The sequence below is a fragment of the Paroedura picta genome, chromosome 5, assembly GCF_049243985.1.
Source record: "Paroedura picta isolate Pp20150507F chromosome 5, Ppicta_v3.0, whole genome shotgun sequence".
Classification (NCBI taxonomy): Eukaryota; Metazoa; Chordata; class Lepidosauria; order Squamata; family Gekkonidae; genus Paroedura; species Paroedura picta.
The window spans coordinates 69,866,132-69,995,658 of NC_135373.1; the positions used below are offsets into that span (position 1 = coordinate 69,866,132).

The 129,527-nt window shown below is 42.6% G+C and overlaps 1 protein-coding gene across 1 annotated transcript; it reads left to right on the plus strand.

Moving 5' to 3' along the window:
* The first annotated feature begins 18,571 nt into the window (after window positions 1-18,571).
* Window positions 18,572-121,479, plus strand: CTTNBP2 (cortactin binding protein 2). The gene is given in 24 exon segments (XM_077338428.1): window positions 18,572-18,738; window positions 30,034-30,141; window positions 56,091-56,315; window positions 62,195-63,791; window positions 72,582-72,785; window positions 74,345-74,444; window positions 77,563-77,713; window positions 82,562-82,816; window positions 84,263-84,380; window positions 88,790-89,065; window positions 89,581-89,676; window positions 91,145-91,224; window positions 92,684-92,770; window positions 92,866-92,965; window positions 97,401-97,553; window positions 98,203-98,390; window positions 105,364-105,536; window positions 109,405-109,610; window positions 111,623-111,808; window positions 114,517-114,577; window positions 115,968-116,091; window positions 117,090-117,194; window positions 119,512-119,756; window positions 119,758-121,479. Coding segments are annotated over 24 exon segments (4,929 nt in total). The 5' UTR covers window positions 18,572-18,675; the 3' UTR covers window positions 119,786-121,479.
* Window positions 121,480-129,527: the final 8,048 nt, after the last annotated feature.

Below are 129,527 nucleotides of genomic sequence, written 5' to 3' on the forward strand. Positions count from 1 at the left end.
CGGGAGATGCTTGTGGCAGAGGGTCCGGTGGCAGCACAGGCAGCATCGAGTCGGAAAGGGCAGCATGGGCAGCATGGAGGCAGTGCTGCACTTAAGACATGCTCATTTAGGGAGAGGGAGGGCAGGAATCCTAGGTGATTGTGGAAGGGAATGGCTGAGTGGCAAGGGGGCAGACCAGCAAGGGGGGGGAGAAAGAGAGAAGAAGGTATGGGTGTCTGACCACCGAGAGGAGGAAGGGAAGGAAGCACTTATTTAAAAAAACACTACCCTGAGACAATGGTGCTTGAACTGATGGGGAGTGGGGAATCTTCCCTGGGCAAGAAATGGAGGGGGGAGGGCAGAAGCCAGGGTGGGACAAAGCTGCTGAGTCTATTGCTCCTTTCCCCCTCATACATTCTTTGCCCTGGTTGCTTACTGGTTGCTCACCGGTGGCTTGCACATTTAGTAGTGATATATCCAATATTTGCGATTCCCAAAATCGCGAGTTAAAAATTGAGAAATTGTGAGCCAGCTGCTGGCCAGCCTCTGGATGTAGACAACGTCCTGTGGAAGGGCTGGAATATGCTGCCTATATTTGCAGGCTGTATGACTACATTTTTCACATGCAGAAACAATCCAAGGAACCCCAGGGTTTCACAAACCCCTGATTAAGAAAACTGTGGTTAGTATTATCTTTAGAGGGGGCTGATACAAAGAAATGCATTATACTATGATGCCTTCTTGTTCTTTCCCCCTCTTTTCCTTTTTTGCTGACAGTTCCACATGTAAATACGGTAATGTTCTCCCAGAAGTCATTTATGAATGGCACAAAATGTGAGTGTTATGTTGCAATTTCACACATACACAAGTATGTTAGAGAGATGTGTGAAATAATCTTTACTGATGAAGTAGTGAAATGCAGCTAGGGAACAGGAGAACACAGGAGAGCCAATTTCCTAGTTACAGACCTAGAATGAATGGGAGAACAGAAGCCCCAAAAAATCACATTACAATTGACCATTTCAAAGAGCTGAAACAGTTACATGCTCCATCAGTAGCTCCTTAAAGCATTCTAGCCATTTTGCCATCTTACTGTTGTGGTTGCTAAAGAGGCATTTTTTTTCTTTGTTTGTTTTTTAGAAGAATTGTTTTATCTTTGCACTTCTAATACAGGTTTGTGGATTAGGTTAATATGCCTAGCACAGAAGGTTTCTGCACAGTTTAGAGTAATCTAGAAATGGGAGTCAAAGAGTAAAATGAAAAAGAAGGATATATATGGCAAAGAAAAGGTGAGAACCAACCTCAAAATTAAACAGAAAAAATGACTGATGGAATTTTATCTCTCTTGCTCTTAATAAAATCACAACATTCTAAAGAAAATGAATATCTTTAAACCACTCCGCAGGAGCAGTATAAATAAAAGAGTAAGGCCTGTAGGGGTGGGCACTGTCCGGGATATGGAGGCAACAATTGGCCCCTTGCCCTGGACTGACAAGCGGAGGGCCCAATCAGGAGGCATGAAGCGTCTCCCGATTGGGCCCTCCGCTTGTCAGTCTGGGGCTAAGTGCATGTCTGCCGATTGGCCCCTTACCCCAGGACTGACCAGTTGGGAGGCGCGAACCACCGCCGAACCCGCCCACCCCCCAATGTGGCCCACCTTCACCCCTCAGCGGTCATTTCTGTGCTGGCCACCGAGAGGCAAGGTAGGCCCAGAGGCCCCAGAAAGCTGGGCCGGGGGGGGGGGAAGAGGGCTTCGTGGCCGGGGCAGGAGCTCGGCTGGCGATTCGCAGATGCGCCAGCCCAGCTCCTTCCCTGGCCACAAAGCTGGGAAGCTGGAGTGGGAGCTTTGCGGCCGGGGCAGGAGCCGGGCTGGCATATCACAGACACTAACCCCCACCCACAGACGCGCCGGCCCAGCTCCTTCCCTAGCCGCAAAGCCGGGAAGCTGGCCCGGGAGGGGGGGAGCCGGCCGAGGGGGACACTGTGGTGGGAGGCAGCTGGGGGGGGTTGGGGGGGGAGACAGCCAGAGGGACTTCACCAGGGGGGGAGCCTGGTGGGAGGCGGCCAGGGGGGTTGGAGGCGGGGTGGTTGGGTGGGACTGGCCGGGGGGGCTTTGCCCCAGGTCCAGGGACAGCCTCACTGTGTCGAACATGTGGCAGGGATGTCCCTGAGCCTGGCCCGAAGCCCCAAGCTAGCCTGGGCCCAGCCTGAAGCCCCGAACTAGCCTGGGAGCCGGGCAGGGGTGGGGTCTTCGGCCGGGCCCAGGGACAGCCGTGTCACAGACACGGCAGGGCTGTTCCTGGGCCCGGCCCGAAGTCCCAAACTAGCCTGGGGGCTGGGGGGGACGGCTTCAAGGCTGCCTGTCACTGGGGGGCAGGGCAGGCTTCAGCGCGGGGCTTGGGGCCCCACACTGAAGCGGGGGTCTGCCCGGCCTACCTCACCCACCCACTGCCCTCTAGCACCCGCTGTATTTTTTTTTTACAACGGGCTTATTTTCTAATCTTTTAATAAATTTACTAAAATGTTATAAAAGAAATGTAGCATGTAAATCTCTTGTGTTATCAATAGCAAGCATCTTACCTTCGATAATGCAAGTGTTTTTCAATTTTTGTGATATATATTATTTATTGCAATGTATTAATTTAGGTATATTGATTTTTATAAACAGAAGGTTTAAAGCAGTAGTTTTCTTGAGCCCAGAATTCAAGTTCAAAATGATCATTCAGTTACAACCTTACCCCCTAAAAGATTTTAAATGCTGAGTGAGTACCAATGTCCTATAATGCTTGCATGAGAACCATATTGGACAAGGTTTCTTCTCCAGTAGCCCACAAATGAGCTACATACAATTAAATCTCTCTCTCTTATTTTCAGGCATCTAATTTTGTTTCATGGGACTGATAGGTATATAGATGCTCTTTTTATTTTTAGACACCATTTCTTTTATTGGCTTGTGTCACATTGCAAAGCAATGGTGTGAGTGGAATTTTTCAATTTTTCTTGTTTGAGGACATTCGACTTGTACTAGTATAATGTGTTGACTCTGCAGATAACAAACCAGTTTTGCCATCTTATTTCTTTGTGTTTTTCAAGTGTCAGATATTAATAAGACATATTAGAGAATTAAAATTTTCCAAGTGATTCAGGTTATCCCTTGAGTAGTAGTGTTCTGCGCAGGCAAGTACTTCTAAAAAAGACATGTTTTTTCCTCCCTTGCATTATTCCCTGTATAAATAGCACTGGATCAACTCCATTCTCACCAATATTCCTTATAAATAACATGTTTTTTGTTCTTTGATACACACCTTTCCTTGAGAGAAAGGTTGGTACTTATTAAGAAGTGTAATGAGACAGACTATCAGGTTTCCAGCTCAAGTTGCAAACTGATCTTAAGAGTGTATTCAGAAAGTTCTCAATTCATTTATAGTTTGCCCATACAGGTGCTGTTTGGCCACACATATGCTTATGATTGCATGGGAAATCTAAGTATAAACCAGCTGCATGCAGATATTGCTGGAAGCATTTTCAATTATTATGGTGGCAGTATAACGTAATGGTTAACATGTTGGGCTAGGATTGCTGGGTGGCTTTGGGCCTGTCACTTTCTCAGCCTAACATACTTCACAGAATTGCTGTTAAGAGCATAAAGTGGGGACAGGGAGAAAGTTGTAAGTTTCTTACAGGAGAAAATGGGGTATTAAGAAATTAATCCCCCCTCCCAGCTTCCACAATGGTTTCAGTTGATATAACTGTGTTATTTGCCACTTAAGGCACAGGGACATTTTCTCCAGGCAGGTATAATATATACAGGGCTGAGGAAGAGGTATAATTTCTTACGTGCTGTAAGCAATAACCCTACTTTCTGGCCATAAATTTTAGCCACTGAATAACTCTGAAGCAAGTTTGATCAATCAGAAAGAAAGAAAAAATTCTCGAGTTGACAGAAATAGTGTGATATTTGCTGCTGCAGCAAAAAGTGTATCAGCTGATAAAGATTCTGTAACCTGCTCTGGTTTCACTATGCACCAGAATTATTGATAGTACTTCTTGGAGGGAAATAAACAGGATTATTGTGGCATCTCTAAGATTTATAGAGGTATAAGCTTTCATAGCCTAGAAACTATCAGAGGCAAGACAATCCCTCAGGATTTTTTTAAATCTAAGGTAGGGGGCTGTAAACTGGGCGAGGGAGTATATTTGACGATATTTTTCAAACCACTTCTATTTCTGCACTAGGGGCAAAGCCCGTTGTATCCAGGAATACAACTGGCACTAGATCTTGGCAGTGGGAACAGGAATGGGAAGAGTTGTCCAGTCTGTAAGGGCATGGGGTTGAATGTGTGTGTGTTGTGTGGGAGGTTGTGATGGCATGGTGGCAAATAAGGGCATGGAATGTGGAGAGATGTGTGTCAAGAACCTGTGATTTGGAATGTTTGTTGAGTGTGGGAGAGGACTGACCTTTGGGAATAGTGATTACAGATGAGCTTTCCAGAGCCATGTCTTCAGATATGTAACGGGAAAATCAGACTAGAGACTCTTCTTAGCGGGAGATTACATGGCAACCAATTCCTCCCAGTTCTGTGTCATTTCCCTTCTTGTGTGAATTAGGCCACAGACACCAAAATGTCCCCCTACCCTAATCCACATGGGATAGTCAGATATATTTATATCGGTAGTAAAAGTACATAGGTGTCTGCCCTGCTCCTTCTGTCTCCATTTTTTTCACTGTTGATAAAATGTTATGTGCTCACATGCTTCTTTCATGGTTGCTCCTTCTTTCATGGTTTGCCAGTGCCTTCCCCAGTCATTACTGTTTTACCCCCCAGCAAGCTGGGTACTCATTTTACTGACCTCGGAAGGATGGAAGGCTGAGTCAAACTTGAGCCAGCTGCTGGGATCAAATTCCCAACCTCATGGACAGATAGCTTCAGACAGCATTTCTGCGGCTTACCACTCTGCGCCGTAGCACCTTAAAGACTAACAAAATTTGTAGCAGGGTAGGAGATTTCATGAGACACTGCTCACTTCTTCAGATATCTGAAGAAGTAAGTGGTATCTCATGAAAGCTCCTACCCTGTCACAAATTTGTTTAGTCTTTAAGGTGCTACTGGCCTCTTACTTTTTTCTGCTGCTACAGACATACTAACACGGCAAACCATCTTGATCTAGACTTAGTAAGAGGACATCATAAAAGTATGAGATACAGGGATTTTGTATCTCAAAGTAGAAAAGGATACACCTAATAGCTTTCTCCTTAACACTGCCTTCTTCTAACTTCCCATGTTCTCACATGCATTAGCAAAAAACAGACATCACTTAGTGCAGCCTTTCCCAAATTTTTTACCATTGAGAAACTCCTAAAACAGTCTTCAGGCTTCAAGAAACCCCAGAAGTTGCATGATCGTGCAGAATATGGTTGGTAAGCATAATTGTTTACACACCCACCAAGAGCCCCACCCGTTCCCACCCCCTTTAGGCCCATCATTGACCCTTTGGGGAGGGGGTGGGTGGGTTGACATGGCTAAATACGGTTATATCACCCGATAAATGTATAACAAATTTGAAAACTATATAAAACACTAACTCCCACCCATTCAGGAAACCCTTCCAGGGCCATCAAGAAACCCCACAGTTTCACAAAAGCCTGGTTGAGAAAGCATGTCTTAGTGGTGAACATAGCACAGAAGGCTGTTGTGCATTTCCCTCTCATAGTGGGAGAGCCATTTCCTGGCTACAGTGCTGATGAGCAGTCAGTATTGCAGGCCAGTTTGTTCCCCTGACAGAGCATTTCCTTCCTGCAGGATCAGATTGCCAGTTTTGTTTCCACCGGTTCAGAAATGCTTTTGTTTAATACTGCTGGAAATCTCGAACCATCTGATTCAAATCAGGACAACATCACAGGATCCTTTACCTAGGTTTCCTGAAGAAGGAGGCTCTATCTCCGATAGCTGTTGTTGGAATCAAATGCTGCATTGTTTTAAACTGTCACAAGACTCTGGTTTATTTTTCCTAACCAAACAAACAAGTTTTCATGTTTCATGTTGTTTAACAACATTTTGGGTCTCTCTTGATACAGAAGGTGGAAGTATCCAGAATCTAATGAGTATATCAGCTTCTGCATCCATAAACTGTAGCTGGTCTCTTGTATATTAAACTGCTCCAGCCTTTCTCAGCTTTTTTACCCGTGAAACATTTTTCAGGCTTCAAGAAACCCCAGAAATGGTGTGATCCTGCAGAATGTGGTTGGGAAGCACAGTTGTATATAAGTCCCCGCACGGCCTCTCTCCTTCCCACCCATTCCAGGCGCATCATTGGCCACTTGGGGCTGGTCAAAATGACCATATACGATCATATCACTCATCAATGTTTAACAAGATTTTAAAATATATTTTAAAATTAATTAATACTCGCCCATTTGGAGAACCCTTCCAGTATTGTCAAGAAACCCCAGGCTTTCAGGAAACCCTGGTTGAGAAAGCCTGTGCTATATCAAAGATAAACAGCCTTTATTAGCCCAATTAACCTTTAGCTAAGTTTAAATCAAGCACAATTTCTTCACTAGAGGAATATTCAGTACAATAATAGTACAGCTCTAAACAGATTCACATCCTTCTAAGTCAACAAAAATTGAGTCTAGAGCCACCTTTAAGACCAACAAAGACTTATTCCAGGGGAGAGCTTTTGTGTGCATGCACACTTCCTCAGACATGAAAGCTCGTGCCTTGAATAAATTTTTGTTGGTGTTAAAAGTGCCATTTTGTTGTGCTACTTCAGCTACCCACTTGAATCTACCCTTCTAAGTCTGTTGAAGTCACAGGGCATGGAAAAGTATAAGTCTGTTTAAGATTACACTGTAAATGAGTTAATCTTTAATCTGCCACAGGTATCTCAGTGATCAATGTTCACCTAGTGATAGTCATCGAATCCAAGTTAACACAAACAATGCTACTCATGAATTCTATAGATACTTTGATATATTCATAATGGCTTTTTAATTCTACAGTGTGTGTGAGGAATCCAAATTAAATAATATCAAGATTATGCTAGTTATCATAAAATAGACAGTTCAGATTGGTCCACATTGCTATATATATACCAATGCCTGCTTCCATCAAAAACTGTATCCTACAAGGTGTTCAATTTCAGTGGCTGTATTTTCTGAACTTTCAGCTGAAAAAGGACCCATGACGATAATTAATACCTAATGGTGTTTAAATGCTGCTGTTTCTGTCGTTGCATGGCAACTGACATATCACAGGCTTGTCAGCATGCAATAAAAGAAAGGAAAGAGTCACTTAAAAATGAGAAAGGCACAATTTTCCCACACCAGCTTAACCATTTTGTTTTTAGCAGGACTTTTTTCTATACTAGATTTCCCAGGAAACTTAGAACTGTTTTTTTGTGGCATGGGAAAAGGAAATTAAATGGAGAACCCTGAAAATCTACAACTGAATTAAATGAAAAGGTGTTTTTCCCCTTTAAAAAACAATTCTGGGCCAGAAACGCATCAGGAATAGTGTGGTTATCTTGTCATAACATCACAGTGAATTTTTTTCTAGGGAAGGGCACAAACTGGCTCATTAATTAAAGTTTGTAACAAATTTTGGTCTGTGTGGTTCATAAAGTGCTGGTTCACAAATGGATTTCCATAGACTTTCAAGCTGTTTGTGTTTTGTGTTGGTTTACAGATGGATACATATCCAGAGAGATTGTATCTGCTCAGTCAAAATGATTATCCAACTTCAAAGCAGCATAACTTGGAGGTCATGTACAGGAACATCCAGGGGAGGTCCCTGGCAATCTTGATGTCTCTAGTTTGCACATAATGCATTCTGTATACTCCTGAACCTCCTGAACCTGTGCCTGTCAAAATAACTACCTTTCAGTGACATGCAAACATTATGACAGGGCTGGTTCAGAAGGTTCAGGAGTTTATAGAATGGATCCTGTGCAAGTTAGAGAAACCTATCATGCCATAGATCTTTGTCTGACTCTCCTCTACCTGCCTTCCAAGATTGGTGAGAATTGGATTTATAGAGTCCGCCCCCCCCCCACCCCACCACCACCAATAGAAGGTGTCATTCCCCTGTCATTCTTTGTGAGAGGGCATATCTTGGACCCAGTAAATCCAATACTCTCCAATTGTAGAGCAGATAGAGGAGAGTCAACCCGAGATCCCCAACAGCATACTGGGAGGGCATTCTAGTGAACCACACACCTCATGAACCAAACCAGTTATTTTGGTCCCTAAAACTTCATCAGTGTTCATTCAGCCACAAAAGAGAGCAGTATAAAAATAAATTAAATAAAAAATGAAATGAAATAATGGCTCAGTTGTAGAACATCTGATTAACATACAATAGGCCCCAAATTCAATCCCTGACATCACTAGTGAAAACAATTAGATAATAGACTTGGTGAAAGCCCTCTGAGACCTTGTTCCCAGTCAGAATAGACAATATTGGCCTTGATAGACAGATGGTCCGACTCAGCATATGATAGCTTCAAATGTTCAGATAAAACAATAAACCAGTATTAAGGTGGAATATGAATGAATTTGGCCCCTCACCAGGCTTGCCTATCTTCCTCCCTTCTCCATTCTCAGGTGAAGAACCCAGTTAGAAATGGAATTCAGATGAACCATGTCTTATACATGCAGGCATACAGCTTACTTTTTTAAAAGAGGGATATCAAGTCACACAACAAACCAGACTCACATATGACTAGGTTCAGTGTCTGCTCTGGATGCAGCCAGAGTATGGAATAGGTAATCTCTATTGAAAGATGAATTTTTCCAGTATATAAATGCATTGTTTTCTTTATGCCAGTTACTTTCCTGTACAAAATGACTAATGAGTTCCCCCACACATTTTTGGTGGTTCTTGAGGTTCATAAATATTCTAAATCAGTTCTGCATGTATTCTGCACAGCTATATTTTTCTAGCTGCTCTTGGAAATTCCCCGTGCCTTTGATTCAAGAGTGTTGGGAAGTCAATGGAGAAGTCCTAGCTCAGCATTCTCCCTGTATAGTTTTAATTGCTTGATAGTGGATTTATGCCTTCTATTATGAAGTAAATTTCATTTAAAACTTTGTTTTCTGAGTTCTCTATAGCAGTGGAGCCAAGTTCAGAGATGGGAGACCATCTTGTAATGGCTAATTTGTAATGGTTAATTAATGAGTTTGTACTCTTTCCGCACAAAGCCCCTGACTATAAATTGAAGATAAAACTCAAATAAAATTTAGAAATAGCTTATAAAAAGTTTGCCAACATTATTACTAGAATCCCTGCCAGTGCATTTATCATGTCGCCTTCCCATTTCTTTGACAACAGTGGGGGAGCTCACAGTGCAGTTCCTCCTGTGAGGCCCCATTTCTTGATGTCCTCTGTGGAGGCCAAAATTTCAAGAAAAAGAAGTTTCTGCAGACTACTTGAGTCCTTAGTCTGGTTGTTAAATGGCCTAAAAACTATATGTTCCAGAGCTTCTTGATCTAGGCATGCACTATCACAAGATTAAGATGGACCAGAACATGTAGGTTCCAAGGCATCTGTAATCCTTTATGGAAAATTGCAGTTCTCCTGGTCACCCAATGCAAAGTGTCACATTTTCACACTTTACTAGTTATTAGTATGTCTTGGATTACACATATTCCAAGTTTCTAGTATCTGTGGAAGTAGCTCTCCCACTTCAAGGAAAAAGATTCACAAATTATCTTTTCAAAACTTTTAAGTAATTTCATTGTTTATCAGACTTCAGCTTTCTGGAGAGTATGGAACTACATCAACTATTTTCATTCAAAGTTAATGAACATTTTAAAAGAAAAATATTTCAGTTTTCCAGATTTCTTGGATTGAACATATACCAAATTCCAGTTTACTAAATCTTATTAAAATATTCTATTAGTACATCAGAACTTTTACAAAATTGGTAGTACACATTTCTCAAACAATAGCCAAACCAAAAACACCTTTTTGCCATACACAGCCCTATGAGTCAAAGGGAATCTTTGGAACCAACTTATAGTGCAAAGGTGTTCTGGTAAACAAAACAGCTACTGTATGTAAGATTTAGGTTTTAATCTGACTTTTTGTTCTTCACTAAAACAAATATTTTATTTCCAGCGGTTTCAAGACACAAATGAAAATTATCCGAGTGATTTCATTAAAATGCTGTTATATATTCTCCATTCCTTCAACTAGCAAACATTTCTAGGAGCAACAGAAGATTTATGCCATAATATTTACATAGAAAGGTACAAGAAGAGAGCTCATAATGGCACTGTCTGCTATAGTTCATTAAATGTCCTAAAAGAGAAAGACACATCTCAAAGATGCTAGAACCAACTTACAGCAATGCTTCTCTGTCTGTGTTTCTTCCAGAATTTAACACTCATTCTTCACACATACACAAACACACTTGGCCTCTTCCTTCATTTGAAATTCTTAGAGAAAGCCATTTCCTGACAATCAAATCTGCTGAGGTGTATATAAGCAGCCATTAAGAAGCATTGCCATCCTTTTGTCATAGATTTCTGTCTCTCTTCAGGCCTACCATTTTATGCCAAGGCTATATGATGGACTCATTCACAGTGACCAGACTCCAAACTCACAACATTTAGATCTGGATTTTAGCTACTGTGCTTATGGCTACATTTGTAGACCCCCAAATGAATGCATAAGATTAGCCTGCACTAATTCCAGTGTTGGCCAGCTCATCAATATGGCTCTTCAGTATCTTTAATTTTGATTAAATGCTTTAAAATACCATGTTTTTTTTTAATCAATGGGGTGTACATATTCTTCTGGTTCTTTTAAATTCAAAAAATGATTTTCACCAGAGTCCAGTTACTAGCACCATAGTTCCCTTGGTAAAAATGGTAGCTGCAGCAACCAGACTTTTTGAAATCATATGCCTGGTGAGCTCTCTCCCTTCCTCAAACTCTACCCTTCCCCACCAAATGTTCAGGGATTTCCCAAGCCACTGTCGGCAACTTGACTCACTCATTAGCATACTGTGAGGCAAGTATATTTGACATATTGCAACATGGTGGCTGAGAGTTTCAGCCCCATTCATGATAAAGAAAATCTCAAGAGACTGAGGGTTGATGCATTCTTTCAAAATGAAGGTGCCTTGGGGGTAATGTGTGAACACGAAGTACATAACCATCTTAATGTTTTATATTTACTGAGATCCAATCTAAACAGCAAATTCAGGTATGTAGTATACCCATTAGTGGGATTCTTATGAGAAGCTTATCCATGATGATGATGTTCATTTTCCAGTCTTCTTTGCTAAGCGAGGAGGGGGAAAAAACATTCCCTTGTGTCTGTGGTTCTGTGATGGAGGTAACAATTTAGTGAAATAGTTTCATTTCATTAGGAAGTAAACATCTCCCTAGTGAAGCATTTCTACACAAACAAAGTTTCATTACCAGAAGAATGGTTTAATCTTGGGCCTGAGGGAGTTAACCCTTCAGAGTTAAAGAGCTCTCTTGACAGTTCAATAGATTAACTCCCCTGGAGATTTTATTTTCTTTAGTAATGGAGTTAACTTCCCAGCAAGGCAGTTCTGTGCAATGAAGATCCATCTGCATAGCATAGTGTTTCTGTCTACATGATAGTTATCACTCTTTGAATAGTTTAGTCTTTGGTAGCAACAACGACTTCCCTTGGCAGAAGTATTTCCCCCCCTAAAACTGCAGTCATATTTATTAACAAAGAGAGCAGCAAGGACTTGCTAATACCATAGTTTAAATGGGTAGTTAAACATCCCATTTTGTGGAGACAAATGCTGAAGGTGTTTCCTCACAACAACAACAACAACAACAACAACTTATTTATTTGCATAACCACCGCTCTCGGAAGACCAGTTCGTGGTGGTTTACAACATTCCATACAAATCCATACATTAAAAAAATTTAAATTCCCCATTAAAACCCTCACAGCAATACACAATAACAACAATGGTGATATAGTGTTAAAATACTGTTCCCACACATGCTCTCTGGATGGTCAAAGAAAAAACAGGCAGATGGGTAATTGGGCATGGAAGGATCGATCTAGGAATCCAGGCCAGTCTAGTACTGGCCTCCGCCACTGGGGAGAGGGAACCCAATTCAGGTCCCCTCCCCCCATGTAACCAAGCATCAAGTTATGTTAGAGCCAACTTTATGCACTTTAATTTGACATGGTTTAGGGCAGTGTTTCTCAACCTTCCTAATGTCGCGACCCTTTAATACAGTTCCTCACGTTGTTAATTCAGTTCCTCAACCATAAAATTATGCAAGTGTTAAACCAAAACTGACCAATGGCATGAAGATCCATTGTTCGTGATTGTATATAAATTGGGATTTTTTTGGTTGGGGGAGGGGGGTTCTCAATTCAGTTCTGCCTTTTTTCTGCCTGCTGCTCCAGACAGACAAGTGCTCTATCTCAATCTACCCCGCAAGGCTGTTATGTGGATGCCCCCCCCAACCTGGCTGCTTGCCCTGCTGCGACCCCTGTGAAAGGGTCATTCGACTCCCAAAGGGGCCCTGACCCCCAGATTGAGAACCACTGGTTTAGTGCCTCAGCGTGTCTTAAATCTGGCCATGCATAGGGCTTTGTGAGCACATAAATGCCCTTGGATCTGCAACCCACCTGTTCCTCCCAAATGGCCTCATTTTGTGAAAGAATGCACCATCCCTCCATCTCCTGGGACTTCCTTTTTCATCAGTGAGGCGGAAATGCTCAGTTACCTTCTTGTTATATATTGAATTTACTTACATTGTTTGTCATGATGTGTTTATGAGACAGTGGAATTAGAGTTGCTAACTTCAATTTTGGAAATTCCTGGACATTTGGGGATGAGAAGGGTAGAGCTTGGGAAGGAGAGGGAGCTCCCCAGTGAAGTGGCACCATCGAGTCTCAACTCTGAAGCAGCCATTTTTTCCTAGGGCCTGTCAGCAACTCTATTGGTAACTCTACAAGGTTTATATTTAAAGAACTACTGTGCTAGAAGAGTCTGGAGTTGTTTCCAGTGAGCCGTGTTTGTTTAAAAGGGAGAGAGTCTTGTTAAACTGTTGAAAATATGAGTTTTATGTAATAACTGGTCAACTCGTGTTGTTCCCTCTCTTCAAACAGCAGTCTTGTCCTCCATGACAGAAACCATTTCCTGTCTTCTCTCCTTGCTGTTTCCTTGGACCCTTTGCCATCTCAAAGGTTGCAATCCTATGCATCTTTGCTTGAGAAGAGTCTCATTTGATTGAACTTTCACAGGAATACTTTGAACACTTTGAAAGGAAGGAATACTTTTATTTTTGCATACTGGTAAATGTATAGATTTTGAAATATGTAACTTCCCACCCTCTGAACAACAACAACAAAAAAAAAGGCTTTGATCATTTCTGTCACAACAACAGATTAAGCTGCTTCCCAGCATTTGGATGGCAGTTTAGAAGAAAGTTATCTGGAGGTGGATTTAACTGTTGCCCTGCTGGTATATCCAGTCTTTTAATGTCCTTTTACAAGGGATTTTAAAATTGCACCATTTTGCCTATGGAAAATTATATTGAAAATATTCTGAAGTCCACCTACCAAGCAAAGAGAATGAATAGTCATTCAGGATGATGATGAGTGATGCATGATCAGAAATCGCATGATGCTAGCAGTTGATAATGAAGAAAACTGAAATCGCTGAATTGTCATATCATGTGAGTATTAGGGATGAATTCTTTCCCAGTTAGGTTTCATCCCATCTTTAACTGTAGTGTTTTGTTTCATTTTTGGTTTTTGAGGAGCCATCTTCCAACAATGTTTATATAACAAAACCTAAAGGTTAAAGATTAGATTTCCCTGCTGTTTATGTCAGCTGTAAAGTGGTTCAAAGGGATAAGGCTGAACCCAGAAAATATTATGGTGCTTTGTAAGGCTGATATGGTAGAGGGTTTTGTGCTACCCACCTCAAATGAAACCTATCCCTTAAATGGATTCTTTTAAAAGCTGTTGGATGTGACTCTCCCCTACAAATTGTTTTTACAACTCATCTTCATGTACCTCAGAAACCATTTTCCTTTCTGGACTCAGCTACAATAGGCTCCCCCAGAAGGCCACCGGGAAACTTCAGTTGGTCCCAAATACACCATATGTTTTTTTTTAAATATTTATACATATTACCCTTATTTGGTGGTTTCTGGTGTGATTTCTTCTTTGTTGAACAGTTCAAATCAAGGCATTGGTTCTGACCTTTAAAAATCTTTGTGACTCAGGACCCACATATTCAAAGAACCATCTCTCCCTGAGTGGGACTGCATGGCAACTCTAGGCCTTCCAGCAGTTTCTGTTTTCTATCCCTTTGTGTCAACAATTAACAATGACCACACTCTTCATAAATATAGTTATTTCTGAGGGTTTGTAGGAGTGGTGAGTAGTATTTTGTCAGTGGCTCTGTTTTGTTATGATTCTTTGTGCTTTTAGGTATATTCTTATTCTATTTGCTGCTAGATACTTTTAGTCCCTTTTTCTTGGGAGAAAAGCCACTTGTAAATACTATCTGGAATGTTATATAATGACATTTGCTTCTGACCATAACATTTTAGGGTGATGAGCCTGCTCTGAAAGCATCCTTTCTATACAAACATATGTATTCCTCCCAACCACTGAGCTCTGAAAGAAAGTTTCAAGCAAGTTTCAAGCAGAATCCAGTTGTACTTCATACTGTTCGGCTCTCAATGAACAAAAAAAAGTAATAGAATCATAGAATAATAGAGTTCGATGGGATGTCGTATGTCATTTAGTCCAATCCCCTGCACCTTTCTTAGGCTGCGGACTGCTGCGCTGGGGTGCAGGGAGAGGGCGACCTGGGGTCCCGCACGTGCGTGACAGCCCCAGCGCAAACGCGCATGCGCGGACTTGCCGTGCGTGCGTGTTTGCGCTCCCGGATGCAAACGCGCACGCGTGGCAAGTCTGCGTGTGCGCGTTTGCGCCACAGGCATGCCGGCGGCCGCGGCTCCCTCTCCCCGCCCCTCCAGGCCGCAAGGAAATCGGCCGCCAAAGCGGCCAATTAGCTTGCGGCCCGGCAAGCTTCTCTTCCCGCCCCCTCCCAAAGCAAGCAGCCTGGCGAGCTTCTCGCTGTGGGGGGGGCGGGAAGAGGGAGCCGCGGCCCAGCACCGAGGCCTTCACGGCCCGACACCGGGCCGCGGACCGGGGGTTGGGGACCACTGCCCTGCACTATGCAGCACACTCACATCCCTATTGCTTATCCACTGTAACCTGCCACCCCCTTGAACCTTCACACAATCAGCCTCTCCGTCAGATGGCTATCTAGCCTCTGTTTAAAAATCTCCAAAGATGGAGAATCCACCACCTCCTGAGGAAGCCTGTTTCACTGAGAAACCACTCTGTCAGAAACTTCTTCCAGATGTTCAGACGGAATTTCTTTTGCATTAATTTAATCCCATTGGTTATGGTTCATCCTTCCGGGGCAAGAGAGAACAACTCTGCTCCATCCTCGATATTGCAGCTTTTTAATTACTTGAAGATGGTTATCAGATCCCTCCTCAAGCATCTCCTCTCCACGCTAATCAGACCAAGCTCTCCCAACCCTTCCTCTTGATCTCCAAACCCCTCACCATCTTTGTTGCCCTCCTCTGGACATGCTCCAGTTTGTCCACTTCCCTCTTTAACTGTGGTGGCCAAAACTGAACACAGTATTCCAAGTAAGGCCGAACCAGAGTAGAGTAAAGCGGTACCATCACCTCCCGTGATCTGGACACGATACTCCATTTGATACAGCCCAAAATCCCATTTGCCTTCTTAGCCATTGAGTCACACTGCTGACTCATGTTCAATGTGTGGTCTACTAAGACTCCTAGATCCCTTTCGCACTTGCTACTGCCAAGACAAGTCTCCCCCATCCTATATTGGTGTATTTGGGTTTTCCTACCTAAATGCAGAACTTTACATTTGTCCCTACATTTGCCAAAGGGGTCATTTTACTCAATTTAGACCAGTTCTTGAGCCTATCAATATCATTAGATCAATTTTGTGCTTTTAAATAAGTTTTCTTTTATTAATAAAATAGGAATACTCATGGACATACAGGTGGCAATTTTTAAAATAAAAAGTTAGACAGTGTGTCTGAAGAAGGAAGCAGTGGTTTGGGACCAGTGAGGCATTTCCTTGGGCAAAAGGATTCTGGCCCATAGAGCACAGCCTTTTCACCTTTCTTCTCCAGCTGAAGCTCAAAGTACTCCCCAAGTATTGTGCCCTGGGCACAGAGGAACTATGGAGCAGCAAATCGGGAAGGGGGATTTGGGGCTGCAGCAGATGGGGGGATGCCAGAAAGTAAAAGACCCCAAATCCAACCTAACTGCCAGGAAACTGCAATGCCGATGACCAAATGTCCCTAATCTGTTAGGCTCCTTTTGACCATTTACGCACATGCTGGGCTGCAGGCTGGAGTTTTAGTCGTGGCAGGTTGTCCCACCTCTTCCTGCACCCACACAGGGGAGCATTTGGCCTGGTGCACCTCATCTACCCCTGATTTGTGCTCCTGTACGGGAGCTGGGACAGTGAAGTTCCCAGTGCGTAAACAGTCTGTATGATGTATACTAGTTATACATTTCCTTGTCTCAAATGGTTACAAATGTTATAATGTATTTTCTAGTTTCTATATTCTATGTAGTTGCCCAAAGTGAGGGGCAGTAGAGAAACTAACAAATAAATAAGTAAAACAAATTAAATACACTGTGTGATTAAAGCCTTTTGGATCCAAGCCATAAAGATTAATGATGGCTGAGCCGGTGTTTGATTCTATGGGTTGAGTTGCAAAGTTCTCTCATTTCAGTTGCAAAGCAGGTAGAAGGAAGGCCCTCACCAACGTCAAAATTGCCTTTCTGCTCTCTGCAGAGGATACACAGGTAATCTCTGCACAAAATACAAAGAATTGGGCTTTGTACCCTGGTTTTTACTACATGGCATTTTAAAGCAGTTTAGAATTACGTACCTTCCCTTCCTCTCTCCCCACAGACACCCTGCAAGGTAGAAGGGGCTGAGAGGAGCTTTCTCTGATGAGAGGAGCTTTGACTCAAAAGCTTAAACCTTGAAAATCTTCTTGGTCACTAAGGTGCTACTGAACTTGAATCTATTCTACTTTGGACCTACATGGCTGCCCCCTGACACTGTCTTTCTCTGGTCCACGAATGTGGGTAAGATAGGCTGTTTGGCATTGCATTACCTCTGCTAATTCTGGGTTAGGCTTCTCTTATAAGCACCTCACACTCAAGCAAGCAGATTTAGGCAACTTTATTAGAATTAATTTGCAAAGTGGTTAAAGAATCCTGCTTTGATCCAACAATTCAGGATAAGAAAGGCTTACAAAGGTCCAAGAGCTGAACATTCAACACTATTAAATCAGAGTCCAGTGGCACCTTTAAGACCAACAAAGATTTATTCAGGGTGTGAGCTTTTGAGTGCAAGCACTCTTCCTCAGACTTGAATCTATTCAACACTATTGTATTGTTAAGGATCAGGGTGGTGCCAGTTGTATTTGAGAGGTCCAGTCCAGAACAGGTTATTATTGTTCTGAAGCCTCCAGAAAAGATTAAACTGCCCAAAACAAGTAACACGTTGGGGAATGACGTTTCAACATAAGAGAGAGATCACACCTCAAATCAGAACCATAGCATAGTGTCACAACCGTAGGATCTGGAGACACAAGCTTAAATCCCTACTCTGCCAGGGAAGTTTGATAAGTGATCTCATTCTATAATGCACTTTCGGTGTCCTTTTGCAGCTGGATTTTCTTGTGCGAAACAGGAAAATCTACCTCCAAAGTGCATTATCCAATGTTTGTGGAATGGTTTGGCTCCCCATTGGGCATCCATTTCCAAGCACATCTAAGCTGAAATTCTGATTTTACTGCTGATGCTAAACTTCAATTCTTTCCCTTCTGAAGACTTACTTCAACAAGGCTGGTTGGCAGCATTCCTGGCCCTTCTTAGTAACTTCACTTATGCCAGGCGCAAAATAACAAGAGGAGTAACTTAGTGCCCTTGCTCAGGCCTGCACAACAAAATCAGAGTCCAGTGGCACCTTTAAGACTCAGACTCGAAGGCTCAGGCCTGGAAGAAATCTTTGTTGGTCTTAAAGGTGCCACTGGACTCTGATTTTGTTGTGCTGCTTCAGACAGACCAACGGGGCTACCCACTTGAATCCCCCCCTTGAGCCTGGTGGCATTCTAGATCTGGGGCGGGCCAGCCCCGATCTATCCAAGGCTAGCTGCTCCCTCGCAGATCTTGGCGTCCCGACGGCCAACGGAGTGCAGCAAGATGTCAGGCAAAGGTCTGGGGGGGCGAAGCCGAGGGCAGCATCGGCTCGAAAGGGAAGACAGGCCTGTATCAAGAGGAGAACAAAGCCCGCGCGACGGCTGGCCAGAGGGCCGCCTGAGCGGGGAGAGGTAGCAAGGCGGCTCGTCGGCTTCCCCGGTTCTCCCGTCCCGGCCGCGTGGCTTTTCGGTCCGACGGCTCCACCTCCCGGCCTGCGTGGTTGCGCGCGGCGACCCACTCGGGGGGGGGGGGAGGGCGGGAGCGCGAGGCTGAGCGGCGGGCCGGCGCCGAAGGGGTTAGGCTGCTGCGGGGGCCGCCGCTCGCATCGGCTGGGCTCGCCTCGCCTCCGCGCTGTTGCGCTCCGAGCCCGGGCTTGCTGTGCCAGTGGGAAGATGGCGACGGACGGAACGAGCGGGGAGCCCGGCTCCAGCGGCCGGGGGGATCCGACGGCAGCGGTAGGCGCAGGGCGCCGGAGAGGGGCTGGCTGCTTGGGCACGAGGGGCAGGGGCAGGCAGGGGCAAGGGCCGGCGGGAGCGTCCGGAGCGCAGATCGCCGGCCCAGAGGGCGGCGTCGGCGTCTGGAGCGGCCGCCGCTCACAGTTTTCCTGGCTCGATGGAGTCGGCTGCGAGAGATCAGCGGCAAGGGGGAACGGGTGCTGGGCTCGGGCGCCCTTGGCATGGCGCTGCCGCCCCTGCGCTCCCCCGCGCGCTGTCCCTCGCCCGCTGCCAGGCTGGTTCACGGCAAGAGGTGGGAGCCGATTGCTGGCTTTGCCCCCAGGAGGCGGGTCCCTATTGTTTCCCTGCGCTAGCGTGCGCGAGCGCGTGCGTGTGTGTATGGGCTGTGGGAACGCGAGCCCGTCTGCCGGGCATGGGACGAGGGGAGAAAGGTCCTCGGACTGCGCAGGGGCCGCGGGCGGGTGGAGGGCCAGCGGGAGCTGTCAGCAGCAGATGGAGCCCTGGCATCAATTCTCTCCCTTTCCGAGGGGGATGCCTCCGCCTCGGCTCACCAAGCCTCTGCATGACAAGCGTGGGCTATTGCCAGGAGAAGCCTTCCAGGGAGTGGGGGAGGCGCAGTTCAGCCCCCCATTTCTTGGAAGCAAGTAAGATTTCAAGGCGAGAAATGGAGAGTCTCATTCCAGAAGGAAGGGCAGGGATTTTTTTTTTTGGGGGGGGGGGGTGGTTAGTAAAAGATCTCGGGTGCTTTTTTGATAAGTATTGAGATAAAATTAGCCTCTTTTAATTTCCTCTTCCCCTCCCTTTTTTTGTTTTGTTTTGTTCCTCTGCTTCAAAGTGGTGGAGCAGGAAAAAAATCTATCTTGCTTCAGATCCTTGCTGGAGGCTTTCTCTCACACTACTGTTTAAATTCCAAAAAGTACATGTAATTTTAGGGTTTGCCACCTCTTCAAACAAGCTATTTGACAGCCACTACCCAGGAAGCTCCCCCCTCCCCTGTTGTGCTTTTAGGTTTTCTAATTCCTTGGTCAATTTCTAGTTGCTCTCTGTGGTAAAGTGGCATGGAAAAATCTATGTTTTGATTATTCCATCCACAGCTGTAAATCAAAGTTCACTTTTTGTATGTCTGGATTGTTGATAATATCTAGTGGCCATTCCTACTAGGCATTTTGAATGCGAATTAGGCAAAGGGTCCTTGCTATGGGTCCATACAAAGTGGTCTCTGCAGGCATTATTTTGTAGTTTCCAAAAATGTCTTGTTTTTTCCAGTTTAAAAAAAATAGTGAGCTAAAATATCAAAGGGCAGTCTGTCTTAAAGGAAACTCTGGGGAACTGATCCAGATTGTTATATGCAGAATTTTTAATTTTTATTTTATATAAAATGTAGGTGGATTGAATGGTGTTGCAAGCTGCATTTCTTCCCAGTGAGGATCCAGAGTAACTTGCAATATTGCTCCCCTTTTTTCCATTTTATCCTCACAACAACCTTGTCAGGTAGGTTAGGCAGAATGTGAGACTGGTCCAAGGTCACCAGCAAACAGGAATTACAGAGTAGGGGTTTGAACCTGCATCTCCCAAATCCTAATCTGATACGCAGGCTGTCTGCTGTTAGGATGCCTCCACACATTGCAGCTGTTAGCCCAATCTTTTATCTGAGTTTGCTGCAGCAGACAAATAGGTCATACATGTGTAAAAACATTTATAAACACCTGTGTGCATATGTCTGGGGAATCAAATTGGAACTGCATGTATTTAATACATTTTATTCTACCCATTCCCCCATGTTGCACAGAGTTTTTTGATCATCTGCCTTATCTTCACAACAACCTTGTGAGGTAGGCTAGGTTGAGAGAGAGAAAAAGTGACTGGCTCAAGGTCACCTTGCAAACTTTATGTCAGTGAAGGGATTTAAATATGGGTCTCCAGATGTTCTAAATACTGCATCTCTGTGGTTCTCGAATGGCTGATTAGTGATTTCTAGAGTTGCCCTAAATTGATGGAAAATGCTGTCAGGTCACTGTAGGATTTTCTGGTTTGTGTGTTTTTTGTAATCCCTTTGATTTTTAATGCCATATATTCTAATTAAAATCTGTTTGAACCTGTAATCATCTGTTAAATAGATCCGCCCCCCCCCAAATGAAAGTTGAACAACCAAATCAGTGTTTTTTGCTTAAAAATTCATTGCTTAAAGATAAGAGAGCATGCAGTAACTGAGGACTGAACTGAATTTAGGTATATCTAGATATTGGTATTATAATATATAAACAAATGCATTTGTTTAAAATATTATATGCAGAAGACCTGCATGTGGCTGGTTTTATGCTCAGTATTTATTTTGGAAATCAGGTCACTTATTTAGGTTTCTATACCAGGGACCAGAAGGCTATTTATAGGTAACAGTTCTGTTAAAAAAAGTTGCCACTTTAAGGGTTGACAAGAACAGATTTCAGTTTGACCAGCACTTTAAATAAACATTGAATGTATTAATGCACAAAAGGGAATGAAAGGATTTGATTTTCTCTAGACTGCTAGGACATTTTATGAAAAGAAACATAAAGGGAACACGTCTCACTGAAGCGGTGGCAAAGTTCCCACTGTTTTAATAGGGCAAGTATTATGGCCATCTAGAAGCAAGCGAGACTTACATCTGGGTATAAATAGGAATGGGCTGCATGATCCCCCCCTCCCCTATACAGAAGAAAAGCTGGTGTCATTGCTATTAGATAGATTTTGGATTTTTGCCCAGATTCCAGATTAATTTATAACTTAGAAGCACAGTAAGACTTGCAGTAGAGTGTTTTGAATTGAAGCAAAGCCTTCTGGCCTTTCTTTCCCAGTCTTGAAAATATAGATAGTCCAAAAACAATTTAAAGGGAATGTCAACGGTTGTGGACTTGAGTGTCCTGTTATGTAACTTTCAACCCAGGGATTCCATTTTAAGCTGCTGCCCCGAGGACAGAGTGGTGCAGAAGCCATCCGTTTCAGCAAATGTGTTGGCAAGGTTACTGATGGAAAATATATAGGATCATATGGGAAAAAATTAATCCTGCCTTTTAATGTCAGCAAGAAATTTATTATTGGGGGGGGGGGAAGAGGGAGGAAAAAGAGGATTGTTCTGTATTGATTGTATTTGGGAATGAAGCCAAAATTCTTCCCAATCTGGGCTTTCCTGAACTAAGCATAAGCATTTGGTGCGTGTGCGGGTGGGGGGGGGCGGGGAGCAAGCCTTAGTGTCTGCTTGGTTTCCATAGTGACAATGACAAAGGAAAACTTGAAGGCAGTTGGCATGATTCACCCCTCACACCTGCATGAATCTGAAATCCACACATCAGTGAAATCTATACCAGAGTGTAACAGTGTTAGGTATAGAAGTGTGCAGGTTCAAATCCTGATATCTCAGGTTAAATAAGAGCTGAGAAGAGAATCCTACTGAAAATCTTGGGAGAGCTGTCGAAACAGAAGTCAGAACTGGGCCCTGTAGTGTGAGAAGTGACCTTATAGGCGATTCACCACCCCACCATACGAAAGCATTTTGGCAAAATTGCAGTCTAGCTTCTGCCTGAAGACTTCCAGTGAGAGAGTGCCCAACACCATGCTAAGATAATTGGGTCCATTGTTGACCAGTTCTTTCTGTTAGGAAGTCTTTTACAATGTTCAACCAGAATTGCCTCTTCTGTAACTGAAGCCCATTGGATCCAGTAGCAAAACTGCCAGGCTGCAGGTGGGACTTCTCCCAGAGGTCAGCTCTTTCAAAGGGTGGTTACAATGACCAGAAGATAGAGATAAGAGTTCATCAAGATCTGAATGAGATCTAAATCAGTAAATTGGAAAAGTGGGCAAATGAGAACAAGATGCAATTCAGTAAGGACAAGTGCAGAGTTCTACATCTGGGTCACCAGGCATTTGGTCAAGACAAGTGAACAAGCCACCAACCATCAACCAGGAGCCCCATAATCTGCAGTAATAGAAAACGGGAATGCAGTGCAGACAGACCAAAGTGTTTATTGTCATTGAGAACTGTTGTTATATTACACTGTTTTGATACAAGTTCCAATGTTAAATAAGTCTATTGAATGTTCATTGTACTGTATTGTGTACATTAGTTATGATGTAAACTGCCTTGAGCCAAAAGGGAGGACAGTATATAAATAAAATAAATAAAAATGAGGAGCATGCATACTGGATGGAAGATGCACTTCTGGGTAGCAATGTGTATGAACAAGATTTTGGGGTCTGTGTGAACTGTAAGCTAAATATGAGCAGACAATGTGATGCAGTGATAAAGAGGGCAAATGCAGTCTTGGGCTGTATCAACAAGGGCATCACATCAAAATCACAAGATGTCATAGTCCCGTTGTATACCGTATTGATCAGAGTGCACCTTGAGTACTGCATGCCGTTCTAGGATGTGGAAACTTAAGAGGGTGCAGAGGAGAGTGACGAGGGTGATCTGGAGCCTGGGGTCCAAGCCCTAAGAGGAAAGGCTGAGGGGAATGTTCAGCCTGGAGAAGAGGAGGCTGAGTTGAGATGTGATTGCTCTCTTTAAGTATTTGAAAGATTGTCACTTGAAAGAGGGCAAGGAACCATTTCCTATTGACAGTAGAGGATAAGGCCCACAGTAATGGGTTTAAACTATGTGTACCAGCTAGATGGGGTGGGGGGGGGAATTCACAGTCAAGAGTCCTTCAGCAGTGGAATAGGCTGCCTAAGGAGGTGATGAGCTCCCTATCACTTGTGGTCTTTAAACAACAGCTGGACAGATAATTATCATGAATACTTTAGCTGATCCTGTATTGAGCAGGGGTTGGACTGGATGTTCTATATGGCTCCTTCCAACTCTATGATTCTCTGATCACATCCTCCTCCCTAAATTCTATTTTTCTCCAACCCTACCTTCAAATCTCCAAAAATTTCAGAAACCAGAGTTGGCAACTCAATCTAGCTTTACCCTCCAAAGCAGTAGAGAACAAATCTTGCCCTCTTCCATGCAACTCCCCCCCCCCCCCCCGATAATTGAAGATCGCAGTGACAGTCCTTCCTCCTCTAAACTAAATATACATAATTCCCTCAGCCTTTCATCCTAGGGCTTGTTTTCTGCACTGGTCGATATTCAGGTCCCTTCTCTGAACCTGTTTCAGTTTTTATCCATTTCTTTTTAATTATGTGCATTAGGAAATGGAGCTATTATTATATTTGTCCATGCAGTAACCTAAATTAATAGCCAATTCATGCAATGGAAAAGGCCTTCAATTTGATGCTACCTCAGAAAGCATTGTGTTTAGAAGCTTCTTGCTGTGTGTGCTACCCCAGCACCACACCATTTTCCTGTTGCCTTCAGGTGTCTGAATCACATCCAAAATGGCCTTAAAGAACTTGTGCTTCAAAGCCTGGAGCTGTTCAATACAACCCTGATCTGGATAGCCCAGGCAAGTGTGACTCTGTCAGATCTTGGCAGTATAGCGGACTAGTATTTGGATGGATGGCCTCCAAGGATTTGGGTGGTAGTTCCTTAAGGAACACTAAGGGGAAGCAGGAAATGGTAAACAACCTCCAAATCTCTGAATGTCCCCTGCCTGGCTGCCAAATCATTCTTGGCTCTCCTGGCTACACTACACATGCCCTATGATAAATAAATAAAATGTTCAATACATTATTTATGGCCACTATTTTTGGACTGTTTTGCTGTGAGCAGTCTATTATAAAGAATAATGCAGACTAGTGGTTATAGTGTTATGAACTAGGATCATATAGCTTCAGGCAGGAAGTTCATCCAGGTGACCTTGAGCCAGTAATTCTCTCATAGCACTTGTGAGGGTCAAATGGAAGACAGGAGAAGCATGTATGAGGTGTTTGCAAGAAGGACAGTGTAAATATGTGATACATGGTAAACATTAATGGATCTTAATTTCAACAACTCAATATTTAGAAGGTAACTTTTAGAACTTTAGAAACTACAGAAATCTTTATGGCTGAGAACTTTTACAACTGAGGTTTTCAAACTGTGTACCTTCAGAGAATGCCGCTTCAAAGGTTTGTCTGCTAAGGAATTTTTGCTTGTCTGCCATAGAATCCCAGGGCATGACAGAGAATTCTGGGTTGGATGCACATTTATTTTATTTATTTATTTATTTTATTTCTATACCGCCCTTCCATATGGCTCAGGGCGGTTTACATACAACATCACAGGGGGATACATGGAACGAGTCAGCATACAACATAGTCAATATACAACAATAACAACACTACAGTGCTTCTAAACAACAGCTTCAGTGATCCCAACAATAACAACATAACAACCTAAACTCCCTAGAGAGGTCGGGCTGCTTCAAGCCATGGAGGGGATGTCAGAGGTGGGGCGGGGGTGACCTGTGATAAATCTCAGGCAAATGCTTGGTGGAGGAGCTCCCTTTTGCAGGCCCTGCAGAACTGTGGGAGTTTGGGCAGGGCTCTGATCTCTTCAGGGAGCTCATTCTACCAGGTGAGGGCCAAGGATGGAAAAAGCTCTGGTCCTCGTTGAGGACCGACGTGTTTGTTTAGGGCCAGGGATCACCAGCCAGTTGGCAGTGGCAGAGCGTAATGCCCTTTTGGGGGTATAGGCGGAGACACGGTCTCTCAGGTACACTGGGCCCAGACCGCGTATGGCCTTGAAGGTAAGAACCAAAACCTTAAGCCTGATCCGGAATTCAGTTGGAAGCTAGTTGAGTTGTTGAAGTACAGGCCGGATATGAGATCTCCATAGTATGTTGGTGAGAATCCTGGCTGCTGCGTTCTGCACCAATTGCAGTTTCTATGTCAAGGATAAGGGTAGGCCTGTGTAGAGCGAGTTGCAGAAGTCCAGTCTAGAGGTGACCATCGCATGGATCACTGTGGCTAGGTGTTCTGGTGCTAAGTAGGCATGAGGTCAAATATGAGGTCAAATATGGTGCACATCACTGTTGCCCAGTCTGAATGGAATGTATACTCTGGATTAGAACATACCCATATCCCACAGCTGCACTTGGAGAGTAATATTGATAGTGGTGATGATCAAGCTCTTTTACCCCAGTAAAACACTCTCTTCTCCCTGATCTTCACAGTACAGCAGCCAGACTCAATGAGAAAGAAGCAAGAGATGGTATGGCATAGTGTTTTGGTGGCTGGACTACCCATTCCATGCACACTGAATAATGCACTTTCAGTGTCCTTTTGCAGCTGGATTTTTTTGTGCAGAACAGGAAAATCTAATGCGTGCAGAATAAGCAGGATATGGAATACACAGGTTTGAATCCTCACTTTGCCATGGAAGCTTGCTGGGTGTTCTTGGATTGCTTTCAGCCTAACATACCTTCCAAGGTTGTTATGAGGGTAAAATGGAGGAGAATGATGTACACCACTTTGGGTGCCCCACTAGAAAGAAAAGGGTATAAATGAAGCATTGTTCTTTTTACAAGATGGTGATGTTTTGACTGCCACACACATAATGTCAGTGTATGATAGTGTAACAGTGTACAGTTATCAGTTGTACTAGGCTTCTTACAAGCTGTATGATAGGCATGAGTCTTGGTTTGATGCACAGTGTTTTTGAAAAATGGGGCTGCATGCTATAATGTAGTTTTTAAAGGCATGTGTTCATCTGAAATTTTCTTGGGAAGGGATCTGTTAACGTTTTGTTTTTAAGAAGGGAGTCTCTGCAAATATAGTTTTGCTAATTTCTTGGAGGGTGAGGATTCTGAAAAATAATTAAAAAACTAGAGTGACAGAAGTTGAAAAAGGAGATATTTATGTGATCCATATGGCCATTCACTATGTCACTGTGGTTGTCAAATTTCTCACAAAATTCTTCTTTTAGTGGATAATAGTCATGTTTGTGAGTCACCTGATGATTACATTACCTGGTCCTGATGAGATTCTTTAAATTATGTTGTCTAGCAGTTCCCATCCTTCCTGGTGACATTATCACTGCACAGCATGCTCTGGACTTACTGGCAAGAAAAATGGGAGTCATATTATTAAGTCCCTGTGGTGCTTGCCCATGTTATGTGTTTCAGGAATGATGTCACTAAGAGATAGCTTCCTGGTAAAATTGCATTGTCGTGCATTTGGAAACCTGCATGGAGTGCAGTCAGAATGATTAAAGAGTACTTGAAAACATGGTGGATCTCACATAAATGGGCTGTCATTGCATACCTGAGAACACTTTCCTGGAAGTAAATTTCATTGTATAGGATTAGTAGGATTCTGAGTAGACTTGCTTGGTATTGCTCTCTGTATCACTTGCAGGTGTGGAAAGATGAAAATGATTAATAGTTTGACTGCATGTGAAAGTATGTGTGGCCTTCAAAAGATACGGCTTCACAGGAAAGATGAACATTGTACAATTGGAACATTGTACAATATTGTTTCTTGTACATCTTTGTCAGATGTAAGTTCTGTGTAATTTTGTATTCTAGTAAGGAAGCAACTGGACTTAGCTGGGGTAAGCATAGAATCACAAAATCACAGAGATGGAAGGGGCCATACAGGCCATCTAGTCCAACCCCCTGCTCAACGCAGGATCAGCCCAAAGCACCCTAAAGCATCCAAGAAAAGTGTGTATCCACCCTTTGCTTGAAGACTGCCAGTGAGCAACAATTGAAAGGGGAGGATTTCTTCTTTCCCTTGCCTATGTGGCTTCAGGGAAGCACTGGGTCGGTTGGTTCCAGCAGCAGCTGCTAGCTAATCAGGTATGTGTGGTTGGCCAGTGGTGGGGTGGAGCTTCCAGGAAGATCTGGAAATCAGCGTCTTTGCTCCTGTCCACCCCTCCCCTATTTATTCCTGTCTACCCCTCCTCTGTTTAATGAGGACTGCTTCCAGGCCTGCTCACAGTTGGCTGCAGCTTCATCAGGACGGTTCATCCAGCTTTTGTGGTGGTTTGGACATTGGGCCAGGTCCATGGGGAGGAAAGTCTGGAGACTACTACAAGGGGTCATGGGATGGGGTTGTTCAGTGACGTACCCATCTTGGGGACTGCTGGCTGTCTCTCACCTTCTTTCTTTGGGTGTGGAAGAAAAAGTAGTACAAGTAATTTATGCTTCCTCTCATCCTTTTCCCTTCAGACCCATGAAATAACACCTAGGGGGTCTGACTTTGACACCATAATCATCATCTGCCTTAGTGCAGTTTACTTTTTCTTTCAAATCAAGAAGAAGAAGAGTTGGTTCTTATATGCTGCTTTTCTCTACCCGAAAGAGGCTCAAAGCGGCTTACAGTTGCCTTTCCTTTCCTGTCCCCACAACAGACACCCTGTGAGGCGGGTGAGGCTGAGAGAGCCTTGATATCACTGCTCAGTCAGAACAGTTTTATCAGCGCCTTGGCGAGCCCAAGGTCACCCAGCTGGCTGCATGTGGGGGAGTGCAGAATCAAACCTGGCATGCCAGATTAGAAGTCTGCACTCCTAACCACTACACCAAACTGGCTGTCTCTGTGCAGTTTGGCTTTAAATTATACAGAACTCTAAAATCTGTTAGATGTCCCCCCAAAAAGGCAGAATGAGAAACTACATTTTAAAGTTATTTTACTGTCTTCTCTCATACAACAAATAGAGCAGTCTCTTTAAAATTTAAATACAATTTTCCACATTTGGGTTCTACATGCCAAATGTCACCCCAGAGCAACATATTCCTACGCCTCAGTCATAAAATCTGCAATAATCAAACAGACACACTCGGTTCAGTGCTGAACTGGAAACTCTTCAGTTCACTCAGTTATTGTTCATGAGTTTGGGGGGAATTACTAATAAGCAGTATGCTGGCAAATGTTGAAAGAGATATTTTTGTTCCACTGGGCATAAATATTTTGTTCTTCTAGCCAAAGGTAATAAAAAGAATACTAGCACTGGATTTCAGCAGGATAGTTATGTTGTCTGTCAAAACAAAAAGAGTTCAGTGGTGCTTCTGAAGTGGAAGTGTCTTCCATCAAACAATCTTTTTGGGAAGGTTGTACCTACCTGTGGCCTATTCTGTTTCCTCAGGATCGTATGAACAAATGACCCCCATCCTCCTCCTCTTCCTCCTCCTGGTATGATAACTTGTTAACTGACTGTTGAGAGGGAAATGGAAGTGGGTGATTACTGTGGTCTGACTTGCTAGCAGGTAGGAAGTATGAGAACCTGTAACACTCTCTTCTAGTATGAGTGAGAACTTTTTATTCTCCATTTTGTCCTCAAGGTACAGAAGCATGTAGTCAAAACTTTGGTGAAACAATATTTCATGAACTGTATGTTACACAGAGTCATGCAATGGAAAATCGCCTCGGTTTGTCCCTCGTCTTGTCTATGGGTTGCCACAAGTTGGCTGTGACCTCATGGCCCTTTCCACCACGTATTAGGTTTGTGGTCATCACAAATGTCATTCTTCCAGAACTCTGGAGAGCAACAAGCAAAGTCTTGGCTTAGAGCTTGTAAAAAAATAACGATTATTTCTGTCTGCAGAGCACTGCTTTCTCACCTGTACACTTCTGCTGCAGATCATAACCCCCTCCAAATATTGGGGGTTCCCTAGTAACAGTTTGAGAGGAGAATTAGAAGTCTGCAGTGGGAGGGGAGAAATCAATGAGTCCCTGGCTCGCTCTTTCGCCCGTTCTGAGGGAAAGGCTTACTAGAATAAAAGGCATTTGGGCTGCTACTGGTATGTTGTCATTCACGTTTTTAAAATATAATTTTATTGATAGTTTTTAAAAAGCAAAAGATAAAATAAAAAAAAAACTTATACCAGGTAGAAAAGAAAAGGGGGTGGGGGAGAGAGAAAAGTATAGAGGAGGAAAATAAAAAGAGAAAAGTTTTGTAAAAAGCTGCTTCTGATTTGCTCTGTGACAAATGCACATAAAATTATGAAGTTATCACTTACTCTATAAGTGTAAAGAAAAAGCTCTCTTTTTCTATTATCTAATAATTTTTTCCTTTAATTATCAAATCCACAAATCATCAGTTCATCCACCCCCCCCATTTCAAACAAAATGTCTATAAGGGGTTCCCAGTTAGCAATAGATGTAGATATTGTCTTTCCTCTCATCAAAGAAGTAAGTTTAGCTATCTTTGCAGGTTCCAGTAAGTTGGCATTCATTTGTGAACTACTGTGCCTATGAGACTGTTGTTCTTGACAGAAGAGCTGAGTAAGTGGATTTGGAATGCACTCAAGAGAGGTGCACTCAAGAGAAGTCTCTTGCATAAAACAAAATATGAACACCAGTTAATCTTATTGCCTGCTACTGTTGGTCTGGGTGTAAAAACCTTTGTTTAATACTATTGCATGAATCAATTTGTTTGCTTTCTTTTTTTTCCAGAAAAAAGAGTTTGACGTGGACAGTCTTAGCAAACCAGAATTGAGGATGCTTCTGAGTGTTCTGGAAGGGGAGCTGGAGGCCCGAGATCTTGTGATTGAAGCTTTAAAAGTATGTTGGTTTTTAAGTTTATTTGGGTTAGTTTTTTAAAACTTAGAATCTAACATATAACTGGCAGGATGTGCTTAGATACCTGCATTTTACATTGATTTTTTAATTGTGCCATACTAAAGGGATCTCAGATGGAGAGCAGAATAAATTACTGCTTGAACTAATTTCACCAATACAGTTTTTTTAATTAAAAGTTTATTATGCCATTGTTATATTTTTCCTGCAACAATAATTTAAAAAATATGTTTTCTGTGGCAAATGATTTGCACTTCCTTTATACTCTCCTTTCTTTTCCAGTTCTAATATGTAATACTAGATTCAAAGCCCCCCCCCCCCCCCCCGCCGCCGCCGCCGCCGCCATGGCCACCCAGCAGACACATTGCCCCCGGGTGCAGCGTTTCTGGGCCCGGTGGGAAGGCCTGCTTCCCTCCCCCCCCCGGCAGTGATGCGTCCTTCCCCTCGGGCCTAGAAGCACACCGGGGCCTTAAAGAGTGTGCTTCTAGGCCCGAAGGCCTACTCACAGTGTCTTGCCGCGGTGAGGGGGCAATCAAAAGGCACTTAGTGCCTTCCAATTGGACCCTCACCCGGACTGGCCCCACCCACTCTCTGCCCAATTACCCCTTAGCGAAATATGAAGGTGGAAAGATAGGGCCAAACAGAAGCCATGCTGGGACAGGGGCTGTCATAAAGAGAAGAAATGACAAGATTGACTGAAAAAAGCATGCTGGATCCCAGCCTCTTTACTTCCTTAAAAACTAGGCTGTTGTTGACCACCTTAAATCCTTATAAAGGAGGGTGAATGAAATAAATCAAATGTACCTGAACCTTGTTTTTTTACAAAAATATGTGCAAAACAGAAAACATGCAAGTGTAATAATCCAGTTCAAATGTAAAGAATCCAGTTCAAATATAACAGCAGTACATAAGTGCAGCAGGATAATATCTTGTGTTGCAACTTCATAGCTACTTTGAACAATCTTAAACTGAAGTTTCTATATCACAAGACATAATAAGTTCTCTTGTGAAGGAATCAGGGCAGCTGAACAGCCTTATAATTAAATGCTGCTGTTTTTGAAAATATCAAGATGTTAAAGGAGGTATGTTAACTTTATCTACCATTTTCCACTTAGAGGTAATAGGAACTTTATCCTCAAATCTCTTTCTGACATGAAGTGTATCTTTTTCATTACTGGTTTAGAAGATTGTGCCAGAGGGAGAATATGATTAAGGATGCTGCCCCTATCTGCACAGGCAATTTTTGGACCATGTTGACCTAGGGGAAACATGTGCCATCCGAAGGGTACATTCTCTTTTACAGATTTTTGGGATTAGTGCACACTTCTCTCCTGGCTATCTAATGTGATAGTTACCACAAGCAGATTTGCAGCAGGGTTTACTGTGGATTAAGAATCATCTAAAAACTGGTCATTAGAATAGCCAGTGTCTCTGAGCTAGGCATCCAATCACAGCTGCTGAGACTTGTGATCTGAACACAGTGAGTTGTATTTAAAACACTGATTGGTCTTCTTGTCGTTTACTTAGGCAGTTCTGTGGTAGCACAGGCCAAGAATTGCTACTTGTGTGGTATGGAGCCCTGTTTCCTCCTTCCTCCTGCAGTGTGTGCAGAAGCCACTCATGTTGTTACCAGAAGCAGAAGGCCTAAGCATCCATACCTTTCTGACTTTTCTTCCTGTCCAAGGAACTCTGGCAGGTTTCTCCATACCCAGCTTGGCATAGTGGTTAAGTGTAGCAGCTTCTAATCTGATGAGCTGGGCTTGAGTCGCTGATTCTCCACATGCAGCTAGCTGGTTGACCTGCAGCTAGTCACAGTCCTGATAGTGTTCTCACAGAGCAGTCCTGTCAGAGCTCTCTCAGCTCCACCTACCTCACTGTTTTTTTTGGGGAGGTCTGTTTTTTTGGGGGGGGAAAGGAAGAAAAAGGAGAAAAGGAAGGCGACTGTAAACTCCTTTGAGACTCCTCCTGATAGGAATCTCTTTTTCTCATGCCAGATTTCAGTGACGTTGGCCTTTGAGGATGCCTCAGTGCACAGATTTTACCCACACTGGACTTTGTTTTTGTTGTGTTAGACAGATCCTGCAGTCAATGCCACAGTTTCATAGTTAATTAAGTCATTACCCACTCATATCTTGTATTAATCTTTGATTGGGTTGTTTATTTAGGTTTGTTACTTTCTCATTTCTAATTTCTGTTGCCTTTGAAAGCTCTGCAGGTGGTAAATGAGTATTTGCCTAGGAAAATAAATTTACATTTCACATCATGACATGAAAAAGAGAGAAAGGACTGTGCTGGATAACTTCAATGTGCTGCAACAAATGAGGTTGAGAACAAATTGTATTGATTGCCAAGAAATTGCTGCATATTATTGCAAAGAGAACACTAGAGGAATGGTTTTAATGACAGGTTTTTAGTGTAAATGGCTTTTGAAGGCTTGGGATCAAAGTAGAAAAAACAATTATAATTCTAAGGTGGTAAAACATTAATTCCATCCATGAGGTTGGATCCAGACTATATGTAATATTAGCAGAAGGGGGAGGTATAATTCTCACTGATTCTCTCTTCTTCCTGCAGACCTCCAGTTTCCCCATCATGTCCCCTGTTCCCAAGGATCAATATTTCAGGGAAATCAATGGACTGCAGGGGGGGGGGGGAGACTGGCCTTCCATTAGCCGGAGATTTCTTCTGGATCCTACCTGTGATTGACAAATAACATCCCTGTTTTCAAAACAGTGACAGAGCATAATAGCCCTGGTCACAGTTGAGAGCGAGTGGCTTTGAGAGCTCCACATCATTGTGCACACTGGAAGCATTTATCCAACCTGCTCAGTAGTGCATGACTGAGCATTACACTGAGATGCACATTAAGTACACAAGCTTGTTTCCAAGTAAATCACTCTTTCCCTGAATTTTGGGATATAGTAAGAGAAGCAAAATGTGTCAGTTATCATTTCTTGAGCACTGCTTTTCTAAGGATTCTTTAGTAAATTCTCGAATCTTAACTATTTGGAAATGGTCCAGGATAACTATACTTGAATGACAGTTTGTGCTTGGTTAAAAGCAAAGAAGCTATGGGCAGAGATCAGGGCAAGTAAATACTTTATAACATACCTTCAGGAGTAACTAAGCAAATATAAAACCCAAGCCTTTGATCTGTTGAAAGATTGCTGCCATAATTACACTTTTAGAGCCTGCAAAAATTATCCAGGAGACTCCTTTCCTAGCTTGAAAAAGATGATCTTGGGCGAAGTCAAAGCTGTGTGCTCCAGTACTGAGCAGAAAAGATCATTTGGCCCTCCCCAGATACGTTCTGCTCCATATTTGGTTATGTTTCTTTGATTATGTGGTATGTGCATAAGAATGCATTAAGGATCTGTAAACGTAGAAGGAACTGTATACATAAGTCAAAGTGTGTACGTTGTATGCTGTCTGTGTGTATACTACGCTCTGTGTTTTACAAGTTGTTTACATTATTTGTAACTGCAGATGCCATAGAAAGCCGAACTAAAATGCTGATGGCGTGTTAGACATTAGGAAGCAAGTTATGTTTTATAATTCAGCATAATTTTTTAGCAGAGGGAGTCTGATTGACAATGTAATACTGAATACAATTATTCCAAGACCAGTTTTTTCAATGGCTTTAGAAGAATATTGTATTAATTTTGTATACAGTATCCCAAATAAGGATAGCCCACTATCACATCCCTTCCATTCAAAACCGACAACAACCAGTCCCATCCAAAGAGAATACTAGTCTGTAATGGACAAAGGAACTAGTATCAGCTCAGTAGGGAATGAGATGGTAGGGCCACCTTCTAGTAAGATGAATGGTGTATTCATATGTGAAAACATAATATGTATTGCACAGTAAATGGCTGGTGACAATTAAGGGGATGGTGGAGGCCTGGATATGTACTTCCATGATCATTCCTCACTCCACCCCAAGAGTAAATCTGGGGAAGGTTCAGTGTCATAATGAATACTTTGCATGCAGAAGACTCAGTCCTTTTTACATCTGGCTCAAAAATCTCATATAGCGGGTTTCAGAAAGGCCTGGTGTACTTAAGATTTTGGAGAGTTACCCCATCAAGGAAAATGACATTCAGATAGGTGGAGCAATACTCTGACTTTGTATAACGCAGTTTCATATGCACATACTCAACATGAGTTCCACTGCTTTTCATCTTGTCAAGTTTACATAAATCATTTTTTTCTACAGCAGCTGTATGTGTTGGTAATTACAATTTCTCTTGCTTCAGTTGTGTGTAAAATAAAGCCCAAGTTATTAGAACTCAAGTCATGTGTGTCAGAACAGGCTTTTACCAAAATAGCTCAAAGAGAGAATTGAGTTCTGAAAAAGGTTATGACCATCAGCTAGGGAAATTAATTCTAAATTTCTTGTTTGACTTCTGAAATTGAAAGCTCTCATCTGATGGTGCCTCTGGAATGTACCTGGACACACTAGTCCACTGACCTTTGATCAGCTGATTCAGTAGCTGGAAATGAAACCAAGGACATGGTGTAGTTTGATGCCATGTTTCCCATGCAGGCAAGCAAAAAGACATCTTGAACACACACTTTGATGTGGTGAGGCGGTTTGTGTTTGTCAACGAAGTTAAAACTAATGGCATAAGAAATTTAGGCTCTGTCAAGAGGCTATACTCCCAGCAGGGACACTCTCAAGGTGGAATGGTTACAGATGAGACAGGGATCAACAACCTCACAAGCAGAAGAGAACAGATAGCTAAGGTGGTGATGCGGAGAGAGGTTCTAAACAGTGGCAGTGGTGGAAGGTCACACAGGAGAAGAATCTATTATAGACAATGGCAATTTCACTTCCGCTAACTATGGTTAGTACTGCACAGAAGGTAGCAGTGGTAAACAACTTATCTCATACCTTGAAATCACTATGGTGAAACAATCCAAAATGAAAAATAAGATATAGTGCTGGGAGATGGAGCCCCAGGTTGGATGGTAATCAGCTACTGGGGAAGAGCTGAGTATAACTATGAGTAGTAATGTTTTTATTGACACAGCTGAACTAAAGCTAAAAGGCCATTAATTTGTTGGTGTTAGTGGATTGAAAAGGAAAGTCCAGAATTGTTTAATGCACATAATAAAAACATGGAGACTGTTTATGTACTGGAGGTTTCATGCTGGGCTGCAGGCTGGCGTTTTAGTAGTGGCAGGCTGCCCCACCTCTTCCTGCTCCCACTCGGGGGAGCATTTGGCCCGGTGTGCCTCATTTGCCCCCGATTTGTGCTCCTTCATGGAAGCTGGGGCACTGAAGTTCCCAGTGCATAAATTGTCGGAATGTGAGAAGTATGAATCAAGGTAGGCTTGTTAAATGAGAAACTGAACTTTTAAACCTTGTAATCCAAAAGTGAGTGAATTAAAGTGGACTAGATTAGGATATTTTCAGACAGAAAATTACAAAGTGTTTTACTTGGGAAATGACAAATGCAGAACAGAGGGGATCTAATAGTGAGATGTAGCACGAGCAGTCAGGCGGTATATTACAAAGTCTGACCAAATAGACTCAGTCATGGAAAGCCTATCGTGATAACCATCATTCAAGTTTACATCCCATCTATATACACTAATAAGAAATTGAAAGCTGCCATGCACGTATCCAGGAAGAAATTGATCACACACCTAAAAATATCATAGAATCATAGAGTTGGAAGGGGCCATACAGGCCATCTAGTCCAACCCCCTGCTCAACGCAGGATTAACCCTAAGCATCCTAAAGCATCCAAGAAAAGTGTGTATCCAACTTTGCTTGAAGACTGCCAGTGAGGGGGAGCTCACAACCTCCTTAGGCAGCCTATTCCACTGCTGAACTACTCTGACTGTGAAATTTTTTTTCCTGATAGCCTATATCGTTGTACTTGAAGTTTAAACCCATTACTGCGTGTCCTCTCCTCTGCAGCCAACAGAAACAGCATCCTTCCCTCCTCCAAGTGACAACCTTTCAAATACTTAAAGAGGGCTATCATGTCCCCTCTCAACCTCCTTTTCTCCTGGCTGAACATTCCCAAGTCCCTCAACCTATCTTCATAGGGCTTGGTCCCTTGGCCCCAGATTATCTTCGTCGCTCTCCTCTGTACCCTTTCAATTTTATCTACGTCCTTCTTGAAGTGAGGCCTCCAGAACTGCACACAGTACTCCAGGTGTGGTCTGACCAGTGCCGTATACAATGGGACTATGACATCTTGTGATTTTGATGTGATGCCTCTGTTGATACAGCCCAAAATGGCATTTGCCTTTTTACCGCTGCATCACACTGCCTGCTCATGTTTAGTTTACAATCCACAAGTACCCCAAGGTCTCGTTCACACACAGTGTTACCTAGAAGCGTATCCCCCATCCAGTAGGCATGCTTTTCATTTTTCTGACCCAGATGCAGAACTTTACACTTATCTTTATTAAATTGCATCTTGTTCTCATTTGCCCATTTTTCCATTGTGTTCAGATCTTGTCGAACTCTGTCTCTATCTTCCGGAGTATTTGCCAGTCCTCCCAATTCGGTATCATCTGCAAACTTGATGAGTAGTCCCTCCACCCCCTCATCTAGATCATTAATAAATATGTTAAAAAGTACTGGGCCAAGCACCGAGCCCTGAGGAACCCCCCTACTCACCTCTCTCCAGTCTGATGAAACACCATTGACAACAACTCTTTGAGTGCAGTTCTCCAACCAATTCCCTATCCACCTGACTATCTGAAAATCCAGATTGCAGTCCTTCAACTTATCCATCAGAACATCATGGGGAACCTTGTCAAAAGCTTTACTAAAATCCAAGTAAATGATATCATCCGAATTTCCCCGACCCAGCAAACCTGTTACTTGGTCAAAAAAGGAAACCAGGTTGGTCTGGCAGGACCTGTTGGAGACAAATCCATGCTGACTTCCTTGGATCACCAAATTGTCCTCCAGATGTTTGCAGATCGCTTCCTTTAATATCTGCTCCATTATCTTCCCCACAACAGAGGTCAGACATCTCCAGTCCTTAAAGAGGTTCCAAAGACGGACAAGGGCTGTTCAAGTTCTCTGGAAAGTTCTTTGAGTACTCTCGGGTACATTTCATCCGGACCAGGGGATTTGAACTCATCCAGTGCAGCTAAATGCCTCTCGACAACCTCTCTATCCATGTTAACCTGCCACCCAGACACTGTCCTTTGGCTATGGCCATCTCTAGATGTGCCTAAACACTTTGACCTGTAGGAAAAAACAGATGTAAAATAGGCACTAAGCCTTTCTGCTTTCTCTGCATCTTCCGTTAGAGTTTGTCCATCCGCACCCAACAGTGGGCCTATTGCCTCCTTTACTTTACGTTTGCTCCTCACATAACTGAAAAATCTTTTCTTGTTACAGATATGCTGCTAATCATAGTAGCCTAAACACACAGGCAATTGAACAGATTAATTGTACACGTGGATGCCACGAGATGGCCAATATATAAATTAAATAGATTACAAAACTGGAAACAGAAGATGGAGAAGCTCTGCTCTCTCTGCTAAAACAAGACCAGGAGCTAAAACAAGACCATGGTACAGACCATGATTTGTTAATATTGAAAATCAGATTAAAGTGGAACAAAACAACAAAACCTGTTTAGTGCCAATATACAATCTAAACAACATTCCTGAAGAGTTTAAAGATCATGTAAAGAACAGATTTGCATTACTAAGTTCAAGTGAATGTAAACCAGAAGAACTATGAGTTGCAACCACAGATACTATTAAGGAAAGAAGCACAAATACTATTCTTGTAGCCAAGAGAATTGAAAAGGTTTGATTGAAGACTGATGAAACTCTTAAAATTGCTAAAGACAGTTAAGAAGCAAAAGGTAATCCAAATAAAATCAGAAATCTAAATGCAGCATTTGAGCAACTGGAACATTGAGAAAAAGAGAACTATTATAACCAGTGTAAAGAAAAAGAAGAGAATGAGAAGAACAAGAGCTCTATTCCACTAGATCCAAGAAATGAAGGGAAATTTAAATTTTGGTCAGGCGTTCTGAAAGATCAACATGGAAATACAGAAGAGAGGCAAGGATGGCAGTTTCCTTCAAAGAAGAAACTTTTGAAAAACCTACAGTTTTAAAAAGTGAAGTGAAAACAATAGAGACAAAGTGAAGTAAAGTGAGAGCCATAGAGAGAAACTATTCAGCAGGAATAGATGGGGTATTAATAGAGCAATTCCAGGACATCAACATTAAAAAAATAAAAATATAAATAAATATAGTGCCCAGTACAACATACCACAGACTGAAAACACAAAATTTACATTTTAATTTTGAAAAAAAATATGTCAAAGACTATAGTAACTATCAGAACATTGCATTAATTTCTTAGGTGATTAAAGTGATGCTCAGCTCTTATAGCAAAGACTATTATCACATATGGATCAATGAAACTAAAAGGAACAGTGCCAGGTGATGGATGATTGAATTATTGTACAAAGTCCCTACATGGTTTGCTAAGCAGGTTTTTAGGAGGAATCTATAAAGACACAATTTCATATTTAATACAAATACAGATGATATAAAGACATCAATAAATGTTTTTCCAAAGTTATTTAAAAGACAAGATAAAATTAATTTCAAGTATAGATCAATATACCAAGTAAGATAAATAAACTCTACATTGGATACAATATATATAATATATAAAGTAAATACTGGCCAGAACATTCATCTAGAGTTAGGACTTCTGATCTTGCTCAGCTAATTCCTGCATGTATTTTTTTTTAAAAAACTGTGTCATTCTCCACTGTATAATAATTTAATTAACGCAATAAAGGAAGCCACAACCCAGTTTACAAAAAATGCTGTTAATCATATGGCCACCCCCACATGGATAGCCCAGGCAAGCACAATCCCATCAGATCTCAGAAGCTAAGCAGGGTCGGTCCTGGCTATTACTTGGCAGGCCAACCTCCAAAGAATACCAGGGTAGGCAATAACCAACCATCTCTGCCAGCTCATCTGGCAGCCTAACAATCTTAGGATCTCCTGGCTATATTACATACATGTTGCTCTATACATGCATATCCACCTGCTTACCTACCATAGAACATTTTGGATGTGATTGATTCATAGGGTTGCCATAAGTTGGAAGCAACTTGACAGTATTTAACACACATACACGTGAGTTCTGGTGAACAGCCCCTCTGCTAGACTGTCTGAAGGCCCTTCAAACATAGTTTCTTGTCAGGCACAGGCACAGGCACAGGCACAGGCCAGCCATTTATTTATTTATTATTTATTATTTATTACGTTTATATACTGCCACTCCAAGCGTGCTGGCTTGTGGTGGTTTACATCCAATAAAAAACATAAAATAATCATAAAACCACATAAAACCATCAAAATTGCATAAATTACAAACATCAAAACCACAAATGTCCTGCAGGAAGCATCAGAGATGTGTAGTTAGCGTATTAAATGTGCTTACTAAAGCACACCGGAATGCACAGCCCTAATAAGGCCTCTCTTCTGTGTGAACTCTTCAATGTCGATTCAAATCACTTCTCATCTTAAATTTTTCCCACAGGCTGTACATTGATGTGGCCTATCTTCTTTGTGGTGTTTTCGGTGCAATGAGAGGTTTGAATTAGTACTAAAAGGTTTTCCACAGTCTGAGCATGTGTACAGCTTCTCTCCAATATGGCATCTTTCATGTCAAGCGAGGATTGATCTAAAATAGAAAGCTTTCCCACACTGCATATATGTATGTTTCTTCTCTTTTTTGTGTGATTTTTTTTTGTGAACAGAAGGGTCCAAACTAGAATTAAAACATCCCCCACACTCCCAACATACGTGCAGGATGTTTACTGTGTGGATTTGGTTATTTCCTGAAAGGGAAGAACTGGACATCAAGTTTCCAACACGCCCTCTCTCCCCTACTTCTGTCTTACTTGAGGCTGCCTCACTTGAACTTTGGTCCCTTGGGAGAGAATCTCTTCCCACTGGATGGATTTATTCACTGCTTTGTTGTCAAAACCAAGTTCTACATCCTCCTTGTGTTTCAGATGACTGGAAAGTCTCCTCCCTGTCTCTACCTGTTTGATGGCTATTCTCTGGTGTTCTCAAGTAAAGGATGCTCTTGATTGCCTTCCATATTCCAGGTACCTTCAGTTGTGTTGCAGAAGAATTGATTTCAGCCCTTCCTCTGACCACTGAGGCAAAAGTAAATAAATGACTGGTGCACGCAGTCATAAGGTGCATCAGGCCACCAAAGTCTTTGTTTATGTCATGTGGTACGTTCAGGCATGTAGTTCTTCAGGTCACTTCCCCTAAGAAACTATGTCCCCTCAGCCTAGCCACCTGTCCCTGCTGTCAGAGTCTGCTGCAGTGGACAACTTGCTGCAGGACAGCAAGCTCCATTCGGGGAGGATGATCCTCCTTCCCTCCTCCATAGTGTAGTGGTGAGAAGGTGTGTGCCTTGCCATAATGCAGTATGAAGCAAGTTGGCTGTGACTTCCCTGTGATGCAGGGTTAGAAGAAGAAGAGGTAGAGAAAGAGGAAGAGGAAGAAGAAGAAGAAGTTGGTTCTTATACCTGAAGGAGTCTCAATGGTAGGTGAGGCTGAGAGAGCCCTGATATTACTGGTGAGCCCAAGGTCACTCAGCTGGCTGCATGTGAGGGAGTCCGGAATCAAACCTGGCTTGCCAGATAAGAAGTCTGTACTCTTAACCACTACACCAAGCTGTCTCTCCTTTTTTGTGTATGTCAAAGTTGTTAGCCTAGGGCAGCCAAAAATTCTCAGGCCAGTCCTGCTCAGGCGCAGATGAATATCTCAAGGTGACCAGTCTAGGGTAACAGAGAGCTGCCAGGGTCATCGCCATTATTTGTTAGGATCAGCTAAGGCAATTATCATTGAGAAAAATGTGTCATCTACCTTCCTCTGCTGTGTCCTTTTCAGTCCCTTTTATGTATGCAACAAATCAGGGCATATAGTGACATTCAGCTGTAATATGCTACAGGTAGGAATACCTTGCATATAGAGAGAAGCAGTGTGTATATTGAACAGGACTTAAAAGTTGGTATAAAAATGCATGTGGCACTCGCCCTACTAACTATGCAGAAATGACTCAATATTTGTCTTTTTTCTATTTGCCTTTGGTAGATAGAATGGTGATGTTTTTACTGTTGTGGCACTGTTAAACAATCAACAGTGTAACATCTATAAGGATATTAAAACACTGTCAGAAAATAAATGGATTAGATTATCCTAAAAACATAAGATTGGGCTGAATTTTGGAGAAAGATTTTTAGAAGATATGGTTGACAGTTCCTTTCAGGCTATGATCTTACAGATCCCTCTGAGAAAGTGTGTGTAAAATATGTAGTAGGGATCTTAGAGATGAATTAAAATTAATTCTGCCACAGTACGAACTGTCTCTTGCTCTGTACTTGGCATGGATTTCCTGTCTTGCTACAACATGATAAGGCCCTTGCCTTATGTTATACTAGAGCTTGAAGAATGTACATATAGGCTTGGAGCCTAAACATTGCAGCTTGAATCCTAAGCATCACAGCTAAAGTCCTGCTAGTGGAACACAACTTCTCTTCTTTTGGAAATGGAAAAGCTGTTCCATCAGAGGAGATGATGCTGTGGAATGACATCATAGCTATCCAGGTACAGAAGCAAGTGTTCCTTCAATGTTTTTTTTTTTTAACAAATAGCTTTATCAAGCGAGGCAGTCTTTTAACATGTGCATCTGTATGGGTTCCATAGGCCAAGTCAGGATTGGAATTAGACCAGGAAGCCATTAGGAGACACTTCTGCAGGATAAACATAGACCACAGAGCTGCAGCCTGCACCGACTATGTCTTACCAATGTTCTTCCAAGACATTCCCAGGTAGAGAGGGCATTGTAGTCCTCCTTGAGATTATGTATTTGTTTAAACACCACCTTTCCTCTTGGCTCATGTTGGGTTACAGGGAGTAATTAAAACACTACAGATTATCAAAACCTAATAAAATAACATGCCCAAAGTAAGCCCCCCCCCCACACAACTTTGCTCTGGGATTGAGATCTATTGATGTAAGCATGAAGAGGTAGTAAGTGACATCCTGGATAGAGCCACTAACTCATAAATGCAGCAGGACTGTGGGGTGTACTGTTGTCATTACTGTATGATGACATGTGAGCATAAATGGCTTTTGAAATGTGTAGTTTATCTCTGTAGGGAGCCCAAAGGCAGAATATTTGCTCAGCCTGAGGGCAGAACAAAGACAAGTCAGGCTCTTCTAGTTGCTCCAGCTCTCCAGTTTTTTCCCTCACTTTAGCATTTGATTACAAAACCATACCTTGAACTTCCATTTAACACATCTAAGAAGTAGTTTAGAAAGTAAAAGTCCAAATACCATCTTGAAGAATTATTAAAATATCCTTGTCTTCCCAAGCCTGCAACTTCTGTTGCCTTTCTGCAAACTATCTACAGGCCACATCACAAGAATATATTATTGAATGCCAAGCTTTCTATAGCAGATATTGGCCAACACCTGCTGTAATTCAATCTGCCTTGTTGACAGCCAAAATTACCCTTGAACTCTGCCTTTATTTTCCCCCTTCCAAAGTCACATCTACTCTTTGGCAGAACTTGCACATACAAGTCGTAGAACTGTTTTTGTATCCCCCTCGCCACCAGTTCCAGAGTCATTGCTGTCTGTCGATCACTTTATGGTAGTAAATAACCCCCATGGTAGATTCAGCCTTAGGCTGCTCAATGAGTTTCCTCAGTAAACACTGCCTATATACTGGTTGGATTGCAGCTTTCTAGAGGTAAACCCAGCACAAGGAAAACACAATGGTACTAGGATTTAGTGGGTTGAACTGTATACTTTCTGTCTGCTTGGGCTGGTGTTTGGCATCCTGTTTCATTGTCAACTGTCTTGGATGGGAGAAATGTAGCAGTAGAACAAAAGCAGAGGATAAAACTTGCACCTACTCGGCTAGTCCCCATTTCTTAAATTAATGTTGATACGATCCCATAGTTATTTGTATGGTTTGTGTGGTTACTTTCCTTCATTTACTATCAGATGGGAAACTAAACTACAGTCCAAGGATTTGGATCTCAAACTGTATGTGATTTCTGCTGAATTCTCGTTTCTAATACTGTGCTTTGTGCCACATACAACTTACATTCAGAGAGACCCTGTCTAACAGAGTGGCTTTCCAGGGAATGCAAAATTGGAGGGGAGGGGCAGGAAAGCCACCTTCTGTGGACAGAGCTCAGTGCATGGCCTCTTGGATCCAAGCCCATATCCTAAGCTTGTGGTTTTCTATGCACTAATAAAGGAAGAAGCTACATCTATAGGAACACATGCTGAAAATACATATGCGGACAAAACTATCTACCAGAGAGATAATTATTTCAAGGTTAAAATGTTACATGGGACATCTTTATAATTCATCCAGAGAGAAATGCTTTTGAAATGCACGTGTGTGTGTGGATGGGTGGGTGGGTGGGGTGGAGGGGATTAGTAGTTTTCAGGAACCTTTGGGTTTAAGAATTAGCTGGTTTCCAGAAGGCTGGAGCATCTGGTCCACACTCACTCCCATTATAGTCCAAGAAAGGGATTGGGCAAAATATACTGTGGATGTGGTGGAAGGAATATCAGGGATGGGAAACCCCCTTTTTGTACCCAGTGTTGTAAAATATTTATATTCTGGTCATTTATTTAAAAGCAGATGTACAAGGTAGCTGAAGTTACAAACACTGGGATCAGTGCTGTTTTAGTATAAAAGAAGTCCTTACAGAATAAAATACTTTTTGACTGAAGGAACTTTCCACAGCATAGAGGGGAAGAAGTTTGGGAGAATGATGGTGCCTACCAAAAAAGGCCTTCATGTGTAATCGTATCAGTGATGTGTCTCTGATGGGGTTCTCTCAATAAGGCTTCAAAGCAGGAGCCAGTAAGGCAGGAGGTGGTCCACCAGGTACTTGGATCCTAGTCATTAAACGTTAACAGGAGTAGTTTGGACCCAAAAGTACATGGGCAGCAATTTTAATTGGTTCAAGTATAGTTCTTTCTGTGGTCAGTCCCTGTAAGCACATGATTTCCATGTTCTGAACCTGTTGAAGCCTCCATCATCTTCAAAGGCAGACTCATGTAAAACGTGCTACAGTAGTCCAAGATGGATGTTACCAAGGTACATGTGGTTTTGTCTCCTGGATATGCTTTTTCCAGAACTGGCTGTTGCTGACAAGCCAACCTACGTTTAAAAAAAAAAATTCCTAGTTACCACTGTCATCTGGTTCACCTTCATAGGAGTACAGCTCCATCTAGTGTAAGGTAAACATTTATTCCTGGTTTTGCTACCCACAGCACATCCATTTCATCTAGATTTGTTTACAATTTGTTAACCCTCATTCAGTCCGTTACAGCCTAGAGATGCTAGTTAAACACATACACATCTGTCCTGGATTTTGATGGAAAGAAGATATAGGTTTGAGTATAATATGCATACTGCTGACTAGTCACTTCAAACACTTGTATGATTCCTCCCAGAAATTTCTTGCAGGTGTTTTCAAAGCACCACCTCTTTAGGCAGCCTATTCCACTGCTGAACTACTCTGATTTATGTGCATTTCTCCAAATTTACGTGCATTTCTCTAAAGTGGAGACATTTACATGTGTGCCTGACATTTCAGGAATCGAACTGTTGGAATTATTTCAGCCCTTGGCTTCCACAGCAATAAACTGTATATCTAAATGCTTACACCACTCTAAGGTTGAGTGTCCGTAGGGGCTGTCAATCACATATTTTCTGGATCCCTGTTCCATAAATTTGCAAGAAGATCTGGATAACAAACTTTACCAGTGGATGACAAATATCACCAATACATGCTTGAGAAGAGGTAGTTTTTAGACAGGGCTGGCTGCTGAGGAGGATCTTACCCCCCCCCCCCTTTACTTTGTTTATAAGGAATGCTGAGATTCTCATGAAACCTAGCTGCAGCCCTGATTTATTAAGAGAGTCAACAGAGCAACACAGTTTTCCTCATCTTTGTCCTGAGTCACTGAAATGAGGCAGGAAAGCCTGTATGCAGCCGTTTTCTGCCATTTTCTCAATGCATTCTTGAAATGCAAGTAAGAGAATGGATTGCCAGCTGCTGAGTCTTCTTTAAAAACCACTGACTTGCACAGTTCTGGACTCAAATAAGGGGTTGTATCTGGAAGCAGCAAGTGCCTGAATAATAACCCCCACTTTACAGGTTTCCTCAGCTGACTGTATTATTCTGTTAAAAGGAACAACTTAAATACTGAAGTCAAAAGTCCTTAGTTCAGTTGAGCAAGATTTGAAGAAGAAACCAGATTATAAAAATTAGCTGGAAAACAGTAGGTTTCATTTAATTGATTTCCCAGGATTAAGCTGAGTTGCTGGCCAAAGCCTATACTGCAACTTGCCATATCCTGTAGTTAAGTGGTCTCTTCATGATTTGAAGAGCTGCCATCTCTTCCCACTCAATTGTCCATCCCTTGTTTTGCTTTTAACCACTGTAGTCCCTAAGGATGTCTCTCCCCCCCCCCCCATGTTTACGGGATGGATAGGAGCTGGAATGAACTATAAACATTGGGGCTGTTTTATAAAAGCCCTTTCAGAGGCAATGTATATGGTGGACTTTTCTGTAATCAAAGTATCTGAATCAATCCAGTTTCCCTTTTTGTGTATATAACAGTTTCATTCTCATAGCATTCCTTTTATCTGACAAGACAAAATGGATTGCCGGTGCTGTAAACTAAAGGGCCAGGTCTGACTTAATACATTGAGGCACAATGAAAGCCACTAATTACATAGCAGTTCTTTCAAAATGCATTAACCTCAGATCTGTAAAATCCATTACATAATAAATGTGTGCTTGGAAGTTGAGAAGCCTCTCAGACGTAAAGATTAAATGGTGCATCCATTGCTGTTTAAACGGTGGAGCATTTTCCTTTCTGTTCCCTCCCACCTATTTTATGCAACTGGAGATTCTAGCCTGATTCAGAAATGCCTTGCAAATATCGCCACAAAAGTTACTAATCCATAACATTTTCTTTAGGTTACCTGGCAGCAGCTAATGTTATGTTATGGATGACAGGGTTTGTGTCAACTTTCAAATCTGCATCAACATTTGTAGCTTTGGATCATGGTAATTATTCTGGATTAATTAGAGCAGTGGTCCCCAAACCCCAGGCTGGGGACCAGTACCGGTCCGTAGATCAGTCAGTACTGGGTTGTGGCTCCTCCTTGCCCTCCTCCCTGGCTGCTGCCTCAGGGGCTGCCCTGCCACTCTGCCACCGGCTCACCTTTGGTGGTCTCCAGGAGCCGCCATGGCTGGGGTTCCTCCTCAGCGTGGCACTGCACAGCTGCTGCTGGCAGCACCCCCCAGTGGGCGGCGGGAAGTCAAGGGCACTGGCGGGAAAGCAAGTGGAGCAGGGGCTCAGGTGACGGCAATGTCCCTCAGCAAAAGACTACCCCCCCCCCCCCCGGGCCTCAGTAAAATTGTCAAGCGTTGACCGGTCCTCGGTGATAAAAAGGTTGGGGACCACTGAATTAGAGGACACAGATTCATTCTTGTTTACATGGCATTATTGGTTTCGTTTGACAAGTTCATCTTTCATGAACTGCAGCAGAACTGTCTTTAGTTTTTCAATTATTCCTTTTATTTATTTATTGGATTTATATCCTGCTGCTCCCAGCTAGCTGGCTCGTGGTGGATTACAGATAAAACCCCAATTCAAACCAATAAAAACCAATTAATTACCCAATTAAAAACTATTTTAAAAACTCCAAAATCCCATACTCATTAGCTGCTATCCAGTGCCAAGGGGTCCCATGTGCCGGCTCAACACACAGCCATTTTCAGCTGATGGAGACTCTACTAGTCTCTAGTTCTTCTGCTTCCTCATCTGCTAGAGGGACTATCAGATCTTCCTGGTCTGGCTTAACCATAGACCCGGCAGAATAGCTCTGTCTTACAGGCCCTGAACTGAAATTCGAGGCCAAACTAATTTCCTGGGTGCCAGGAATCGCAAGCAAGTTACTACTCACATTGTGTAGATCCCTGTGGGGGGTTTAGGGCAACAGGCGGTCCCTCAGATACATGGGTCCCAGACTGCAAAGGGCCTTAAAGGTTAAAACCAAAACCTTGATCCTGATCCGGGCTGCAACTGGCAGCCAATGCAGGTGCCTCCGCACTGGCTGGATGTGGGCTCTCCAAGATGTTCCAGTGAGAGCCCTCGCAGCTGCATTCTGCACCAGCTGTAATTTCCAGGTCAGGGTCAAGGGCAGGCCCACATAGAGCAAGTTAACAGAAGTCAGTATGGGAGGAGACGATCACATGGACCACTGTGGTCAGGTGTTTGGGAAACAGGTAGGGTGCTAGTAGCCTCGCCTAGATCTCTCTCTTGGCCCCTCCGATGCTGTGTTCCTATTCACTATCCGGAATCCTGTCTATACATTTCATTATTCAAAAGTTTTAGAGGCTTGATTTAGGAGATCATTCTTCAGTAGCTTCTACAGATGTCCTCCTTAGTCCTAGCCAGATTACTCTACTTTTATGGTTAGTTTTGGAGTGTTAGGAAACAAATTGCTTACTACTTCTTACTTGCATTAGTGTCCTAAATTTTAAATAATAGTGACTAGATGAAGTTGGGCTGGATCAGAGGATGTAGTTTCACTTCTATTGCTTCAGATTTACATCAAGGCTTATATTTTATTTCTGAATGGTACACCTCAGTCCTTTGAAAGTAGGACCACTGCCCAGTCTCGACACTTCAGCATGCGCGCATGCACAGATGCATAACGCTCAGAAAAATCAGAGAGCTTCCTGTTTGATTCAGAACTGGGGAACATTCCTTGCATGTGGAAAGAGCAGTCCTTGCTACATAAATGAATGAGGCAGTTCGGAACTCCACGTATACTGGAGCGTGACAGGGTTTTGGATTTTAGTCCAAGTTTATATGCTCACAGCTGTGGATATCAGTGTGCCAGCAACTTTGAATGTACCACAGTGAGCAAAAATATTGTGTTTATTGGAAGGTGGAAGAAATCACCCATATTGTCACAAAAACTACCATAACGGAATTATTAGTTGAAGAAACTTCTCAAATCAAGTAAATATTTAAAGCATGTCTCCAGTTAGTGTTAGCAATCCCTCTGGATTCTTAAAAGCCCCATTAGAATAGACAAGTTTTCCATGGCCACCTTGATTCCAGCTAATTCTGCAATGAAGTCATAATTGTCTGTTTGTAGCCTTAGTCTGTTTCTATGGAAACGACTGTGATGCAACATATTAATCTCTTCAACTTCAGGGAGGTTTCTGATACAAAGAGGGGAGAAAGAGTTTAAAATTTAGTCTCAGTATTTTCTTCTTAATGTTCTTGGCATGAGAGGGGAAAAACACTCTTCAGTAACCACTTATGAAGGACCTTGGCTACTGTCCAAAACCAAACTTTGAAATAAAATATCCTTAATCATACACACTTCTATAATCAGGCTGTGAGTAACATAGGGCTAACATCTCTGAAACGTTCCTTCTGATTTAAGTAGACAGAATGCATTGTGGCTTTTTACAATGGACTAAAGTCTGAAGGTTGTCTTCTCAGGCAAACCAGCCAGGCTCTTCCTGAATCAGCTAGCCAGGGTCTGGAACTGTAACCTAGCTCCTGTGTAGATGTCACTGACTTAAGGCTTCTCTTGAACAACACGTAATATACTTTGACTAGAAATTAAGCCCGCTGTAGGAAAAAGGCCCGCTCCTTTCCTGGCGTCGAAGTGTCTTCTCACCCTCCAGTCCACGACGGGGCAAGTAGCCAGTCAGAAGCTGCGCTGCGCATGGCTTCTGATTAGCCACTTGGCCCCAAAGTGACACTCAGCTCTCAATTGGCCCCTCAAGTTTTAATCATGGATTCGCCCTGCCCCTTTCTTCGCCCACAATGCCCTTACTGTTTTATTTATACCACTCCGCAGGAGCAGTTTACAGATTCTGACAGCCACTTTGGTGCAGAAGTCAAAGAGTAGTGAACTCTAATTTGGAGAGCTGGGTTTGATTCCCTGCTCCTCTGCATGCAGGCAGCTGAGTGACTTGAAACAATGCCCTTCTGTTCTCTTCAGAAACAATGCCCTTCATAGGGCAAATGGGTTAAACCCTCTGCCAAAGAATAAATGGACACAAATCTGACATAGAATTACAGAATCATAGAATCATAGAGTTGGAAGGGGCCATACAGGCCATCTAGTCCAACCCCCTGCTCAACGCAGGATTAGCCCTAAGCATCCTAAAGCATCCAAGAAAAGTGTGTTTCCAACCTTTGCTTGAAGACTGTCAGTGAGGGGGAGCTCACCACCTCCTTGGGCAGCCTATTCCACTGCTGAACTACTCTGACTGTGAAAAATTTTTCCTGATATCTAGCCTATATCGTTGTACTTGAAGTTTAAACCCATTACTGCGTGTCCTCTCCTCCGCAGCCAACAGAAACAGCATCCTGCCCTCCTCCAAGTGACAACCTTTCAAATACTTAAAGAGGGCTATCATGTCCCCTCTCAACCTCCTTTTTTCCAGGCTGAACATTCCCAAGTCCCTCAACCTATCTTCATAGGGCTTGGTCCCTTGGCCCCAGATCATCTTCGTCGCTCTCCTCTGTACCCTTTCAATTTTATCTACGTCCTTCTTGAAGTGAGGCCTCCAGAACTGCACACAGTACTCCAGGTGTGGTCTGACCAGTGCCGTATACAATGGGACTATGACATCTTGTGATTTTGATGTGATGCCTCTGTTGATACAGCCCAAAATGGCATTTGCCTTTTTTCCCGCTGCATCACACTGCCTGCTCATGTTTAGTTTACAATACACAAGTACCCCAAGGTCTCGTTCACACACAGTGTTACCTAGAAGCGTATCCCCCATCCAGTAGGCATGCTTTTCATTTTTCTGACCCAGATGCAGAACTTTACACTTATCTTTATTAAATTGCATCTTGTTCTCATTTGCCAATTGCCCATTTTTCCATTGTGTTCAGATCTCGTTGAACTCTGTCTCTGTCTTCCGGAGTATTTGCCAGTCCTCCCAATTTGGTGTCATCTGCAAACTTGATGAGTAGTCCCTCCACCCCCTCATCTAGATCATTAATAAATATGTTAAAAAGTACCGGGCCGAGCACCGAGCCCTGAGGTTCCCCGCTACTCTCCAGTCTGATGAAACATCAAAAATTCCAGGACTGAAAAACCTGTAGAACACTTCAGCCTTTCAGGACATTCAATGAGGGACCTCAAAGTTTTATTACAAAGAAACTTCAAGAACAGACTGAAAAGGGAAATTGCTTTTATGCAAGTTATTACAACACTCAAAATAATGGAATCCCCAGGACTCAACAGGGATATTGGTTTCTTATCTCACTATATAGGCTAACCTCGTTCAGCTTTTGTATCTGCGTTCTTTACAATCCCCTCTTCATTTAATTTCATTTGAGACAATGTGACTTTAATGTTATGCAATGAAGTTTGTAATAGAATCTAACCCTCTGATCTTAGAATGGGAGACTGAACTCAGTACAGCTTGTCTCTGGGTGAGGAGATTTCCATGCTTGGTTGGGTATGAATGGGGCTAGCAACAGGTCTCTTTTAATAACTTCTTTTCACAACTGGTATAGCATCTACCAAGAACGTTTTTATTCCCCGTATTTTTTTGAACGGAAAATGAACCCAAAGGACTGTTCTCTGTTATTCTAGCAAGATATTATTCTGCATATTTGTGCATACCTTCATGATGCTCTTTTATAATTTACTCTGTTTTATAATTTACTCTGTCTGCACTGTGATGTTTCCTATTCCATTGACTGAGGAAGTGTGCATGCATGCACACGAAAGTTCACACCTAGAATAAAGCTTTGTTAGTTAATTTTGCCATTGGATTCAATTTTGAATTAATTCATTAACTTCTTGAACAAAAGCACATGTAAACCATTACTGAAATCCTTCTAAGATGCCCTAATTTATATGACCTAAATATGCATGCATGACACTATAAATGTCATGTGCTTTTGATATTCACTACTGTTCATATAGTATTCTGTTGAGAAGCTTGATAGTGAAATTTGCGTTTTTAGTGAGGTAAGTTTTAAACTATAGAAACACTAGGTTTCCATGAATCATGAGTTCTCTAGAACCCAACCAAAGATATTGTAGCTATAAAAAGGCTGCATTAACATGTTTTCAGCAGAAATGTTCTCAAGCTACTGGTAGAGGTGACAGTTAAGGAAAATTCCACTGACTTCTAATCCTGTGTACTGGTCTTGAAGGAAACACTGAGTTTGAATTTTGGCACTAAAAAATACAAACGGTTGAATCATTATATTAAAAAAGTCAAGGTACTTTTAAGAGCCTTTTCCCATTCATTACTTCTCTATGCCAAAATACTCTGCTAACGTCTTTAAATATGTCCCACTTTTCCTCTCCATCTGCCAGACAATGATGTCTGATGTGACCTTTAAAAAAAATTCATGGAAATATCAATTTTTTTAACCATATGTTAGACTAGGAAACCTGCAGAGTACTGTAACATTTGTTATTTCCATTTCTGCATACAAATGCCAATTATGAAAGGTTTTCACTTTAAAGTTCTGTCCAGAGAGAATCTTCCTCTGTTTCTAATTTATCACTGAAGCGTCCATCTGTGAATGTAGGAGGCATATCAGGAAGAGAAGATATATTTACTTCCCTGGTTACTGAAAGACAGATTTTTTAGTTGTACCACCCACATCAGTCCTTGTCAGTGAAATCAAATGCATCTCTGTGACCCATTATGCACGGCGGCTGCTACGCCAGGCGGCCACTGTGTCATTGCAGTGGGGCAGGATGACCCACCATTCCCCGTGTATGCACGGGGGCAGGGCTCCCCTGGCACACATGGATGCCCTGGCATAGCCTGTGCACAAGCATTGTGTGCCGGGTCCAGGAAGCCCGGGACACTGCTGGGGAGCGGCCGGGGAGGAAGTGGGGAGAGGTTGGGCCCCCATCACAAGCTATGGTGGGGGCAGGGGGACACCCATGCCAGCTCCGCAGTGTCCCTACAGGGACACCGTAGGTCGGGGCTGGGCAGGCCGAAAGGCCCGGCACTGTCAATTATGCATGGCACTGGCCCACCTCAGCCCCTGCCCTCGCCCGCAGTATCCTGGGGACTACGGAAGTTCCCACGTTCGCATAACGTGGGCCTTCCGTGGCCCTGGGCCGGGCCATGCATAATCGGAATTTTCCCTGATGCCCTGCCGCCGCCAGTGCGGGCATTTCGGCCTGTGCATAATGGGTCAATGGTGCTGCTATATGCTGGTTTAGCTCTATAGAGCTCTACTTAAAACATTATTTTTAAAGAGACAACCTCTGAGAAATAACAAGAAAGGGTGGGGGGGGGGAAAGCAGCACTGGTTGAAATGACCACAGCACTTCAGAGACAGCTCATTAACAGAAGGAAATTCACTGTATGAAACCCCAATCCCTGTATCACTAACTCAAAATGGGGCCAACAACAAATAATATTTGGTTTAGAAAAGTAATGTGAAAATCTTCTCTGTCTTAGTGCACCTTCATAATTCTGGGAAGAAGAAGAAGAAGCCGCCTATGTAAACCTTCTACATATAAAAATGATTAGTTGGTATAGTGGTTAGGAGTACAGACTTCTAATCTGGCAAGCCGGGTTAGATTCTGCACTCCCCCACATGCAGCCAGCTGGGTGACCTTGGGCTCCCCATGGCGCTGATAAAGCTGTTCTGACTGAGCAGTGATACCAGGGCTCTCTCAGCCTCACCCACCTCACAGGGTGTCTGTTGTGGGGAGAGGGAAGGGAAGGCGACTGTAAGCCGCTTTGAGCCTCCTTTGGGTAGAGAAAAGCGGCATATAAGAACCAACTCCTTCTTCTTGTTGTTCTTCTTGTTCTTCTTCTTTTTCTTAAAGGATTGAGAGCTGTGTGGCTGTAGTTGTCACTATATTAAGAAAAGTGGACCGGGGACCCCAAATAAGCAGCTCTTGAGAGTCAGGTGTCACCAGTTGTGTACAAAGTGAACCTACATTGCTGAATCTAGATAGCCCCAAGCAGGGTTTGGTGTCTGCTAGCACCCCCTCCCTCAAATGAAATGGCAAGGAATGTTTGAGGTTGCCATTTGGCACTTGGTTGCTGTTTAATGGTCTGCTGAAGTTTCCTACTCTCTGGCCTCCTAAAATAAAGAGTACTTTAAAAATGGCATTTTAAAGCTATTGGCTTTTGGGGATTCAGTAGTCTTACGCATTCTATCCTGTGAAGAAAAAATAATTATCGCCATCCCACATTTCTTAAAATATCTTGGGATTTCACGCTTACTCATAATTCTTGCATTCTTTTTGTGAGGCTATTTATGTTGGTATTCATGTTCTTTTTTAAGCAGAGTTCTATTTTAGAGCCATAATTCTTTATTTGGATGTTTGTTTGTTATTTTGTTACAAGTAAGCAATTATCTGTAGGACATAAAAGCAGCTTTCTCTTTCTAGTTAACCTAATTTGAATAGAAGAGGGCATCCATTTTAGGTGAAGATTCGGAACAGGTATACAATCTGTTGGGACAGCTTACTCTTCTAGGCATCACATTAGTGGCCATAATTACAAAAATCTCTCTGAAAAATACACTTTGCTTATATAGGGAAGCTGATACCAGAGCCGTATTTCCTTGCAGGATGATTCAAAATCAGTAGCTGACAATTTTCTGTTACTTGCAGAATGCCTAAATATATAGGATATATATATAGAATATATAGAATATATAGAAAATTATCAGCTACTGATTTTCTCAGCCATTAATTCCATTTGACTTAAATGAGGCACTGGGGAATAAATGTAAAAAATGTAACAAGTAAGTTCTGGGTCAACACTGATGTTAGAGCTTTAGAGTTGTATGTTATGATTTGAAAACACCCTTACTAAATTCCATCCAATGTTCTTCTCTTAGGGAGAAAAAAGTAGGTCCTGCAGTCTGTTGTAGGAGCTGGCCATGGTCATATTGATTGGCTGGTACCCATGATGTCTTTAAGAAACTCCTCCTCCCCTAGAAAAGAAGGAAAAACATACCTGTTTTTTTGTTGTTGTTCTAATAAAAAATAAGTTGATATGTAAATTGAGAAGCCAAGACAATTGGAAAACTATAAAAGACAAGTGTGATGACAGAACTTACAGTTCAGGTTGTTACGGTATCTCTGTGGTTTCAGGTGCAAAGCAAGGAGAAAGATGAGATATTTTCAACCGAGGGACCTGCTGTGAATTCTTTTTTTTTTATTGCGTTTATCTTCATTTTCTGTTGAGAGTTGCTTCAGTTTTTCTGTTCAGTCAGCTTGGCAATGTTACACTAAATTTTGCAACCTTATGAGGTATGTTAGGCTGAAAGTATGTGACTCTCCATTAAGCTTCCAAATCAAGATGGAAGTTCAAACCTTAGTCTCCCGACCCTCCAAAGCTTTAACCATTACACCACATTGGCTTTCTTAGAGTGGCTGCCGTTGAAATCTGGCCTGTGGCTGGGTCTAGTTGAGTCATGCATGTTTGATAGTAAAATGTCACTAGTGGTTGCTGCCAGGCCCAAGCTGGGCCCCAGTGAGTCCTCCTTCAAAGGCCAGAACATGAAGCTGCCTTGTACTGGATCAGACCATTGATCCACCAAGGTCAGTATTATCTACTCGGACTGGGAGTGGCTCTCCAGGGTTTTATTTAGAGGTCTCTTTCATCACCCACTACCTGATCCTTTTAACTGGAGATCCTGTCCCCTTGCTCTTTACTCACAGAAATGAACCTGGAATTCTGTGGCTGCCTAGCACAGCCACTGAGGGAATTCCCTTTTTAAAAGCTACAGGTATGCCGTTTATCATTTTGGAATTTTAAACACCTATTTAAAAAAAACATTTTTATATCTTCCTGCAAACCGTAGGCATTTATCAAGTTGTAGAATGGTCACTCATGCCTGTTCACAACTCCAGTCATCAGACTGAAGTATACTCAGATCTGGCTGACTTGGCTATTAAAATACATGATTCACAATAAATGCAGTTATGAATTATTTCTGGTGCTCGATGACAGCATTCTTGCTTCATTTTCCTTTATTTTCAAATCTTATTCTGCTATATGACATTTTGTTAATGTGATGGTGTGTGTTAATTTGCCAACTGATGTTCTTTCTTTTTCTCGTTTTCTGATAATGGGAAACGCTGGTATCCTGCATAAATACTATGCAGGGAAGACACTGTAAAAAAGTAAAGTTTAAATATCTGTATCTATTCCTGTTTTCCTCATGGAAGAAATTTAATTTTTGTAGTTGTTTGGAATGTTCTAGAGTACAGGACCCAAACTTTTTGAATGCATAAGCACTTTGGAATTACTCCCCCTCCCACACACACACACACGAGATAAATACCAGAAATTAATGCAATGTTCCTACATGACACAGAGTGACATAGGCATATTGTAGGTAACAATCTGGTTTTGGGCCAAAACTCTGTGGTAGACACTAATCCTATTATAGAGTTTTGTTCCAACACCAGAATACTGCCCCACCCCGCCCTGTATCTATATCACTTCCAGGTCATTTAGACATGTTGTATTAGTTTTCAGGGTTCCTCCCCACTCTTGGTAAGCATACCTGCCCCCCCCTCCTCCAGCTGCTCCAAGGGATCTGGCAACCACCCACTTTCTAAAAACACTTGGCAGTCCCAGGAAAAGTGTCAACAGGTGCCCTAGTTCTAGAAGTGTTCCTTATATTATCTTATGCATTCTTAGAAATACTGGAATTTATTGTTTGTCTGTTTACAGAAGTGTTACTATTTTCCCCAGTGTACTAGGTATACACCTGCTGTATGTTGATGTACTTCCTTAGTATCCCCCTAATTACTTGTTTTGTTCGTTTGTCTGTTTAATGCTTTAGGCACGGAAGAAGGAGGTTTTTATCCAGGAACGATACGGGAGATTTAATCTTAGTGACCCATTTCTGGCTCTACAGCGAGACTATGAGGCAGGTGCTGGTGAGAAAGACAAGAAGTCCATCTGTACCAACCCACTGTCTGTCTTAGAGGCTGTCATGGCTCACTGCAGGAAAATGCAAGAAAGAATGGCTGCTCAATTGGTTGCTGCAGAAAACAGACAAAAAAAGGTATTATATTAATACATCACTTTTTCTTTCTAGCCACTTGTTGAATCTTTAAAATAACTGCTTTTATTTCTTACATTTTGCCATTCTAGGAATGACTTCGTTTATCATTGATATCATTTTTATCATTAATATCTGGTTGATAGTGTGCAGTCACAGTACTCCAGTAAAATGCCTTTTAATTTTTAAATTTATTATAATCCAACCTTTGCAAACAGATTTCCCTTTAAAGAGCTGATGTCTCTATGAAATTATTTCTCTTGGTGTTGATGTTTCTATGTTCAGATGCCACTATCTCAAGATGCATTCAAATGATATTTCTAGCCTTGACATTTTACCTGTGGAGTAGGGAGAGATCAAGAACTAGAATTTAGCTCATTTGCTGTCTTCCAACTTCTCTCTTTCCACCCTTATTGCTGGAGATAAATGAAGGTACCACACAGGAGACCCAGATAAATATGAGGTCTCCCAGAACATGTGATTACATCGGCTCATAGTATGGGAAATGTGGAGGTGCATACTAAGGAAGTGCATAAACCTTGGTTCACTGTGGTTCATTCCATCTATGGTACACTGCACCACGTTGAGTCTGTGGACACTTTTGAAATTTTGTGGTGGTAATGGGTATGTCAGCCAAAAATGTTGGGAGGTTCCAGTTCAAGTATTCTGCTGTGAAGGAGGAAGCTGTTTCTGAATGGGTACTTCCTTTAGACACAAATATGATGCCTCCTGGGCTCTTCTAAAGCATCCCCTGCGCCAAGAATGCAGAGCAAAACCAAATTTGGTTCTTTGTTTGAGGGAAGAAAGATGTGGCACCAAAAACACATTGGTGGGTTCCATAATGCTCATGGGCACCATGTTGTGGTCCTAGTGTAAACCAAAAGTGTGGTACTCATATTTCTTTGCATACAATACTGAGATCGATGTGTTCTGATGACCAGAAAACGTTCAACAAGAAGCAACATCTGAGTTCACATAGTATCTGAAGTTGCAGTATTTCCAAACCTGCTTAGAACATAACTTTACTGCAAGCTAAGAACTAACAATAGTGCAGTGTGTCCAATATAACTTCTGTCAGTTGACAACTCAACGTAATTAGATCAGTTGGATGACACCTGAAACGAAAGTTTCATTGGGCTTTATTTACATATATTTTGCCAAGTAATTAAAGACAAGCATGCTTCATACAGTGATTCATGCACTTGCAGACAGCTGTATTACAGTACTACTAGGAATGCTTGGCTTTTAAAGAGTAACCTTCTAATGATTTTCTCTGGATCAGCAAGAGATTATGCACATCATTTCCTTTAGGAGACAGTTTCTGGTTTTGCAGGAGCTAGCTGAACAGCATTTCCAGGGTTTGATATGGCTAATTAGGATAACGTTGGTATAGGATAAAGTGTGACAGGAAGTTTGGAGGAGCCATTCAGGATGGTCAGGAGATGACCAGGTAGGCAAACAAGACCAGGAGCAGAATTTAAGATGGGCTTACCAGGACAGACAGAAGCAAACTGAGAGCCCGTCTATAACATAGCCTCAAGGTAAGGAGATGGGAAGGCAGCTAATGTGAGGTTCGCTCAGGCGCAAGGCAAAACCATTACTACTCAATAACATAAGCTTGAGGAAATAGCTGTCTACCAACTTCACAGAAGCTGTTTCCTTAAGCAGAAGCAGGTTGGGAAGTGCATTTCAGCAACCATTTTCAATACCTGACTTTAGTTCAGGCACAGCGCATGTAGCTTGAAGGGAGACACCGGTGAATGGCCATTAAACTAGATTCACATTTATTACTTATTTTTCTTGTGCTTTGAAATGTGTACCATTAGGTTCAGCCCCAGTTTGACAAATGTGGAGAAATAAAACTAGTCTATGTAAAAGCTATCTTAATTCCAGTACAGTGAAATTAGGTTTAAAAGGTCAACACTGGCAAAACAGTGGCAGAATTAGTAATACCATTTACTTGATCCACCCACTGCCAAAGACATTTTAAAATGGTGGGGAAAAAACCTTTTGCTTCTGACTTTAATTTGTTTAAAGCTTCTCACACTGATAGACACACACAACCATCCCAATATCAAATGCTTTCTCACTATATTTATTCCACCTGATCCAATTTGATTCTTATGAAAGTCTTGCAATGTGGATTGGCTTGTGCTGAGTTTTTCTCCTTCTGGAAAAGGAGAAAATTTTCCTGCATTACTCAACAGTGTTTAGTTAATATTTAAAAGAAGATCTGCTCCAGCTGGGGCTCTAGGAAATATCTGGTGGTGAGAATGCTTCTGATGGGTTCTTTAAAAGTATTTCTCTTGATTGATCTTGTTATTGTTATTATTTTTAATTGTTTTATGTAAGATATCCTGGTGACCATCGGCTCCCAAAGCAGGATTGTAATATGAGAAATAAACATATAGGACAATATGTTTACCAAGTCACAAGTTGGGAATATCCAAATTAACAGCCACTGTTAATTAAGATTCTTCGTCCTGAAAGCATGGTGCCCAGGATTTAGCTTTTGAGCCCAGCTGACCTCCATTAATTTGAGGCAATCAAATTAATTTGGACAATGTTTCACATGTTTGCGTCTCATCCAAAGCCTTTCACAATCTGCTGTTGCCAGTCTCTTCTTCAAACAGATGCAAAGCTTTGTGTCATAAGCACACTTCGTGGCTGAGGGAGGAAGGGTTTCTTAGATATTTCTTTTCCTGACACCATCCTTCCAGGCTTTTCTTCTTTATTTCTCTTATCCTGAGCAGAACAGAGAAGAACTGCATATACCAAACTGAGAAATAGAAGGAAAATGTTCATGCAATTCTAATAATAAAGCTGTAATCCAGTCATTTTTCTTCTGTCAAGTGAAAGCATCTCTCCTGGGGATGCCACCAAATGCGTCCTAGCTAGTCTCATGCCTTTAAATACCAGCCTATAGAATATAATTTTGACATGCAGCTACATTTCCTCTCTGCGTCCCTTTCATGATGATACCTGTTTTATTTTCTGTCCCAATAATAAAGAAACATTTTATTTGAGAGAGGCTGCATGGCCAGAGGACATCAAAACAACTGTTAATTTCTTGTTCTCTGTTTTCTGTGACACAAGTCGGAAACTCATTAGATAGGAGCAGAGCAGGGATCGTACACAAATAACAAGGGATAAAATTCTTCAGAGGAGCTGTCCAACTGACTATCAGCTTTCCTCTGCGTTGGAAGGAGGAGACGTAATGCCATTGGTGGAGCACAGACCAATCAGGAGGCACCAGCTCGTAATGACTTTCCTTTCGATAGCAACTAAGGCCAAATTTGAACCACTGACCTAGAGATGAAATGCTCCATATCCTGTTACCAATCCCCTGGGCCATCTGGTCCCCCAGATTACAGTGTATGTGAAAATACATTCACTACACAGTATCTTCTTACAACTCTGAAATTAGTAGGATTTGAGCATCTAGCGGAATGCAAAATCCTCCCATGGCTCTTTACTCATCATAAGGATTGTACTGGAGCCCTTTATTCATTTATTTCTTCCTTTGATCAGCTTATTGCCTAACTATGAAATAAAATAATAATAATTTAAAAACTATTAGGGGAGGAGATACCTTTGGCATGATGTCAAAATGCAGATACTATTTATAATATAAAGTGAGATCCATTGCCAAAGTCGGGGTCACTTTGGCAGCAGGAGAAGAGTTATTGGTAGGATTCCCGCTGCTTCCCTCCTTCAAGGAAGGAAGAGATGTTGGCTGTGGGAGACAGCAGAAAAGTAGCCCCTGCTTCCACCTGTTTGCATTCTAATGAGGCTACACTTATTGATCTGAGCACCATGGTTGCTGAGAAAACTTGCCTAGATACTGACCAGATGCTGTTCCCTGGCTGGGAAATGTCAGGAAAGTCCCATGACCACTTGGATGACCCTCTGGCCCCAGGCTGTTTACTGGTATCCTCCATTCTCAGTCATCCAAGAGGCTTTTCTGCAACACCTCCTGCTTTAACTCTTGCGCTCAGTCATGTCTTCTGTTTACAAGTGGGTTAAAAATACTTTGCTACTTTCAAGTATTGAAGGGGTTCCTGAGTACTTTGACATGCATCGCTGATAGAAAGCGGTAATGTTTCATTTTGCCATCATTTCTGAGGCCTGTGTAGGAGGATTTTCTTATATTTAAGTGTATGTTTGAATCGCAGATAATGTCACATCCCCTAAGTTGTCTGCCCATATGAGCAGTGTATTGGAACATGGGAGTCCAAGCATGTCATGACTGAGACCAACTTTTGTGATCTTTCCGAGATGTATATTTTCAGACATTGCCACACCTGGAATCTATAGCCTAAATGACTTGTATGAGTGAATAAAGCAGCTCAGCATGTAACATTTTCAGTTTCTTGATGCGGCACTCAGCCATTACTCTATAACAATGGTCCCCAACCTCCGGTCCGGAGACCGGTGCCGGTTCATGGATCAGTCGGTACTGGGCCGCGGCTCCTCCTTTTCCTCCTCCCTGGCTGCTGCCTCGGGGGCTGCCCTGCCACTCTGCCGCTGGCTCACCTTTGGCCGCCATTGCTAGGGCTCCCCCTCGGTGTGGCACTGCGCAGCTACTGCTGGCAGCGCCCCCCAGCGGGCAGCAGGAAGTCAGGAGTGCCAACGGGAAAGCAAGTGGAACAGGGGCTCAGGCAGTGGCAGCGACGTCCCTCAGCAAAAGACTAACCCCCCCCCCCCCCGCCGGGCCTCAGTAAAATTGTCAAGCGTTGACCAGTCCCCGGTGATAAAAAGGTTGGAGACCACTGCTCTATAACACTCTTCCTCTTACTGATGATGGTAAGGTGTATGGAGACTTACACTGTGATTGCTTATGGATCTAGTGTAGCTGTATTTTGATTATATCACTACCTTTTTGATGATTATGCATTTTTCTGAAGCCTGTGAACTCGTGCAAGGTTCAACTATCAAACTTTTCTTTTTTCAATAAATGACAAACTCTCTGAAGGTTTTTGGCCTGGTTTGTTGTTTAAGTTCAAAGGACAGAATTCAGAATTTAAATCTGTTAGGAAATACAGCCACCATAGGCAGAGCAAGGCAACCAGTGATACCTTTCATTCACAGGCAGGCTCATATGGTGAAAGGTGGTGCTTCAAGTATCATGTTCCTAAGCCATGTAGGAAAAACTGAGCAACCGGTACAGCTGGCATACCACTGGCGCAGTGAGAGCACTACAGGGGGTTGCAGCCAGGACACTTTTCACGACATTTTTAATTAACGGAAGGTTCTTGATGTTCTTCAGAAGCCACTCCATGTTAAGCATATTACGGTAATGCAGTGCAGATGTTGCCAAGGCATGTGTGACTGTGGCCAGATAAAGTTTAAATAGTGTTGCTGGTGGTATTGTGAAAACTGATATGACCATGGGTACTTCATCCATGAGGAGGTACTAGGTGAATGTGAGCATATCAGAAACCCCACTCATTCCCAAACATGTGAATGGGGTCTTCTCATGTATGAGCTGGTCTTCTGATAGGTGGCAATTGCTCATTTGAACCTGTATAACACAATCGTGGGATCACTTTGAAAAATGCTTTTATAATATTTACTGAAGCACAGTGTTTATCCAGCAATATTAAAGTGTTTAATGTTCCTTGGCATCTCTTAATTTCACCTATTTCATGATTCTGATTTCTTTTCATCAGGAAAACCAAATTTGTACTTAATGTTCAGTAAGCCTATGAGGCATACCCATGGATTGCTCAGATCTGCAAACGGTGTTTTCCAGCCTCACTGAAGTCCTGTTAATCAAACTACTCTGAATATTCTTTATTTTTGTATCTTTAATTACCAGTGACACTTAACTGGAGCAAAATCCCCTATAGTAATGAGTACTGTTCTGCATTTCTTTATAGTTGGAAACGGAGAAATCTCAGTTGCAGGCACTTGAAATGGAACATAAGAAACTATGTGCACGGCTTGAGGAGGAGCGTGGCAAGAATAAACATGTTGTCTTGATGCTGGTGAAAGAGTGTAAACAGTTGTCCAGCAAGATAGTAGAGGAGGCTCAGAAACTGGACGATGTCATGGCACAATTTGAGGAGGAAAAAAAGAAAGCCAGTGAACTGGAGGAATCTCTCGCAGCTGAGAAGCAACGGAGCACGCAAATGGAAGCCCAGATGGAAAAACAGCTTTCAGAGTTTGACACGGAAAGGGAGCAACTCCATGCCAGACTGAGCCGAGAGGAATCACACACTAATGACCTCAAAGAAGAGAGGGAACGAATGAGAAAAATGATCGAGCAGTTGAAAAAGGAAAACAATAGTAAGCTACACCTTTCCCTCCCACGTAGGAGTAAAGACAGAGGTTCTTCATCTATTTCTGTCGGGACAGACGGGCCAGCCTTGAGGACACTTGCCTGCCAGACAGATGCAGCATTATTAGATGGTGGTAGTGAAAATGTTAGGAAGTTGCCTTTGACTGTTCCTGTAAAGCCTTCGCTCTCTGGCCACACGAAGATGAAGCCAGTCATGGATAGGCATTCTTCCTGTAGTGACTTGCTTCTGTCCCCTTCAACATCTGTTCCGACTCTCAGCCAAAGCAGAATCGAAGAGAATGGACCAAACACATCACCAGATGTAACAAATATACCTTCTCCCTTTCCAAATAATACTACATCTTCTCCAGCACCTCAGAACTACTTGCAGGCTTCATCTGTGCACTCTTTGCATTCTCCATCCACAGCAGTTGCTGGATATCAAGGTCTGAATCCACGTGTCCAGGCAGCTAGGTTTAGATTTCAAGCCAACACTAGTGATCCAGACCAAAATGGAAACACTGCCCAAAGCCCGCCATCAAGAGATGTATCACCCACGAATCGAGACAACCTAGTTGCCAAGCAGCTGGCTCGGAATACCGTCACCCAAGTCCTTTCAAGATTTACAAGTCCTCAGGGCACTGCAACTGGCCGGCCAGGAATGTCCCATTCAATAGATGCTGGAACTTATCCTCCCCCAGTTGGTAGAATGGGTTTAAAGACTCCCAATGTGTCAAGAATTGACAGAGGAAACCCTCCACCCATTCCTCCTAAAAAGCCAGGCCTTTCACAAACTCCTTCACCACCACACCCACAGCTTAAAGTAATTATGGATAGTGGCCGATCCCCTAATATAGGTGCCAAAACAGAGAGCAAAACCCTAGTTTCACCTCCTTCCAGTACACCTCAAGGAATCAGGATAATAAATGAGGAAGTTGTGTCTAAGTCCTCACCTCAGCTGCCACCCAAACCAACAATAGATATAACTGTGGCATCTGCAGGCTGTGCCATACCAGCCATGGCCACGTCTCAGGTGGGTGCCTGGCCTTTCCAATCCCCTGGACTGAACCAACCTGCATGTTCAGAAAGTTCCTTTGTCATTCCCACCACCATTGCCTGTAGCTCCTCCATAAACCCTGTTAGTGCTTCATCCTATAGACCATGTGATTCAGACAGCCTACTGGTAACAGCATCAGGTAAAGGGATTGTTGATATGCTCCTAAATTCTTTCCCTCTAAGAATGGTCTCTCTTTTAACTTTTGATCTCTGCCATATATTTTCATTTCCTTCCTTACATTTATTTTGCCTTTTTTACCAATTTGCAATTTTCATTTGCATTATTTATAAGTTTCATGGGTATGGGAAATCCATTTCTTTTCCTAAGAACATAGGAAGATCCCCGCTGGATCCGAGCATCCTGCTTCATTCAGTAGTCAGGTCCTTTTGTCCTGAGGGCCATCAACCTGGGCAAAAAGCCAAGGCCTTCTCCAATGTCAACTTCTGGAGACTGACATTCAGTAGTTTACTGCCTCTGGATGGGCAGCTTCTAGAAGCAACTGATGAACCTGTTATTCATGAATCTGCCTAATCCCTTTCAAATTAATCTGTGTTAATGGCCTATATTGCGGCATAGTCTGGATTTTCAAGTGGCTATATTTTTGTTTCTTCAAGGAAGAATTTATATTAGTTTGATGATGTTTCCTTGCAATGTAGAAATTGAAAGTGCCATGCATGCGAGGCTGCTTCTGCAAGCTCTTATAGGACTGATACTATTAGACTTGCTTGAGGTCTTCAGTTTAGCTCAGCATCTGTGAAGCTTTTGAGAATGTTCTAGGAGTGACACTAAGGACACTAACACTGGTTTTGAAAGGCTTACTCCTGTTTTAGCTTTTATGTGACTGGACCTGATAACCTGGTTTTATTTTTGGAGCTGGTGGTTTATTTTCTGTCATTATAAGGGCTTTATTTTCCTCTGACATTGCACTGGGGGATAGTTCAGCAAAGAGTTTTGGTGACAGGAACACCAAGACCAAGCCATTCATGCTTAACCTGTGCCCAGAATTATTCCTGAAAGTTACTGGGGACATCTGGCATTTAAGTTGCATCCAACTAGCTTGCATTATAAAGTATCCTGTCCTTCCTCTGAGGAGCTCTGTTTTATCTTTACAACAGCTCTGTGAGGTAGGTTATGCTGAGAGAGGGGGGGGGAGATGAATGGCCCAAGAGCTTCCAGCAGTCTTCATGGCAGACCAGAGAGATGAACCTGAGTGTCCCCGATCTAGGCCAGCATTCTAACCACTGTACTCTGGAAGTTCTGAAGACAAATAGTGTGGATTTGAAAATCAAAGTACCGTATTTGCCGGTGTATAAGACGACTGGGCGTATAAGACGACCCCCAACATTTCCACTCAAAATACAGTACTATGGGCCACTATGGGCAACTATGTCTATCCCAACTGAAGTGCACCCGGCGTATAGGACGACCCCCCCACTTGGAGGCATGTTTTTCAGGGGGGGGGGGAAGTAGTCTTATACGCCAGCAAATACTGTATATCAGAGAAGGCATGAGAGCACTTTCCACAGTATCCAGAGTCCTGACATGCTTAGCAGCCTGAACTTGACCTGGGTTCTGTTATAGTCTCTAAAACCAGTCAAACATCCTGATACCCATGCAAAACAGTTGGGTAATAGGTGCCCCATAAGAAAATGTTTGGTAGCTATCCTGCAGCGCTGTATCATCCATCCAGTGAAAAATTGTCAAAGCACTAGCAATGAATTAGGCACTGGGAATTAGATTGCTGCAGTTTTCAGCATTCGCTATTTGATTTTCAAAGGATATTCTGCATTTTATTTTATTTTTGTATGTATTAATATTATGAATGCCTTCATGAGTCAGTGGACTATACAGTCCATTTCATTTGGAGTTTCTTAGGTTTCCAGGATAGGTAGCATTAAGACCTCTCCAATAACTATACTGAACCACAGGTCACAAATGGAAAAGGATATATTCTGATAGAAACTATGATTTCAGAAGGGAGATGTATTTAATTTATAATGAAGTTTGCAAAGCAATCATTCGCCCTATCATCTTCATTATACTAATCCAGTATCTGGTTTTGTTTTGTGTACAACATCCTAGGGAAAAACTGGGCTTGCTATAGGTTACTTTCAACCAGATTTCTAGCTCTACATTTGTCCAGGCAGGATTTTTTGCTCCCCCGCCCCCAGTTTCTGCATGACAACCATGCAATTGTCTGTCTTCTGGGTTTCCGCCACATCACAGGGTGTTTCTCCAAACATGCTTTGATGTTCAAAAGAAGATTTTGACATAGTGTGCCTGCTTTTGCCCTTGTGGCAACAATTTGCCCCCTTCCCAGCCACCAGCAGGTCTTTTGACCTTAAAAAGCTTGAGTTATTATATTGCTATATTATGCAAATAAAGATTTTCTGTATCCAAAATCTATATTGCTATAATCTCATAATGCTTTAGCAATGTAACTACCACAATTTTTGAAAGCTGGTGGGACATGGCTAGTGTGAGGGGAAAATAGAAGAAAAACACACAGAAAATCCTTACGTAGAGTGTTTCCATAGCAAGTACATATACATTTGTAGCAGCAATGAGATTACAATGGGGAATTGCTGCCATCTGGGAGCAGGCACATTGCTTAGCAGACCTGAAGTAACTTAAATTTTGTTCTGGTACTGTCCCTCAGGGGACATGAAACAGAAGACGTGAGATTCGAGTTTGTCCCTTTCTTACATATACTTCATAGTGGTTAGTACCAGCTTTCTTTCATCCCAGATAAACAAATGTTGGCATTCCAAATTCTTCTACTTAGATGTTATTAAAATTAATAGCCAGCTGAACTTCACAGAGGAGAGTTATTTCAGCCTGAAAAGGAAAGTCTTGACAGATCAATGCCAAACTGTTGTTAAACTCAGTATGTAATTCTAACATTTATTTAAATGCCAAAAGACAGTTTCATATTTGCATAAATTGACGGTGTTGCAAGAACTGTTAGCTAGAAAGGCTTCGACAATTGTGACTGTGCTAGTCTTCTAAAAATGTTTCTAACTTCTGAAATGCTCCTGTATCAATGAGTAGCAACATGGATCAACCTTTAAGGGGATATGTACTGTTCCCCTAGCATCATGCTGCATTAATATAATCACAAAAGATTAATTATTATAATAGAAGAAGTGGCCCTGACCCGGAAGCCCAAGCTACCCCAGCTCATCAGATCTCAGAAACCAACCTAGTTTAATATTGAGCTGGAAGACTACCAAAGAATACCAGGTCTGCTCTGCAGAGGAAGGCAATAGCAAACCACCTCTGTTTGTTTCTTACCTTGAAAACCCTATGGAGTCACCATGTCAGCCGTGACTTGACAGCTCTTTACACAAGCATGAAAAGAGATGGGGATCTCCTGTTGTAGATTCTTTGAACTCAATCTGGCAATAATTTTGCTTTTAAATTGCTCCTACCATTTAGTATTTTTATTATAGGAGACAGATTAACTTATGTAGCTGAAGTGGCAATAAACATCCAGGCAGGGTAGTATTCTAAGCAAACTATATTATAGCTTGTTTCCAGGCATTGCATGCTTTGGTCAGAGATTCACATTGGCTGCTTCTGAAACCCATGTCACTGAAGCAACAGCACTTCAGAATCCCCTCCAGTTGATTCCTTCCTTCCTTCCTTCCTTCAGAAGAAGAGTTGGTTCTTATATGCTGCTTTTCTCTACCAGAAGGAGTCTCAAAGCAGCTTACAATCACCTTCCCTTTTCTCTTCCCACAACAGGTAGGTGAGGCTGAGAGAGCCCTGATATTACTGCTCAGTCAGAACAGCTTTATCAGTGCTGTGACGAGCCCAAGGTCACCCAGCTGGTTGCATGTGGAGGAGAGCTGGGAATCAAACCTGGCTTGACTGATTAGAAGTCAGCACTCCTAACCACTACACCAAGCTGGCTCTCATGTCCCCAACCACTGGGGAACTGTGTGTTGACTCAGAATCATGTGAATTCATAACTATGGAAGAAACATGTTGTAATGGGCAATTCACATAGTTGCTTGGGCTTCCAAAAGTGCTGCTTCAGTCACTAGACTCACCACAGTCCTATATTTCTGTTTGTTTACTTTTAAGTATTCTGTTTTTCTCCCAGCTCAGTAATCAAAGGTGACTTATTTCAAAATATAAGTTAGATAACCATATCTTTAAAATATATACAATTTCAGCATCCACACCAGACCCTGGATTGGCTCATGTAAGGCTGCAGCTTGTGAACCAAGGACTAAGGACCAAGGACTAAGTACTAAGGGCCAGAGTCCCTTGGCTCTTGCCCAAAGGCCTCTAACTATGTCCAGGTGTTGATACCTGTAATAGGAAGGGAGACTAACTCACAGCCCAGACTTCAGTAGCTGACTAGTTTCTTCTTCCCAGAAAGACGGCTGCATGGATTATTCTGGGTTTCTGCATGGTTACAGGCATGTGCAAGCCACATATGGTCACATGGATGGAATCCAAATGCAATGTTGCATGTGTGAATCAGCCTGGAATATGTTTATAATGTCATTTGAATGCACATGTCGGCTGCTGTCATAGACTAGGAGAGTGTTAAGTCTAGGCTCAGTGTTTGAAAACTGAGATAAACTACCCCTAGCTTCAGCACACGCTTTCCATCCACCTGTACTTCATGAGCCATTCAAAATTTGCATATCCAGACAACTGCAAACCATAGACTGACTACTTATAGGCAAGTTGCTTGGCTATCATCTTATGTTTCCAGCTTCAGCTTTCAAAGCCAATGAAGGATTTACAATCTAGAGCAGGGGTGTCCAGACTGTGGCTTTCCAGATGTCCATGAACTACAATTCCCATGAGTGAATTGTAGTCCATTGACATCTGGAAAGCTACAGGTTGGCCACTTCTGGTCTAGAGGAACAGTTCTAAAACAATTGAATTTCCCATACCCTTGGCATTACTCTTCCTTCTAAGATTTGCTCTCTTTCTTTCTTAAGCATCACTTTGCAATCAGTATGTTTTTATTTGGTTCTTTCATATATAATTTTCTGTTTTATATGTAGTTTGCTTCTAAAGTGAATGGGATGCAGGAGAGGTTGGTAATGGACTCTGAAATTAACCATCTCCACAATCTGAAGCTGATGCCAGAAGCTGTTTTTCCCCTGTCCTTCCATCCTTCATCACTGCATGTCCAGCACGCTTTCATAGATGCTTTGTATTTGCTAACTTTTGCATATAAAAACCACAAAGCTTCCTCATGTTTCCTTGTCATGTGGTTTCCTTGACTACAAATCTGTTGTTTCCTTTGGGAGATCTTTGAAATGGGTTCATATTCTGCATTACATTTTTATCATGGGCATTTGCATATTAAATCATCTGTTATGACTTGATTGTACATGTTGTATTTTATGTCAAGTTTGTACTTGGCCCTCATGATGCTACTTTGCACATTGGTCCCTAATTTCCAGCATTCATGGATGCAGTGATGTGTATAAGTATGTGATCGTCACTTCCAGTAAGGTGCCTGTGGGTTTCATATGCTGTTTCTGACATGGAAGTGCTTTCCATCCATGGGCATTGTCAGTTTGTAAAATGGTTCATAAAGAAGAGGAAACCTATACTGTTCTGGAACGTGAATGAAATATTAACATGGGATTAGAGCCAAAGGCGCTATGCAAAAGGGACCATTTCCACCTCCATTCCACAGCTGTCCTTTGTGTTTTGAAGAATGCTGCTGGGGTCAGAGGACTAGGGTGTGACCGGAGAGGGGATGCCTGCAATGGCAGGTGGTAATCCATGAAGGTCACCCCTCATTTCCACTTACAAAAGGGCCATTCCACATACAGAAGACAACGACAGAACCAACCCAGTACCCCCATCTGTTATAATACATGATGATAAACTTACTTTTTAAATGAGTGGAGTCTTAGGCAGTGTTACACTCTGTTACATCAATTTTAATAAACCTAGTAGTAGGTAACTGCGCTTACGATGGCACTATAAATATCTTTATAGGTTAAAATAAAGACTGCAGTAGTTTAAAAATAAAATGGAATTTGCTTAAGCCTAATTCTCAAAATGGTGCTGCCTGTTTTCATGCCCAGTTGTGATGTCTCCACTCTCCTCAGGCTTTCTTGTTACGAATACAACTGCAACCCATATTCAGTTTGCTAATATTCCCAAACAAGTGGTAAATATTGCTGAAAGTTCATTGTTCCCCCACCTCCCACCCACTCAGCAAGCAGGGTACTCATTTTACCGACCTCGAAAAGATGGGAGGCTGAGTCAACCTTGAGCCGTCTGCTGGGATTGAACTCCCAGCCTCATGGGCAGAGCTTCAGACTGCAAGTCTGCTGCCTTACCACTCTGCACCACAAGAGGCTCTTGCTGTGTCAGTGTACTTCTACAAATTTTGCTGAGCATGAAACTCCCAAGTTACATCTCTTGACAGAAGAAATAGGGGGCTTGCAGACTTTGTAATGCGAATTGGCCCTCACTTTTATTCCATTATTTTTTCTCCAGAAAGAACCCTGGGTAAACTTGTAATATGGTGCTTTTAGTGACAAGAAACTAGTATTACCAGTAGTGACAAAAGACTTCCCCCAAAGTGGGAAGGATGCCCTGCCAGTTTCTCACTTTGGATGGGCATTCTCCAGACCCCTACCACATACCTCAGGTGAGATTAAAATGATACTCTTCTACATCATATCCAGGCAAAAAATCCATCAACACATCAGCTGAACCTTTACCATAATATTTCTAGAATGTTGGTTGATATGCCAATGTTGTATATGGTTTTTTCCCCCGGAAGTGACATTGACATGTAGAGAGACATCACTTCTTCCTCTTGCCCCACCCACAAGCTTCCAGGGATGCCAGGGGTGGTGTGGGATTCCTGCCTGTGCCTGCCTGGTATCAGATGTCCCAGGATCTGCTCCACTTCTCTCGTTTATGCCATGATCTCATTTTGCTCCCTGTCTGCATCTTCCTCTTCTTTAATGAGCTGTGCTGCTTGCCTTCAGTCATTTCAAACCTTTCTTTAGGCCTACCTATTAGCTGCCCATTTAATAATCTCTCAGAACCAGGAACTGCTGCAGCCTCAGTGGAGCCTGGCCTCATGGCATTATCTTTGTGGTCTCTGTTGATTCAGTCTGTCTGTTTTTTATGCCATAAAAGACTCACCTCTGTTTATAAAGAGAAATGTCTGCCACCATTCAATATGCCATCTTTAATGAGATACTGTGATATTTACTTGTCACTTGGCTAATGTTTTATTAAGGGCATGGGAATGCTACATTTTTGAGAAACATTTCGTTGCCTAGTTCATTCATTATGGATAAATAGTACACTTTGAGGAGAAGTAAAATAATTTGTGCTTTTAAAATTCTAAATTACAATTAAGAATAGCAGTTCATACTCTGCCATACTTTTAAAATTCATTCCCTTCATTCAGGACATTATATGAATATGATTGCTTTAAGGCAGTGGTCCCCAACCTTTTTATCACTGAGGACCACTCAATACCGGGGACCACTCAACGCCATATACTGAAGCCTGGTGGGGGGGGGGTAGTTTACTCCTCTACTCTCAACCACTGCCCTAGCACTCTCTGATCGGTATGGTAATGTTTAAACATCCCTTCAAAATAAGATACAGACACGCCACAACAATGAAATGTGTTGTAAAGGGCTGGGGGGGATGAAGTAAAGGGCCGGGGGAGGGGGAGAAGGCATCCTTCGGGGCCCACCTCCAATTAGTCGAAGGACCGCATGTGGTCCGCGGCCCACAGGTTGGGGATCGCTACTTTAAGGAATGAAAATGCCTTTGAAGCTTCTCATTTTTATTGGGCTGTCCCCAATTACAATTCTTTCTGTTTTCAATCCTTTTGTTTTCTATTTCCTTTTACAGCCGTTTGATCGAGGGACAGTTCACACAGTCTTCCGCACCCTGTACAGCAGACTTCATGTCCTTAATAAACTCTCCTTTAAAGCTGCTAATGTCTGATATCAGGAGCGTCTAACCAAGATAACTGCAAAGATTTCTAGGGTCCTATTCTGCCCATTTCCTTTTTGACTGGATGGTGTGGAAGCTTTTGCCAGCAATTTTGAATTAATTCACTAATCACTGTACATGACCACTTTCTATAAAGCATAACAGGATTTGCAGTACTGCCAAGCTAGGCACTGCTGAACAACAAGTGAGCATAGATTGCAGTGTGTACTTACAATTTAAATGTCAATCATATATTCTAGAGAGCTAATAGACCGACAAAGCATTCAGTTTGCAGATGTTAAAAAGGAACACACTTCTAGGAACACACTTCTATATAAAATGTACCACAAACCCTGTTTTAGCTAATTTTTAAGCCAAAATGACTAGGTTGTCAATAGATTTGAGTTAAAAACAGATTTTAAAAATATGAAGAGTTACAATTGGTATTATTATTATTAAGTTGTATTTTTACCTGCCTTCTCTCTGGCAACTCAGGAAAGGTGGAAAGTTTCTTAAGAATTAACATATTAATCTGTAATAATAAAGATTGTTTGAGTTTTTAGTTACTATTGGATATAACTGCACCTTTAACTTCACTTCCTCTTTGCATATAACTTTACTTCCTCTTTGGATAAAATTATTAGTATTCAGTACATTTTTATCCTGTCCTTCCAAGGAGCTCAAGGCAGCAACCCCAAAAGTTAAGCTAAGAGGCTCTGTGAGGAAGGTTAGGCCCAAAGTCTCCCAGGAAGCTACATGTCAGAGTGAGGATTTGAACTTGGGTGTCCCTAGTCTGACATTCCACAGTGCCTTTTGAATATCATTATCGGAGTTGTGCAAAATCGTTTCAGGTGCTGAAACAACAAAAGAATCTGTGTCTCATGTTGGACTTATTTTCAGAGCTTACGAAGTGTTCAGCTTTAATTTATTCTTGGTTGTTCTTTCTAATTTTTATTGCTTTAACTCACAGGCTGGTCTCCCTCCCTAACCCCTTTATTAATGAGTGGTGGTCCTGTCCCCCTGGGTGGCAGGCCCACCCTTCTTCACCAAGCTGCTGCCCAGGGAAATGTCACTTTATTGTCAATGCTGCTTAATGAAGAAGGTCTGGACATTAATGACTCCTGTGAAGATGGCTATTCTGCCTTGTATTCTGCTGCTATGAATGGACATACAGGTATGAGATTTGTAACAGCTATTACATTATTAGTGTGTATATTATTGTATCTAAAAGTAAAGTGAACAATTTATTCCAGTAAGAAAACGAGACCATGTAGAGAAGATTGGGTTTTCTTCCTACTCAAGAGTTCACTAGTATGCAGAAACTTTGTTAATTGAACAAAGATGGGAAAACCAAACAGCCTGATAAGGACTGAGAATGATTCAGGAGACATGGGACATATTGGGAGCAGTTGAGAGTCAGTTAAAGGGAAAAGCCTGTAGGAAACATTAAAATTGACTGTTTAAGCGTCTGACAGCTTAGAACCCTGAATAGGAGATGGAGAATGGGACTTTTCAGATTGTTCACCCCCTGCAATTCCCCCCCAGCCTTTCTGCTTATATTTTTATGTAGTTAATGTAGCTTATTTATGTAATTCCTACTGGTATGTACATGTACTTAAATTCCACAATGGTGTGGAAAAGTATTTTTGTATTAATATCTAAGCAGCAATCAGAAAGTTCAAAACAATCCATCTGAGAAAATGAAAGCTTGCCTCTCCAAATAGTGTTTTTCACGCATTATGCATTTATACGTACCACTTGTTTATGCAGAGGACTGGAAGGAAGGCAAATTGCTGCATCTAAAACCGAGATTATTTGGCTGGAAAACAAAATAGCCGTTACTGCTTCTGCATAACAGCTATCACAGCAAGCTTAGGTGAATATGTGGTATATTAAACAAAGCTTAATTGCCTGTCACTGGCCTGTCGCAACGAGTCGGATTTGCTCTCCAAATAATAAAGGACATCAATAATGCATGCAATATCATTTTAATTCCAGTGAGCAGTAGCAATTGCAGCACTGGACTCAGACTCAAATCTCCAGTAATATACAAAATTTCCTTAGTGGCCTTGACTACTGCTTCGTATGGTCATACAGGAAAAGGGGACGGCAGAGTTCTGAGCCTGATAGAAGAGTCTGTACCATGTCAGACTGCAGCAGAGGGTTCACATATTAATATTCCTTGAATTAAAACAAAAGTGCCCCACAAGATGAAATCTAGTTTAATGATAATCTGGTTGGGCTAGAATCTTTTCCCCTGATATATTAGGTTGTTTGCTTTACTGACAGGAACTATTTTATATGGGGGGGGGGCATTAATATAGTGTCTTCTCCAGCATTTGTAGACTAGCCTATTTTCAGCTCCAGAAGTCATAGGTTTGGTGTGCCTAGTAGAAATGTCAGGATAATGCTGCCTTGTTAAATGGACTCTGCACTGCTTGGTCCTAAGTTACTCCATGGAGTATTTCAGCACTGATGAGGGGACAGGTAATAACTGGAAAGGTCACAATTAGAAAATCTTTGGTGATACATCTGGATGATGTTAGCTAGCAGTAAGCATATTACTTTAAAAGACTGTGTCTTGATAGTAATTGTAGAATGATTTGCTAAATGGGTGAAAAGTGTTCATTTGTATTGTATCTAAAGTTTTAAAAGGCAGTTTGTTTTTTTAAAAAAACGTCTTTTCCCCCTTTGCCTGTGTATTATTCTGCCTTTATGTTTTTCACTTCATAGATTGTGTAAGATTGCTGCTGACTTCAGAAGCACAAGTTGATCCTGTTGATAAAAATGGCTTTACACCCTTGTGTTCAGCAGTTGCTCAGGGACACTGCAAGTAAGCGATCTGCTTCTTTGCCAATTATCTGTTTAGTTTGTTTTTTCAGAGCAAAGCTACATCTCTTCCTTAAGTATTAGCCTTGGTAGTATGTAACCTTGTGTAAGTACGTAACTTTTGGGGGCGAGTTTATGCTGTCTAAAATCCACGTGGGTATGTTTTCATCACCTAAGTGCTCCTTTGCCTGAACAGAAATTGGTGTTAAGAAAATTTTGGAACAGTCCTCCCAACTTGTTTCTACAGTATGTTTGGAGTTCTTGCCTTCTTCATTAAAATACCTGCTTTGTGGTTGGGTTTGGGGGAGGGGAACTTAATGCTAGGCTGTATTTTACATGTGAAAAGTTCAGAATAAATCCCTGGCTTCTCTGGTTGCAGGTGTAGTCAAACTGTGGCCCTCCAGATGCCAGCAAATGCTAGCAGGGGCTCATGGGAATTGTAGTCCATGAACATCTGAAGGGCCGCAGTTTGACTACCCCTGGAAAGGACCAATCGGAGTACACAGTACTAGCTAGCTAGATAGCTAGTACTGATAGCACTGATAGATAGATAGCACAGTACTAGCTAGCTAGATAGCTAGATAAGAACATAATTTCTTCAGAGTTGTAGTTTCTATAAGTGATTCCCACATTTTTCATCCAAAGCCCTCAGTATTGCCTCAGTACTTCTTTGTTGTGAAATATTTTTTAGTGTTGCCATCTGACTTTCTAATATATATATTGCGTTCTCTTGTGTTATAGAGAAATCATACATTAAAAAAATCAATTTTCATGTGCACACATTAGATTGTATTCTCTTGTGTTTGTGCCTTTCAAGCTTTAGGATTTTTAAAGCCAGATTGGGGTTGTGGGTCTTGTTTTCTTCAAATGCATCTCTGAACTGGGGATTTGAACTGATTTATGGGCCAATTTTTGCTCAAAGCCTTGTCAAACTTTTCTCTAAGCATGCAGTCTAAGATTCAATGAAAAGCATGTGTATTTACTGGCAGCAGATGGGAAATTGCATTCATAGAAATTTTTGACTTTGATCCTTCCAAAGTACTCTTCCTGTAAAAAACAAAACCCTTCAATTGAATAATATTACATCAGGCAACAAGGATTTTTCATATAACACACTTGTGGAAAGATAGAATAAAATCATGTAAGTTTTTTGTGGGTCTTGGATAGTTTGAAGCAGTATTTACAATTCTGAGAAGGTAACAAGCTTCTTGTGAGATATTGGGTACTAGATTTCACCATGGTGAAGCTTTTTTCATTTTTTGTAAGTTTGGAAAGTTTAAAATCCATCTCCAAACAGGTTTAAAATTCATTCAGTGTGCGGCTTCTTTAAAAGTGAAACATTTTAATTAACCTCAAGTGTACAGTGTGATTCACCTAATTTTTTCATTGTGTTCTAAGATTTCTGGTGGGTGCCTGAGAATATTCCCACCTGGAAAAGGGTTGGCCATTGAAAATTGCTAAGTGGACATTCTTTTACAGCTTGGCCTAGCAGAATGTTGCTGAATTGTTGTTAGGTGCGAAGTCGTAATATACTTTGATTCTGACAGCCACTTTGGTATAGAGGTTAAGGAGTTGTTGTTGTTAGGTGCAAAGTCATGTCCAACCCATCGCAACCCCATGGACAATGATCCTCTAGGCCTTCCTGTCCTCTACTATTCCTTGAAGTCCATTTAAGTTTGCACCAACTGCTTCAGTGACTCCATCCAGCCACCTCATTCTCTGTCGTCCCCTTCTTCTTTTGCCCTCGATCGCTCCCAGCATTAGGCTCTTCTCCAGGGAGTCCTTCCTTCTCATGAGGTGGCCAAAGTATTTGAGTTTCATCTTCAGGATCTGGCCTTCTAAGGAGCAGTCAGGGCTGATCTCCTCTAGGACTAACCGGTTTGTTCGCCTTGCAGTCCAAGGGACTCGCAAGAGTCTTCTCCAGCACCAAAAGCCACAGTTCTTCGACGCTCGGCCTTCCTTATGGTCCAACTTTCACAGCCATACATTGCAACTGGGAAGACCATAGCCTTGACTAGATGCACTTTTGTTGGCAGGGTGATGTCTCTGCTTTTTAGGATGCTGTCTAGATTTGCCATAGATTTCCTCCCCAGAAGCAAGCATCTTTTAATTTCTTTGCTGCAGTCCCCATCTGCAGTGATCTTGGAGCCTAGGAAAATAAAATCTGTCATTACTTCCATTTCTTCCCCATATATTTGCCAGGAATTGAGAGGGCCGGGTGCCATGATCTTAGTTTTCTTGATGTTGAGTTCAAGCTAACTTTTGTACTCTCCTCCTTCACCCGCATCAACAGGCTCTTTAGTTCCTCTTCGCTTTCTGCCATTAGAGTGGTATCATTTGCATATCTGAGGTTGTTGATATTTCTCCCTGCAATCTTGATCCTAATTTGTGACTCATCTAACCCCGCCTTTCTCATGATGTGCTCCGCATACAAGTTAAATAGGCAAGTTGCTGAATTACTTGGAAGTAAATTCTATGGATTTCAGAGGAACTTCACTCCCCAAAAGCATACTTACATTTGTGACCTTAGTTGGGTTGAGGATGTTCTAGTAAAACTCTGTTGACATTTGATGTTATTTCTCTTTCAGTTTATTTTATTACTTAATAGCTTTCCATGTCTAAAATTGTAATGTTAGCCCTCTGCCTGCTGGCAAGAGAATAGGAATGTGACTTTTAGGCCAGCACGGTGTAGTTTGATTTCCCACTCCTCCAGATGAAGCCACTTGGATGGTCCAACTGTGCTTGGTCCAGCCACAGTTCAGAGCTCTCTCAGCCTCATCTATATCGCAGGGTGGGGAGAGGAAGGGAAGAGTGTTTGTAAGGCACATAGAGATTCCTTCAGGTACCAGCTCTTCTTCAATGTCAAGAGGAAGTGTTCTCCTCATTGGCGGAGTCTCATCCATGAATAGAGATCATAGCATGGGAAGGTGCTAGTGATTTAGTGATTACATCCTGAGACTCAAACAGATTATTTGAAATTTTATACCATATCTTCAATAATTTTTTTATATTCTCCCTCCACACTCAGATCTCTGAAATGTTTACACAAAATGCTGCATAATCCTACAATACCTGTCCTTCCAAACCTCAATAAAATGGTTTTCTTTCTTTCACCCCTCCAGATGTGCAGAATTATTAATCATGTATCATGCCAATGTTAATCATGCTGCTGAAAGGGGAGAGACACCTCTGTACATGGCCTGTGAAAATGGAAATGAAGAATGTGTCAAACTCTTGCTGAAGGCTGGAGCCAACAGAAGCGCAAAAACCTGTGTAGGTTTTAAAGCCCATTTTCTCAAAGTCAGCATTTCAGAAAACATAAGTGACCTGCTTCCAATTGGCTTGTATTTTATTAATACTAATAATAACTGCCTTAATGCATAACATTCTTTGGATTTAATAAGAAATGTATGCCATCATTAAATGCCTTCAACTAAATCATACATTTCCTCCCTGAGATTTCCAAAATCATTCTCTTTCATGTCATCCTACCTTTCACACAGAATATGAAGTGCCATTACTTACAACTCAGTCCCATGATCCCATGTTTCATGGTATCAACTTTGATAGAGACTTTTGTTTTTTCTGTTGCCAAACCTTGAATTTTTTATCACTAGAACATTACATTTGTCAGTCTTTGATGCTGCTGGACTTATCAAGGGACCAGCCATTGAACAATATGAGAGCGATGAGAGTGTTCTTCCAGGGCTGACTCATCCATTAGGCACAGTAGGCACAGGGCCTTAAGCCCACAGTACTTTTAGGGGCCCACAAAAATGCTTTAATTCTTTTTCAAATCAGAAGAACAACAATGAACTTTCAGAATTGAAGAAAATATTTTAATTTTCTTTCTTACATCAGAAAAAGATGAAATTTTAGGGCCCATGAAAATATATTAAACTTTGCCAGAAACAGAAAAAAATAAAATGTTGAAGTAAAGTTATTTAAAAATAATTTTTAATATTCATATTATTATGGTGGAGGTTGGGATGCCAGCCTTCAAGTGGGACCTGAGAATCCTTTGGAATTACAACTCATCTCCAGACCAGAGAGAATTTTTTCCCCCTGGAGAAAATGGATGCTTTGGGGGGTGGAGTCTATGGCATTGTACACCACTGAGGTCCCTGTCCTCCCCAACCTGATCTGATAACTCTACCCTTCCATTCCCCACTGGTGGGATCTGGCCACCCTAGTGGGAGGGGCCCAAGAAGGCAAAAATGCCTAGGGCCCACAAAAGCCATTATGTGGCCCTGGGTTCATCAGGATCAAAAAGAAATTGCTAGGAATATGGACAAATTAGAGGCATATAAAAGCAATATTCAGCTAAGGAAATTTATCTAAGTATTAGCAAGAAAGCCCATTGCAACCATGGACATTAGGACCCACAGGACACTGGCAGGTGCAGATCTCTCTCTCTCTCTTGTAGCAGGAGCCATAGGAAGTAATGAGGGCTCCTTCGTAGCAGAGAATCAAGGCTGGTGTGCAGTTTGGGGCTTGTTTGCAGTTTGTCTCCATCTGTCTCTGTCTCTCTCCCTCGCAGCAGGAGTCATAGCAGGGAATCAGGGGTTGTTTGCGGTTTGGCAGGGCTCTCTGTGTCTCTGTGTGTCTCTCAGGTGTCTGAGAGCAAAGTGGGTAGCATCCAGGGAAGGAGAGCTGAAGCTGTAGGGGCAGGGCCAATCAGGGTGCAGCCAGCTTTGTTGGCTGCACCCTGATTTGCCCTATTCCAAATTGGACATCCCAGACCGTTCCAACCCCCCCGAGGCTGTTTCACAAATATTAAGAGGAACAACAATGGATAAGGATATCTTTCATGTTGGGTGTGATAATAGCTAACACTGTGAATTATTTTTTAAAAGCCATATGGGAATTTCAGAAGATCAAATACCTTTTTGCTGGGAGTATCTGGGGTTAGTGTCGTACAGGCCATTTAACTTAGAAGGAAAGTTCCCAGTGAGGCACTATCCTAAAAGGCTTCTGGCAGTTAGGAGAAAGCAGAGCCAAGCCCATATAGATCTGCAAGCTCTGCAGAAACCACTCAGCTTTAGGGTTGTCAGCTTTCAATCGGGAAATACCTGGAGACTTTGGGGGTAGAGCCAGGAGTGGGCAGGATCCGGGGCAGAGAGGAACCTCAGTGGAGTACCATAGAGTCCACCCTCCAAAGTAGTGGTTATCTACAGGAGAACTGATCTCTATCACCAGGAGTTGAACTATAATTCCTATGGATCCCCAGGGGATTAGCATCTCTACTCAGCTGAGACATGGCCAACAGTGCTAATGATGGGTATCAGCTCACACTTTGCCAGTGAGTGCAATGAAATAGAAAACAAACAAGTGCTCATTGTTGGGGATCACTGGCAAGATCGCAGCTGAGTGACCCTGCAGTTATGGCATATACCACTGTATAAAAATTCGGTGCAGTTTAGATTCAACCAGAAATTATTCAGGTATACCTCAATCACCTGAACCCCAGGGCTTCAGGTTCTGGTGATTTGAATACAGCTGAATCAGTTCTGGTTCCGAAGGATAGGCTGTTTGTTGGACTTGGGGACTTCTCTCCCAAAGGTTTCTCTCTCTGGATCAGCTTGGGCTGTGCAGGCAGGGGATTGAAACTGCCCACACCCCACACAGGCTGGCAGCCAGTTGATCCAGAGAGACGCTTCTCTCCCTGGATTGGCTTGGGCTCTGTAGGGTGGGGGCAGTTAATTTCTAGTATTTTTAGGCTTAACCAAGCCAAATTAGCCATCCCTACTGCAGAAACTACTCAACCTGATTTGTTCCTGGAATATTATGGACCATTCCGCACCCAATTAAAAAAGTGAGAGTCTTCCCATTTGAAAATGCCATATTTTTGCCATTTTGCATGGCATCGTAAACATCCTGCGTTATAGCAGCTAACCAGTAGCTACATTCTGTATTTTAAAGCACAAAACTGGATTCCCCCTGCCATGTGGCACTAGTAGGATGAGAGCAGCCAGCAAGACACTCGCACAAGACATGTGTGTTACCAAAGTGGCCAAAGTAGCAAGATCTCCTGCTCCAGTGCCTGCCCTCAAGCCCACCTCCCTCTCGCTTCACCTGGAACAGGGTTTTCTTTTTTTAAAAAACTGCCTGCAGCAATGAATAGATATACAATCACCCAGGCAGAATACAAAATAAATTTTTGCCCATAAAACATGCCTCTTTCCCACCAAAAAAACAAAAACAAATCCCCCCCCATTTTTTTTAACCGTCAAGGCTCCAGATTGCAAGAGGACTTGCAGTGAAAGGAGCCCTATGCATCTATGAATAAATGCATATGCTTTTAAACAAATAAGTCTCATTAAAAAATAGCAGGCATCATGGTCCCTTTAAAAGAACAAGAAAGGTGATTGGCCACCTGACTTGATTGCCAGGTGGAAGACAGGAGTGTGTCTAGCATGTTCCCCTCTTCCGCCATTTCAAGCAGCCATGCAAAATGGCAGGAAATGCAAGACGGCAGCAGAGGAGCCAGCAGGTGAGGAATTCCAGGAGGCATTTTTTTTTTTTGCGTTACACGATTGTGCTGATGTAAGGCTTTTTCCCCCCTGTGTGGAATGGCCCTCTATCTTCCCAGTTCGCCCTAGGAATATCTGACCATTGATGGCCAACTATCTTGGCAAAATGTTCCATGAGTCATATTCAGCCGTCTACTCTTATGCATATTACGCATGCAGAGGTTCTTCTGTGCTTTAGGATGCTTGAACCTCTGGTCTACTAACTTGGAAGGGAGCATATCACAGGATGGCCAGTTAAACTGTAAGCTATGTGCAGGCTAGTAAGCCATTTAGCTCTTCTCCAAGAGTGCCACAAATTATTAATATATTCTTGGAGCCTACATTCTTACATACTGCCTCCAGAGCAAGTGGAATGGTTCTATTGTCAATGGCTACATGCTTATGGTTAGGCTGCCACACTCCCACACCTCCTGGCCACTGGGAGAGAGGGGGAGGCCGGCTGGGCATACGCCACTGAGCTAGCCCAGCCAACACAGCTTGCCACCTGGGCTGCCTTGCTTAAAACAGGATTTGCTTCTATTATTAATATATAAAATAATCAAAACAATTAAAACAAAAACATAACAAAATAAACACATGAATAGGAAGAAGGGTCAATGAGGTTCTGTGAGGGAAGGCTAGTGGAAGACAATGATAAGAAGAGACAATAATTCCCCAGGGTTGGAATTCCATAATTGTTATGCCCTGATTGAGCTGGTTCCATAGAGATATTCTTGAATCCCAAGGTTTCCTTCTCTTTTCCTCAGTATTTAAAATTAATCATTGAATTCCCAGCAGGAAAAATACTGTTGGCAAATTGTCTGGGTGGGGGTTAGAGAGGGAACTAGCATTAGATTGTTGATCTGTATGGAAATATGGCGGTGGCTTTCCCCTTCCCACCCCCAAATAAGGACTATGTCACATAATGCCAATAATTTGTCTTTTTAATGAAAAGTCCCAGTACAGTCAGCTCAAAGCGTAATGATAACTTGGTCAAAAATAATAATAACAAAGAAAAGCAATAAGTTCAGATGTTGCCTATGTAAAATAAGTACTTCAAAAGGAAAATTAAGGAATGAAAAATGCTTTTTCCCAGAGCAGCTGTGTTTGCTTTGTTATGCTAATATAGAGAAGACTTTAACACTGCATAGAGCCAGGGTGGAGAAACATTCTTCTATAAAGCTATACTGAACTGAGATCAAGCATCTGATAGAGATGCAGTAATATTTCTATCGCATTCTATATCAGGGTAATTTTATTATCAGTCTCCTAGAGCAACAAGCATTCTTTGCATGGGATTGATTAAACTCATTTTGCTCCATTCATGCATTTTCTGGGTCAACCTTCTTATCTGAGAATCTGTGACTTCAACAGATACTCTTCAAAGGAAGATGGTACTTTTGGACCCCTTTCTTCATTGTATACTGTATGTGTAATTATGCAAAGACAACAAAGTGATAGTCCTTCTACAGTATTTATAGCCAGACACTGGTGTGTACTTCAGACAGTTTTTAGACCACAAGTTAGGCAGAACCCATACATTTTGTAGCTATTCATTCATCTCAATTCAATTGTGTCAAGCTCTTTTCTTTTTTTGTTACCTCAATAGGAAGGCTGGACTCCATTTCATGCAGCTGTGGATGCCGGTCATGTTGACTGCTTAAGACTTCTTATGTACTACAGAATGCCAGGAATTAGAAACTTTGTGAATCAAACAGATGCTGATTCCTGCATCTTCAACTTGGAATGCAAAGAAGAGACCCTGAACTATACTGCAAACCCAGTTATTTCTGCAGATCTCATCAACCATGCTGACAAGGAAGGTTGGACTGCAGCCCATATAGCAGCGTCAAAAGGTTACAAGGTCTGTCTCCCTCAAATGTATTGATTCATGTAGCTTTGCTGTTGAGGTGTGAGTGTCTGGCTTGCCGGTGTTTGGTGGTTTTGGGGTCCATGGCATGACTAGCCTTCTATCTGCTCTCCTGCGATTGTCCCCATATGCTACATCAATCATTACAGATATTTCACACATCAGGACTGCCTCATATGCCACTATCCTTCCTGGTTTGAAAGGCAACCATGAAATGCATAATAGTCATATGTGACTGGTATTGCATAGAACTCAACCCCTGGAGTTAGCTTTATCTACTCAGGCCAGAGTAGAATATTTGAGCATGTTAGAGCAGAGTTGCAATTTAGCATCTCAGAGTTACTTAGCTAAACATTGTTGGAACCAGAACATTGCATTAGATGGATATTTCGAGATCAGGAAGAATTTCTTGCATTCCTACAACATTTGTACATGGCGTTGTATTGCAGAGTCTTAGGAGTGTATTTGATTGGGGATAAAAAGAGACACCACTGGAGTGGAACCCTGCTTTGCAGCCTACACTGAGTATTTCTCCCAGTCATTTGTGGGGTCAGCAGGAAGCTAGCAGTATGTATTCATTCCAATCTCACTATTCTTATTAAGCTACAATGTACTTAGATTATATTTCTAAGTCAATCAGTTTTTGTTAAATAGATCAGTCATAGCTGAGGGTATTAGAGGCCATGGCAGAGAATTCATGTATATGTGTAGTATTTTATTTTTCTACGGTGAATATCTGAGAACATAGTGAAACATTTTTTAAACAATCTGAGAGCAATTTCAAGAATCTGCCGACATAGGAATTCCTCAGTTAAAAGACTGCATGGCATGAATGGTCCCGGAAGCATATAGAGGATTGTTTGGATTGAGAATACATTTGGGAAAGCCAGTTAATATGGCGCCTTCCTGACCCACATATGTCCGTTTCCAAATGATGCTGTTTATAAGCAGCAGCAGCCACTGAGGAAAGGAGGGAGAAGCTGACATGAGTAGGCATCCATTGTAGCTCCTACTTTGTGGAAGGGGGTGAGGGGAATACCATAATAAGAAATCTTCAGGAGGCACTGCAAGGCCATTCTATTCACTAGGGCTTTTAACAGGTTATAAGCTGTAGGGATTTGGGAGAGGGAGGAGAGTATCTGGGGTCTTATACAATTGGTTTTAAACTGCAGTAGCTTAACTATAAGTATAAGCCACCCAGAACCCCAAGGAAAGGTGGAATATAAATATTCTAAGAGCTCTCATTGGCTGCTCTTAGGGAGCGGCTGAACCTAACCTGTCCATCACAATTACTTTTTGCAGTGTTTTAAGGACTGAAATAAGGACTCCAAAAATTAAATCTTGGCCTATCTACCTCAGGCCTAAGTGACTCATTTAAGTTAATTTTAAGTCAGTTAATTGCTTGGAACCCTCAGCTTAATACAGCTATTCTTTTCCAAGACCTGTCTGGAAGTTTTGTGTAGCCATGGTGGACTAGAAGCTGAGAAGAAAGATAAATGCAACAGGACACTGCATGATGTTGCTACTGATGACTGCAAACATCTCCTGGAGAATCTGAGTGAGTAAACTGTTCTGTTCACAAACATTTGCAGAAAGGTCACCAGTAGAATTCAATGCTCAGGTCTTGCTCAAAATCCTTCCAAACTGATAGGAAAGTGTTGGGGAATTATGGATTGCTGTGTTTTTAGTATGGTTTGTTTTTATAAACATACAGACATACATACATAGCCTAGCAGAATTTCTAGTACCACCTCTGAAGCTGCCTCTTAGGCATGTGGAGGCTGCTTTCAGAAATGAGACACAATCCCCTGTGCTATCACCACTTATTATCATCCCTATTCAGCGAAGCCTGATACACCCTCCACTGAATGGAACCCATTCCCTGTTCTTCACCCAGAAGAGATAGCTGTGGAAAGCCTACATAGTTTTTCTGAGCCCACAGCTATATCCAGGGAAGAAAAGGGTGGTCTTCTAAACCCAGGCTCCAGAATCAGCAGTGCACCTGCTGCACATGCCCAACCCAAATCCCCTTACCTGTTACCCTTGCCAGCTGCTCTAGAAATCACTTTTGCCAAACCACTTGTACCAGAAGACCTGTCAAGAGGTCACAGAAACACTGAGTGCAAGCAAACACAGCCCCTGTAAGGACCCTCCTTGCCCTAGGACAATGGAGCTCAGTAGGATCATTCTGGGCCTACTCCATTATAGAAGAGTGTCTATTTATTTCCATCATCCACTGGAACAAGTGTTCAGTCTTGGAGCTAACCATAATCCCACCACTCATTTCCAGTCCAGCTGACTTCCTGATTCTTTCCTCTGCAGTGTAGCATAGTATGTAAGCACACATAGCCCATCATAATACTTGACTGTTCCAAGTTGGACCATAGTCAGATTTTGTCCTCACCCTACACTGAAGCCCTTTTGCATTATGCTTATGGCTCTTTGACCCTTAAGGAGCACAGGCTGATTTAGAACTGGGACAGTTCACAACACTTAGCGCTTCCAGTCCTTCAAAGGAAAATGTCACTGATCACTTGTTGTTAAATCCCTTTTGATTCCAAAATAAGTGGTTACATAGAGCAACCTTACACTTTCATTTGTCATCTCCTGTGAGGAGTAGGACTAACATCGACTGGCCCAAGGCCTCGAAATTGAAACCATGATGGAGCTCAGCTATAAATCAAGTTCTCCTGTTTTTATCCACTGAACTGCATTTCTGGGACTAGCGTTACAGGGAGGTTTGCAGTTTCAGTGCTCAACATGGAACCTAATGTTTCCCTGAAAAAGTCAGGTATTGCCTTTTAAAACCCTTGTTCTGAAAGGAAAAGGAGATAGTCAGGGTCAGGTAATATACCCATCCCACAATAGTCCCTGTTGACTGTGTGGTTTGGCAGAGCACCAACATGAGTGTGTATCACTCTACCCCATTTGTGCTGTGGAGACTGGATATGCTGAAGCAGCCATATCTGGCTCCCTAAATTAGCGCCACAAGGATGGGTCTCCGGGGTTTAGATCTCACGTGTTGCTTTAAATGGAAATGTTAATGGAGTGGTTCTCATTTACGTCTGATGAGGAGCTGCCTTATGTGGCAGCAAATGCCTTCACGCTCCAGCATATCTCCTGCAGCAATCTTGTATGGGGATTGTATGAGCTTTCCTAACAAAGACGAACGAATGGAAGTTTATTAGAGTGTTCAGCATGAAAACATTTATCATGCTTTTCTTCTTCCTTTTATAAACCATTGGTATGTAGAATAATATTTTACTACTTCAAGCAGCAAGATGGAGAGACAGAGGGAGACAATCTAGTATGGTTATTTAAATTCAATTATATTTCCTTCTTGTATCTGTTTTTTAAAGTTGTTGTTGTTGTTGTTATGTGCGAAGTCGTGTCCGACCCATCGCGACCCCATGGACAATGATCCTCCAGGCCTTCCTGTCCTCTACCATTCCCCGGAGTCCATTTAAGTTTGCACCTACTGCTTCAGTGACTCCATCCAGCCACCTCATTCTCTGTCGTCCCCTTCTTCTTTTGCCCTCGATCGCTCCCAGCATTAGGCTCTTCTCCAGGGAGTCCTTCCTTCTCATGAGGTGGCCAAAATATTTGAGTTTCATCTTCAGGATCTGGCCTTCTAAAGAGCAGTCAGGGCTGATCTCCTCTAGGACTGACCGGTTTGTTCGCCTTGCAGTCCAAGGGACTCGCAAGAGTCTTCTCCAGCACCAGAGTTCAAAAGCCTCAATTCTTTGACGCTCGGCCTTCCTTATGGTCCAACTTACGCAGCCATACATTGCAACTGGGAAGACCATAGCCTTGACTAAACGCACTTTTGTTGGCAGGGTGATGTCTCTGCTTTTTAGGATGCTGTCTAGATTTGCCATAGCTTTCCTCCCCAGGAGCAAGCGTCTTTTAATTTCTTTGCTGCAGTCCCCATCTGCAGTGATCTTGGAGCCCAGGAAAATAAAATCTGTCACTATCTCCATTTCTTCCCCTTCTATTTGCCAGGAATTGAGAGGGCTGGATGCCATGATCTTTGTTTTCTTGATGTTGAGTTTCAAGCCAACTTTTGCACTCTCCTCCTTCACCCGCATCAACAGGCTCTTTAGTTCCTCTTCACTTTCTGCCATTACATTTTTAAAGTAGCAGAGCAGAAATAATATATGCGTTATTATTTTATATGAACTAATAACTCTACTGAGCAGTAAACCAGGTTTAAAAACTTGCTGTTTTCTGGTCGCAAATGAAAAAGGTTTTATTGACCTGTTCCCTGATCATTTAGTAATTAAAATCAGACCTCTCATGAACATTTCCTTATTCAAAATATAGTCTTCCCTAATGATCTCAAAGTTAAAAACAACACATTGAAACCTTTGCAATTTACAGTACAATCCAATGCAGAGTTATTCCAGTCTAAGCTCAGCTGAGCTAGTGGACTTAGAGCCAAATTAGACATAGGGCCAAACAACGCCAGTGGTTTGAACATGCCATGACGGCCTTATCCTGATCAGACCAGCTCTGCAGAGATCTTGTTTCCCCTCACACAGTTTTTCACGTGCCAAACCAACCACATTGGGGTGTGTGACCCATTTTGGCAGTTAATAAGCCATGGGGGGGGGGACAGTAACACCTCAGCATGCCACCCGCATGCCATATCAGGATCATGTCCTCATAGTATTTAAAAGTCACTTTAAAATGGCGACAGAAACCTCATGACATCACGTCATGTTTGACCCTTGGAGTGGAATAACACAGGATTGCACTGTTGATCTGTTAAGCAGAGGCAAAGAAGTAAGAGCATTGTTTCAGATGTCTTTTGTAGAAAATATATTTCTGTGTATCTGCGTGTGTATGTTTATGTTCAGGAAAGTAGAATGGCCTGCTTCTGGATATGTTGCCTGTTTGTTTGTGAAAAGCAGTTTATTTTAAGAACACAAACGTGATCATTTCCTTTATCATAGATCAAAGTACTTCTAGTATTGTTATTAGCAGAATAAACAACAAAGAAACACCTAACAGGCCAAGTGAATTATAACGGTTCAGTATGTAGAATTTGTGATTTGGCTTGAATTTGGCCAAGGGCATGAACCCATGTGGACTTAAAAATAGCAAGGAAGAACAAGTGACTTCAGTGTTGGAGTGGATCGTCCCCATATTGTAACACTGCTGAGAACAGGGCATGGGAATCAATGGGGGGGTGCAAAGTAGATGATCTTGGGACACTTCACTGAAGGCATTTCACTATGGAATCTCTGCCACTGAGGGTTGTATTTAAGATGATATATGTTTTGTAGTATCATATCTTTGGTTAAGCAGTTCAGTCAGATAATTCAGTGAGTCTTTGCCTGTGGGCATTTTCTCAGGTGGCATAGAAATAGTTATTTAAACACTACAATACTAGCTTTGTGGACTCCACCATTATTTAGAAAAGGGTAGATTGTGGGTTGGATCTAATAGTTAGTTTCAGCTGAGAAAGAGGTCTTTCTCCAAAGGAAGATTCCTCATAGAGTAGAATCGAGCTATAAGCCTGATTTTCCAGCTCTGTCCTCAGTCAGATTTAAAACAAGACTTTGGTCAAATTGAAGTACTTCCTTAAAGGCCAAAATGTTTTCCAGTGGTTCTGCAACTACTTAGGGTCACTGTATACATATATTTTAAAAAACACACACTTGTATGATTGCCATACATGATTTCCTGCAACTGCTATACTGCTTTATGTGCAAGTACTTTCTGTGTTCTCTGAAGCATTGACAAGTGGCACTCCTGTTCTGTTGTTTATTAAAATGTCTTGAATGTTAATGATTGGCTCAGTTTGGATTTGTAACTCTGATGACCATTCTGGATCGCCTGTGGAACTATGGATTGTACTAAGTAGTGGTGCGTTTCTTGGATGCATTGGTGAATACCATTTTATGTTTTAGTTACTGTCTCAGTCTTTTGCTACATTCCAGCTCTCTGGTTGTGTTTCAACAGATGCTCTCAAAATCCCTTTGCGGATTGCAGTTGGTCGGGTAGAGCCAGCCTACTGTGGCATGGAGGACCTAGAAATGGAAGACACCATATGTGTGCTAAATATCCGCAAGCAGACAACATGGAATGATTTTTCAAAAACAGTGAATCAGGCAGCAGCAGTCTATTTCCAAGCAGTTGCCTCTGATGGATGGAGGAACCTGGAAGACCTGCCGCTTAACAACACTGTGGAATCCAGCCTTGGCCTCACTGCCAGCAGTATATCATCCATCAAGCTCGGTATCAGCACTGCTGCTTTGACCCACTAAATAGCTTCCCTTGGGGGGTTTTGCGGGGAGGAGAATTATGTGATGTGTGACAGGTTGCTTTGCTAATGATGCAGTCCTGTGCTGTCTTACTCCAGTCTGAGTCGATTGGTTTCAGGGAATGTAGACAGGAGTAATTCTGCATTGGATTGCACTGCCATTATACACACAGCATTGTTTTTGGCAGAAATTGGGTTGGAGAAGTCTGAACCTTTCTACCTTCATTAAGCAGTTAGTTAATGAAGACATTAAGTGTCTTTCATCACCAAAGCCAAAATTATCCTCTGTTACACTGCTGTCAGACTTGGGAAAGAAAGCGATGAATAGCACATTCAGTATCACCCGGCAATATCATCCTGAAGTCTCCAGACCTTTTTTTTTTAAACACCACTTCATGCATGTGACATGTTGTAAAAGTGTTTTCAGATCTTTGTATTCTGTCCTCTCTCTTCGTAAGTATAACTCTTATCTTTTGCCTCTTTTTAACAGGCAGTGTTTCATGGTCAACAGGTCAGACGTTTCCCCAGCCACCTTGGGAATTTCTGAAAAGGAACCAGGTGGAATATATAGTCATATTTTTGCTGGGTAAATACCTTTGCCCTTAATGTTGGCTTCACATCCTGCCAAAATGTTCTTAGTAATTGATGGTTTGGGAGTTGCTGCTGGTTGTCAACTTGAGTAATTACATGCCACATTCTTATTAAACTTGAAATTAAGTTCAAAAAATAGTTTCCCTTAAAAATCCAACAAAGGGAGTTTGCCACAAGAAAAGGAAGGTTTTTGAATACCATCTTTTTGTGATAGACAAATCAGCTTCACCTGTTTTATAACTGTGATATGGACATGCAGCTGCCTTATAAGTCAGACAACTGGTTCATCTATTTCAGTAGGTTCCCTCTGATAGCTGCTTTCTCAGCTATCTCAGCTAGAGAAGGGACTTTTCTGAACACCTTATACTAGAAAATCTAGGGACTGAATCTGCAACATCCAATACCATGTTAAGCAGACTTTATATTTTTAGGAGTGACTTAACTTATTTTAAGATTTTGAGAGCTTCCAGTCATAAAATGGCAACTTGATGGGATGAGATAGTCACAAAACTATAGTGTTTCTGAATAGGCCTGCATTGCTTAGGTGGGGAAATATTTCCCCTGGTGTTTTTTCAGACTGCAGAAGAGAGGCTGTTTTGTCTTTGTTTTTCCTGGAAAGGGCAAATGGCCTCCCTGATGCAATGGGAGAGTCAATAGCACACTGCCTTCCTGTCCAAAGAAAGGCTGCATGTATACACAAGTGGAAGAGGAAGAGAAAAGGTGGGTGGGAAAGAGGCTTGCTAGCTCTGGGTTGGGAAATACCTGGAGGGGTAGAGGCTGGGGAGGGCAGGGTTTTGAGATGAGAGAGACCCTCCAAAGCAGCCATTTTCTCCAGGGGAACTGATCTTGGTCATCTGGCGATCAATTGTAATAGTGGGAGGTATCCAAGTTCCACTTGTAGGTTGACAACCCCATAAACAATGTTGTGCTATTATTTCCTCATCCGGATCAACGATGCTTCTTCCTTCTTAGTACAAAAGAGAAGAGAGGCAACTACAGCAGCTTTAAAGGGAAGGTCAGGGAAGCACTGGAGGAGTACCGGAGAGCTACTGTTAATTGGGTGAGGAGTGACTGTTCGCTCCTGAGTGCTCTGCTTCTCCATGCCCATGGGGAAAGAGAGAGTAATGCATATGTACCTGAGCATTCTGGAGGAAGAGTGCTATAAAAATGCAGTAGATAGATGAATGGATATCCTGTGACCTGGATTTATTACTTACGCATCATGTAGTCTAATGACTATAGCATTTGTATTTTCTTTTGAAATCCTTAAGAGGCTGTAGAGGGTTGTCATAATGGGCTTATTTAGTAGTTCCAGGGGTTGTGTAGTAGCTAGCTTGGTTTGTCTCTTATGACCTCTGGGTGCATGGTCCTAGAGGAGGATGGGCCGGCAGCCTTTGCTAGTTTTTCACAGCTCACACAGTAGTTGGCATTGTGCTGATTGCTGTTGTGATGTTTGTTTCCAGGTCCTCAAGAAGGCTGCCTTCACAGTGTGGCTTATGCCTCCATGATCTGTCTTCAAACTCTGCAGAATTACTTGAGGCTGGTGAGAAACAAAGTATTTCTGAACTACCTCTGTATGATTTCTGTGGTAGTCTCTCATCCCAAGTATTCAACAGGGCTGACCTGCTTAGCTTCCAAGATCTGACAAGATTGGACTAGCCAGGGCCATCCGGTTCAGGGTTCATGCAAAATCACTATAATTGTGTTAAGAATATATAACCTTGATGGAGCTGCCAACAACTCAGCATCCAGATGGATACTTCAAGGAAACCCACAAAAGCAGTTTCCCCCACTTGTTCTCGTCCCCAATACAGTTATTCATAAGCATTCTCCTTTTGAGTATGAAGCTTCCAGTTATCATGGCAAATAGCTCTTGTTAGGCCTGCCCTGTAAAAAGTGTCTGAAAAAAACAAGGCTATTAGAGGCAGCAAGCTAACATTTAAAGTAAGTTTGTTTGTTTGTTATATTTATATACTGTCCTCCCCGAAGGCTCATGATTATTGCAGTGCTGGAGTTGTTTCCATGCTCACGGAAATTCAGTTTGCTAAGCTATCTTCTGAACCCCTAGCAGGTAGTTTATGTTGTTAAGAAACTGTTGCACCACCCTTGAATTTCTGCTGTTGGCAACAGCAGCAACCCTAAACTGTAGAATAGCTGAAAATGCCCTTGTATTGTGAGCAGACATTGGGTTGGATCCTTTGTTCTGTGGGTGCTTCTCTCTGGCTGTTGCAGAGGCTGTTATGTGGTGTGGAGCACGCTCCTCTCAGACTCTGTAGCCTTGCACAAGCGGAAATGCTTAGAGCAAGAGAAGCACACTCTACGGCAGAGGGCAGCCTTCACTATAGGCAGTCAGCGATGCCTGTGAAACAGAGTCATAGGATCCAAGCCAGAGATTAAAAAAACAAACAAACAACCTTCTGCCTGAGCAAAAGAGGACTTTGCGCTTGTGTTTTTCAAGCAGTATTAGCATATGCCAAACTCCTCATGAGCCCAAGGGCACTGTGAAATGGCTCCTAGGCCTGCAGATGAAAGGAAAAAGGTCAGAATTCCAATGGGATACCAAAGCCCTTAGAGCAGGGGTAGTCAAACTGCACCCCTCCAGATGTCCATGGACTACAATTCGCTGGCATTCGCTGGCAGGGGCTCCTGGGAATTGTAGTCCATGGACATCTGGAGGGCCGCAGTTTGACTACCCCTGCCTTAGAGGCATCTGAAGTAGCTCTTTGGATCCTGGCTTTTGATTCTGTGACATTTGATTAACTGCTGGAAGGATGGGAATGAGAGATGGTCTGTTTGGACTAGCTTAGCATTGTAAAAGCTTCTGGCACTTTCCTTGTCTTCCAGTAGCTATGGTGGTGATGGTGCATCAGCTGTGTTTCAAGTCTGCCACCATGGATTAAAAGAATTTTAGCTAATGTTCACAAAATAATAAGCATATGCTTTAGTTATTTTAAAGGAGGCCCTTGGGAAGTGCAGATAAATACTACTGTGTTACTCTGCAGGTGGAGCAGTACCGTAATGTTATCTTCCATGGTCCAGAAGGAAGCTTGCAGGATTATATAGCCTACCAGATCGCACTCTGCATGAAGGTAAGAAGATAAAAGTGTACCTGGTTTGAAGGAAAAAGAGAGCAAGGCCATATCAGTGATCATGTCACTGTGTTTGTGGACTTTTTAAATCACAGCACAAGCAACTGGCTTCAGGATTCAGCTGTGAAATACTCAGAGTGAAGATAGATGCTGATTTCTCCAAGGAGCAACTTGCAGAATTGTTCATCAGTAGTGGTAAGGTTGTTTCAATCAATGGGGGAAATGGGTGTGTACGTGTGTGCGGGGAATAATCAGGGCCATTTCGCACGGCTTCAAAATAGCACAATGGTTGCTATTTGGAAACGCTACTAATTTGCCATAACCCACGACGTCGTAGACAATCTGCAACAATCCTGAAACTGACCCGCAAAAAGCGCTTCGTTGTAGCGCTTTCAGGGGAATCCAGAAAAGTGGATTCACCCTCCGGATAGCGATACACTCCTGCAACCAATCTGCAACAGTAGCGCTAAAGACCTGTGCGTTACCATTGTTGCTGGTTCTTCAAAGTCCCTCCCCCTGGCTCTCTCCTCCAAACTTCCGGCGAAGCGATCGCCATTTTTTTTTCTCCGAGCGAGCAGGGATAAACGCACCAGCGAGCCTCTTTCTGTTTAGAGGCTTCCCTGGCTTCAGTCCTTCACCTTTAGTCACTAAGCACAAACCACTGAAAAGCCCGTTTGCTGAAATAAAGTCCCTTTATTTTTTACAAATAAATTCAGCCGAAAATCGGGCCCGTGAGAGGGGGGGGGGGATTTTTTTTTTATCACTCGAGGCAGCGTGCAAACGATCATACAATCAAACGACAGCTCACATTAGGCAGCTGGATGGGTCTCTCCGTAGCAACGAATCTACATAGATTCGTTGCTATGGGTCGTTTTTTTTTTTTTAAAAACCTTTCTTAAAGGGAAAGGGGCTGTTTGGGAGCATGCTAACGGCTGCCCATTGGCTGCTTGACGGCCAGGGGCGGGACGAGCTTGGCAATAGCGCTTCCTTTCTAGCGATTTCTGCCGAGACCGGAAGCCTGTGGGAAACGCTAAAAAACGCAACTGATTCCACTACAAAGGCAGGTATGCATAACGACGAATTCCACTATTTTAAATGGCGATTTTTCATTCCGCAAACAATTTGCAACAAAGATCCCCGTGCGAAAAGGCCCTCATAATTCAGCATTTCATTGTTTTTAAAGGAAGCCCAGTATTTCATTTGGTGTATCCTAGGGCATGCTCAAATAGAATATGAAAGAAACTCCTGAGACAAAGGGTCATGCTGAATGAGAAACTGGAGATCCACAGTCAGATTCCCTGTCTCTTTAAATGTCTTCTAACAGAAGCTGCTGGGAGGAGGGAATTGTGGGAGACCTATGTGCAGATGGACATAGGAGGGGATTCTTCTCCTCGTGCTATTTCCCAGTGCAAATTGTTCTATTGAAACTCCTTTTAATTTTGCTACAAAAAAGTTTATATTTGTCTGTAAATTCTGCAGGGGGCAAATAATCTCAGTGGAATGACTTGTTTTGGGAAAGCTGCATCAGGAGGGAGAGCAGGAACAATTATTTTAACCAACCCTATCCTCCTCCCTCCCCTTTGGCAACTTCTTTTAGAAAAACTATAAAGAGAGATGAGAACTGAGGGAGGATTTCCAAAATTTGGACTAGTTTGGCCCAGAGTTACATCTCTCTTGAACTAAATAACATGCTAGTATGAATGCCTTTTATAGGTTTCTGACAAAAAGTGTAAAAAGTGTAAGCCTGGAAATACAAATGATGTCCATTGAAAAGTCCCATATTATTAAAAATGAATAATTAAATTATTGCATAAAACCAAACCATAGGACTGTTATTTCAGGATGAACTCAGTTCCCTCAACATTTAATTTCTCAGACCAAACCTTACCTTCTTGACCAAGACCCAGGCACCTGGTCTGTTTTATACAAGATGTTTGCTCTGAGTGCTTACCACATTTAATCACACAGCTCAGATCCCTGCAGAACTCGTACCACCAAGAGATTTATGGGCATTCTATACTGGCGCCTCATATAATGATAGTCACAGTATAAATAATAAATGCTGATGACACAACTGAGGCATTAGTTGACCCCACCATGTCTGCCTCTGTCAGTTCGGTTTGCACTGCTCTGACATTCTGAGCTGTGTTGGACAAACTGTATAATTATTCATGAGAGTCGTGCAGATGCTCAAATAGCTATTTCAGTTTTAATCCTGAAGCTGATTGATAAGAGAACCTGTCAAAATGTGTGCATCCATGTAATCGAAGGCATCACAAAGAAATGGTTGAGCCTGGAGACAGATAATATTATTTTAGTTTGCTTATTTACCAACAATGTCTCCCAGGCCCCTCCCATTCATATCCATCTACCTATTTATCTATCCAAGAAGCCCCAGACCGTAACCTGGCTTTTAGGAGAACACCAATAGATATTCTGTATGCGGATCATTACTGCTGATAATCTTAATCTGTTACATTAACTATTTTAAATTAATTTTAAACTTAACTTTTAATGTATTTTAATTGCTGTATTGCATTGTGTTTTTATATACAAGGCTGTACACTGCCCTGAGCCAGTCTTCTGGGAGGAGGGTATAAAAATAAAATAAATGAATGTATTTAATGAGGGAGGGGGCTCAAAGGCTTGAAGGGGGCGTCTAATTTTGCCTCTATCCCCCTTCACCACTACTTCATCTTTCCCTTCCCTGGCAACCCCCATAGCTTCTTACCTTTTCCTGCTTCCTTCTGTCCCTCCCTGTCATCCACCAGCCAACCTACCTTTACTTGTCCCACTGCCTTGAGCTTTCCCTTCCTCTTGTCCCCTGGTGGCCGCCCAATGGGGAAAGTCTGGCTGAGTTGTACATTGGCTGCCGGTGCCAGGCCAGTTGTGCTGTGGTCTCCAGTGGAGCCAGGGCAGCCCAGCTGCTTGGTGGCCACTCTAACCAAGACAAGAGATATGGGTAGTGAGTCTCCCATGGTCAGCACTGAATCAGGAGAAGGGGGATAGACTCCTTTCCAGGCTGGGCTTGGGATCCAAGTCCACCCTTGCTACTTCTATCTTCCTTCATATTTGTAGAGATATCCCCCTCCCCACCCCCTTTGTCTCTAGCTCCATTTTGCAGTTCTCTTCATCCATAGTCTGTGACCTGGTTTGGAATTATATTTATGATAGCCTGCATTTCCCATCACTGAAGCACTGCAGAAAGCAATTTAAATGTTATGATAAGAAAATTATGTACAAGTAGAGTTGCTAACTTCCAGGTGGGAACTAAAGATTGCTCAAAATTGCAGCTGATTTCCAGATTACATAGATGGCTTATTTATTTATTTATTTATTATTGTATCATTTCATACCTTTATTCCACTTCTCCTGGAGAAAATGACTGCTTTGGAAAGTGGCAATATACCCTACTGAAGTCCCCTCCCAAAACCCTGTTCTCCCAGGTTCTACTCTCCAGATATTTTGAAAATTAGAGTTGGTAACCCTATTTACAAACAACAGCCTGCCTTAGATCATTGGGTTAACCCAACCAGCTTTTTCACTCCATTCCATATAATTTTTTTGTCCATGCAGGATCCCAAGTCAGTCTTTTTGGTGGTCAAACAGGAGTCTCTCCTTGCTTTTGAATCAGCAGAAATGCTAGTTGGATCTAGTTCATCACATGCAAATGGAAAAAAGACATTAATTTCCATCAAATGTCCATTTAAACAACAAGCTTCTACATTAAAATATGCCTGAAACCAGGCTAGAGCAGGAGGTGTCCTGACCTCCTACAGCAGGCTGCTCCAAAAAGGGCTGCATTTGACCCATTACGATCTCACAGGTTGGGAATGGGGGACACAATGAGAAGAGAGGATTTGAGGATCTCACAGGTTTGTAGCCAGAGAGCTGAAAAACATATCATTTCTCCCGTGGCCCCTCTTGTCTCACTGTTGCCTGGGGTCAAACGGGCTTTACAAACAACATAAGAAATCTCTTCTAAATTCAATTGAACTATTTATTTATTTATTTATTTGTTTATTTGTTTATTTGTTTGTTTGTTTGTTTATATATTTATACTGCCCTTCCCTACGGCTCTGGGCGGTATACTTATTTTACATCCCCTTCAACTCTGTGTGTGTATGGGGGGGGGGGGGAATATTACCTTGCCTTACTGGATCTTAGTTTCTTTCTCTCAAGTCAATTTTCCCTTTTTCAAAGCACTTCTGGAAACCCAGGTTTTTATTCTGCAGTTCCATTTTACAGGCTAGTGCATGAAATTAATCTATTCTCTGTTGTGCTGTAGGCCGCGTTGAAGCAGAGTTTTACTGGAATTCTTAGCACAGTGTTCTTGCTTTGAAACTGTAGTGTTTCCTGCATCTGTCTTCCATTTCCAGTAATTCATTATTGCTGTAATTGATACATCTGTCTTCCTGCTTAACGGTGGCTCAGAGACTGCCTGGCATTTCATCTACACCGGCCATCAGCCTTTGGGAATTCAACCCCTCCCCCCCAAAAAAAAACCCCTAAAAGACAATGTCAACATGAAAGTGCCTTTATTCTTTAATATATGCTTGTAGAAAATGCATTCTTTATAAAGAGAAAATTTTTTCATCTACCAGCCACAATGAGCTCTTTGTACTTCCAGCTTGCCTGATTCCAGTGAAACAGCCTTCTGTAAGCAAGAGAATCATTGTAATTTTGGAGAATTTGGAAAAAGCTTCCTTGTCAGAATTACTGGGGGAGTTTCTGCAACCTCTTGAAAACCGTGGTGCTGATAACCCCTGTACTTTCAAGAGAGGTACAAAACATTTCTATATCTACTGTATTTGCTGGGATAGTTGCATTTCAAATTAAGTTTGAAGTTATTTTTTGTCCTTTTGCATTCTGTTTGAACATGTATCATGCCAGTGGTCAGCAGCCTTTTGTGATTACAAGCAAGTTACATTAAAATTCAGAGCCAAAAGATCTATAGAGAGCCAGTATAAGGAAGTGTGTTTGCATACTGAAAATATACAACTTAACATTACTGATAATTGGCCTATTGATTCAGAATTTCTTCTGAAATTCTTATGAGTTCTTTATTAGAAAGCATGATACAACATGAGATCTCATGATAAGTAATAAAAAAATACACAGGAGCACCTGTACATGTTTTAGCGCTGTAGCAGAAATCTGCACCTGGTTTGCACCTGGAATCACTGGCACATTTCTCATTTCCCTTTCTGTAACACATCTCTAAGGAGTCCCTTATTCCCCTAAACATCTTGCCTGCCATTTCCTTTGTATACTGGCAATTCTAGCATCCCACCTACCCTCCAAGGTACTGCAACTTAAAGATTTTGTCTTCCTTTTGGAAGAAGTATATCTAGTTCTGTTTGGAGCTACATTTGGCTCTAGGTTGCTGATCCCTGCTATGTACCATTTAAAATGTCCTCTGTTTTTATTAGCCAATGGAGTGTCTGAGGCATATTACTTTCACGAGAACTGCTTTCTTATGGGGACCATTGCAAAATCTTGGCTTCAAGGCTCTGACCTGATAGTCCAGCAACATTTCCTGTGGGTCCAGCTCCGATGTGATGGAGAGCCAATCCATGGCCTCCTCCAAAGGTTCTTGCGGAGGAAGGTTTTAAGCAAGGTAGGAACATAAATGCTTGAATGTGAATATACTGTGCACCACAAGAGATGTTCAGTATTATTTGTGGGTCAGGACACTGAAGATTTGATGAATGTTAGCTCTTCCATTTGTTAGCTCTTCCATCTGAAGCGTGGGGGGGGTATTCTTTTGCCGAGGGACGCAGCCGCCACGGCCTGAGCCCCTGCTCCACTTGCTTTCCCGCTGTCATCCCTGTTTTCCCGCCACCCACTGGGGGGTGCTGCCAGCAGCAGCTGTACAATGCCACACCAAGGGGGAGCCCCAGCCATGGCAGCCGGTGGAGACCACCAAAGGTGAGCCGGCGGCAGAGTGGCAGGGCAGCCCCCGAGGCAGCAGCCGAGGAGGAGGACGAGGAGGAGCTACGGCCCGGCACCGACTGATCCATGGACCGGGACCAGTCCCCGGACTGGGGGTTGGGGACCACTGTCTTAGATGACAAAATTACACATTGAGAGGCTGCCTCCAAATGTAACTGAGAAACCTGCTGCACTTCACTTAGGGTTTTTCCCCCTGGCTGTAAGCTTCAGTGGCATGGAGTCCTAAAACCTGATGTATGATTTGTGAGACCATCCTTTCCCCTTTGAAGCATAGTTATAGATCAGTGCTGTGCAATGGAACTAGTATACTTTTCAACACCTAGACTAGAAGGACCATCTTGATCCTTTACAGTGCTGTTCTAAGCAGTTTTGTGCCTGACTAAGGTCACTGAAGTCAATGAGCTTAGACGTACCTGGAAAACATTATCTGACTGTGCAAGGCAGATAAAAAGATAGTTCAGTTCCTTGCTGTAGACCTGTTTGGAGTGACAGATGTCCAATGGGTTGCAACTCTGAGTACATGGAAGTGGAAAGGTTATGATACTGATACAAACTGAGCTGGTTGTGGTCAGAACCTGAGTGGAATTTGTATTTATGGGACTGTACAAGAGTTCCAAGTAAAGTAGGGACTATTACCCCTCTGTTGCAGACACGGAGAGAAGTCTGAGCCTGTGTGTATGAGTTCTACAAGTAAAAAATATAATAAACCATGAGAGGCAAAAAGTAACAATGAAAATTTAATGTTCTACTTTCCAAAACGCTAAACAACAGAGTCAAAATAATAATAACCAGAGCTAGCAGAGACCCATACATGAGTATCATTTCTCTTCCTAAATATGCATGAGAATTGAGGCATTTGGAATTCTTGTGAAAATTTTGAACATGAATACCTCAATTCTCATGCATATTTAGGAACAGGAATGATACCCATGTATGGCTCTCTACTAGTTCTGGTTATTATTATTTTTGTCTCTGCTATTATTTTTTGCCTGCCACGGTTTATCATATTTTTTTAGCTACACCGTGTAGCCCAGTGGTCCGCAACCTTTCTAAGGCTGCGTACCGGCGGTGGGGGGGGGGGGTGATTGTGCGGCCGCGCATGCCATGCATGCGCGTTTGTACCATGCACAGGTGCATGCGCACAACTGTCGCACATGCACGTTTGTGACCGTGCATGGTGCAACTGTGCATGCGTGGACCTGCCGCGCATGCACATTGCGCATGTGCGGACCTGCTTCCCTCTCCTTCCCCTCCCACAAAACGAAGCTTGCCGGGCCACAAGCTAATCGGCTTTTGCGGCCGATTTGCTTGCAGCCTGGGATGTTTCTTACTGCGGGGGGAGGGGCGAGGAGAGGGAGCCACGGCCTGGGGACCACCGGTGTAGCCCATTCATTCTTTCAGTTCTACAAGTGGCATTCCTTCCCTGCAAAAAAAATGATTTTCCCTTTAAGTAGCACATATGTGGGACCCCAATTTGGATCAGGTCTGCAAGGGGAGAGATGTTTAAGCCTTTCTCTTTGACCATGTTCCCAACCTGAAGCAATCCCATAGAACTACTGTTTGTATTGAGGTACTGATGCGGCTGTTTGTGCTCACAGGGCAAATACTAACTCCACTGAGCCATTTCAGAGGAAAGCTTAACTTATTCTCTGCACCCTGCTTCTCTCACTCCTTTGCTCTCAGTCTGAATCAGACCTATTGTGTCTTCTGTTTAAAGGGTGGGAAGAAATACACTGGGAACTTCAGCAATAGAACCTATTTGTTTTGACCCAGAGAAAGTGGCTTGAATCCAACTGCCTGTGGAACTTGTGGAGAAGAGATTCCAGTTTACTCACTTCCACTGCAGCCCTCTTAATCGTGATCCTGGGGGATCAGCAGACTCTCAGAAAAAGCACAGGGGGTGAAGTTGGGGGCTACAATGGGGCATGGGAATCCATGGAAACTGCTATCTTTCTTCCACAAACAAATGCTGTTCCACTGAAGAAAATGCACCAGTGTTTTAAAGCCACCTGGTGATTTTTATTTATTCATTTATTTTGGCACAAGTGAGATATGAACTGAAGGGTTATTCATTCTCTCTTAGCCACTTGGCTGCAGAATCTGTTTTGTGATTCTGGACAAGTTGGTACTGTGGTATTCAAGACAGACTTGAAAGGATGAGGGCAATATATCTGATAAAATCTTCAAAGCCAGAAGGGTGTTCTGTAGGACTGGGTGGGAATTCACATGACTGTCTATCCTTATCCTTTGACTAGTGAAAGCTGAATGGTTATACAGATGTACACAAATCAGCTTAATTGGTATGGTGCAGGCAGAACTTGGGTTGCTGTGGTGCAAAATGTGAATGAAAGTGTTGTAAGCACTGGCATGCATGCCCTTGGTGAGGATATTTTCTTTTCAGAAGCAGTTTCCGCCCAAGAGGCATAACAAAACCATTAAAGTAGTGCTAAAAAATAAGTATCTGTATGCAGAGGGTCTCTGGATTCTGGCTGCACATATCAAAGTGCTGCTTATAATGAGATTAGGAAGGACATGAGTTCTCTATTAAGAGCGGATTTCCTTTTTGGCTGTTTCCTGAACACTGGTGCTTGGGCCTCCTGTCATATTCTAGCTTTACCTTCCTTTTTGTTAAAAGTCTGAAGCACTCTCTGTTCTCTTTTTATTATTGAGAGCAGTATACAAACACACACACACACACATACAAAGAGAGTGCTTGTAAAGACACAGGAAAAAATGGCAACAGTGTAGAAAAGCAGCACAACAAGAATTGGATGGTTCAATTAGCAGCAGCTCACCACCCCTGTGTGGGAATTTTAGTAAATAGCATTTTTTGTACTGCTTTCATTACAGAACCACTGAATCCTATTATGGTCAGAAATATCACTGACACTGAAAATAAGAGTAATTTTGGCTGCAAGGTGATTGAATCATGCACTGGGATTTCCTCTGAAAACTGACTCTAGCCAGTTATTCCATATGTTCCCTCTTGCCAAAGGTCTGGGGAGAGAAAGTTTAAGCCTCCATTGTTAAATGTGCTAATAAATATGCATGGGTCCTGGTATAGGTAGAGGCCAGTTTACTTCCAATGTAATAAAAATGCTAATCTCTAGTCAGACCCACGTCCTGTGTTCTCAATTCTTAGATAGTTTTTAGTCTTGGAACTTAAGGTGGTTTTCAAATTTAAGATTCCCCCTTCTGTGTTTATACATTTATGTCATGTTTTTATCCTCAGTGGGGAACCAAGGCCCCTTAAAGACATCGGCACTTCTCTGTTTTGTCATCATAATCTGTAAAGTAGAGAGAATGACTGTCCCGAGGTCACCAAACAAGGTTTTCTGGCATAGAAGGGATTCAAACTGGAGTCTCCTAGATCCTAGTTGAGTATTCTGAACTACTACACTATGCTGGCCCCGTAATGGAAAGAACTAGAAACTACCTTTTAGATGAAGATTCTGGATTCTAAGCAATATTTGGATTCTGATACAAATGAATTCAGATGTGACTAGGTAGGTAATTACCCTTCAGTTGTGCCCAGATAGATTAATTCTTTTTCTTTGGCCTGGAGACATCAGACTTTAAAGCTTCTGTTGCTTTGAATTCTTGTCTGCAACAAGACCGTTTACGCACTGGAGAGTTCATGCTGGGCTGCAGGCTGGAGGTTTAGTTGTGGCAGGTTGCCCCACCTCTTCCTGCACCCACATGGGGGAGCAATTGGCCTGGTGTGCCTCATCTGCCCCCTATTTGTGCTCCTGCACAGGAGTTGGGGCAGTGAAGTTCCCAGTATGTAAATGGTGTGTTTCTTTTATTTATGTTCAACTTGTTGCCAGTTCTGGGTTGGGAATTACCTGGAGGATTTGGAGCTGGAGCTGGGAATAGGCAGAATTTGGGGTGGGGCAGTACTTCAATTGAATATATTGCTTTGGAATCCATCCTCCAAAGCAGCCATTTTCTCCAGGGGAACTGGTCTCCGTTGCTTGGAGATGAGCTGTAAAAAAGGGGGAACCCCAGGTGGGACCTGGGGACTGGCATCCCTACCCCAGTTTGTCAGGTCAAAGCAAGTCAGTATACAAACTCTGTGCACAGATCATTTAGATCTGGTTGGCATGCTAGTCAGTTTTGACCAGACAAATATTGTCAGTTGAATGCCTTTTATTTGACAATGGGCAAATAGTTGGTGAACCTAGGAATGCAACTGAATAGATGGCATCTTACCTTTGTAAGAGTTTCATTGTAGTACCATTTGTTAGCAAGAGCAGAAGGAAAGACGAGGCAGGCAGATGCATCATAAGGCATCGGATAGGAACACGCATATCTGAATAGGAGCACAGCGCCTGACATTGCCCATGATATAGGAATTAGGGCATACCTACTCCATTTTTTCTTTGCTTTCTTTGTTTCCTCCCCAAATACAATCATATCTACTAAAAAATAACATGGAAGAAATATTTCCTAGTTCCTATATTTTCTCATTCCAGTGGCTCGTAGCCAAATGGAAGATCTATTTGATGAATGTTAGGTGTTTTTAGAAAGTGACCACAATTCATTATTTTTAAAATAGTTCTTTTTTTTTTTACAATAGCTAACTAATTTGGCTATGGTTCCGTGGTGGAGCACGTACTTTCTGTGAAGAATCCCAGAAATTCAATACAGTTAAAAAAAGAAAAAGAAAAAACCCAGAGCAAAAGGTGGCATGCAAACCTCTAGCTCAGATCCTGTAGAACTCTTGTTGGCCAGAGAAGACAACATCAGGTTGGACAGACCAGGGATCTGACTCATGATATTTGCTCGTTAGGTTAGGAAAGGAGTTGTGACTCACAGATACAGTATCTGCTTTCCATGCCTCAAGTCCTGGAGTTAATTCCCAGCAATTCCAGCCAAAGGAGCAGGTAAAAGAAGCAGTGGATGATGTGAAAGATCTTCACTTGAGAATCTGGAGCAGCAATGCCTGTAAAAGTAGATAATTCTGACCTGGATAGGAAAGGGGTTTGACTCTGGATATGGCAGCTTCATGCATGTGCAGTGAGGTGATCCGAAGCCTGCAGCTGAGGAAACCACTGCTGTCTGAGCTGTGTTGTTCATTATTCAGTAAAGTCACAACTGCGGCTGTTAAATTTCCTGGGGTTGCCTTTGTGTAAATGTAGTTGCCGCTTGCTGTGTAATGGTGCCCTTTAATTCCTTTGGTACTTTCAGTGGGCATCCTAAATCACACGTCCCATTGGTGAGCAACCAGTGAGCTGCCAGGGATAAGACCGTATGGAGGGGTAAACGCACAATAGTCTTGGCAGCTTTGTCTTGTACCCGCCCTCCACTCTCCATTTCCTGCTCCAAGTAATTTTTTTAATGCTGCGGTCCATGTTGCAGCGCAACTGAAAACTTATGTTGTCAAAGGTGAAATAAAATATTCTTTAAAGTGTCCATGGTACTTCTGGGATCAGGAAGGCAAAACACAACCCCTTTTCTATTTTATGGAGGTGGGGAATGATTCTATTTTCTGGAGGTGGGGAATGATCCACCCAGACAGAAATAAACTGCAAAAGAACATGAATTCCCCCCCCCAAAAAAAAGGGGGGTATAGTTCTGGCGTTTCTTGATAGCAACGCAGCAGTGTTGATTTTTATTAAAAATGCATCTGTGTTGTGGCATTACTGCACAGCAACATGGAAGTGCCTTTTAAAAAATAAATAAATTTGGGGCTGGGAGAGGGAGAAAGTTTCAGTCCACAAGAAAACTGCTGTGCTGTGATTGGTGGCTTACTGTTATTGACAAGCCAAGGAGCAGAGGGAGAAGTTCATGTTGCTTTCCCTTGCAGCCTCGTCAGGAGGCAAAAAGTTGCAACGGGACGGAAGGAAAGTGCGGGAGGGGTCTCCTCGTGAGGAGGGCTGCAAACACGAGATTTACCATCCCGCATTTGCAAGCAGGAAACCACTCATATTTTACCCCCCTGTGCAGAAATGGTCACCTGCTCTGTATGGTAACTTAAAGAATGCTGGGAGACATCTAGTGAATCTGGCAGTGAACCTGTTCCAGATCCGTTAGATTATGCTGTAGAGCCTACGGCACCTGTGGAGTGTCAGCAGCAAAGATACCTTATTACTCTGCTACTACAGCATCAGCTTGCTCTCATCCTGAGTCCTTGGGGAGTGAGCAAAAAATAAATGTCAATATCAATAAAGAAATAAGCCATCCTGGTTCTTCAAAGTAGTTCAGCATCAGTTGACACCAAAATCTGAGTCTTTATTGTCTCAGGAAGAGATTGTTAGCTGTGATACCTTTATCAAGTTTATATAAAATATCAAGAATACGCTCTGATCTGGATGTCAATTGTGGTATAGGCACACCAGTAGACAGGACTCATACACTATCTGGTCTATTCACGGATCATGTTATCCCAGGCTCCATGATAGATATCAACAAGATCCTGGGATCAGTGAAGGCTTCTACTTGCACTTTGTATCCTTGCCTATCCTGGCTGCTGAGGTGATACAAAGTGGATGATTGTCCTGTCAGTAGTGGATCATTATGACCTGCAAATCACATAGACAGTGACAGGTTCAAACTGCTTCTCATATGTAACAGTTGTAAAATTGCTTTTCTTCAAGACCATCGCAAAACTTAACAATCTGTTTATTCTCCCACAGTTCAGAGGTAAAATGCCTCCTCCATGTGACCCAGTGTGCAAGATGGTAGAGTGGATACTTGGGGTCTGGCACCAGCTGAACTCATGCTTGTCACGCCTGGGAGCACCTGAAGCACTTATTGGGCCAAAACATTTCTTTTCTTGTCCAGTGGTACCTGGTCACAGCACAGTGAAGTAGGTCTTCTGTTTCATCTCGGTCACTTCTGCAATGTAGCAACATCCATCAACTGTTTTCATCTCCAATTCGCCACCAATAGCAATCCATTTTTAATTGAATGAATTATCATTGATTGCAATTGGTAAATCTTTTGCACCAAATTTCATACCTGGGAAAGTAGGAATGGTCAGCAGAAGACAGGGTTGCCAGCTTTGGGTTGGGAAATATCTGGAGATTTTGGAGGTGGAGCTGAGAGTGGGTAGGATTTGGCCGGGGACGTCCAAAGCAGCCATTTTCTCCAGGGGAACTGATCTCTGTCGCCTGGAGATGAACTGTCAAACTGGAGATCCCCAGGTCTCACCTGGGGACTGGCATCCCTAGCAGAAGTAGTATACTTTGTTCTTTCATTTAAAACTAAAAGTAGTATCCAACCAATCTCACGGTCTTGTGGAGGGAAGAGATAGGATCATTTCATTCAGGTAGCCTCTCCTTCCTACTGTCCTCTAATCTGCATGGGTTATTTTTGTTTTATTGCAAGGAGCATGTTGTTCACTGCACAACTGAATGGTGAACGTGTTCATACAGAAAAGGCCACATGTTCATTGAACTGCATTTGGAACTTCTTATCAGTATGGTGCCAATTTCACACATGTTAGATAATGCCTTTAATTGCACTTTAAAAATAGCTTTTCTTGTTTCTCACAAGAAAATTCAGCTGCATTGCACATTGATTGTGCATTATCCAGCATGTGAGGAATGGTCTGGGGCTCCTGTCCTGGTAATCATTCACTGCAGAGGTAATACTGTTGAGAACATTCCAGCTTTTTAGATGCCTTAAAATATGTCATATTTAGAGTTACTGCAGAGTAGCTGCTTTAGAATTATGCTACAGATATAATTTATTTTTATGAAGTCCAAGGGAAAAAACTGTCATCTATAACCAGTGATGGTGCACAGATGCAGGGTCTGGTATTATATATTGCAAACCCCCACTCTCATTTTGTTTCAAAAACAAAGTTTCTAGCTCTTGCACAAAGAGATGCTTGATACAGATATAGATGTCACATGTAGCTACCACACAAACCAGAAGGCCTGCTTCAGAGACCTGCCTACATGTTTACTCCTATCCATAAGTACCACTGCTTTTAGCACACCGTGTGGTCAGCATATGGCTGAATGTTGAAGTATCAGCTTAACCCACTAGGTAGTTTTCAGCAAATTCCTGCCTTCAGCCCAGTTCTCAGCCAGAAAATGGGAACGAGGATTCTTCTACCGTTGCAAGAATTCCTGAGAAGATGGGAAAGGATGTTATGTTCATCTCAACATTCTACACAAATTAATAATAATTTTAATAGAGAAATATTTTAATATGGTCTGAGTTCACTGCACCGCATACGTTTAAATATTTATTTGCCTAATAAATAAAACAGGAGCAAGCCGACTAAAAATAAACAAGCAGCAAAATTGCAAAGCACACATGTGCCTTGAAAAACGTCAGCCGAATTGATATATTGAACAACTGTGCTTTGTTCCTCAATGCTGTTTCTCAACTATTCGGCCTCTATTGGCAAGTTATATATCTACACAAAATGGCCACAAGAACTAAAATATTTGAAACTCGCAGGGTCATGATATTTAAAAACGATGTTATCTTCTCTCTGTTGTCCTCCCTCCCTTTTCCCATTTCTCGTTTCCTACTCCTAATACCTCCATATTCTTACTTATTGGCTTCTCTTCAGATGTTTGCTTCAATAATATTTTTAAAACTTGAACTAGAATCTTGGAAGCAAAACAAGGGCTTACTTGTTAGATATGCCTCCATTTGTTTTGTTTGAATCCACATTAAGAGTGCTGAAAGGTGACCAGATTCCGAGGTGGACAGAGCTCCTGTCTCTTGACTTCTTGCTCAGAGTCTTTGTAGAAGCTTGTGCACCATAATTCAGTGATTCCAAGTCTTGCCATGCAAATGTGATGGATCCCGTTTGTCTTTGAGGTACACAATGGGTCAGAGCCCATCAGGCTTTTTTGCTGGTGGAAGATGACAGACAAATGCCCTCCCCACCCCTCCAAAATGCTGTGATGTGGGTTGCGGGAAGGAGAGGAATCAGGCAAAACTGCCCACCTCTCTTGTCCCAACTGCCTACAGGAGCAAAAGTCCCCCAGGACTACCCTGAGTGACACACACCCTACAGAGAGAGGTTGACTTTGTGATTCTTTTTTTCAGTTACTGATTCATACAATTGTGGTTTAGTCTTAAACTGTAGAATGATAACATAGTAATCTAAAGAGCCAGAATAGTGTAGTGGTTGAAGTGCAGTGGACCTTAATCTGGAAAACTGGACTTGATTCCCCACTCCTCCACATGCAGCCAGCTAGGTGACCTTGGGCCAGTTACAGTTTCTTAGAGCTGTTCTTATAGAGCAGTTCTCCCAGGGCTCTCTCAGCCCCACCCACCTTACTGGGTGTCTGTTGTGTGGAAAGTAAGGGAAAGGTGTTCGTAAGCCTCTCTGGGACGCCTTCATGCAGTGAAAAATAAGGTATCTATGGTCCATTTTAGCAATAATGAACTTCCCAGTGGGAATGCATCTCTTATAGCCCAGAGTAGGGTTGCCACCATTGTTTTTGACAGGGCTTCTGTGCCCTCAACTTCTGTACAACTAAGTGTAATTTCAGTGGTGCTTCCCTTCAGGCACATGCATTTTCAGACAGAAAAATTGTCCTGTATTAAATTTCTTGCTCTCAGTAGGTGTTAAGGGTACAGTTGTCACTTTAAAATACAAGGTATCTATGGTCCATTTTAGCAATAATGAACAAATGTCTTAGGCTATCATCCAGGCAATGAATAGTTACAGTCCTCAATCAATCTTCCTCCAGTGCTATTATTTCAGAGAACTCAGCAAAATTACTCACCTAACCTACTTTTCTGTATGTGAAAGAATTGTTTTATATGGTGCAAGTCATTGTGATGTTTTTTTCCCCTTCTAATTCTTCTTCACCCACCCCATGTTTTCTGCTTCAGAAACAGAAGGCAGTTCAAGGCCAAGTTGATGAGAAATTGTTACAAATATCCTGTGTAAACTTGGAGCTTTCCTACTTTTTTAAATGAAGCATTGTCATTAATTTCAGTAAAGGCAGTGATGTGGCTAGAGCTTGGTTGGAAGCCTTCGCAGAACTACACAAATGAAAGTTTGTGCGGATTTAGTGTTAAGGAAAAGTCACTGAGATTCCAAGAGCCTTTCCTTTGACTTCAGGTGTTCCAGAACAGATCTGCAGTTCAAATTCATCTGGGATGGAAAAGCAGCAAAAGTAGTACTGACTGCAGTTTTCCAAATGCCTCAGGATGATCCCAGGTGTAGCAGAGTTCGAGTATTTCTCACCCACACTCCGATAGCTGGGCAATGCTACTGTCAGGCCGAAGCAGCAACATCTGCAACAGTTGTTCTAAACTCATTGAATGAGAGGTTTTGACTATGGTCGCCAGATCCCCCTGGCCACCTGCAGGGAATCAAAGGCTTAGGCTTGCCAGATCCAGTCTGGGAAGCTTCTGGAGATTTGGCCTGTAAAGGACAGGGACCTCAATTTCCAAGGAAACTAATCTCTGTAGTCTGCACACAAGCTGTAATTCCAAGAGATCTCCAAGTTGCACCTGGAGGTTTGCATCCCTAGTTTTGACCCTATTTTTATAACTTGAGGTGAAATCTGAAACAATTTTTGTTCAAGGCTAAAAAGACACACAAATCTTGGCATGCAATCATTGGAGCATTTTCAGCATGCCAGAGAATAGCCTTGGGTTATGATTGCATATGCCTTCTTCCCAGGCACTTGAAGATCAGTGATTCAAACATGTTCACTAATGGTGTCTTTCTTTTCACTATGTGTTTCCAGGTGGATGTCCAAATTATGGAATGCTGTCATTGCTCCCCGAGTTCAAGAAGCTATTCTCTCCAGAGCTTCTCTGAAAAGGTCAGCTGCACTAGGCCAGACAGCAGTCAAGAAAAGTCCAAGCCAAGGGCAGCAGGCTGTGGTGAAAGCCGCTCTCAGCATCCTGTTAAACAAGGCTGTTCTGCATGGTTGTCCTCTTCCCAGAGCAGGTGAGTCACAGTAAATGAGTCAGTGCATAGAACTGAAGGCCTAGAACGAACACTGAGGCCTTCTGCATATGTTTTAATCACATGGTTGCCCAGTACTTGTTGGGGAGTACAAGCACATTGCTGCTGCTTGTGAGTTTTCTTCAGATTGCTCAAAAACACAAATCTTTGACTTGGTACAACAGACTGAGTTTACTGAGAGCAAGCAAGTTACCCTGACAATACCTTGTCGGAATTAAGGCAGGGCAAAATAGACACAACATAAAACTCCCAAAACAACTCCTCCTCCCATGAGTACCCATGAAACACATGACATCTTTAAAAGACCAGCTTGGCATCCATGGTCAAGGTGCCACATTCAGGAGAGAAGAGGAGATGGATTGGGGGGGGGGGGGAGTGGTGAGAAAATGAAAGGAAACAGCTGGAATTGTAAAACTGGCCTTGGGCCCTACATCTATACTTCTAACAAATGCGAACAATCATGACAGAAGCATGGCACTTCTGACACTGTCGCCATCCTGTGATCATGAATACAGATCAAACTCCTAGCCCCATGATCAGGAGCATCCAAAAAGCATGTGTGTGAACTTTCTCTGCATGTAGATGCCATGCTCACAAGCCAACAATTGCAGCTTATCTTTTGTGTCCAGTAGTGTTCTGGCTGTCTTTTAGTTCTGTCAGATATTTTTCTTTCTTGCTATTCCCTTTTCTGTATTTTTAAACCTCCTTTTTATTTTCTCCATCTTATTTGTCTTTTTCTGTAAAACCTGTTTTGTTGTTTCCCATGCTTCCGTTGTCTTAACCTCCTTTCATTGGAATACATTCATGCATTTTAATTTTGAAGCTACTTTTGCTGGACAATAAGGGATTAGAGATTGTTATAGATTGCTTTTTCATGTTCCTTGTCCAGTTTTTTAAACCCTAGGAATCATAGTGATGTCTGTTTTGTACAATTAAAAGGTTTGGAGAAATTTTGGAGAATGGGTAAAAAGTTTGAAGAGAGCTTGTGATATGTTGTAATTAGAGTGCCAGATATATGTGTGCAACCTGCCATGAGCCTTATGGGAGTGGCGGGCTAGAAATCTAACAACAACAACAATAATAATTAGGACCAGGGAGACCTGGGCCTATTCTGCACACAGGGGATAATGCACTTTCAATGTGCTTTGGCAGCTGGATTTTCCTGTGCAGAACAGGAAAATCTACTTCTAAAGTGCATTGAAAGTACATTATCTATTGTGTGCAGACTAGGCCCTGGATTCAAATCTTTACTTGTCCCTAAAGCTCACGTTGATCTTGGCCCAGTCACTCTCTCAGCTGAACTTACCTCACCGAGTTATTGTTGGTGCGGGAACTGCAATTCCTTGAAGGACACAATGCAATGGTGACACAGAGAGAACACTTGTGCAAAGGTAGAAATGTAACTGACCCAGTGTAGTACTTTGGACATGACATGCCACAACATAAGAGACTGAATCAGGTTCAGGGTTCTGGTACTAACCTTCAATGCTCTAAACAGTCTGGGACCAATGTACCTATGCGACTGTCTCTTCCCTTATGTTTCTCAAAGAGCACTAAGACTTTGGAGCAACATCTGCTCAGAACATCCATCCCAAAGGAGGTGAGATTGGCCTCAACCAGGGCCAGGACCTTTCAGCTTGGTGGAATGTACTCCTGAGGGACCTTAACCAATTCCTCAGAGTCTATAAGATCGAGCTATTCTACCAGGCCTGCAGTTGTGGCCCAATATTACATCTGCCAATAAATGCTGGCCTTACCATTGAGGGAGAGAATGATCAGCTCCAGATGCCAAAGCCCCCATCTGAAAATTTTAGTTGGGGGCATTTAGGTTAGGTTAAATTAATGTTTTTAACCTGCTTTATGATGTTTTATGAATGTTGTTTCCCACCCTCTGCAATTCTGGAAGATCGGGCTAAAAATAAAATTGTATTATTGTTGTTGTTGTTGTTGTTGTTGTTGTTGTTATTAATCTTGTATCATTTTAAATGTTTCAGAACTGGATCAGTACATTGCAGATTTTAAAGGAGGCAACTTCCCTCTTTCTGTGATAACAAGCTACAAAAATTGCTCCAGGAAAAAGGGGGAAAGCGCTGCGTGGAGAAAAGTGAGCACAAGTCCCCGTAAGAAGTCAGTCCATTCCTCAGTCCAGTCATGGAGTAAGAAAGAAGAAAAAGCAGAAGGTAACAGCTGATACAAGAAGAGTGGTGGGGATATTAGCCATTACAGAAGCTTTGTTTAAGACAGATGCGCAGTCTCTTACTCATCAGGATTCAACTCCAGCTCTTTTAATGCCTGGGCTTTTAACCAACAATCCACTGAGCAGTTAGGTTATGCGTATTCTTTTTTTTTCTTCTAGTGTACCACAAAACTATGTTAAAATGTATAGTCAATAGGCATCAGTAGTACCTCATAGATGACTTCTGACTACTGATGCCTAGTTCTGTGATGAATCAGAAAATCAAAAGAACACACATAATCTAACTGTTGTGCTTGCAAGACAGCCGCTCAGACCATTTTCCAAAGGTTCCTATGGAGGCACATGGCTGTCTGAAGAGTTCCTTCAGAGGGCTCTTAAGAGACACTCGTCTTCCTGAAGAACTGTTGGGAGCATAATATTACGCTCTGGTAGACAGTAAATGCATGCAAAATCTTCCCCTTCACATTTCTTTGGATCAGAGTAGCTCCAGTTTTTCATTTCTCTAGGCACTAGAGTGCCATCAGAGCCTTCAAGAGCATCTTGACAGCCAGCCCTCAGAATGCAATTGCTTAAATCAAGTTCTGTGTTTTAGCTGTTTTTAGCTGCATTGTTTTTACAAATGAAGCTAAAGCTAAAGCCTCTTTAGACAGTACACTGGTAGGGGTAGTTCAGTGGTAGTGCTTCAGCTTGGCAGGCAGAAGTCCCAGGTTCAAGCCCAGTCTTCTACAGTTAAAAGGAAGAGGGAGTCAGTAATGTGAAAGAATTCTGCCTTGGACTCTGGAGAGTCCAATACTGACCATTAGAGAGAGATCAGGGGTCTTCTAGAAGGCAGCTTCATGTGTTCATGCTTAGGATGACGTATGTATGCCACTGATATTTGCGCAAGGAAGGGAGAGTGTAAGCATACTCCATCTATCACTGTCTCTAACCACTTGATCTCCATATCCATTTTCTTTTTCTCACAATTCTGTAAAAGACGTAGAGAATTCTGCACATTTGTTCTATCAGTTTTTTTAATTGTTCCTTGCATTTATTATCACAACTAGCTTCAAAGCCCGTTCCTAGGAACGGGCCTTGAAAGGGTCCCCTTCCCTGGCCCCTGGCCCCTGGCCCCTGACAAGGCAGCTTAAGGTGGCTTTGGGCCACAGCTTGCAGCCAGATCAAGTGGGGCGGGTGGGGGCTGGCCAGCTCATTAGCAGGGCCGGGACAGAGCTCCTTAGCAGGTTAGTCAGCAGGCCGGGAGGCCCTCGTTAGCAGGCCCTGCCTAGCAGGCCAAGATGCCCTCTTTAGAAGGCCCTCCACCATGACCCTTTGCCCAGGGCCTACTCCCCTTAGCTGCTGCTGGCTCCAGGCACTGAGGCGCATCTGAGAGAAAAGAGGCTAGAGTCCAGGGATGGAGGATGGGAGCTGCAGGGGCAGGGCCAATCAGGGTGCAGACAGCTTTGTCCCTGATTGGCCCTATTCCAATTTGGACAGCTGGACACATTCCACCCACCAGGCTGTTTCACAAATATATAGAGTAATAATGGATAAGGATTACAGACAGCTTTTTCTTTTCATTACTGTTATATTTTGTTAATGGAGACTTTTACTGTGGCATTCATTTATATAGAACCTAATATGTTTATTTATTGATTTATTCCATTTATAAACTGCCCACCCGATAGGCTAGCTCACGGCAGTATGCAACATCAATAAACAATTAAAACCATACATATATATACAATTTTAAACCACCTTTAACTGCAGCAACGTCAACTACAGCTAATATTTCTAGTGCTGTCCCTTTTAATAGGTTTATTACCAAGTGGAGATGTAGACATGGGTGTTTTTTAAAGGGGGGGGCCATTAGATGTTAAAGGATCACTGGCCCAAACCAAACGCTTGGCAGAAGAGCTCCATTTTACAAACCCTGTGGAAGTGTACTAGCTCTGTCAGAGCTTGGATCTCCTCCTGGAGCTCATTCTGCCAAGTAGGGGCTAGGACTGAAAACATCCTGTCCCTGGTTCAGGCCAGACAGGACCAGGGACTTCCTTGGGGCCAGGAAGTTCTGCTACAAATATCTTTTTTGCTGAATTAAAAATAAGGAATTAAAGATAAGGAAAGGTGTTGGTTCTAGTGCAATCAGAAGTTCTTGTTCAGAGATGAAGAGAGAAAAATTCCAAAACAGTGGCAGGTAAATACATACTTGGGAACCTGCTTCCTTTTTCAGAGGGGTTGCTACAAAGTACTTGAGGTGACCATCATAGTTTGTTTAATAAATATCCTTTGAACTTATGGTAGGTCCACTGGAACCACAGCCTATCTATCTGTTTTTAGTGATCCTTATTATGGCATCACTCAAGATGGATTTGAGAAAGAGTTGAGACCTGAAACCCCGAGAACGAAGCATGACCTCCACTGTGGGTCACCCGTTCCTGTTTCAGAGTTTGTGGACTTCTGAGGATTGGGCATGTGTAGTTTGGTCACAGAATCACAGAATCATAGAGTTGGAAGGGGCCATACAGGCCAGCTAGTCCAACCCCCTGCTCAACGCAGGATTAGCCCAATGCATCTATATACAGCTATAGGCACTTGTCGATTTTCTCTCTTAAGTAATTTCCTGTTTAAATAATTGCTTGTTTAAGAGGAAGAAGAGACATTCCTTTCAGAAAACAGCTTTCTTTCTTTTTCCATCTTCGTCTTCTGTAGGAGTACAGTCAAAGAACATATTCAAGGAAAATGGCAACAAAATGGCATCTCTGACAAAAAAGTAAGTAGTGGGGTGGAAGGTGACCCTAAAGGTTTAAAAATAATTCTGTGTGTATGTGAACCATCTCTTCCCAAACCCTCTTCCGCTTGTAGAGATGATGCAAGTGGAGGCCAGAGACTGAGCATTTTTGTCATTCCCCAAGCTTTTGATTGAAGTAGTTTTTAAAAATTTTGAGTGTTATTTTTTAAGCTGTTTTTATTGTTCATTTCTAGTTTGAGATGTTTTTTTAATGGTTTTATGGTTCCTTTCTAGTTTTATGAATACCATTCTAAAGTTGCTTCATGCTGTTTTTATGGCTTCATTCATTCATTCATTCATTCATTCATTCATTCATTCATTCATTCATTCATTCGTGACCTGCCTCAAGCACATCTCTGTGAAGGGAGTATCCACATTTTCTAAACAAATACTTTAAATATACACACATCTTATAGGGCAGCGGTCCTCAACCCCCGGTCCAGGAACCAGTACAAGTCCGTGGATGAGTCGGTACCGGGCCGCAGCTCCTCCTCGTCCTCCTCCCCGGCTGCTACCTGCCCTGCCACTCTGCCACTGGCTCACCTTTGGTGCTCTCCAGTGGCCGCCATGGCTGGGGCTCCCCCTCGGCGTGTCTCTGCACAGCTGCTGCTGGTAGTGCCCCCCAGCGGACAGCAGGAAGTCAGGGGCACCAGCAGGAAAGCAAGTGGAGCAGGGGCTCAGGTGGCGACGTCCCTCAGTAAAAGACTATCGCCCCCCCCCCTCCGGCCTCAGTAAAATTGTCAAGCGTTGACCAGTCCCCGGTGATAAAAAGGTTGGGGACCACTATTATAGGGTACATGCATAAAAATTAGAAAGAGGGAAGGAACACACAGAGAGATGCATTTTATTTCTGGCCCCATTTTAGTGAAATTGCAGGCGATTATTAATCTGCAGCTGCATGGAGAATCCAGTGGTGCAGCCGCATGAGTGAGATGAATGTCACTAAACACCTCTGAAATCGCTCAGGGCCTAGGACATCATAGGCACATAATAAAAAGGACTGTTTTAACTAGCTTATGAAATTCAAGCAAGAAGCTCTTCACTTTAAGGAGGGCTTTTCAAAGCCATGCCACTGCCACCCAAAAAGGATTGTTCCATATTATGGCTGACCTTAAGTAGAAGACAAATAGACTTTAGGCTTGAATTTCAGCAGTAAAGTGGGTTATTTGGAAGAAGATACATCCTAGTATATAGGGAGGTGAAGTCATAAAGAGATGATCTCTGGTGCCCGTAAGAGCTGTTTGTTTACTATAAATAACTCCCTGAACACCATTGAAAAAAATACTGCCCTCCTCAATATTTTAGGTAGCCATCTTTAATTATGTGCAGTTCAACCAATGAAAGCATGCTTCTGTTTGTTGTATTTTTCAAGCTCTCTAGGGGATGACCCACTAAGCATGAATCATAGGCTGTCCCTTGGTGCTGACGATGAAGTTGACCTTGTGCAGGAGCTTCAAAGTATGTGTTCAAGCAAATCTGAGTCTGACATAAGCAAGGTAAATGTTGTTTCCACTCTCAAAACACAGCCCCATTGGGTCATTGCTTGATTTCTCCTGCCTTTTTTACCTTCCAAATTTCCTAAGGATCTCTGCTGTCAAACACAAACTCCTTATGTTCACTCTCTAGACTTACCTTCCTTGATCAGTCATGACCAAAATCACCAATCATCTCCTCACTGCCATAGCACTGTGAAATCTCTTCCCAGCCCAAAAGTCTTCTTGATATTTCTGCTGTCTTTGATAACATCCCTCTCGGGATTCCATTCATGACTTTGACCTTTATGGCTCTGTCTTTACCTGATTCTTTTCCTATCCCTTAGACCAGGGGTAGTCAGTCAAACTGCGGCCCTCCAGATGTCCATGGACTACAATTTCCAGAAGCCCCTGCCAGCGAATGCTGGCAGGGGCTTCTGGGAATTGTAGTCCATGGACATCTGGAGGGCTGCAGTTTGACTACCCCTGCCTTAGACATTTCTGCAGGGGGGAGCTATCTGAATATCAGACCCTCAGATATATATTATCAACTTTCTGCTGTTTTTCCTAATCCCATCTTGATCATAATCTCACCACTTTCAGCTCTGTCCCTCTACTCTTTAACTCTTCTCCTTTGGTTTATGTTTTAGTTATTTCCCGCTGCAACATCTGTTACCAAATCTCAACCCTCTCACTTCTCTCCAGAAGCCTCCCACGATATTGGGGAAAGGAAAATGGCACCAATGTGGGTGAATCTGACAAAAAAAAAACCCCACACCAGTGCAAACATGCTTGGGCTGCAAACTTTCAAGAAAGAGCACCCAAAATCAGGTTTAGAAAAGACCCAGCAAAGTGGGAGGGACGCCCGAAGGCACATGAGTGGGTGATGCCATGTGGACACTAGGCAAGGGGGAGCAAAAGGGCAGTGTGGAAGAAGCCTTAATGTGATATGAATCAAAATGCTGTCCAGTTTGCAGTGTATTAGGATTGCCAGTGCTGACTTTTGTCCTCACTTCATTCAGATTGTCAGTTCAAAGGAAGAGCTGATGGTGATGTTCAGCAATTCTCAGAAGGATCCTGTGTTTTCAGTGAACATCATCAGTGCAAATACATCAGCACCCCAGCAGGTACAAGACAAACTATCCAGCATGGAATTTATGGGTGTCTTAAGTATATTCCAAACCTTAATCTAGAACTGTTCTTTGTATTCCAAAGTGTCAAAGCTGTTGAGTATAATCAGTGCAGTTGCTTCTTTGTTTATATTGTATTGCCTTTGTGAAACCCTGCCACAGACATCATGGCAACTGGTAAGGGTGAAAGATGATGCACAAGATGGAAAGGGAAAGGGCACAGAGATGGAGAGAGACTAGGACAGGAGAGAAGTTGACTGAACAAGAGAGCATCAGGGGCACAGGATGGAGGGGAGAGAAGAGTCCTATAGTGAACAGATTTTGACAGATAGGAGAACTGTATACATTGGAATTCACTAAGCTGCAGGCTTTTGGTAAATATAAGAAAGAATGACGACATTTGAAGATTGTTTGTGGTGCTGAGGAACATTTCAGTTCCCCTTATGATTCAAGCTTGTTACAGTATTTGGGATTTTGACAGAAAGGCATAGGCTCTGGAGTGCTGTGGGAAAATAGGTATATGACCCCCTCCCCGAAAAAGCCCAGTTAGAAAAACACAATGTGAAACTCAAACTTGCTGGCACTGAGAGGTGAGTATTCCACTCCAAACACTAACGAGCCTTGCTCATATACTGTGAACCTTGCAGATGGTTTCAATATCCATGGCAACAAGAGAACCCTTCTGAGAAAAACCCCAACTAAAACAGGATAAGGAGGAGGTGTTGGTTAAAAGTGGCATTTAGGACTATAAGTTGTTGTAAGACTCTCCCTCCTTGAGCTGCTAGAGAACTTAGTTCTTTGTGCCTCCATAGTATGCAAAAGCGAAATAACTGGAGGGTACATCATCAGTACAAATGGAAACTGAGAACCAGAGAGACTAGGCTGAGCCAGAAGAGAGTGCCATCTCTGACGGTTCCTGAAACCATGTACTGACAGACATGGAGGGGGAAGACATTTAGCAGACAGGGAGAAGAAAGGCACTATGAGTCAGGAAACAGCAGTTCTTGCCATCAGGAGACCATATGAGGGACTGGAGGCCTTGTGCATCAACAGGTGCTGGTGTCTGCAAGTGTGAGAGAAAAATGTACAAGTGAGGAGGCCCAGCTCCAATGGCACTGAGTGGAGAAAGCACACTCAACTGCATTGGCCCTCAGTCAAGGACCAAATCAGGTTCATGATGCTGGCACTAACCTTAAGCCCTAAACCGTCTGGGACCTTCGTATCTGCGGGACCACCTTCACCCCGTGTCCCTCAAAGGAGCCTATGCTCCAGCACACAAGATCTGCTCAAGGTTCCTTGCTTAAATGCAGTACAGTATTTGTCAAAATCTATTACGGTCAGCGGGCTTAAAAGGGTGGAACTCTGCTTAAGCTGAGACTCTTAGTCACCCATTAGGATAAGGAAAATGAGGAAGGTCAAAACAGGGAAAGCTGAGCTTTGCTGCTCACATAGTCCAGTGCTCCCTGATAATTAAAGACTCAAAAAATGAAAACCTTTTAACCTCTTGCCTTTACTTAGAGGAATAGGTGACTTTCCTGTGGTAGCCAGGAACACTGATTAATCAAGAGCATGTGAGCTGAATGCAGGCTTGGTTGCTTCCATCTCTGCAATATAGTTAACCAATCTGTGTTGTGAATGACCTGTCTTGGATTCGTCAGGAGAAAGGTGGAGCTTCTAGATATTTTAAACAAATTAACTACATAAAAACAAATAAATAGAGTCAATGCACAAATGACTGCATTGTAATCAACTTATGCTGTGTGATCTTGAGTCTCAAGTTAGAAAGTCAGGCTGTTAAAGAACAGAATAAAATTTTCCCCAGACCTACCTCTCTTCAGAGACATTACGCACCTCTGGAGAGAGGCAGGCACTTTCAAGTTGTCCAGAATTGTGCTCCAGCCAAGTTCAGCAGCTTTCAGCAGGGAAGGTTATACATTTATTAGCAGGTTTCTGTCTGCCTCCAGATGAGAAAGCATCAGGCCAGCTTTTCAAGGTTCCCAAAGGCAGAAAAGCAGATGGCTATACTGAGAAATGCTTGGGATTTTTCCATCTTGCTGCTCAAGGCAGTTTGTCATCATATGGCGGGCGGGGGGGGGGGGGACGACGACAAGATATTTATTTCAAAACAGAATCCTCCATCATGGCCAAACTTCAAGTCTGTTGTATTTGAATAAAAATATTCTGTGCTTTCAATTACTGCATATCTCACAATTCATTTGCTCTGGCTCTTGGGTGGTCTTTTGTTTGTTTGTTCATTACCCTAAGAGTTTTGATACTAGCCTGTGACATTACAAATATGCTTCTCTGTCGACAGGATGGGAATCCCAGGATCTGTCCTCTCAGCAGTAGTCAACCTGTGGAATGCAGCAATAGTAAACCAAAAACTGAATCAGTCAAGAGTGGCATTTCGAGAGTGAAATCTTTTCTTCCTGTGCCCAGAAATAAAGTCAGCCTGTCTTCTCAGAGCACTAAACAAAGCAGCAGCAGCAGCAGCAGCAGCAGTAATACAAGGCAAATAGAGGCAGTGAGTGACTCAAAAGAAGAAATTTGGAACATGCACAAAAATACAACTTGAAAAATATGAATGAAAAACTGTACCTGCCTCCCATTCATGTTTTAATCCTTCCTCATCCTTTCTGTACTTTCAGTTACCTTGGACAACAAGTTCATTCTCATGTGTAAATATTTTTAAATTGTTTTATTCATTTAAAATGGTGTATATGGGACCACAATTTAATTTCTATGTAAATATAAGCTGTTTATAATGAAAATACTAGATTACATCAAATCGATCCCTCAGTAGTAGAAAATGCTAGCTTCTTAAATGATTTTATATTCCAAAATGTTTTATTGTTTTATTATATTCAGGGACATCACCACAAAAAGTGTGGGGATACACGTGCAAACCTGCACACCTGTAAATACAGTAGAAATAAATAATATATATATAAATATATATAAAGCTTGATCCAGAGAAACTGGTGTACAAATGGGTGTTGCACACAGCTAATGCTACATATGACACACATATTCCCTATTGTATTAGAATGTGGCTAGCCAGTCTGTAAGGGCCAACCGCAAACCCACAGCTACATTGCCCTTGTGGCCACTTCTGCTGTGCATTACAGTATGTATTAGCAGGACTACTCCACTAGTCTGTATGGGCTTCATGTGTAGGTCTTTGGATATGGAAGAACTCAGTGGCGCCTTCTTCCTTTTCAACATAAAGCAGGACCCAGGAAGCTGCACATATTAAAACACTCTCTTGTACGTGCAACATCCCTGCAGCCTGCACAAAGAAGATCAGTGGATCTGGGGAGATAAACTTCGTAATGATTATATGCTGAGTTTCCTGTGTTCTGTATCATACTTTAGGTTGCACAGTTCTGTACAGTACTGGCTTTGAGATAATGTACATGTGTTTTCAAGGCAAAAAAAAGTTTCTATGTTCACTTTTTGAAAAGTGAATAGAATGTGGCAATAAAAGGAAGGATTGGGAATATTGCCCAATTACTTTCAGTTATCATCTACATTAAATGTTTCAATTGCCCCGAGTACTGGGTTGCTTGGCTTATTTCTTGTCTCTCCGCTGCTTTGATTGGCATTCCAGTTCCCTTTAGAATTATGATTTGTGCAGATTTTGCTTTTCCATTAAAAACAGAAGCCACAAAGCCATTGTAATAAGTAAGCTGTGATCATTGGTCCCAAATGTTTATTGGGCAATGGGGAACATCACCTCTAATTATATGAATTATTGGATATGCTATAAAACCTTTCCCTACTTTCTCACTCTTGACACATGAATTTAGCACATGTCACAGTAAGAACGTTTTTGTTGTTGTAAAAAGACAGCACTAGATAAACGACACAGTTATCAGGCTTAAAAACAGCAGCAATAAGTCATGGGAGGGACATATAATTTTTGTATTCTCTTTGGAATAAGATTTTAACTGCTATTCACTTGAGAAACACTTCCCTCTCCCATTCTGCATTCGTTGCCCACGTAGAAGATTTTACCTTTTCCATATTTGTGGTGGGTAACCTTTCCTTCAGGTTTGCATTTCCTCTTCTGTTCCTGTCTTGTCTTTTGTAAACAAATAGATACTGTTGCTTCTGAGTGGACCTGTCAGCCCACCCAGAGACTTACTGGGCCCCTAACCCATGCTGTGAAGAAATTCAGCTCAACATCTTCACAAGGAAGTTTGTGAAAGTGAAATCAGCTGTTACATTCAATGTTCTCCTATCATTATTGTGCCAATAAAACCTCTTTTTTGTACTGCAATTTCTGCAAATATGTTTGTCTCTGTCTTCCATGTGTGTAATTCAGTTTTATGCCTACTTTATATGTCCGTTTGCTGCATAGTACAAAAACTGAAATCTGATACCCGTTTTAGTTTCCCGAGCTTCATTCCCCACTCCCAAGCTTCATTCATGGTAAAGAGACTTGTTCTCAGCCTGCGGTTCCCAGTGTTTGAGGGAGGTCTCATGACTAACCATTTCATCTCATGGTCTCTGTGCTCTTAGTTTTCATTCCTCCCATTAGATCTCACACCTTTCTTGGCTCGCAACCTCACCATTCTTAGAGTTGCTAACATCTGAACTGAAGCATGTTGTTCCGTAACAATGGAGAGGTAATCCAACTTAATGCAAAGGCACACAGGTATATTTCCCAATTTCTAAAGGCTGTTTGGATTCCCTCTACCCTTACACAACTATTTAACAAGACTGCCTTCTCAAGAATGCCTAGGGTTGCCAGCTCCAGGCTAGGAAAACTTGAGAGTTTGGAGGTGGAGCCCTGAGTGGGTAGGATTTGGGGCAGGGAGAGATCTCAATAAAGTATAATCCTATGAGTCTTCCCTCCAAAACAGCCATTTTCTTCAGGAGAACTGATCTCTTGTTACTTTGAGGTAAGCTGTGACACCAGGGGAATCACCAGGCCCCACCTGGGGACTGACAGACTGGCTACAAAGACGTGTGAAGAAGCAGCTCCTTTAACTCATGTCAAAACATAAAATCAAAATATGGGCCAGTTAAAAAACTGCTTTCCTCAGTGGCTTAAATACGTAATTACATGTTTTACTTGCAACCTCAAGGACTATTCACACTTGATCCTGAGAAGGGATGTTTGAAGATGGAAAATCCACAGTGTGCAGGATTCAGCAGCATATAAGAAGAATGTCCTACAGGGGACATCAGACAAGTTGTGTAGTTAGCATATTTACACCAGGAACTTCCTGGTATTTTTCAGCTACTTTCCTCCAGTGTCCTGATTGTCTCCTTGGAGACTTCCTGCTCCTTCAAGCATACTTTAATCCCACTTGCCTCCAGAATGAACAGACAGAATGAATACAACTAGACAGGACTTTCTCTTTCCTTGCTCTTCACTAAGTAGTTTATCTTCTAAATAGACATGTTTTATATCTGGTGCTGCAACCTCTTGCATGCTTAAACTCTACCAATACTTTGCTCACCAAGGGGCTTAAAAAAATCATCCCCCACCACAACATAATTCTTATCATAACGCAAATTAGGTTGAGTGAGTTATTAGCCCAAGACACCCAGCAAAGTTCCATAGCAGAGTAGAAATTTGAACCAGATCCCAATACTACAACACTATGCAAGTGGTCTGCTGGTTATCCTCAGCACTCACTAGATAAGAAGTGCTGAATTTTACCAGAGTTCAGAAACAGTACCTAGTATTTATGAGTCTAGGCCAATTTCAAATTCAGTTCAAGATGAGTCCCTGAATCCAAGTCCCTAAGAAATACAAGGAGGGAAAGACAGGGTAAGACTTTTTTGATTTTACTTGCTTTTCTCCCTTGGAACAAATCTCAGCATTTGATGTTAGACGCTGGTGAAGCCATAGGTTCCCAAACTTTGTCCTAGTTTGCCTTTTTCCCCCTGTCACAAACTCATTCAATGTCCTGATTCTTTCCCAGCTTTACATCATCGGAACAGCTGCAGGAAACTGTATTCAATTGCACAGCATAGCCTGTGCACCACTGGGATCAGTTGTGCTGGTGTAAGATTTCGGTCTTATCGTCTCGGCTTCCTGCCAAATATCTTTAGATATCCTGTTATACCAGGTTGTTGTTTGCATTCCTATCGTGGCCCTCCTCCCCCAACCCCCATGGAGTGTTTTGTCTCTCCAATGAAACAGTTTTCATCAGATTCATAAAAGTATCACACCTACTGCTCTAAAGATCCTGTTTCAGATTTGATACAGAACTCTAAACAATGGTTTCATTTGTTTACATGTGTTTAAAATTGAACACAGAATTTAGCTGATTTTGTTTACTTCTGCATTAGGTTACATTGGATCCAAACTGTCACAAGAGCGGCAGAGAACATCAGATTATTCAGGCAGGGGCCATGGCTCAGTGACATCTCCAAGACCGTTTATGCACTGGGAACTTCACTGCCCCAGCTCCCGTGCAGGAGCACAAATTGGGGGCGGATAAGGCACACTGGGCCAAATGCTCCCCTGTGTGGGTTCAGGAAGAGGTCGGGCAACCTGCCATGTCTAAAACTCCAGCCTGCAGCCCAGCATAAAACCTCCAGTGCATAAACAGTCCAAGGCAGTCTGTGACATCTCCAGTGCAAAGGAACATGTAGCAGATGATGAGAGAGAAAGAATGCTGATATTGCTATACACAAGTATCTCAACTCAATCTGCTGATCAATATGTTGCTCTAACCTGTGTTAAAGTTACTAGAGCCCACCTGGACCCCATCTAGTAGCCTGAAGCACCCCATAGCAATTCCTTGATTCCATCTTTATCTCAAGGGGCTAGGCAGGGCAAACTGTTCTCCAGGGGTCTGATGCCCACAGTGTCTAGTCTTCATTGTCCTCACACCTGGCCAAGCCAGCCACAAGAGTTGCTAACAAGCCAAATAAAACAATGGTTTAACTTTTTTCCATCCCTTTAGCAATGGCCCAATTTGCCAAAATCTGCAGGTGAAGTTTTTTATGACATGGAACTAAGAGCAAAGCAATAAATCCTTCAGTGGTTTAAAGGAGCTGACTAGGAAGCAGCTTCAAAATGTGGCTGCGCTACCAGCCCTGCCCCTGTGTGCCCAACCTGTGTGTTCTTTTTTCCTCAACTACAAGTCACGTGTGCTACACAACTGATGAAGTAATAAAGACCCACCACATACACTTTAAGTTCCACCAAATGCACCTGTGAGATTTCCCAGTGAGGGTTCCTTCTCAGAAGATCCTGGTGGCTTGACAGCCTCTGTGTCTTCAGCTTGTCCTCTCACCCACCTGTCAGCTCAGTTTTGTGTCTCCACTGGCACTCCCTCCCTTGGCTTCCACTGAGCACACATGGAATTCAGGCATGGCCATTGTGAAAACTTAAGCTACAAGTAGTCATTAACTTTATCCCTAAGGGGCTTCTGGCCTTTTTTTAATGGTGTGAGCAAATTGGGACCCAGCTCTGCACAGCTGGTGTTGGATGCAATGGTAAATGCATGATTGGATACAGGTCCTTTTAGGGAAACAATTTTTGTGGAAGTATTTGTAAAACATGTTTCCAGCCAAAGACAGAACCAATTCTGCTAGTATCTATCTAGCCTATGTTTGGCAAAACTAGAGGCACACTTGTAACTTGTTAGTGACTGACAGCAGCTGATGCATGAATAGCCACTAAGGAGGAGATCTGACAGCTCCATTACAAGCTGGGATATCAAGGTTTATTATTTTTAGTAGTAGTAAAGTCTGTTTTTTAAACAGGTTATAGAAGGGTAAGAGGGCGGAGGTCTGCTGCAGAGTTGGGCCACCATACTCTGCAGGAGTTCTTCCACCTTTGCTTGTACAGAACTCTCCCTGCTGCCAGGAAGCTTGGCCGTGGTGGAGAATGCCTGAACATCTCTGCTCACCCTCCTGGCAAGAGTGAGGGGAAGTTGAAGAGTGAGCAGCAAAGTGAGTTGGAGCGTGGCTGCATGGGCTACCCCAGATCCGTGACCAACCTCCTGCTGGCTCTTCTTCCTCAAACCAACAGCTAGGAAGTGGTATAGAGCAGTGGTCCCCAACCTTTTTCCGGTTGGGGACCGGTGGGGCAACTGCCCCGCCCGCGCATCTGTGCATGCACAAAAGTGCCACGCATGCGCGATTTCGGCCGCGCATCTTGCATGTGTGCATGCGCAGCCAGGCCGCGCATGCCCGATGCGCGGCACGGCCCTGCTTCCCTCTCCCCCCCCTCCCGCAGTAAGAAGCTTCCCGGGCCTCAAGCTTGCGGCCTGGGGAAGTTTTTTACTGTGGGGGGGGGGTGGGGAGAGGGAAGCGCAGCCCGGCGCCCTGGCCTTCACGGCCCGGCACCGGGCCGCAGACCACAGGTTGGGGACCACTGGTATAGAGGAGGAGGAGGAGGAGGAGGAGGAGGAGGAGGAGGAGGATCAGGAGCGGAGGGGGGGTAGGGAAGAACCTCTGACTGGCTCTCAGAGATTACCATATTGGCAGGATGCCCCCCAATGAGGGCCAATCAGAGGCTCAGCACATTGTTGGAAGGTTTTTATGTGGTATGATGGGCAAAGAGAGCACAACATGGCTGCTGTTCAGTAGCTGTGATAATGCAGCACGTACTTAGGGGTGGATACTTAATGTCCCACCCCTGGGAAATGTTGACGTAAATATACATCCTTACAAATTATTCGAGTGGTAATCTTTATTGTCCTGGCATTTGTAAGTGAACATATGTGAAATGTATAGATGGGAATGTATTTAGTTCTAAACAAGTTTATTGTTTGGGAAGGAATTCTGCATAAATAAGAACTTCATAGAATCATAGAGTTGGAAGGGGCCATACAGGCCATCTAGTCCAACCCCCTGCTCAACCCAGGACCCCCTGCTCAACTTGCACTCTTACAGTATAATCCTAGGTAAAATTACTCCCGTAAAAGCCCATTGATGTTTTAGACTTGATTAACTGCACATAGCTTTTCAGTGTTATCTACCTATAAACATGGATACAAAAAAAACTTTTTTTAAAAAAAAAGGTTATTCTCTTTCTTTCCTATTTGAGTAGCAAAGGGCACCCTTCCTTCTGAACATAGCAAAGAACTAAATGGTCTGCAGCACCATCTAGTGACAATGAAGTCAAATATTGTATGGTTAGAAGTCAAAATGCAAAAATTGTAGTTCACAGCACCACTCCTCCCAGCTACTGGCTGCTACCTCTGAGACCATTGGAAGGCCAGGGGAGTAGAACTAAGGAGTCCTCCTTAGTGCCTGGACCAGGTGCCAGTCAAGAGCCCACTGGAGTTGCCACTCAGAGAGAATCTGGGCAGCAAGGCCAGTTTTTAATTGTATAAGGCTAGTTGCCATCCTAGGTTTTGAATGAGCATGGGATGGAATTTCCTTGACAATTCTTTTCCTGCTTACTTGCTCAATCACTCCGCACCAGCCCAATCAGTCGCATAAAAAGTTATGTGAAGGGCCGGCATGATAGCCATCTTCAGCTTCTTGAAAGGCTATCAATAAAGGATGGAGCAGAGTTGTTTTCTGTTGCCCCAGAGGATTAGACCAGTGGGAAGAAATTAATTCAAAAGAATTTTCAGCCAAACATCTGAAAGAAATTCCTGACAGTTAGAGCAGTACCTCAGTGGAACAGGCTTCCTTGGGAGCTGGTGGGTTCTCCTTCTTTGGAAGTTTTTAAGCAGAGGTTAGATAGCCACCTCACAGAAATGCTGATTATGTGCATTTAGGCAGATTGTAAGGGGGGGGAGAAGGGATTGTGTCCATGCTTGGCTCTTGTGGCCCTTACTTGCAGGCCCCGGGAAATGTCAATCACCATTTTGGGGCTGGGAAGCAAATTTCCTCCAGGCCAGACTGACTATGGATTCTGGTTTTTTTTTTTTTTTGGGGGGGGGAGCATCATCTGGGCCTGGAATTAGGGTTACTGTGGGTGGGCACGTAGCTGTGAATTTCCCGCATTCTGCAAGGCGTTGGACTAGATGACTCTGGAGCTCCCTTCCTACAATTAAAAATGATTCTATGATTACCTAGCCTCTCACATTGTTCTCTTTTCATATAAGAGTTTGATCCCCTTTCTGGTTACATGGTTGATAGCCCAATTCACCCAATATTGAATTTCACTTCTCTCTGGCTACATCCAGGCTAATTATCTGCAACTGGAGGGGAGCAAGAGAGTTCATATCCCATTCAGCTGGTGCAATGATATTCCCAACCTTCTTTCCTTGGTCTATATCCTCGGGGCACTTATCTCCCATCATCCACAGGTTCTTTGTCCTTATTAATCTTTTTTACCTCTTCCTCGATCCCTGACCCACCAAGGTGACATGCTGTAACTGATTTCCCAGGAGGTAAAACAGAAATAGATAAAAAAAAACCATCAGAGCAAGAGTGTATATTTGTGTATATGAGTGATCTGTGGTGTGTATTCCCATATAAGCTCCCTTTTTTTCAACAATCTGCTGCTGCACGTGGATTTCCTACTATGGATTTGTTGATGTGGTGCGCCTCTTGAAATGGATATGAATACAGATGTGACGTCCATAGTCCTGCCCTAGGGAGCATGTCAAAAGAGGCAGAACTTCTTCAAGAGGCCAGGGGACCTGAGGACCTGAGGTGGCCAAGGCAGAGGCTATGGCATCCCCCAAGGACCCAGCCAGAACCTGAGATGCCAGCAGGGGGCAAAGAAGTGGCCAGGCCACCTCCAAGGCTGAGGCAGAGGCTGCCCTGCCCCCTGGGAGCCCAACCAATATCTGCAATGCCAGTAGTGGGTGAGGAGCCAGCCACGCTGCATCTGAAGCTGAGACAGATGCTGCCTTACCCTTGGGAGCCCAGCCAGCTCCTGCAATGCCAGCGGCAGAGGCAACCCTAGAGTAAATAGATAAACAGGAAGGAAAGGGCGTGTGCATGTGTGCATTCATGTGTGTGTGTGTGTGTGTGTGTGTGTGTGTTTGCTAGGAGGGGGTTGAGAAATCAACAGGTAAGATGGGAAAGGGGAAAGTGGAAAGGGTCTCAGTGTGTCTGTATTTGTGTGTGTGTTTGTGAGGGAGGGGAGGAATCAATGAGGAGGTCAGGAAACCAACAGAGAAGCTGGGAGGGGAGGGGAGAGTGGAGTCTGTGTTTGTGTGTATGAAAGAGAGGGGGGTAGGGTTGACCAAGTATCCCCAGAGCAGGTATGTTTCCCACATACCGTCTGAGAGTTAGATTGTCAGGAGAATGTTTTGGTTATATTTTTAACTAAATAGATTCTCAGTCTTTCCAGTCTATGAAATGGTCAATTGAAGACTGGAATGTTCTTTTAATATGCTTGTGCTTCTGTCTGAGATTATGGTAGAATAGAAAAATGGATTATGGTAGGTTTGTTGTGTTGACTTGTTGCCATACATGGCAGCTCTTCTAATTAAGACTGCTAGCACGTAACATAGCAATGTCCCACAGAAGAGCAATTTAGGCCTTCCTGCTCCTCATGCTACCTGAAAGGCTACAACTCCACTCCCTGCCTTGAGATGATATAAAGTCCTGGGAAAGGAGAGGCTGTTTATTACTCTGACCTGTGGATTTTCAGTCTCTGTTTTGTTTCCCTGTTAATTTTTGTGGTTAACATCTGATTTTTTGTCTATGTAGATCATTTCTTTCTGCTAAAGTATTTTTCTCCCATTTTGAATTTTGTAGTAAGCTGTTTTAAGAGAAATGTGACCTATAAATCTGTTACTGTTTCTGCTGGCTCTGCCTCTTGAGGCCTCAGTTCTAGACCAGTGCCTGACCAGATTGTGTGCCTTCCAACAGATGGGAACCCGAGTCCTGCTCACTCCAGCCCAGGCTCAGTTTATGGATTTGCAGGGCCCATAGCACCAGGACCAGTGGAGACCTAGCAGAGCACAACTGGCACTGTTCTTTGTGCTGCATGAATAACAGCGCAGCCCCCTTTCCAGGGAAGGTGTGGAGCTTTGGAAGCAACTGATACCTTCACTTTGCTGAAAACATTTACTAGTATTATCCTGAACTCTAAACTTCCTTAGCATAAAACAAGAAAACAACCCAGTTTGTTTAATTTGAGTACACTGTCAACCAGGCTTTCCTGTGGGGTTGAGGCAAAAGGGCCCCACCTAAAGATTGGAGGGGGGGGGGTTGAGGACTTATTGCAGAAGGAAGGCTGCAATGCCCACCTTCTGCAACATTGCAATGAACAAATCCCTCTGAAGTGTTTAATGGGATGGAATCCAAAAACTGCCCTAGATCTGGCCAGCTGACTCATACACACCCCACCTACCACCTCCTCCTCTGCAGCTTGATGATCCAAGCAATGAGGCTTCTTGCCTCAGTCAAAGCTGGTGAAGCAGAAAAGTGTCAAAAGTATGC